The 121,896-nt window shown below is 36.8% G+C and overlaps 4 protein-coding genes and 1 long non-coding RNA gene across 8 annotated transcripts in view; 2 read left to right on the forward strand and 3 right to left on the reverse strand.

The window, feature by feature from the left end:
- LOC127862510 (uncharacterized) overlaps window positions 1-847 on the reverse strand; it is a 1,767-nt gene extending 920 nt beyond the window's left edge. Inside the window, exon 1 of the long non-coding RNA XR_008040661.1 lies at window positions 578-847. This is a non-coding gene — a long non-coding RNA (uncharacterized LOC127862510). The remainder of the gene's footprint in view (window positions 1-577) is intronic.
- A 6,730-nt stretch (window positions 848-7,577) lies between these two features.
- Window positions 7,578-83,889, forward strand: LOC127862014 (exportin-2-like). Of its 4 annotated transcripts, none has more exons than XM_052400876.1 (26): window positions 7,578-7,636; window positions 7,924-8,018; window positions 12,677-12,822; window positions 13,493-13,594; window positions 13,792-13,937; window positions 14,907-14,997; window positions 15,514-15,621; window positions 18,453-18,545; window positions 26,672-26,839; window positions 27,641-27,770; window positions 33,102-33,167; window positions 34,643-34,752; window positions 36,060-36,152; window positions 40,852-40,936; window positions 41,587-41,785; window positions 46,697-46,800; window positions 48,776-48,873; window positions 55,298-55,448; window positions 56,004-56,203; window positions 57,084-57,181; window positions 58,039-58,124; window positions 59,644-59,725; window positions 60,199-60,342; window positions 80,876-80,973; window positions 81,207-81,340; window positions 82,770-83,889. In XM_052400876.1, the coding sequence occupies exons 2-26, from the start codon at window positions 7,934-7,936 to the stop codon at window positions 82,857-82,859; spliced, it is 2,907 nt and encodes a 968-aa protein (XP_052256836.1). In that variant the 5' UTR covers window positions 7,578-7,636; window positions 7,924-7,933; the 3' UTR covers window positions 82,860-83,889. The 4 variants fall into 4 exon arrangements, with proteins under 4 accessions (XP_052256836.1, XP_052256837.1, XP_052256835.1 ...); XM_052400877.1 differs by having other exon boundaries at window positions 7,607-7,636; window positions 7,888-8,018; XM_052400875.1 differs by lacking the exon at window positions 7,578-7,636 and adding an exon at window positions 7,650-7,674.
- Window positions 67,934-71,280, reverse strand: LOC127862015 (uncharacterized). The gene is made up of 3 exons (XM_052400878.1): window positions 70,814-71,280; window positions 69,470-70,488; window positions 67,934-68,693 (listed from the first exon to the last, which is right to left on the reverse strand). The coding sequence occupies exons 1-3, from the start codon at window positions 71,146-71,148 to the stop codon at window positions 68,335-68,337; spliced, it is 1,713 nt and encodes a 570-aa protein (XP_052256838.1). The 5' UTR covers window positions 71,149-71,280; the 3' UTR covers window positions 67,934-68,334.
- Window positions 83,890-97,042: 13,153 nt separating the features above from the next.
- On the forward strand, window positions 97,043-102,124 carry LOC127861755 (B1 bradykinin receptor-like). The gene is made up of 3 exons (XM_052400435.1): window positions 97,043-97,963; window positions 100,147-100,190; window positions 101,956-102,124. The coding sequence occupies exons 1-3, from the start codon at window positions 97,043-97,045 to the stop codon at window positions 102,122-102,124; spliced, it is 1,134 nt and encodes a 377-aa protein (XP_052256395.1).
- A 527-nt stretch (window positions 102,125-102,651) lies between these two features.
- On the reverse strand, window positions 102,652-103,461 carry LOC127861756 (tachykinin-like peptides receptor 86C). The gene has a single exon (XM_052400436.1). It carries the CDS (start codon window positions 103,459-103,461, stop codon window positions 102,652-102,654), a length of 810 nt encoding a protein of 269 aa, XP_052256396.1.
- Between the last annotated feature and the right edge of the window lie 18,435 nt (window positions 103,462-121,896).

Below are 121,896 nucleotides of genomic sequence, written 5' to 3' on the forward strand. Positions count from 1 at the left end.
GTGTATTGCTCGTTTTGGTAAACAAAAATAATATTTACTTGTGTCGCGTGTAAAATCCGTTATACATGTATTTGTTAAAATTTCAAAGAAACTAATCAGCATGTGCATTTTTTGACGTCGGTTGCTTTTGGAGACAAAAAGTGGAATGTGGGACATTCAGTGTCTAAGCAAAATATGTATCGTTAATAAAACTGTGTTAATACAGTTTCAAAAGTGTCATTTAACAATAATTTTCAAGGTGTATAGGTACTCAGTGATGTGATTTTGGAAGCACATCAGGCGAATAAAATTTCATACTGCTGTACTGGTTTTGCCAAATTAAGTCTAATTTCTTTACAACTCTGTGAAAGGTAAGAGCTATTTATGAAACATCATGTGAATTTAGAAGGATGAAATCTGCTGAAATAAGAAAACGTCATACCACTGGCACTGGACGTTGTCGCTCCGACATCGTATTGATGTTATCAATAATACACTACACTACACTACACTAAATTCACTCGAACATAGATGATACTTACATTTATATCCAAGATTTAAGAAGAAATGATACAAAAATGGTAAATAAAAATCATACCATTGTTTCCGTAAATGCCTGAAGAATGCCAAATGAAAGTGAATACGATAACTTGTATTTTTGTGAGAAAACTTCTATAAATACAGCAGCCGACAGTATTATACAGCCTTCTGGTATTTAGGAATATTTACCACAACCAGCATGTGCGGAATTCTGTAATTATGTTGATAAGTATGACTAATTGTATGTTAATTTACAAAGTTCAAACAATGGACGAAAACACTTTGGGCGTAGAACCGTTCATAACCATACGTTCTCCTAAAGAGACTTTTCACGGATTTTCCGAGTTGTGTCCAAATAACTCATTGCTTTTTACTATATATTTTACTTACTTGGCCTTGCATGTTTTGATTCAACTCAAATGTGGTAAAACTCGCTCATTAAAATTCTTATGATTAAAAATAGCGATTTAGAATATTGAAAGGCGTGAAAGAAACTTTTCGTTTAAATATTTAAACAATGATTACTAAAAATATAGCACATTGTTTTAAAAAATAGATGACACAAGCCCCCCCCCCCCCCCGAAAATAATACTGTTAATTGTCCAGTCATATAGTGAAGCGTCTTTGCGTACACACTAGCATTCTGAAATATTAAAATATTGTATGGTTATTTTATGCTGTGAAGCGTCTGTACCGATAGTTTTGTATCAAGAGAAATATTTTACATTTATTGTCATTAAATACAGCTTTATTCAGTTTTAACTATGCTTAAATGTTTCTGTACGAGTCACCAAACAATGTCACTCCCCCAATATCGAACATTTAACGTTCTATAATGTCGAAATATAACAATAATTCCCATGTGCGGAAGTTAAGATGCTGGTTTATATGTTTGTAAGGTTTACTTATTCTTAACGGCCTTCTTGGGTAACACGCAATACAATGTAACAAGTAACAATGATTTTGTCTTTTAAAGCGACATTACTATTCTAATGTTGAAAAATAAACCAGTATTGGGATACAAGGAATCCGGGTGCGATACCCTCACTGGGGGCTGACGAGGTCAAAGCGTAGTCCGTTTCGCTACGACGTCGGGTATATGTTTTACTACGAAAACATTTTTTAAATACACATGACATAGAGAACGGATTAGTCGAAAATTGTGTTTAAAACGGGTAAGATTATGCTTTTCTAATAACAAAACTCTGAATTTAAGCACATTGACATTTCATAGGTCTGTTACATCAAATTATAATCCAAGATGTGTCTGGTTTATGCGGTTAAACCTGAAATATACCGCTGATTTATCAAACCGAAGTCAAGTTTAACTTAAAAAATGCAATTAAGGTTTACAACTGTATTTAATTTTACAGTATCCATATTGATCTATGTATCGTTAAGCCACTGGTGTGTTTAGAAATGTGTAGGTTGACCCAGTTATCAGAAATAAAGGCTAAATATTATTAATAGGCATGATCATGTCTCTGACAGTATACGTATATGCCTCGCTACGACAACGCTTTAGCGTGTATGCGTTTCTCACAGAAGACGTATTGGTTATCTCTCAAAGGCAAAATAAAGAACAGTTTTGTTTTTTAATACAGAGTCATAAAGTGGTTGGATGTTTCCTTTGAGGAAGAGGTAGTAACAACGGCACAACATGACCCGAGACGCACAGTCGACATGGAAATGCACATTATTATTATATAATTAAATTCACGACTAGGCCAAAGGAAACGATTAAAATCGAACATCCATATATAAGATGACAGTTGAGAGTCGAGAACCTAATGTCGTCGGTCTCAATAATAATGACGCATCTTCAACTTGTGACAATCCCATATACGTTCATTTTGATAGAAACCGACGATAGGTTTTCAGCATACGGTACTCTTTATCAAATAACATTCGATTCTCGTTATCCCCAACTCGCTTATCTCGAAACTCTGCTTATGTCAAAGTAAATCCCATGTCCCAACTTCGATCATTATTGATCTCATACGGATTTTGATTTTGGCATTGTATATATCAAAGCGATTTTCTTGAAAATCGGTTATCGTCAACTAATTTTGAGATGAATTTCATGTTCGTATACATAGTTTTACCTGTAAAATCCACTCCTGTAACAGCCGTAAGGTGTGGAACGTAGGACCCCAATGGCACAAATCCGCAATTGCCTAATCAATATATTGTTGTAAAGGTGTGGCAGTGGGTTTCTGTCACAGGTTATTGTTTACTGCGTACATAACGGCCGGTAAATTTACATCGTGTTACAATGCGATTAAGGCCCAGTCTCACTATGATGCCGGCGGAGCCCCAGTGCGTGATCAGGTATCTACCGGGATGAACCGGGGCCCTACCGGGATGAATCGGTGCTCCACCGGGATGAACCGGTGCTCCACCGAGATGAACCGTGGACGACCGGGGACAACCGGGGCTCCACCGGGAAAGTATTAAAATGTTTAATACCTCCGGGATGAACCGGAAGTCATCGGGTAGGACCGGCAACGACCGGCGTGGCACCGGGAACAACCGGGACTGCACCGGGAACAACCGGGACGGCACCTTAGCTCCACCGGGGCCCCAAAACACCCCGGCAGAGCTACGACAACGCCCCGGTGGAGCCCCGGTGAATGCCGGCAGAGTCCCTTTATAGCTACGTTACATAAGTAAACCGGTGCTCTGATGGTGCCGTCCCGGTTGTTCCCGGTGCAGTCCCGGTTGTTTCCAGTGCCAAGCCGGTCATTGCCGGTCCTTCCCGGTAACTCCTGGTTCATCCCGGAGGTATTAAACATTTGAATACTTTCCCGGTGGAGCCCCGGTTGTCCCCGGTTAAACCGGGGCGTTGCCTCAGCTCTGCCGGGGTCTGAACCGGTATAGCCCCGGTGAGTGCCGGTGTAGTGACGGTATACCGGGGCTCTGCCGGGACTCTGCCGGGACTCTGCCGGCTTTCACCGGGTTCAACCTTTTCGTTTGGATGTTCATGCGCACAGTGAAGCACGGCATCTTTTGCACTGGGAAATGGCAGTCTGCAGTTACTGCAAACTGCATGTGATATGTCCTGAAATGGATACAGTAACTTCGTTGAGCAACCTATACATTATATTTGTACTTCGTTGCGCAACCAATACATACTCTGTGCGAAACCTATACATAAAGCGACTTGTAATTTCGTTCGAAACAAACCATTTGAATGATTAAAATACATGTTCGTAACCTGTTTTGTACTTTGAAATGTGTAATGTACACTGAATCAAAGTAACATGTAGTTTTATTTAATTTAAGTTACATTAATTGGCTATTTTAACAGAATAACCACCTTATGCATTGCTTCAAATCAAAATATTTCGATTTTAGCTCAAAATAAACTTAAAGGTTGCAACTATGCGCATTTGTTATTAGTTTTTATTGATAATAAGTACCTACCATTACTGGATGTTCCGTTCTCTAATCCATTAACACCAGAAAAGATGAAACTCGCCTGATTAAGTAGTGTATTTACACAATGTTTTCGTAGTAAAACATATACCTGACGTCGTAGCGAAACGGACTACGCTTTGACCTCGTCAGCCCCCAGTGCCCTAGCTCTTTACGAATAGATCCATTGGTTATTTTACGTGCTCAGTGTATAGCACCGATACGCGCGAGAATTACCTGGGTTCATACCAGTACATCTCTAGTTGGGAGGGAAACACTTGAAGCATTTCTGACATTTCCAGTGCCCCGACCGGGAATAGAATCGGAGACCTCTGGAATGGTAGACCAGAGTGTTACCACTCGACCACCGCACCACCGTGTGTTTCATGTGTTTTCTTATAAAATGCCACTATGCCGGTAAGAATGAAAACATCGAAACAAAATATGGAGATGCGCGATTTCATATGATAGTTAATTTGCTTGTAACGTTTTTTTCCCTCTCCAAGCAACACTTTATAAACTCTCAACACAAGTTAAAATGTATTTGTGGTGAAAAGAGGGTTATAACTTCGGTTGTATCGGGGTGAAATTGAACAAAAATATAGAGATGCGCAAAGTTACATGCTTGTAAATAAACTTGTAAATGTTGATCCCTCCAGAAAAAAATACTCTTTGAGTTACGCACGAAGCAAAAATCCGAAGGATGGAAATGGACAAATCTATCTGCTCTTTAAAAAATGGGGCAAACGACAAACAAACAGGGGAAAAGAAATTCCTCTACTGAGCGCATTGACCAAAGGAGTTGTTATTTAGTTGGTCGCGTTAGCGGCCGACTAAATTTACAGACCATGTTTTGCAAATCAGTATGTGCTTAGAAGCCTTAGCTACGCTAAGATCCGTAACTCACTATGCTAGGAACGATTACCGCTGCCTGTCTGCACTGCAGACGACGAATGCTTAGGGGCGTCTGCTCTACTACTCAGTGAGTGTATTTACCAGCTTTTAAGACGACATTGGCTAGTCTATTGTTTATCATTGAAATCTGTACATATTGGCTACTTACAGGAAAAACGGGGTTTAGTGAATGTCAAATAAGATTAGCCTGTGCACACTGATTAGCCTGTGCAATGCGCACAAGCTAATCAAGGACGACAACAGCGAACAACTTCAGTGTCTTCAGCGCTTTGATTTAATCTTTTGATCGCATTGCAAACCCAGCATCGTGTTGACTCACACCCATTAAATGTGAACATTAGATTTGATTACAGTTATTAGTATTGCCGTATTATTCTTCTAGGAAAAGTCAGTGCTTACCGCTGTATTGCTCATTCTGTTGATGGCGCTGACGTCTGCCTCGGTGCAGTCATGCTGTAACGGGTACTGACGTAAAAACAAGGCATGCAAGCCATTTGGGAACACGGGTCGATGTGTGGAGAAAGTTAACCTACCAGTCATCACTAAACCTCGACCGGACGCTTCATCGAGCTCAGCGGACGATAAACAAGAAGCTGAAACACTCGAGCCACCTATGGTCACCTTGGAATATGAGATGACAATCGCTTCACGCTTTTAGCGATTGCACACAATGCTGTGACGTTTTGTAATGAATTGTAATGGATTTTGTATTGAATGAAAACATAAAGAAAGAGAACATAATTAGCCATCAATTGTTTCAAAACTTGCAAATATTATGTACAGTTTTATGCAGTTAAACTAAAACACTTACCAAAAACTGGTTGAAATTTGATAATTAACTTGAAATATGTTTCTAAACTGGTTCATTCTATTCTCTACCGATATAGACGCGGCATTATCACGTCCGCGAAATAACGATTGTAGACCTGTAGAAAATGTCCGAGCTGATAATTTATCTCAAATTCCGAGGATTTCTTTGTCAATTATGGAATTTAACCAATCCGCGAAACTTCATTCAATCCTATACTAGTATTCTGATTTTCAAATTACTCGCAGTGCTATATCTCAATTTCTTTGACCTAACATTTACTTTAATTAATTATTGCAAAAGTCGTCATAATTATGGTATGCCGACGTCTAAGCATGCAAGCGTTGCATCCGAATACACGTATATTGAAATTGCAGACAAAATGTTATTGAATCTTCGTTACTCATTTCCGGGCATAACTTTCTTTTGACAGTTAGACGAATATGTCTGCATTGGACAAACATTGAATGGCTGTATAAAGAACAGGTTGTATTAGCAAAGTCGGCAAATCAAATGATGTTTATGCAAAGGCAATAAATCTGTCCATTTCTTTGAGCCTCTGTAACAATCAAATGTTATCGATAGTCTTAACATGTTCTTTAGTTTATGTAAACATTTAACATCTCAGTGAAATTAATGAAGACACGACAACCTTTCACGATAATGTAATCCTGGTGTCGTGAAAACAATTATATTTTAAGTGGAGCAATTGTGAACTATTTTATAAGTGACTGAAATCGCTTTATTGTTGGTATTGTTGTGTTTCCAAGAAATGATCGACTTTAATAAACATAGCTTTAAATATGCAAAATACGATTGTCAATTGGTATTTAGGTCATATCTCGCACTTTCAGTCACTCTTTTGAGCTTTGAATCACGCACTCACGCTTAACTAAGTATTTCCCGTGTTTTTGGTAAGTATCGAGTCAACAAGTATCATATTTGACTGTAGACCATTAAAGCCGTTTTTGGTTCGATTTGAAACATTTATACCCAATCTTCCGTGATGTGTTCATAATCCAATGAGATTTTGTAATGGAAATAATCAAATACCGGTATACTGTATATGATGTCAACGTTATTTTGTTACTCCGTCAATAAAAATGGACGAAAGTCCGCCTTTAAAACAGATTACAACGATATCGGATGCTGTTGATAAGAGCATAAAAACATTAAAAATATCATAGACGGCATCGTTTCATGAAACAGCGGCGTCGTCATATGTAGTTTATAGTCTGATTTCTAGTTTACGCTATCGTTTGACGGAATCCTATACAAGTTTTTTTGTCTTCCAGTAGATCTATATAAAAATGTGTCCTTAAAACGACCTCATAACTTTTAAAGAGTATACATCACAAATACCGTTAACGATCTTCCATCAACAGAGTAATCTTTAATCCTCAAAAATTTGGACCTTCAGCACAGACATTCCTCTCTAAATAAAATAGTTTTTTTTCTAGATAATGAACGTTGTTTAGAAGAAGCAAATAATACTAGTAACATATTTTGACACTGTTGATAATTTCTTGGGCTCCACTCCAATACCTCCTGACAAAGGTAGTCTAGCTCCTATTTCGCGCTAACTTGCTCTGAAGCCTTTGATAGCTGTGTATTTGTCGTTTAAATATAAAAATGTTAATGGCGGTAAATGTGATGTTGTTGTTACGCAGCAGACAAAGGGAGACAACTACTTTTAATGTTGTCACCTTTTTTAGGTAACTGACACTTCATAAAATGTATTTTAACGCATATTTGACAATATAATTACAATGATAAATACCTTTGTATATTTAAAAAACACTTCAAACCACAACGTTCAATAAACAAAATACTGTGATTATTTCGTTTTAAATTAATAGCTCCATCGCACTTTAATAACATTTAGCTGAATGTAACCTAAAAGTTAGCACTTTTTACCAACGTAAATACTTGCATAAACACCGACAAAAATTGCGCTACCGTACTGTAATTTAAAAAGTGAGCATGATTTTCGTGAAAGAAAATCTAGCATTCATGTATATGGCCTAATTAGATGCATGCATTTTGTAAATTCAAATATAATATTTCCATAACACCATAATTATAAATTGTCATTGTGAAAACATGTAACATTTGACTATTTTACGACTTTTGTTTCCATGGCATGTGTCAAAATTTGGGTGGGGGTAAATTTAACTAAATAAACCTACTGCCAACTGACAGATTCTGGTTATACGTTTGCTTTCCAGGAGTTCCTGCTACTGTTCCTATCCTTCTATTTACAGGCAAGCTCAAATGGAGGTTACAGACGCGAACCTTTTGTCACTGTCACAGTACCTTCAACAGACTCTGGCGCCAGATCCAAACATTCGAAAGCCAGGTAGTTAAACAAAACCTGGGAAATGCAGACTATTATTTACCATTTTATAACACTACTATAGGGGCTGTGGGCAATATATTTTTATATGCTAAGTATTTTTTCAAGAGCTCAATGGCTAAAGACCCTAATAATTTAAGGCTAGACTAAGGGCCTTAGGTCAGGCTCCCCCAGTCTTATTAACATGACTCATAGTCTGCTAAACAAACTGAGAACAAATTTGATGGTTTGTCTATATTTATTAATGACTCTGAAAGTTTAACACATTGTAAAAATAGCAATAGCGTCCAGGGCTTTTCACCCTTATATAACGGGCCGAAATTCGGCCCCTTCCCAAACAACAATAAGGTCATTTTTTCCCAAAATTGATAGAGGAATTTCCCAAATTGTAAAAAAACAAAAAACAAATTCTTAGACAAATTGGGCATCTCCCTAATTGAAAGCAATGAGCTCCAATATGATTAAGAATGCACCACAATGTGTCTTTTAATACTCCTGCACAATGAAAAGACCCTGTTTCAAAAACTTTAAATAACACGGTCTTCCCAAAATGAGCAGTTATCGCGCATGAAATTCCAAATTTGCAGCGATTTTTTGTTTTTGTTACAGCCTGTGTCATTTGGATTGGGAAAATGAGCGCGATAAACCAAGAAATTGGGAAAAATAGCGCGATAAACAATGAAATTGGGAAACATTATAAATATGATTATAAGAACAGAATTAAAGTTGCTAAGTTCATGTTTGACAGCATTTTTATATTAAAAAGTGTTGCTTTAATGTCTTTTTACAATGAATACAAGTTAGTTAATATGCTTCCACATGCATATTAAACTTGCACTAATCTATAAATTCTTAAATATACCATTTAATCATAACCTCTTTAAGAGTATGAATTTAATTCAGCATTTTTTTTTTAATAAATCATATAATGGTGAAAACATTAACAAACACGCTTTAGTGTTCTTGCTGTGTAAATGATGTATTAAATAGAGTTAAAATAATATATTTCATTTGTTTACCTTTCAATATCTTGCACTTGACATCCTCAGTTTCATGCTATTTTAGCAAATTGTACAGCTTGACAAACATAATAAAGCAGAATATGCATATGAATCTGATTATACACAGATCCAATAACATATCAATCAAATCATGTTTGTCTCTTTTGCTTTTCGAAAGCTACTAATCTTAAATGCTTTAACTTTGTGAGTAGACTAACTCCGATTTCCCAACCCTGATTTCTGCACATTCACTGTGAAGATTTCTAATAAATATTTGTTGTTTTTTATCTCAAACGTCGTATTTTGCGTTAAATGACACACGCATGAAATTATTCCCTAATAACCATATGATATCCGTATTTAATTTGAATGTTATTTATCATTTTCGCTGCTCATTGCAAATTTCTCGTCTGCTTGCCGCCATCTTGAACGTGTGTAGAAACAGGCGTTAACAATCGGGATACATCGACTATCATCGGTATCCTCCACAATATAGAGAGAGATGTGTGGATAGCAACGTAAAATCGTATTCTGCTACATTCACGAACAATATGTAAGTCAGTTGTCGTTCAGCGACGACAAGACAAGCTTGATCGGCACTCATACGAAATTAACTCAAAATGACATTGTAATCTTATTGGCTTTATTGGGAATATTTGGTCATTTTTTTGGGAAATTTTGGTCAGATTTTTGGGAAAAAACGTCATTTTTTGCAATTGGGAAGCAGCCGAATATCGGCGGTAATTTTGGGCCAAAAAAATCACTGATTTGAAAGGCCCATGGCCTCTTCCCAATTTCCTAATGCAAAGCCCTGGTGTCTTTCAACAAGTAATTTCCTGTACCAAACCTCATTCTGCTGACACACTATTCCAAAGGCACCTGCTGATTATACTATTTTACATTTCGTTTTACACAATGTTACAAGAGTGATTTGAATAATGGTTGACAATAAACAAGAAATAAAATTGATCAGCAAAAATTTATAATGAAAAAATCTTATTTAAATGATATTATGGGCATTTTAATGCCCCCTTCGAAGAAGAGGGGGTATATTGCTTTGCACATGTCGGTCTGTCGGTCCGTCCACCAGGTGGTTTCCAGATAATAACTCAAGAACGCTTAGGCCTAGGATCATGAAACTTCATAGGTACATTGATCATGACTCACCGATGACACCTATTGATTTTAAGGTCACTAGGTCAAAGGTTTAGTTCACTGTGCAGGTTTTTTTTTGGCCCGATTTTATAGCCGAAATTCGGCTATGTTCCCAATCCCAAAAAGTATACTTTTTTCCCCAAAAATGGCAAAAAATTCCCAATTTCCAAAAAAAAAAAAAGAAAGAAAGAAGTCTAATGCGTATTTTATCTCAATTTCAATTCAATTACATCTAACAAAGTATTATATGATTTTGTTCTTTGAATTTGAATGATTATAAAGAGTTATATCAAATTTAGTATTTCCCTAATCAGTGGACTTTTCATGTGGAAAAAAAGGCTAATGAATTTATTTTCCCAATTTCATGAAAATGCTGATAAAATTCCCAATTCCAAATCCATGGGCTATCTTCCCAAAAAGTGGGAAAAAAACCCTGCTGTGACCCGAAAAAGTAAAATGGTTTCCGGCTGATAATTCAAGAACGCTTATGCCTAGGATCATGAAACTTGATAGGTAGATTGATCATGACTCGCAGATGACCCCTATTGATTTTCAGGTCACTAGGTCAAAGGTCAAGGTCACAGTGACCCAAAATAATAAAATGGTTTCCGGATGATAACTCAAGAACGCTTATGCCTAGGATCATGAAATTTGATAGGTACATTGATCATGACTCGCTGATGACCCCTATTGATTTTGAGGTCACTAGGTCAAAGGTCAAGGTCACAGTGACCCGAAATAGTAAAACGGTTTCCAGATGATAACTCAAGAACCCTTATGCCTAGGATCATGAAACTTGATGGGTAGATTGACCATGACTTGCAGATGACCCCTATTGATTTTCAGGTCACTAGGTCAAAGGTCAAGGTCACAGTGACCCGAAATAGTAAAATGGTTTCCGAATGATAATTCAAGAACGCTTATGCCTAGGATCATGAAACTTGATAGGTAGATTGATCATGACTCGCAGATGACCCCTATGGATTTTCAGGTCACAAGGTCAAAGGTCAAGGTCACGGTGACCCGAAATAGTAAAATGGTTTCCGGATGTTAACTCAAGAACGCTTATGCCTAGGATCATGAAACTTGACAGGTACATTGATCATGACTGGCAGATGACCCCTATTGATTTTCAGGTCACTAGGTCAAAGGTCAAGGTCACAGTGACCCGAAATAGTAAAATGGTTTCCCAAAGATTACTCAAGAAAGCTTATGGCTAGGATCATGAAACTTGATAGGTACATTGATCATGACTCCCAGATGACCCCTATTGATTTTCAGGTCACTAGGTCAAAGGTCAAGGTCACAGTGACAAAAAACATATTTACAAAATGGCTGTCACTACAACTGAGAGCCCATATGGGGGGGGCATGCATGTTTTACAAACAGCCCTTGTTCACTGTTGAATTGAGCTGAAAAGAACAGGTCAACAGAGTTAGTTAAAATGTGGTTACTGACCAACTATCTGCAACTCATCTTGCTACCAGTTTTTTATAAAAAATATATATTATATTCGATATTTTACATGACTCACCCAGTCCTGTAAGCCGAAATGATCCGTAAAACTGTCTTTGTGTCTTATGAACGAATCTGCACTAAAACTAGATATAGATTCACATAGTAAATCGAATCATTTCTGTCGTCAGTTTTCAAAACGAAAGTATGGTTGATATTCAAATGCATTATTTTTCTCTTTCCGGGATATTGTTTTAGTTTGTTGATGCTGCATTAACAAATATAAGTGTACATGTATATGAAGTGAAAACACCAAAAATAAACAAAGGTTGCGATAGAAACCTATAAACTGTAAGATGCCCATAATATCACTTTAACAAATCAGCGCCCTCACACTACTTTGGGGGAAGGGGTCCGCAGCCCTTAGGAGGGGGAATTTTCACGGGGTTTCCTTTTTTGGGGGATTTTTTTACTTACTCTTTCATTATTACACTTGTACATGTTTGCACTATATTCATTGCATTTTTCATAATTAAGTATGTTTGCAAAGATTAAATGAAATAGAATTGAGATATAATAATCATGAGACACATCTTTCTATTTATAAAAAAAAAATCTTTTTTTTAGGGGGGAATTTTTCCCCAAAAAGGGGAAAAAAGTATACTTTTCAGGTGGGGGACTGCCGCCGAATTTCGGCCGCAGATTTAAAAGATTGAGGGCCCTGCAAATACATTGTGAAAATTGAGTTGCAAACTAATCAAATTTTTGAAAGATAACCATTCTATAAGAAGGATTAAAAGCCCTGGTTCTGGTGTATGAAAATAACTGTATTTGAATTGGGACCAATTTTAAGCCTAACAAGTAAAAACACATAATCCAACCAATAAGAAGAACAACAACTTCAACAACATACTGATAAGAACTCAAAAAAGACAAATGAATGCCAGATGTTTATTTTAGCCGAGAAGTACCTAGAAACTACAAAAACATAGTAACATGATAAGGACCAGGTTTCTAACACTCATGCTGAATGGCTGCTGTTTATTTTAGCTGAGAAGTTCCTCGAGTCAGTGGAGGGAAACCAGAACTACCCGCTGCTGCTGCTGAACCTTCTAGACAAGGCAGAGGTGGATCAGCAGATACGAGTGTCCGCTGCCATCACCTTCAAGAACTATGTCAAACGCAACTGGAGAGTGGTAATAAGGATAAAATTTTAAAGGATTAAAAAAAAATAAGTCATTCTTGTAGCCTTTTATAGGTGCTGGTTGGGTGTGCTTTCAAGATTAATAGGTTAGAAGTACGATTTGTTGGGCTTTCTTACTTATGCCATATAAATAATGTTTGTTTTGTATGCCCCCAAAGGAGGGCATATAGTAATCCGTTCCGTCTGTCCTTCCGTCACACTTTGCATTTAGGTTTCGAAAAATGCTCATAACTTATATGTCCCTGAACATAGCAACATGGCATGCATATGTATCTCATGGAGCTGCACATTTTGAGTGGTGAAAGGTCAAGGTCATCTTTCAAGGTCAAAGGTAAAAAAACATGTATCAAAGTGGCGCAGTAGGGGGCACTGTGTTGCTGACAAACACATCTCTTGTTTTACCTTATATAACTGGGCCAAATAAAGGCATCTTGCCAAAGGAATATTATTTTTAAATAATGCAGTTTTCCCCTAAATCAAAGCTGACATCAGACTTTTAATTTCCCAAGTAAGGCATTTAAGCAATATTCCTTACCAAAATCAATAGGATAGGAGTAAAACCCATGATAGAACATTTCACCCCCTACTCTAGACAACTATTGAGTACTTGATTATTTAAATATTAAGCGTAGCATTGATGATTTTCTGCCTTCCTGTATCAGGTGGAGGATTTCCCAGACAAGATCCATGAACAAGACAGGACAGTTGTTAAACAGCTCATTGTGGGACTGATGCTGAAAAGCCCAGAACAAATACAGAATCAGGTACCTGTAACTAAAGTAGTCACATTTAACATTATTTCTTGCTAGTAATACAAATGATTAAACTTGTATGTGCCAAAGGAATTAAATAATTTAACCAATTTTATTTTGCTTTTCAAATAATACAAGTTTTTAATTAATTTTGCATGTAATTCCAAATAAAAAATATTCTGAGTGATGACTTGCGACCAACTGTTAAGCTCTCAGATGCCATCAGTATAATCGGACGTGAGGACTTCCCTAGCAAGTGGCCCGATCTCATCTCCGAGATGGTGGCGAAGTTTCAGACAGGAGACTTCCACGTTATCAATGGAGTCCTGCGAACTGCACACTCGATATTTAAGCGGTAAGATGTGTACAGTATAGCGTAAGTAGTATGTTTATGTAAAAATAAAAAAATGTGGCAGGGTTTCTTTTCACTTCTTTAGCAAGGGTCTAATACAGACCCCTTCCACTTTGAGCATATCTTTAAAATGATGCAATGTCCCATAAATGTCATCATATTGTGCAAAAAAAATCCTCTTTCTTGCTTTTGTTTATATATTTTCCCCCAAAATGAAAGGCATAGGTTTGTCCCTAAATCAAGAAAAAAATATACAAAGGACAAATTAGTAATCTGTTATTAAGAAATTTAAGAAAAAATATGTTTATAAAAAATAATAATGATCTTGTTATTGAATGAAATAGAATGAAAAGCCGGCTTTGTTAGAAAATAATACGGATCTTGTTATTTTGAATGAAATAGAATAATAAGCCGGCTTGTCCTGTGGCTGGTAGGGAGGTCAGTCCCTAGAGCAATCCATTTTACTGTAGCGCTTTGGTTGCCTAGTCACCAGTAACTTGGGGGGGAAAAAGCAATTTGGTTACTTTTTGTTAGCTCGCCTGAGCACAAAGTGCTTACTGTGAGCTTTTGTAATCACAATACATAGGCTTATTTTAAATCTGCGTCTTAGAAAAACCATGTTACCAATTTAGCTATGGGCTGTTTATGAATAAATCTTTATCAAACTTGGTTTGAAATTTTATCTTGACAATAATTAAAATTCTTTTTGAAAACCCTGCTTCTATCATTTAATTCCTGATTTACATGGTGTTTAAACAAAAAATCTATATCAGCCATTTTAATAAGCAATTCAGTGATTTTTATTGCTTTTTCATGCCTATATATAAGGGACTGAAACCATTTTATATTTATTGTAAGGTAGCCAAAAGTGGGAATACATGTGCATGTCTTCTAGACATCTATGACACAATTCACGATGTTTTTTGTTTTATTTACTTGCAAACACAGATATTTTTAACATTATATTTTCAGATATCGACATGAATTCAAATCACAGGAATTATGGACAGAAATCAAGTTTGTACTTGAAAACTTTGCTGCTCCTTTCACTCAACTCTTCAATGTAGGTTACCATTTCTATATGTTTATATAGTTATTAAGTTTGCAATGCTGTTGACTGAACATTTATGTATCAATGAAGATGTGTGTGTCTGTAGAAAGATACTGGTCATGGTGCTTTCTTGAAATCAGCTTATCCGTTCTTCTCCTGACAAACGCATCAAACATGTATATAAAATTGAAGCCATTTTATCTAACTACTGGGTTTAATACTTTCAAAGTGGAAGAAACTTAGTTGATAGGTCATCATACATGAAAAAAATGTTATTATGATCAAAACATGTAGAATTATAGGTGATTTTCCCAATTTAGAATAATTATAGAAATTAAAATAAATTATATGTGAATGGAATAAACTAGTGTTGGTGGCAGGTTTTATCTACATTGTGAGGACACCTGTGCCTGAGACACATCTAGTAATATCACATCATGTGCACTTGCACTAAAGCCAACTGTGACCTTTATTTCAGATCTCTCTTATGTTGTACACTTGTTATGTACTATTCCCTTGTTATTTCAGAGCACTATGGAGTTAGCCAAAACCCATGCTACAGATCCAAATGCTCTCAAAGTGATATTCAGTTCTATTGTGCTCGAGTGTAAAATATTCTACAGTCTCAACTTCCAGGTAAAATTGTAGCAGAGTAGTCAAATCTCGTTGTTTTTTTTGGAACATTTTTTAGCTTGACCATACACCGAATAGTCGGAGCTATACTTCTAACGGAAATGTTGGAGTCTGCATCAGAGAACTGCTCTGGTTGAAGAAAACTTGCAACACCTTCTTGTCACTTTTTTATACCCCCATTACTGGTAATGGGGGCTATATAGGTGTCACTTTGTCGGTCTGTCTGTGTGTCCCGAAATTTCATCGATCTACGCCAAACTTGGTCACAAGTTGTATGTATCTAAATGATGTCTAGGTCATGTTTGAATATGGGTCATGCCAGGTAAAAAACTAGGTCACAGGGTCACTTTGTATGTTATAAACCGAAAGTTTGTCCAGACCATAACTATGACATTGATCGTTAGATTTTAAAATGTGCAGAATTATGTCAATATCTCCAAGGTCAAGGTCACACTTTAATTTAAAAGGTCAAAAATGGCCATAAATGTGCTTGTCCGGGCCATAGCTATGTCGTTCATTGTGATAATTTAAAAATCATTTTGCACATGTGTTCACCATCGTTGAACGGTGTGTCGCGCGAAAAAATTACGTTGATATTTCCAAAGTCAAGGTCACACTTTGTGTTCAAAGGTAAAAAATGGCCATAAATGAGCATGTCCGGGCCATAACTATGTCGTTAATTGTGAGATTTTAAAATCATTTGGCTGATTTGTTCACCATCATTGGACGGTGTGTCGCGCGAAAGAATTGCATCGATATCTCCAAGGTCAAGGTCACACTTTGAGTTCAAAGGTCAAAAATGGCCATGAATGATCTTGTCTGGACCATAGCTATGTCATTCATTGTGAGATTTTAAAATGACTCTGTACATTAATTTTGTTCACAGTCATTGGACTGTGTGTCATGTGGAAGAATTCAAGAGTTCAAAGGATAAAATGGCTATAAATGATAATGGCATAATAATTCTTAAAAATTGCAATAAATTAGATTCTCTTGTTTTGTGAAAACAGCATGCAAAATAGTCTGTGTCAATGCGGCATGTGGGGGTATACTTCACGTCTGTGACAAAGCTCTAGTTCATCAGGTATTCAATTGAAACCTCACATATTGGTCATTGTGTTAGGTCACTGACCAAGTTTCGAGTGGTTTTTTCCACCAATTTGGGAATGGGGCCCGGTCCCTTTGGATTGGGAAAATTCGCGGCGTTTTGACTAACATTGGGAAATTAGTGTTGTTGTTGTTTTGCTAACAAATGCTCAAAAATTGAGGATACAAGTGTGTCCAGTATTATATTTACTAATGTTGATCTTATTTGGATGGGAGATGAACACAATATTGAGATATTAAAAAAAATTTTTTTTTTTTTTGAAATTGGGAATTGTTAGCTCCCATTTGGGAAAAATATATACTTTTTCCATTGGGAATGGGTCCGGTTACCGGACCCGATTTTGAATGAAAAAAACCCACTGAGTTTCATATCAAATATCCATAATTTAGAATTATTATGCCCCTTGTTGTACTTAAAAATTTGGTTAATGTAAATATGTCAACTTCTCCATATCACTGTTTCTACCACATGTACTCAACATACCCCTTCTGTATTTAGAAATTTGGTTAAGGTAAAAAAAAATCATCTCTATATTCAATGGAAACTTCACATATGTGTTAAGGGTCATTGTTAGGTATTGACCAAGTTTCATAACAACTCTGACCTTATATTTAGCAGAATTATGCCTCTTTTGTGCTTAATATAATTTAGTTGACTGCATAAAAACTTTAAACCTCTCCCCCCCCCCCCCCCCCCCCCCAATCATTTTTTTCAATCTTTGAACCTTAGCAAATATAATGTAAAGAATGCTTTATCTTATTTTTGAATTATTTTTTAAGCATAAAAAAAACTAACTGAAATTTTCTATTTTACTCAAAACAATATGTGTTTATTCCCTATCCAAAGGGTCGCAGCCCCATTCCCCAAATGGTGAATAAATGAATTATGTGCACAAAGTATAAGCTAAGCCATAAAATGTCAGTAGATTAACAGACCACTATGATATGACTGAAATACTTACAAAAAGTGAACAATACAGACAATTATTATATGACTGGTTATAGTCATGAAATTGTACAGATATGTTGTGTTTTTTTCCCAAAAAAAAGCACAGTCCTTTGTAAGTCTATTGCATTCCATGTTCTTGCTATGAGCCTAATCTGGGTATACGGGGCTTAACCCTTTGCATGCTGGGAAATTTGTCGTCTGCTAAAATGTCGTCTGCTAAAATGTCGTCTGCTGAATTTCTAAAATTAGCATTTTCTTCGATTTTTTTTCAAAGAATACTATCAGAATAGCAAACAGTTTGGATCCTGATGAGACGCCACGTTCTGTGGCGTCTCATCTGGATCCAAACTGTTTGCAAAGGCCTTCAAAATTCGGTTCCCGCACTGAAAGAGTTAATTGTTGTTCCAGATCAGAGATGACACTTTCCACCTATTTTTGACTTGTTACCAAGACACTTCCTTTAAACAAAAGATTCCATTAAAGCATAGTGTTGTTCCCGATTTGTAAATGAATATTGTTGGAATATCGAATCCTATTACACTTAAAATATAATTTCATGATGGAAATTCACTTTACAAAACTTTTGTTGTTTGACACCATATACAAATTCAAAATATAAAATAAGATAATTAATGACAATTAATTAAAAGAAATAATTTGGGAGCAATACTTTTTACTCACGAATTAGGTAGTCTTGAAGACAATTAATATATGATTGGTTACAGGTATGAAATTATTACTTCCTCAGTTTGCATTGTCAACGCCTCTCTGTTTTCAGGACTTGCCTGAACATTTCGAAGACAACATGGAGATCTGGATGTCCAACTTCCTGCAGCTTCTTTCAGTGGATAACAAACTACTTCAAACTGATGTATGCAAATTGTACTCAACTTGTTTAATTTTTATAAACAAATTTGTGTCCAAATGTTTTGAATAGAAGTGACTGTTTTCCCCAAAACTTGAAATATAAAAACACACATGGCGGTTGAGTAACTTGACTGCCTGTTTGTTTTAATGTCATAAATACATACCTGCTATCCCTAGCTATACCTTTTAAGGTGGGTTAGCTTCTCCAGAAATCTTCAAGTGCCGGAATTCGGCCACCTTTCCTACTGAAAACAGATTCAGGTTAAACATAGTACAATGTAACCTTACCGGAAATCAAGAACCGTAACTCATCTTACTTTTCTGGAGACACACCGTGCAGATCGCCATTTTCTTTCGGCTTTAAATTTGGACTAAAAGTTCAATTCTGCGTGGTGGAATTGGGTTTGAAATGGATGAATTGTATAATTTATCGTTTCTGCTCCATTCAGAAATTTTGTATTATTTTGTTCATAATTCTTTGTTTTTCACTTTTCGCCGTTTTTTTTCATGTGCTCTTGATTTGAGCACGAGGATTTCGTGATTTTTGTCAACAAGTTATTGACAATTTTGTACATTGTAAATACTTTGTTTAACTGATTATTTCATTTATTTTGTTCTTTTTATATTGTTTTCTTACGCGGATTCTCTTCTTGTTCTACTTTCAGAATAAGAATGAGTTTACAAACTAGCAATTTGTGTGGGCACATTAAGGCTTCGTGGGATTCCCAGAAGACTTGTTTGTCATGCACTTATTGTTCCTTTGAACATAAATGCTCTGTTTGTAGTGCGTGAGACGATGCGATGTGGCAAAAAGCAATCTGTCGCAGAACATTTTCTAAGCAGAAAACGTGCAGATGAACCTTTATCAGATGAGAAATTCTCGGTGACTTTACAGCAGACGTCAGATGATCAATTGCAGCATCAGTCACCGTGTATAACTTTAATTATTTTCAAATTTGCTGGGTATTTTGTACCTGCTCATGTACATGAGCACGTACTTATCGTGATCTTCATCAATAGGTAATTGAGAAGATTTGTACTGTGTAAATTTTCTTCACATGTGTTACAAGATTGTGCATAGAGTGTTCTTCTAATACATTGACAGAATGTTTATCATTAGCCATTGTGTGCAATAATGATTTTACTTTCCATATGACAATCTAAATTATGGTCATTTGAATTTTCATCTGTTTTGAATTAAACTTTGTTTAATTTACGATCTTCGGAATTCGTATTATAGGTTATAGGTAGTATTGACTTTCTCTTTTATAATAATAATAATAAGAGAATGTTAATTATTTTCATTATGGGCAAATAATGATTTTATTAGCCGGATTTTTTTCGAAAAAATCTCGGCTTATAGATTGATGTTGTCGGGCGGGCGGGGGGGGCGGGCGGGCGGGGTGGCGGCGTGCTCGAAAATGTTAAAGTTCTTATTTCATGGTATAACTTTGGTATGCTTGGACCTAGAGTCTTCAAACTTGACATGAAGGTTGGCCAGGATTAACAGATGACCACTGGTCATTTCAAGGTCATTCATTTGAAGGTCAAGGTCACTGTGACCTTCAATATAAAAAATGTTAAAGTTCTTATAACTTTGGTATGCTTGGACCTAGAGTCTTGAAACTTGACATGAAGGTTGGCCATAACTAGTTAGTAACCACTGGTCATTTCAAGGTCATTCATTTGAAGGTCAAGGTCACTGTGACCTTGAATGTAAAAATGTTAAAGTTCTTATTTCATGGTATAACTTTGGTATGCTTGGACCTAGAGTCTTCAAACTTGACATGAAGGTTGGCCAGGATTAACAGATGACCACTGGTCATTTCAAGGTCATTCATTTGAAGGTGAAGGTCACTGTGACCTTCAATATAAAAATGTTAAAGTTGTTATAACTTTGGTATGCTTGGACCTAGAGTCTTGAAACTTGACATGAAGGTTGGCCAGAACTAGTAAGTAACCACTGGACATTTCAAGGTCATTCATTTGAAGGTCAAGGTCACTGTGACCTTGAATGTAAAAATGTTAAAGTTGTTATAACTTTGGTATGCTTGGACCTAGAGTCTTGAAACTTGACATGAAGGTTGGCCAGAACTAGTAAGTAACCACTGGACATTTCAAGGTCATTCATTTGAAGGTCAAGGTCACTGTGACCTTGAATGTAAAAATGTTAAAGTTCTTATTTCATGTTATAACTTTGGTATGCTTGTACCTAGAGTCTTCAAACTTGAAATAAAGATTGGCCAGTACTAGAAGATGACCACTGGTCATTTCAATGTCATTCATTTGAAGGTCAAGGTCACTGTGACCTTAAATGTTAAAATGTTAAAATTGTTATAACTTTGGTATGCTTGGACATATAGTCTTCAAACTTGACATGAAGGTTTGCAAGCACACTTAGATGACCACTGGTCATTTCAAGGTCATTCATTCTAAGGTCAAGGTCACTGTGACCTTGAATGTAAAAATGTTAAAGTTCTTATTCCATGTTATAACTTTGGTATGCTTGTACCTAGAGTCTTCAAACTTGACATAAAGGTTGGCCAGTACTAGAAGATCACCACTGCTCATTTCAATGTCATTCATTTGAAGGTCAAGGTCACTGTGACCTTCAATGTTAAAATGTTAAAATTGTTATAACTTTGGTATGCTTGGACCTAGAATCTCAAACTTGGCGTAAAGGTTTGCAAGCACACTTAGATGACCACTGGTCATTTCAAGGTCATTCATTTCAATGTCATTCATTTGAAGGTCAAGGTCACTGTGAACTTAAATGTTAAAATGTTAAAATTGTTGTAACTTTGGTATGCTTGGACCTAGAATCTCAAACTTGACGTAAAGGTTTGCAAGCACACTTAGATGACCACTGGTCATTTCAAGGTCATTCATTTGAAGGTCGAGGTCACTGTGACCTTGGATGTAAATATGTTAAAGTTGTTAATACTTTGGTATGCTTAGACCTAGAGTCTTCAAACTTGATATGAAGGTTGGCCAGAACTAGTAGATGACCACTGGTCATTTTAAGGTCAAGGTCACCGTGACCTTGAATGTAAAAATGTTAAAATTCTTATTTCATGGTATAACTTTCTTATGCTTGGACTTACAGTCTTCAAACTGGACATGAAGGTTGGCCAGCACTAGTAGTATTTTCTTACATTTGATAATGAAATTGATGGAAACTTCAAACAATATCTTACTAATTTGCTAATAAAAAAATTGAGATCAAACTTTCCTAATTGTCAATTCAAGTTCATATTTGTGACCTTAAATGTTATTGTTGTTCATGTATATGCATGCATTCAAAACATAACACAAGGTTTGCTCATGCCTTGAAAAGTACTTACATTTCATTTTGACCTTTGAACAATATTTCAGTAATTTAAGTATTGCATTGACAAAAACACGAAAGGTACTTTCCTGTCATTTAAATAAAAAATCCGGCTTCAATGCGGTCATCTCCGACCGCGGAACTCTTGTTAACTACTTTACCATGGCGACAACCGTCAGCCAGTCTTTGCCTGATGGCATTGGTCAAGGAAACGAACAATGCCAGACCAATTGGCAACCGCCATATGGTCAATATCCAGTGACAACGCTGGTCATGTCATGACCGGTACGTCACCGGGGACCGGTCCGGGCAATGACCGGTCATCGGGGACCGGTCCATTCCGGGTCCGACCCACCGGTCAACGGAGACCCGTCCGGTCACCGGTCCAACCCACCGGTCAACGGAGACTGGTCCGGTCACCGGTCCAAACCACCGGTCAACAGAGACCGGTCACCTGTTAATGATGACCGGTCCGACCCACCGGGCACCGGCCACCGGTCATCTGTTACCGGTCAACAATCAGAAACATCGGATTATTCCCTACTTCGTCATCGAATGCACATTCTTCGTCGACTAGTTCCGATTATAGAGGTAGACGTCGGACACGCTCTTATTCATCGAGCAGTCCTCATTCCCGTCATCGTTTTGATCAATATCGATCATCACGGAAACGATACTCAAGGATACCTTATTCCCGTCGTAGCTGTTCTAGCTCTCGGCGTCGTAGCCGTTCTAGATCTCGGCATCACAGGAATAAAGGTATTAGACAAGCTTCACTGAAGGATTGTCGTTCCGACTGTTATGACCGGTTACATTACTATCCTATTTCTGATTGTAATGTCTCCTTACCCTATGCATCAGTTCCCAGTGTGATGTCAACACATGTTGCATTGACTGATCCGATTTCACAGCCCTTCAATTCTGGTGTTTATTTCACCACAACGGCTGTTTTGTCTGCACCGTTGGTATCTACTACTATTCCTAGTCGAAAAACCCCGGCTGATACTCCGTCTTTGCGTGACACATGGGGTCGAGATTCCTTTGGACAATATGTACCTGTCATTTATGATAATTCACCGTCTTTTTCCGGTTTTAATTTTCAGTGTGTCGACTTTGCCGATAGTCATTCTTCGTTACCAGAGAATCATCATTTGGTGCAGGATAATCCTCCTATCATTCCTACCACTGACTACAGTCGAGAATTGGCAACATCAGTCATCGGGTACAGGGCAAGATGGAGATCGTACTATTCTAACTACTTTAGAAGGGTGATCAACATCAGACCATATGGTGACAACCGTCAGCCGGTCTATGCCCGATGGCATTGGTCAAGGACTATGACCAATGCCGGACCATTTGGCCGCCGCCATACGGTCATTGCCTGGTGACAACACTGGTCATAGCATGACCGGTACGTCACCGGGTAACGGACCGGTCACTAGGGACCGGTCCGCTCATTGGTCCGGTCACCAGGGACCGGTCACCGGTCCAGGGTAACAATCGCCGAGGACCGGTCCAATCACTGGTCATCTATCAACAGTGAACGGTCCGGTCACCGGTCAATACTGCCGGTGATCGTCCGGTCATCGGTCAATACTACCAGTCATCGGTCAGTATTACCGGGCACTGGTCACCAGTCATCGATCAAGAATATAAATCGATCATCATCATCGGATTATTCCTCCTCTTCTTCTTCTATGGCATCTGGGTTGTCAACTAGTACCGACAATAGAGGTATACCTCGTATACGATCTCCTTAAACGAGTAGCCCTCATTCACGGTGTCGATGTGATCGATACCGATCATCTGGAGACTCTAGGAGACTTTACTCTATGAGACGTCGTTCCCATCGCAGCTGATCTGTTTCTCGGCATTGCAGGGATAAAGCTCCTCATCATGCTTCATGTAAACAGTCTCGCTCTGACTACTCGTATCCTGTCTCGGATTGTAATGTTGCGGTACCCTATGTACCAGATCCAGTTTCCAGTTTAACATTAACAAATGTTGCTATGACTGGTACTACTTCTCAGACTTGGCCGTCGGGCGTTTGTCTCAGCACTACAGATACTTACTCTGCACCACGGGTATCGGCTACGCTACCCTTTTCGGGTACCTCGTGCTCCGGCACTGTCGATTCCAATGATGACACGGATCAAATATTGTCATCAATTAATTGGATCTATGACATGATATTTCAAAATCTTGGTGAATATTATTGCCCAAGACCTGCGGAGATGTCTACTAATTCGACGATCTCTATCACAAAAAAATAGTCCGTACATTTGATCCCAACAGGCTTTCTAAGGATGCTTCTTGCATTGATACACACCTTCCTTTTGGTTCTACTGTTTTAGCAGTATTTCACTCGTTGGAATCAGCTAAATGACCATTCCAAACGAGGAGAACTGTGGAAAGTGCCTAAAGATTTATCTAATCCTAAGCATAATGATCGGACTAGAAGCTACAAATCTCTCAGCTTGTTGGAAATGGTCTCCAGACAATCTGTTATCGCAGATTCCAATTCTTCCTGTATCTAGAAAGTAAGGAATTACTTGTTCTTGCAAGACGCTCAACATTTTTCTTCTAGCATAATATATTCCAGAGGTCTTTTCAACGCCCTGGCGGATTGCTGTCGCGCAAACACCAATCACTTCCATCGGAGTGGACACTTCATCAGGAAGAACCAATCAGTTTTTTCTCATGTTTGGTTATTCTATGGTCGACCTATTTGCAACCAGACACAATCACAGACTCCCTCTGTATGTGAGTCCGGTTTACGATCCAGCAGCGTGTTCAGTAGATGCGTTTTTGTTTGATTGGGATCAACTGGAAGCTTACGCTTATCTCCAATTCTGATTCCCCAAATATTGGCGAAAATCAGGGTGAGTTTGTGTAGCATACTCCTGATCACCCCTTGGTGGCCCAGGAGATCGTGGTTAACGATCTTCTCATCAGTCTCCTGTACGATTATCCCAGGACACTTCCTCACAGATCAGATCTTCTGTCTCAAGAGGCAGACTTAATGCGGATCCAGCAATGTTCCACTTACACGTCTGGCCGTTATCAGGCTCGATGGAAACTCTTCTCTAATTGGTATATTCGAGGGAAAATTGATCCCCTCAATCCCTCTGTTAGACGCATAGCGGAGTTTCTCATCTATCTTTTTGATGATAAGATACCTTCTCTTATCTCCATCAAAGGATATACATCTATGATTTCGCATACATTGGCATTCACTTAATCATCACAAGTCTGTGCTGCTCCAGCAATTTCGGAACTAATTCGATCTATGGAACTTAAACGTCCTGTTTCTCATACACTTGCACCTAAATGGGATTTGGCTTGTGTTCTTGATTCTCTCGATCAAGCTTCTTTACAGTTTCTATCTTGGAAGACAGTTTTCCTTCTTTTTATGGAGAAGTGAAATTCATGCTATGTCTATCGAGGATGGTCATCTTCGTTTTCATTTCTCAGATGGATCTGTAGCCTTGTTATGTCAGCCAGGATTCCTTGCTAAAAGTCAACTCCCCTCTATGGCTTCTAACCCTTTAAAGTTTTTCTAATACTTGTGGACATGAAGATGATGATAGACTTCTTTGCCCAGTCAGGGCGTTAAATTCTATTTTAAAAGAGTAAAGTCTATTCGAGGTTCTCGTAAGTGACTTCATTCCGTTAAAAGGGGTATGTGTCTGCGGCTTCGATTTCTCGTTGGGTAGCCTCGACTATTAACAATGCGTATTTATCTCTCTCATCTAGGGATTTATCCCTTTTTAAGATCAGACTGCATGAATTAAGAGCTCTTTGGGCTTCGTGGGCGTATATTAATAATGTTCCACTTTCTGAAGTGCTTCAAGCTGCTTTTTGGAGGAATCCTACCACCTTTTCCTCATTCTATCTTCGTTCTCTTGAGTGTCAACAGGACAATTTATATATTTTGGGTCGTCTTGTGGTTGCTCAAACGGTAGTTTCTTCCATGGCGTCAATGTACTGGTCCTGTTCAGAAACTAAGTACAATACTGTACTAAAGAAGATTGTATGAGGACACATTTCTAATATCTCTGGCTGAAAAACCTGATTATGGGTTTTTGCTGTGATGGGAAAATATAACGAGAACCTCCCACCACAGCTACAAAATCAGCTAGGGACAGCAGGTATGTATTTATGACATTAAAACAAATTTTGTTAAAATATAATTCATCTTAATTATTAAATACTTACCTGCTATCGGTAAGTCCCACCTCCCAACCCTGCTCATCGTTTTATATTTTCATAATTGTATGAAAAGTAAGATGAGTTACGGTTCTTGATTTCCGGTTAGGTTACATTGTACTATTTTTAACCTGAATCTGTTTTCAGTAGGAGAGGTGGCTGAATTCCGGCACTTGAATATTTCTGGAGAAGCTAACCCACCTAGAAAGGTATAGCTAGGGATAGCAGGTAAGTATTTAATAATTAAAATGAATTTTATTTTAAGAAAAGTTGTTTTTGTTCTTAAATAAACATCTTGGAAAACTGGAAATTTGACTTGGAAAAAAATGCCTTGATAGATTGATGCTCTTTGCAAACCAATCCAGGAGTGTCTTTTTTAACTATCCAATGAAAATCATGAGTTCGGAAGCAAACCATAATACATATTTAGATTTTCTTATCATGACATGTTTTTTTTCAAAAGGGCAAGAACATATTTTCTTTATGGCCATTAGGGATTTTCATTCTCAAGTCCTACAGGGTGAGAATTTTTGGGAAATTTGTAACGGAAATCATCCTTGCAATGAATACTGCAATCTGATTGGCTATGGCAGGATGAGGAGGAGGCAGGCCTTCTGGAGCAGGTGAAGTCTCAGGTGTGTGACAACGTGGCACTGTACGCCCAGAAGTATGATGAGGAGTTCTGCCCACACCTGCCGGGCTTTGTCACAGCCATCTGGAGCCTGCTTGTCTCCACCGGCCAGGCAGTCAAGTTTGACCTGGTAAGACAGCATTTTTCATCAACATTGTGATAGTTCCTCCTTTGAGCTAATTTCTCTCTTTTCAATTTAAAACTTATTTTACAAGTATTTATTAACTTTGCTGGATCTTTATTATAATATACAAATGAAGAGTTTCTTTGAACCCTTGAAGGAGGGGGTAATCACCCTCCCCTAAATAGGTACTTAAATCAAACCTCTGGGAATGGTATTACATCTACTTGTAGTACACTTGTTCGTACGTACATGTGTATTTTATTTCTGTTATTGGGCCTTTTTTGCTCAGAATTTAAACTGTCACAGGGGTAAAAAATGCCACTCGCGCACTTGCCATTGAGTGGCAACAATACTGTTAGCTTGATTGTAAATGCTTATCTCACTGGTTTTGTGCATTTTGGAGGCGTAAAATACCATTAAAAAAACATCAAAAGGTCGATTGCACAGCTCCTTTGCACTTATTTGTTCAGTTATTTTGTATTTTCACTGTATATATCGAGGAAAAGTTTTTGCTTATACTGTGAACAATTATTTTGAAAAAAAATAAATAATTGATGTATCATCAAAATCGTGTTACTTTGATTTCCAAACAATTACATAGTTTTGTAAGGGGCAAGTACACATTTCTAAGGGAGAGCAAGGATGTGTTATCTATGGTCTTGTTCAGTAAAAGACGAGTGTATTTTGGATCAAGTATTTAAATAAATAAGTGGGATAATTTTGAGAAATGAAGTTACTGTCAGGTTTCAGGATCAAGTTATTTATGCAAATACATGGATAAAAAAATGCAGTGACTGCATGTTCCAGCTTGTGAGCAACGCCATAGGTTTCCTATCATCGGTGGCTGAGCGTCCCTCCTACAAGAGTCTGTTTGAAAACCTGGAGACCCTGAATAGCATCTGTGAGAAGGTCATAGTGCCCAACATGCAGTTTAGAGGTACGTACAGCATCTGTGAGAAGGTCATGGTGCCCAACATGCAGTTTAGAGGTACGTACAGTCAATGTGAGAAGGTCATAGTGCCCAACATGCAGTTTAGAGGTACGTACAGCATCTGTGAGAAGGTCATAGTGCCCAACATGCAGTTTAGAGGTACGTACAGAGGGCCAGATAAGATGCATATTTGCGTAAAATACGCATGACAAAAAAGAAAATACCCATGACTTAAAATTTTGTTGAGTAAAAAACTCCTGACTTAATTCGGATTACGCATAGTGTGCAATTTCAATGCGTATAAGCCGTTTATACATGCATATAAATTCATGTAAACATGACTGGTTTCCATGATTGTGTCCACACCGGTAAAAACGTAGTGACATCACCATCCAGTGTTTTTTTTCACTTATAGGGGAATGGTGGCGGGGCCCGTCCAAAGGGGAAAAAATGCGTCTTTTGTTAGGGAAAGGGGAAAATTAAAAATTCACTCTTTTATATGTAATGATATTTATTATATGAATACACATGTTTGTATGAATATTATATTCACAGCAGAATGTCTCTGTCCTTTTTCTGAAATATATATCAATGATTTTTTTCAACATTAGTTTCAGACAGTTCAGCCTTCATGCACAGTCTCAATTTTCTTAGCCATTTTGAGTCGAATTGATTTTATTTTTTTGTATTAAATGGCAAATTTGAGCATTTTTTATCAATACAATGGACCAAATTGGAATGTTTTTAACAACAAATATTGACACAATAAAGATACATCAGGCCTTTTCCTGGCCATTTTGGGAGAAAAATGCAATTCATGTGAAAAGTCCACTGATTTGGAAAAACTAATCTAATTTAATATAACACTTTATAATGATTACAAATCATATAAATTATAGTCATATACTTTGTAAGTTATTTATGAAATAAATTTGAGATATATTTGTCATGATTATGAAACAGTTCTTTTTAAAAAAATATAAAATAATTTTTTTTTTTTTTTTTTTTTTCTTCTGGAGGGGATTTTTTTTACAAAATGGGGGAAAAATATATACTTTTTTTTGAGGGGAATGGGGCCGAATATCGGCCCCGAAATTGCCATAAAAAAACACTGCCATCTATGTATAGAATGTGGTTCCCGACCTAATTTACACCTTAATCAGAACGATATCATTTTATGTTGGCCCACGATAAAGGCCGATGTTGACACAACGGGCTCCCTGCTGCATTGTTGAGAATCGATATATGCTTATGGTGAAAACATTTGACATCACATTCGATAAAACCCTAATCGCCCAACTTCAAGCATATAATTTTTGCTATCAGTTCATCTCTTGTGTGGCACTATGGAAAAACCTTTTACCTTCAAGCACTTTTTAAATGATGCCAAAATACACATATAATAAACAAGTTGTGTGGCCCAAGCTTAGAAGATTTTGATCGTGGCTGTACAGTGTGTGCTAAACAGTGGCTTGATAAATCATGACGGAAAAAGAGACTAATGGCTGCTTATAAGCCAAGGGCAAAAAAAAATGTTTAATTAAACAAATGTGATTGCTTTATTGTGTACAAGACTGCTTGTTATAACGAGTTAACATTACATGTACAATTAATTATAATTTCTGATCCTTTGAACATAAATACTCCTTAAAATTATCGGATTTTGATTATTTCTCATCAATTAAAAATTTCATGAGTGAAATACCCCTCGGCTGAAAAAATTATCTGGAGCTCTGGGTACGTACAGTCATTGTGAGAAGGTCATAGTGCCCAACATGCAGTTTAGAGGTATGTATAGCATCTGTGAGAAGGTCATAGCCTAGGGCCCAACATGCAGTTTAGAGGTACGTACAGTCATTGGTAATCTCTGAAAGGAATGAAAAATCAAACAGAACATACTATGCAGGATGCAGGATCATGTGACTTTGTTGAGTGCCCACTTAAACCCTTTCAGTGTGGGAACCAAATTTTGAAGGCCTTTGCAAAAAGTTTGGATCCAGATGAGACGCCACAGAACGTGGCGTCTCATCAGGGTCCAAACTGTTTGCTATTCTGATAATATTCTTTGGAAAAAATCGAAGAAATTGCTAATTTTAGAAATTTAGCAGACGACAAATTTCCCAGCATGCAAAGGGTTAACATTAATGTTTGTAAACACAGTGGTAAGTGCTGCTTTTTTTCCAAATAATTTATTAAAACAATGTTTTCGTAAGAATTTCAACTAGTGCATAAAAGACAGATTTTAATGCTGCTTATGGCAATGTGAAATACATCACAATTACTTTATTTAATGAGCTTGTGTTCTTGTTAAAAATTCCATGTGTACTGTAATTGTGTCACTGATTTCAGATGTATTCAAGGATTTATTCTTATACCCTAACATATCGGCACAAACTGCAAGAAAAACTGTCTTTTATGCACTCAAGATTTTTGCAAACGTATTTCAATAACTTAAGATATTTGGAAAAATAAAGTTCTTAACGGTGTGTTTACATTCTGGTCAGCCCCTGTGTAGCCCCCAGAAAACCCTGTTGATTCTACATCCTGTATGCAAGTATGTCTTTATGGAAAAGGTTGCAAATAAAATTTTCAAAAAGGCACATGCAGGTCAATAGTACATTTAGCCATCATTCATTCAGACTCGACTCACGCGCATTTTTAATTGTCTTTCATGTCAATTTCTATGTAATTTATTGCCATGAATTAGATCAATAGTATAATCATGTACACAATCATTATGGTGAATAATGCAAAAACTACTCACATAACAATTGTATAATTGAAATATAAGGTAGATTAACAGAATCGTAATAAATGATTCAGTTCATTCCAATGATGTGAACAATGTGTCCTGTCAAATACATCCAGCTGTTCAATGACATGGCTGTAGATGACGACAGCATGCTGCTGAGGAATAAACGTGCTTGAAACTTGATTTTTTATCAGGAGAAAGTCTTTTCAATTGGCTCTTAAATGTTGTCTTGTCCCTCAGACGTCATAGTATCTTTTGCGCGGTTAAAGAATCAGTATGCTGTATTGGACTTTGATATCACAAATACTAGAATGTTGAGAAGGGTTGCTTTTTGACGATGCTGCGAAGCATCGTCTAAGTTATCATATCATGAAAAAATTCTTCACAATGGCAACCTATGTAAAAGACCGAGCCAGTCCGATTGAGATAGCTAGATTTTTCTAATCGGCATACCTCGCTGATTATCATTGATAGAGGTATAGGAAGCTCAGCTATAAATAGGACAGCATATTCTGGGAAAAGATTTAATAATAGTTTGAAAACGTTAATTTTAAATCAGTTATATTCAATCCATTATATGTTTATAGATCAATGAAACAACTATGCATTTTCTGTATTGTATTTGACATTTGTCGTGATTCAGTAAATAAATTGCGAATTAAAACGTGTATTATTAACTTTCAACGCGATCATGAGTGTAAAGAAAACGAATTATTTCTAACCTGCCATTTGTAAGCGTTGTAGCGACTATGGTTTCTAAACAGCATAATCGCCGTATCATATCTGTGATACTCGCTCTTCTGTGTGTTTTCTCATTTTGCATATTTTATAAACTTTTCAAACATAAATTACAGAGCCACATCAGTGCACACACTATGTTTGACAAATCATTCGTTTGTTGGATATTGTTTGCTGTTTTAAACACATATTAGGTCATATCGCGGAAATTTACCATGTGTTCATGGGCGAACTCGCGTATTTAAGTGCTCTAACGACTATGTGCTCATACCCACTTTCGATCAGGAATCATCATGAAATTATTGCCGTACTTAACGAACAAACATGCCTAAGCTTATTGAATTAGAGAAAAAGAACGATAATCAAAAGAGAACACGTATATGTTCATGCACATGGGATTGTGAAATCACGTCCATACACATAGCATCATTAACTTAGGAAAGGAAACAACGAAATATAAAGTTTGGTATGATATACATGTGAAATTAAAGAGCATGGTGTAATTAAAGAGCATGTCAAGTTTTGAATTTATATGCTAAAACGTAATGTTATAACCCACAAACGTTTTACTGTAACAGACAGTTTTTTAAGATAAGTGGTACAGAAAATACATGTTGAATACCTTTTTAAAGATATTTCTTGTTATATTTGATCGAGAATGTAACCCGCCTCCCAGTTTTGCTGAAAGGAACAAGTTCTCCACTGGTACTACTTCCCTGTACCCCCAATTTTTTTTTTTACCCTACATTTTTCGTACGCAATTTTTTTTTCGTACCCCAATTTTTGCTCGTAACCAAAATTTTTTTCGTACCCATTTTTTTCCTACCCAAATTTTTTTTCGTAACCAAATCTTTTTACGTACTTATTGTTTTGGGCATAATTTTTGTACCCAAAATTTTCGTACCCATTTTTTTCCTACCCAAAATTTTCGTACCCACATACACAATTGTGGTGATGTAGATAAACTTAAATAGATGCTTTTATATCAATCCTCTTCAAAAGCATCGTCACACCAGTACTGTCAGTACTTTGATTTGGAATAATTACGAGGACAACTTAAAAATAAATAAAATCAGAGTGTTTTACAAATTTTTTAACAATTGTTGCTATTTTAATGATTGATAATTAGTACTATACTACTTTCTAGAAATAATAACATAAAACTATAGGCATTTGTAATAACCTTTGTTAAATCATTCTTTGCTTGAGCTTTTTAGTTTACATGTCAGTTTTACATGCTGTTAAAATAATAAATTATGGATGAATGATAAGCTCGAAACAAAAGTATCTCACATTAGAGTAATACGGTTTTAGTTGTTTATGTTCGTGTACAAAGAACGTTTTGTCAGCTAATGTTTGTTTCTTTGAATGAAAAGTATACTATATGAGTTGCGTTTTCTGAGAAAACTGGGCATAATGCATGTGCGTAAAGTGTCGTCCCAGATTAGCATGTGCAGTCCCCACAGGCTAATCAGGAACAACACTTTCCGCTTTTATGACATTTTTCGTTTAAATGAAGCCTCTTCTTAGCAAAAATCCAATTAAGGCGGAAAGCGTCGTCCCTGATAAGCCTGTGCGGATTGCACACGCTAATCTGGGACAACACTTTACGCACATGCATTATGCCCAGTTTTCTCAGAACACGACTCATATGCAAATAGACATCTTAAACATGGTTATCTGACTATAACAGCCACCTGCCTTGAGCATCCACTTTGACCATTTCTCTTGACTGGCAGCTGTATGCAAGTTGGACAATATTTTAATTCAGATAAATAAAAAAACAATACAGAATTGCATGACTCCTACGCTATTAGTCTATCCCATTCCATTTTAATTGTTTGCAGCTTCAGATGAGGAGCTGTTTGAAGACAACCCTGAAGAGTACATCCGGCGGGACATAGAGGGATCAGGTACAGACAATATCATGGCCTTTACCTTGACTGCTTTTGGACTGGTTTACAGGACATATTGCTTAATCCAGAAGTATATTAATTAACCAGGTTTTTAACCAGGTTTTCCGAAGGAAAAAACTGGTTATTAGATTGGCGAATGCGGGCGGGCTGGCTGGCTGGCTGGCGGGCGGGCGGAACAAGCTTGTCAGGGCCATAACTATGTCGTTCATTGTCAGATTTTAAAAATCATTTGGCACATTTGTTCACCATCATTGGACGGTGTGTCGCGCAAAATAATTACGTCGATATCGCCAAGGTCAAGGTCACACTTTGAGTTCAAAGGTCAAAAATGGCCATAAATGAGCTTGTCCTGGCCATAACTATGTCATTCATTGTGAGATTTTAAAATCATTTGGCACATTTGTTCACCATCATGGGACGGTGTGTCGCACGAAAGAATCACGTCAATATCTCCAATGTCAAGGTCGCCACGACTAAAAATAGATTTTTTTAAAAAACAAACTTACAAAGGGGGTTAATTTTGTTTGTTCATTTCAAAAGTTCAGTTTGAGTTTTCTCCCTTTATCAGATTTTTTTTTCACAATGAAAACCTGGTTTTGTGACAATTTTGTCCCTTGTTTTGAGTATGAATTGAAATAGGCTTAAAAAGACATAATGGTAAACAATAAAATTTTGATGTAAATTTGAGATTAATATGTAATTTACGGCACTGTGGGATGGGCATTAAACTAGTCGAACTGGCTATCTATGCTGGTGCCGTAACAAACTCCAAGCGCAATTCTTAGAACCAGTCAAATATTGCACCTTGTTTCGTGACGTAAGCAACTCAACAAATTTTCGTAGCAATTAATGTGATATAAAGCAAATGTGAATGCAAAATAAACGCTTACCACTTTCTTACTGATATGGCCGGAAAGTGAGCAGCATTCAACAAATTTACACAAGTAATAAAGGGTATAGAGGGGCGCAGAATACCTGTTTCGGCACGGATGTCACCATTTTGATTGTCAAGTGATTACCCCTCGGAGATTACTAACGTTTTATTTAGCCATTTACAATTACTTGTATAACAAAAATCACAAAACTTACTTAACTTTTAACTGAAAGTTTTACCATATGTTTTCACAGAATGGGTTTCAATTAAGTTGTTATTTTATTGTATGTAGTATTTGTATACAATGTGAACCTCATAATAATGAAAATAAACTCTACAAAAGGTGAATTTCTATTGTTAAGTGAATAAGATCGAGGTCCGGTAAAATATGGTGAGGTCGGGTAAATTTTAAAAGTTATCGGACCTTTTTGTCTTTTGCATGGGTTGTGATACAGTATTTTACACAAAGAAATGCAATTTATCAGCTTTGTTTGAATCTACAGATAAGTGGGTTTTTTCTAAATTAGCAAAGTCAGGTGTCAGTCTATTGCATTTCCCAGTCAGTGAGACTCTTATTAACAACATGCTCCATTGCTAGATGTTGACACGCGGCGACGCGCAGCCTGTGACCTGGTTCAGGCGCTGTGCAAGGTGGTGGAGGGGCCGGTCATACAGAACTTCTCACAGTACGTCCAGGCTCTCCTAGTGGTAAGATGGCTTATCTTTGGTTTGAATGCATTGAAAGCATTAGGATTGTGAACTCACTCTTTTTGTCCGTTTCCGGGGTATAACCAGTAGTGGTGTCTTTGGAGAACATCCTGAGAACGCTTCCAACTTGGAATCAAACCCATGACCTCTTGGTTGCCAGGCTGTAACGATATGAGATTCCCAATGTTTTTGTTGTGTGCTGTGGTATTAACACTGTTACCAGTATAGCTTTGGACCGGTATTACTGACTCAAAAGCAACAATCTTTTTCAGGTCAGGGAAAAATAGAAAACAAACAGTAAAAGGAATCTACTAAGGAATTTCAGTGGCAACTCTGTGTGTGGACGATGTCTACATAATTATTAAATTTAATATCTTTCATGTCCCTTGAATTGATTAGTGTGCCGATGGTCAGACCAATGTTTCCTGTCAAATAACGTGCTAGTCCATGTTAAATGATGACAGATCATGTATGAGGTACACATACACAGTCTCATCTGATGTCAGTGAGACTTCTTTGTTGTGGACACATGTTTGATGATTCCATTATTTGTATACCACCTGCAAGGAATTAGTGGAAGGGTTCACTGGATTCCCTTTTATGTCTGTCTGTAGATCTGACGTAGTTCTTCTGCACTTTAGAGTTACAACTTCAAAGGAATTAATTGTTCCTTGTGATATGAAGCTGGGTTTACGTGTAGCTATGACTCATAACTTGCGTGAGAATTCGTCATAGAATCCTTTTTACAGCCATTAACCCTTAACTTTTGATTCAAGTAGGTCAGTTGTCTATTACTGGCATAAGTGTGTGTGTCAGTACAGTGAGTACTGGTAAACCAGCTATCCCAGGAAAGTTTAACCCTTTGCATGCTGGGAAATTTGTCGTCTGCTAAAATGTCGTCTGCAGAATTTCTAAAATTAGCATTTTCTTCTATTTTTTTTTCAAAGAATACTATCAGAATAGCAAACAGTTTGGATCCTGATGAGACGCTACGTTCTGTGGCGTCTCATCTGGATCCAAACTGTTTGCAAAGGCCTTTAAAATTCGGTTCCCGCACTGAAAGGGTTAAGGTGGTAAACTGCATGCCATAATATGACAGAATTAATGTTTAAAACTGCTTAACATGCAACAAGTAAAAAAAGAATTCTCAGTATCTCTCATTAAACATTGGTAAATATATGATCTTTTTGCAACTAAATATTTATATAACAATATTATAGCTACTTGCTTCATATGACGACATGTGTTGTATTTGTCACTACTGTGACAAGCTCTAGTGCCATTTCGCACATGTTTGTTGTTTTCAGGAGTATGCTTCTGACCCCGCCCAGAAGTGGAAGAGCAAGGACACTGCGATCTTTCTGGTGACATCACTGGCTGCCAAGGCACAAACTCAGAAGGTATGTCACACTGCATGTGTGTTGTTGAAGGACTACTATGCCATTTAGGACAGTAAATAAACAAGTAGCAAGACAGGTGCTTGTTAATTAGGTATTATCGTAAAACAACTGTACAACAAGATGATGTACAGTCCAACCTGAGAACAGCGGTCAGTCAAGGGAAATGGTTCAAGTGTTTGTTGTGGTTAGGTAAACGTTCCCAGGTGACCACTTTGTAGATGGTAGGTCAGTTTGTAGTACTGTAAGGTTGTTACCACAACAAGTCATTTGCACACAGCGTTATGCAAACATAGGCTCAATGCTGATAAATTAGTTTAATAACACAAATTATTTCTTTTGAATAATACAAATTAAGGTCTTATATAAATTTATATAAATATAGATTTAAATTAATAGCTATTATTAAATTTATGAGTTTTTCAACAATAATATTATTGTTTACTCATGCATCTCGTTCATTCAGGAAATCCAACAGTTTTTCCTACGTTAATTAGCGTGTATTTTAAAATAATGGTGGTCATGTGTCATCTGAAATAGTATTTAATAGGGCATCGCTGTTTTAAACTGAAAGTACAGCATAACAATATCTTTCTCATTTAAAGATACAGACACCAAAAGTTTATAACAGTGATTCTCGTTTTTTCGGTGCCATTTGCATTTTTGCATGTCGCCGCTTCCATTCTCTGAATTACACATTAAAACAAAAGGTGTGCGTATTTTTATGCATATTTCATATGGTAAACCTCATATGTGAGCCGTTTTCACGATGCTAAATTACAAAATCATGTTGCAGTATGCCTCAGAATATGCGAAAATTACCGAATTTTGGATGTCGCCGGCATGGGTCTTTACTTATAGAAGTTATTTATACTTCATTGTCTATACCCTATCTCACTTAGTTTGTGCCAAACATTTGTGACAATATGGAACCTAAGTTTTCAAAAGGTTTTCCTTGAATACAAGATAGTTTTTAAGTTTTTTCTACAACATTATTGCTTGTCGCCAAAAAGATGTTAACTTCCGTGATTGCTGTTATAGAATACTGTTTTATACAGATGCACGTTAAATAAAACAGTGGTTGACTATATTTGAAAGTTGTATAACTTGGCTTTTTCAAGGAACGATTCTTTTTATATATAATCGTAAAGATAATTATGGTAATGATCACATACAGAATCACGGATAGAGAAGGATAAAAACGAAATTAACCTCAGTGATTGCTGTATACAGAAATTCTAATAAGTTTTCATGTTACCGATGTATTTCAATTTAATTTTATGCTTATATACAAAACCAGGACCACTTAATTTCTTTAATTGTATTGTTTTGTTTTTTAAAGTGTCAAAAATATTGCCATATTTTAACTTCCGTGACCGTTAACATCCGTTACAAAATCGGTATAAATCGATTAACCTTAAGTGAGTCGCAGACACTGACAATAGTAACACTGAGGAATGGAATAAAGTTAATATTGGTGATTATTGTGCAGCTTTGTACGATTCTGAGTGGTACGTAGGGTTTGTTACGGAAATTGATGACACAGAAAGCAAAAGAAAAATCAACTTTATGGACGAAGTTAGGAAGAAAGAAATATCATTCCGCTGGCCATCAAAATGTGATGAAACTTGGATATCTTAACAAAGATACCAGAGCCGTACCTTTATGGGTCTAGAAAAAGATTCTGTACACAAGGGAGTGATCTACTTGATCTTATTGAGCGAATATATGAACAGTGTACAGTGGTAAACAATTATTAACTTCCTGTACCAAACATACCGATATCTGAAAGACCATTAACGCATGTAAAGTTTGCAAATATGAACTATTTAGAAGTTTGTCGTCTTAAACATGTACGGAATGTTGCTTAGGCGATTGAATCTGTGTGTGAATTTATATATAATATGGTGAAGTTCTAGTAGATGATCCATGTTCATGAGTTCAAAATGTTACTAGTTTTTAGGGCTGTTACCACAGTAATTCAGTATCATGTATGTCTATTTAAATATTAACAGCCATTTCTGCAGTGTATGATGACAAATGCTTACATAGTTGTGATAAAACTAGCCTTAGCATATGTTTTTTTTGTTTAAATTTACAACGAAGTTGACGGAAAATTAACTTCCGTTACATTTCACATTTCTTAAAAATATATATTTACTCACACGTTGCAGCACATAGATCGGTGTCAATATGTTTCTAACGCTACGCTACATATAAATTAATACTTGTATGATATAATTTGCAATTTAGAAAGTCATTCGTGTGTTTGTATTAAAATGTTTCAGTTAAAACTACATTTCACTTATATGTGAGGTTGTCGATACGCTCCCAAAATGCCGCGTATGTGTGCCAATATGTTTACAGTAACCTTACTAAAACTTTTATTTATATTAAGCTACTAAATATTGTTTTATATTTTATTGTATTGTAGGAAAATAAGGACCGTGTTTGTCATTTAAAAAAATTTGATGTTACTTTTAACTTCCGTAACTTTTTACTTTGGTTTGTTAGTTTAAGTGATACACAGCAAATAGGTTGGTTTCTAGCGCTTGTCATGCTGTTATGTCAGTTACATAATAAATGGCTTGTTAAAAAAAATTAACAAAATTATTCTGTTGATCTTTTTTTTCTCGCAATGTCAATGTAACTAATGCAAATGAAGGAATAACTGTAAACCAAAGCTATTCCATCTGAATAGTCAAATATCTCATCAGCTGTTGGTGATTTTTATCATGATTCTATCGTACCATATGTTTGAATGTGTTCATGATATCGTCATTTGCCAGAAATTTCCGATTTATATCTCCAGAACAGAGGGATTGACAATAAAATGATCCAAGTAGAAGTTTAACTTCTGTTACTTGAAAAATACTCTAATTAATACGATTGTGAATATTTTGAAAACGGTAAATAATTGATTAAAACAAAAAAATGTTCCTACTTCTGATTAATTGTTCTTTTGAAAACCGTTTCTAATTGTATGATCTAATGACATTGATTTTTTACCATTTTGCAAGGTGAATTGCACCAAAAAAAACGAGAATGGCTGATAAGCATTTATTTGTACACAAACTTCACTCAAAGCATTCTCCATTCAAACAACCTCAAAAGCGTCTTGGGTTTCTGTACTTGCCAATTACATGATATGGTGTCAGCTTCTACTAAGGAAATTTAACAGGAGTTTAATATGAAACAAATCCACTTGCATAAATTCCAAAAGATTGTTACCAAACTTTCAAGTCGATGTCTGTTCTCACAATTTTCTATCATTCATGCTTGTATTATCTGCTAATAGCATCACTGGTCAGCTAATTGTTAACATGTGACATCAGCGATAAAGATCTATTGATTTTGTCATGTGCATATGCCATGGCGTTCTGAGTTCGGCTGCCCCAAGTGACAAGAGCCAATAATGCAGATTGAATTGAGTGTTTACTTTTCACACCTCGAACAGCCTGACTTGTGACTGCTATACACTGGACAGTGGTGAAAATTGGCTTTTGGAGTGAAATATACTGGGCATTGGCTGTTATAAACAGGTGACTGTTCTTTTCAGATGTAATGTAGAGGGATGTTCTTAAATGGGGAGGGGGGGGGGGGGCGGTCCAGACTGACTGCTATGGTAGGCAGGTGACAGTTGTTCTCAGGTGGCTGCTTAGTCAGGCTTGACTTAATATACCTAACATGCAACGAAAGTGTGCTTATACCAACCCTAAGGCTTAAAATGTCACGCTCAAATGTAATAATCATCAGTAACAAAGTCCTTGTTACAGGGCCAAAATGTTGTTAAAGACATTAAATAAATAATCGTCGAAACCTTCACTTGTTTTACAACAAAGTGACTTCATTACAAAAAGTAAAAACAAAAGTGTATGCCACTTAATCCAGGTTTTTTTATCTGATTTTGGGGAAAGGGCCTGGCCTTTTTTGAGGGGAAAAAAATCGCACGAAATTCCGGATTTTGGGGGGAAAAAACACGCGAAACACCGGATTTTGGGGAAAATAAGAAAAGTCTTAAATAATCAATTTAACATATTTTACTGTTATTAAAACAAAAGAAGGCAACAGATAATTTAATTATGCAATATGTTCTATTTTCTACACTGAATCAGGTTAACTTATGTATTTAAATTACAATTTATTTTATGTATTTAAATTAAACAAAAACAAAAAAAAATTTGGTGGGTGGGGAATGAAATCTGGGGGAAAATTTACCTGCTGAGGGGGAAAAAAATCCGAGGGGGAAGGCCGTTTTTCGGCAGGTCGCAAAGAAGGAAAAAAAACCTGTAATCCCTTATGCAAAGTGTTAAGACATGATGTTAAACATATGTTTCGAATAAGAAATATGCATGCACACAATATAAGCATTATGTAAAGTGAACATTTTTGATAATATTTCATTTTGTAGTATGTAATATAGTTGATCTTCAAATCATTGAATGTATTCAATTAAAATATTGTCATTTTCATCACAGTGTTTAACAATATATTTTGTTTCCTGTACAACACATATATTTGATTTATATGTTGTTTCTTTAATATACAATATGAAGTAATAAATGTTAGTGCAATTTTAATTTTGATGTGTTTAAAGGATCCAGAATAAATGCATTTTTCCAAGACCTAACCCCATTTTTAATTAAATGATAATAAGGGTTAATTATCCACAATAATTTCATTTCCTTTGAAACTCCTTCAGCACGGTATAACACAGACCAGTGAGCTGGTTGACATAACTGATTTCTACACGTCCCACATAGCACCTTACCTGCAGAAAGCAGATGGTAAGTGCTCAATCATATTTTTATATTTTCCATATGTTTAAGCAATATTTGCTGTTGGTAGACCAAAATTCTGTTACTGTTTACAAACAATACTGACATGTTTGACGAGAAATTTACATGAGATTTTTGAGTTATAAAAAAAACACTCCTTTTCAGTATTTATCTGGCTGCATCATAGGGGGACATGGCAATAACTCCCATAGCAAGGTTAACACTGCCAATAAACAAATTGGCAAATGGCTACAAATAACCACATTTGGTCATAAATTAATATTTTTTGACTGCAAGGCCCATCATTTCCTGTATAAAAATCCAACTATTGAAGCTCGATGATTGACTGTGGGAGGTGCTTTTTTACATTCTTTTATTGGATAATGCGAATGTAAATCCAAAAAGCTTAGTGTTAGTTAGACTTATAATGGACTAAATCTTATATGTGCTCCATTTTGGAAAAAAAAACACTTACCTGGGGGTAAAACTAAGCTGACCAATAAAAATTCTTTCAAAATCATTTACTCTATCAACTGAAATAATTTTAATTAAAATCTACATTTTTTTTATCAAATAAGTCCATGGTGTTTGTACTCACAACTAATGTTTTTTCAAAAAATTTTGATATCCAGATTAGCACCAAAGTTTCTGAATTCCAGTTAACTGCACGCCAGTGATCAAGGCCGACTGCATCAAATACCTGATGGTGTTCCGTAACCAGGTTCCCCGTGAGGCACTAGTCGCTAGCTTCCCCTTGGTTGTGAACCACCTGCGGGCAACCAGCCACGTGGTGCACACGTATGCCGCACACTGCATCGAGCGCATGCTCATGGTCAGGAACTCACAGGGAACCACCTCGTAAGTGGTACCTTGAACATGGCTAGCGGTCTGAGAACCTGAGAATCTTTATCAAAATGTTTTGGCATGGGCGTATGCAATTTTGTTACTCATATGAATACCTTCCATATTGTTTCTTTGTGATGTGAACCAACCTATTCACATAACTCAAACAGGGTGTGATAGTATTGTACCTATACTTCTCAATAGCACAATGTTTACCACTGCTTGTCAGTGAGGTGAATATTACACATTTGAATCAAAAGAAGACTTTGAAGCCATTCGCCTTTTCCAGTGACAGCGCTTTTGTTTTTCAAATGTGCACCAATGATAAGAACAATGTGTCTTTCTAAAATCATGCTTGTCCATGCTTTATGACGACATATCATGTATGAGGTACACATATACTGCAAACAGTTAACAAGATAAGTATTGATGCAAAACATCAAAGGGCGTCAGGAATTTCAGTATAAAAGGCACTCAATGAAGTTACATGGAATGATTTTTTTCGGCGTAGCTGTATACGCCAGCTTTTCACCTTACCTGACCTTTGTAACTGTCCCATAAAATTCAAATAAAATTTCCCGCGGCTAGGTCAGAATGAATACACTACATTTAACCCATAGGCTGATTTGAGCATACGACCAGAACATTGGAAACATGGACGCGTCTTTGTAACACTGTTTTACTGCTTGTTCAGCATGAAACAATTTTATCTCTAATGAAGGCTTAATAGATAGAACAGTTTCACACTCAATCTCGACATCAATACAGTTTGTGTGTGAACCTTTTATTTTGAGAGGATTGCCAGCGCGAGAACGTTTGTACTTTAAGGCTATGTTCTCATATTTAGTACTTACTTCCATATTCCTGTCAACATGTTAACATGTAAAAGTATAAAGAGGGGTGGAAGCGAGGCTTCACTTTAATACATTGCATTTCAACCCTCGAGGTATCGGGAGAATTCGCGGCCAGTGTGTGTGAATGTCAGAGTTTATATACAGGTCATCGCTGCGTCTTCACGACTACCTTATGTGTTGACCGCAGTTCGCGGCCAGTAAAATAATCGTTATATAATAAAGACTCTAAAGCGTCAACTAGGTGAACTGGAATTTGCTTTAGACCAGAAAGATGTTAAATGAAGATATCCAGCGATATAATTATGGTATGTTAATAATAGATTCTTAATGTATTTTCAACAATACCATGATAAATATTATTTTTAATTAATTTAACAAGAATTATTCCACCATATTGACTAATGTATTAAGCATGAGCTCGATGATTCTTGATACTGTTAATAATCGAATCAAATAGCAATGCCCGACAAACCACTAAAACAGGTTTGTTCGAAGAACGCGCGTATAAATATTAAAAATATGTACGGATACTTCGCGTGTGGCTGGTTCACTCATATGTTTTAATTTCACTTCCATTCTTCTTTTGGTTTTCTGTTTTGTATCTATAGGTATATGACCAGCAATATGTAATAATGTAAAATAAGCCACAATAATGTAAAATAAGCCGCGAAAACTCCGCGTAACATCCCGTACTGCGTGTGTTGCAGCTAAGAACTGCACAGAAAAAGACATTCGCTATCCTTGATCTCATTCATTGAACTCTTTACCTTTCATAAACTCCAACCACAATCAACCCCATATATCTTTTTTTATAGATATTTCTTGTTTCTACTGTAAATATTTATAAATTGGCCGATTATTTTTTTAACAAAATAGAAAATGATACTGGTATAACCATTATCTATGATTTTGTGTGATAACCCTCAAATAACCATTATCTATGATTTTGTGTTGTAACCCCCAAATATTTCATAGTTCATTTTATTTACATATACATTTATTTACATTGGTTCCCTTTTTAGCTCACCTGACCACAACGTGCTCATGGTGAGCTTTTGTGATCGCTTTTTGTCAGTTATGCGGCGTCAACATTTGCCTTGTTAACTCTCTAGAGGCCACATTTATTGTCCAATCTTCATAAAATTTGGTCAGAAGATTGGTTTTAATGATATATTGGATGAGTTCGAAAATGGTTACGTTTGCTTGAAAAACATGGCTGCCAAGGGGCGGGGCATTTTTCCTTATATTGCTATACATGTATAAGGCTATAGTAAAATCATGGTAACACTCTAGAGGCCACATTTATTGTCTGATCTTCATAAAACTTGGTCAGAAGATTCAACCCAATAATATCTTGGACGAGTTCGAAAATGATGCTGGTTGGTCGAAAAACATGGCCGCCAGGGGGCGGGGCATTTTTCCTTATATGGCTATAGTAAAACCTTGTTAACACTCTAGAGGCCACATTTATTTTCCGATCTTCATGAAACTTGCTCAGAAGATTTGTCCCACTGATATCTTGGATGAGTTAAAAAATGGTAACCTTTGCTTGAAAAACATGGCTGCCAAGGGGCAGGGCATTTTTCTTTATATGGCTATATAAGGCTATAGTAAAATCTTGTTAACACTCTAGAGGCCACGTTTATAGTCTGATCTTCATGAATCTCAGTCAGAAGATTCATCCCAATAATATCTTAGACAAGTTCAAAAATGATGCCGTTTGGCTGAAAAACATGGCCACCACTGGGGCGGGGCTATTTTCCTTATATGGCGATAGTAAAACCTTGTTAACACTCTAGAGGTCACATTTATTTTCTGATCATCATGAAACTTGGTCAGAAGATTTGTCCCAATGATATCTTGGATGAGTTCAAAAATGGTTTTGTTTGCTTAAAAAACATGGCCACCAGGGGCGGGGCATTTTTCCTTATATGGCTATATACACTGTATGCCTATAGTAAAACCTTGTTAACACTCTAGAGGACACATTTATTGTCCAATCTTCATGAAATTTGGTTAGAAGATTGGTCTCATTGATATCTTGGATGAGTTCGAAAATAATTATGATTGCTTGAAAATAATGGCTTCCAAGGGGCGGGGCATTTTTCCTTATATCAGAGGCGTCAAAGTTCAGGATTATGCCTGAAATCAGGATTTTGGCCCTTAAGGCAGGGCTCAACATTAACTATAAAACCAACTTTAGAAAATCTACTTGCCCTGAACGTAAAGCCACTTGCCCAAACATGAAATATCACATCAACTGTAAACCTCATATTTTTTAATAAACCAAAATGATACACCACAAAACCCTTTTTATTTTTGAACATTTTACAAAATGATTACAGCAATTAAAGTCTAATTAAAGTCTAAATTAAATGCTCTTTGTTCTTTTTTGCACTTTTCCGGGCGGACAACTAGATTATAAAATAACTTGCCCGGACCCACTTTTTACTTGCCAGGGGCAATAGGACAACCGTTAATGTTGAGCCCTGCCTTAAGGACCAATTTTGATGTTGATATAAATCAAAGGATTTTTTTCTAGAATTTTAAGATTATTGTCACAAAATGTCATCTTAAACACAAATTATTTTACTTTGACATATTGTTTACAAAGTTATATACAATAGTAAACAAAGTTACATGAATTATTAACCCTTTTTTGCTTTGGCCCCAAAACTATAGGCCTATTTTCAGGATTTTAGATTTTGGCCAATTGACACCCCTGTTATATGGCTATAATAAAATCTTGTTAACACTCTAGAGGCCACATTTACTGTCCGATCTTCATGAAACTTGGTCTGAAGATTCATCCAATAATATCTTGGACGAGTTCAAAAATGATGCCGTTTGGTTGAAAAACATGGCTGCCAGGGGGCGGGGCATTTTTCCTTATATGGCTTTACTAAAACCTTGTTAACACTCTAAATGCCACATTTATTTTCCGATCTTTGTGAAACTTGGTCAGAAGATTTGTCCCAATAATATCTTGTTATCTCAGGTGAGCGACTTTGGGCCTTTCAGGCCCTCTTGTTTTTTTACTGGCGTCCGTGTGCAGTTTTCATTATTGGAACAAAACTGTGTAGGTTTTAAAAAATCTGCTTCATCTTGTAAGCGTAATTTCATATTTTTCTCAACTTCAAGGGGAGATGATTCTGAACTTATTCTTACGTTGCTCATTTACGATAGGGGTTGAGTAGTTGATATGAAAACACTGCAAAAGTTTAAATGTATTTACGAACCCCCCCCCCCCCCCCCTCCCTCTCACACATATATTTCATGGGCATAATAAAAACAAAAAATGGTTACAATAAAACAGCATATTTTTATTTAAACTAAAATCTCTACATCAAAACAAAAAGTTAACATAGAACACAAATAAAATAATTTGATTCTACTGGGGCTCAAATCTTGGGCCTCTCACATGTGAAGCGAGTGTGTAACCACTACACTACGGAACCGCTTGAAAAATCACCCTCTAACTAAGATATTAATAAATGACTGTAGTGTAACGGTTATCAATAAAGCAATAAACCGTGTAATCGCTGTCGTCTTGTAAAATTGAAGAAAATACACGTTAACCAAAACTTGAACAGCAAAAGTCTGCGCTATTGTTAGAAAAACCACAAAATAAATATATTTTGATTATGTTTTGTTTTTATACAAAACCAGAAAGTTTCACCGGTTCGCGTAATTGCCCAGTCCCTGTGATCTTTTATTATTGCCCAGTCCCTGTGATCAGTTATTAATTAAAAGAATTAGCTTTGCATTATTGGCAATAAATGTTGTAGTAAATGTAATAGGCACAAATGCAGTACTTATTTACACTAATTTACACAAAAATCACCACTTTGCAAGATATTCTGACAACAAAAGTATATACATTGATCCGTAAAATAACTTCTTTTCCCATAAGCGAAAAAAAAACGTATTACATACGAGTCGCAGCACTTCAGTGCGACGCCAACAATAGAAATATTTTAATAGAACAAATATATGTATACATTTTTTTTAAGGAATTGAAACATGTGTCCTGATTGGGCTATGTCTGTTTATCCTTATTCTTATATTTCAGTATCACATACACTGATGTGCAGGGTTGTGCCACCCAGTTAATAGAGAATCTCTTTGGAGCCATGAACTTGCCAGGATCCACTGAAAATGAGTACCTAATGAAAGGTAGTATAAAACAGGCTACTAATAGACAGTTGTAGGTTACAGTCCTGTTTGGGTGAACATGATAACCTTTAACACTGTTTATGAGTCTCACTCTCTGATAACAGGGCTTAATGGATGTGCATAGTATCATCTTAGATTAGCCTGTGCAGTCTGCACATGCTGATCTGTGACAAAACTTTCCGCCTAGGCAGGATTTTCGATTAGAAAATACTCACTAGAACATATTTGGATCCTTAAAAATTCTTGAATTTTAAGTTTCTTATTGAAAAGCTAGTTCCAGTAAAGGGTCTTAATTTTGTTAATTCGTCTTTGGTCCTTATACTATTTGGGGCTGCCTGGCTGGTCACTATTCTGCCATTGGGCCTGACGTGAGGTTTTCTTTTTTTATGTCCCCCACTATAGTAGTGGGGGACATATTGTTTTTGCCCTGTCTGTTGGTCTGTTTGCGCCAACTTTAACATTTTGCAATAACTTTTGCTATATTGAAGATAGCAACTTCATATTTGGCATGCATGTGTATCTCATGAAGCTGCACATTTTGAGTGGTGAAAGGTCAAGGTCATCCTTCAAGGTCAGAGGTCAAATATATGTGGCCAAAATCGCTCATTTTATGAATACTTTTGCAATATTGAAGATAGCAACTTGATATTTGGCATGCATGTGTATCTCATGGAGCTGCACATTTTGAGTGGTGAAAGGTCAAGGTCATCCTTCAAGGTCAGAGGTCAAATATATGTGGCCCAAATCGCTTATTTTATAAATACTTTTGCAATATTGAAGTTAGCAACTTGATATTTGGCATGCATGTGCATCTCATGGAGCTGCACATTTTGAGTGGTGAAAGGTCAAGGTCATCCTTCAAGGTCAGAGGTCAAATATATGTGGCCCAAATCGCTTATTTTATAAATACTTTTGCAATATCGAAGATAGCAACTTGATATTTGGCATGCATGTGTATCTCATGGAGCTGCACATTTTGAGTGGTGAAAGGTCAAGGTCATCCTTCAAGGTCAAACGTCATATAGGGGGACATTGTGTTTCACAAACACATCTTGTTTATATTATACCGAACATTTGTGTACAGATAAATGTCAATAGAAATAAAAATAAATAAAGCAATATAAATTCCATTAATATTTATCAGATACTATCAATAATATGTACTGGTGTAAAACAAGATCGGAGACAATTAATTATTTTTCTTCCTCTGTTAAACAGGCAAATCAGCCACCACCAGACAACATTTTTGTAAACAAAGGAAACAGTACTCGAAAAATCTTTGCGTTGTAAAACTTATAACTATAACATTCTAGCAGGCACTATTAGATGTGCGTGCATCTAGTCAGCGGGCGCTATACAGTATCTTTACCAGGCACTATTCAAAATAACGGACCTGTGTAGTTTATATACGCAAAGAAGAAACAAATTTATGTGAGGTATAATATTTGTAATTATTGATAGTGGTGTGGTGGTCGGGCAGGCGGACTTCAACAAACTGGTGGTTTCTGGTAGAATACTTTATTTTACATTGATAAAACATACGGTTTAAGAAGCCGTTATTGAGAACAGATTTGGAAAAGGCAGGTGATGTTCACTGTTACATAAAAAGGAAAAATTGTTTCTTAAGTTTGAATTGAGATAATGCATGTTCACTTCATGTGTAAGTTGCTTAAATGCAGACCTAGTTGTGGGTCAATATCATGTTTGTTGTAACTTTAAATAGAAGACTGTTTCTGCTCAATTACTTCAGTTATGATGGTGGGATTTTCCTGAAACTTTTTGTGTTGGTAGCTTACAAGCAGATAAAGCTTGGGATGAATGAGTAAATTGTTTAAACCTTGTTGTGGAATTGCCATGTTATCTTCTTCTCGGTTGAAACACATGATTGAATATATATGTAGGAAATATTAGTTTTTTTAAGTTTTTAAATATAACTGAGAACTGAAAAACATTTCTTGTGTTTTCCCTTTTCCAGCCATCATGCGAACAACGTCCATGATGCAGGATCATCTGGTACCCCTGGTTCCTGTAATACTGCACAACCTCACGCAAAAATTGCTTCTGGTTGCTAAGGTTTGTTTTAAATGACATTGGTTATAATTTGGAAATGAGGCTTTGTGGAGAGTCAGTTGTAATTTGCAGCAATACGTCTGTTCTTAAAGCTGTTTCAGGATTTTGTTTGAGTAAAAAGTATATTTGTTGGAACTTTGGAAAACTGTTATAAATGTTGGCTTAAAATTAATCAGCATACAAATCTAAAAAAAACACTGATGAAATGATATTAATTAAGATTACATAAAAATGGTAGAAATAGAAGTTAAAAAAATCTGTTATCTATTTAAAGGCTATTTTAATGTCATAAATACTGACCTGTTATCGTATGCTTATACTTTCCAAGGGGAAATAACTCATCCGGAATTTTAACTGGGAATCCGCCACCTCAATACCGTAATACAGGCCAGGTTAAACATAGTGCAATGCAACCTAGCCAAAAATCGGTAACCAACCCTCAATATTCTTTCCGGATCAACCAGGTGTATACGTGTCTTTTACGGCTCTGAATTAAAATATTGTTTTTCACTTGGTTGATTGGGGTTTTGAATAGATAAATTGTGTTATTTATCCTTTATTTCTCATTCGGATTAATTTGTGTGGATTTAATGGATTTTGTTTCATTTGTAAAAGGTAAGCCATGCTTGTTTTTATCGAACAATGGTTTATTTCTACCATGCTGGGTGTTTTCAGGCGCGAACGACCACGTGCAAAACGTGCTCTTCTAATACATTGCCAGAACGTGCAGAGCATGTTCTAATGTGTTATGAGATCGTGCAAAGCGTGTTCTTCTATTGACAGATTGTTTATCATTTGCCATTGTGTGCAATAATGATTTTAATGTTCCGTATGACAATCTAATTGATCGTCATTTTATTTTTCATCTGTTTTGAATTAAACTTTTGTTTAATTTATGATCTACGGCAGTATTATTGTAATTTTCATTATGGTCAAATAATGATTTTATGTGCCGTATGATAATCTGGTCTGTGACCAGTTTATGGTTGAATATGCTTTGCTCTTGTTTTTCATATATTCAACTACATGATGGTCGCAGAAACAAGAGTGGATAAATACCAGGTGACTTCGCAGATCATGGATGATAGTTGCAGTATCAGTCACCGGGTATTGGGCACGATCGCGACCGTACTATGCTAAGTCTCTTAGACAGTCGGTCAACATCAGACCATATGGTGTCACCCGTCAGCCGGTCTTTGCCCGATGGCATTGGTCAAGGACATCGACCAATGCCGGACCATTTGGCATCCGCCATACGGTCATTATCCGGTGACAACACTGGTCATGATATGACCGGTACGTCACCGGGGACGTTGATCACGGACCATTGATCGACGTCTGACCGGCCGGTCCGGTCACCGGTCATGTCACCGGTCCGGTCATTGATCACTGGTCCGGTCCGGTCACCGGTCATGTCACCGGTCCGGTCATTGATCACCGGTCATGTCACCGGTCCGGTCATTGATCACCGGTCCGGTCACCGGTCATGTCACCGGTCCGGTCACCGGTCATGTCACCGGTCAGGTCATGTCACCGGTCCGGTCATTGATCACTGCTCCGGTCACCGGTCAACAGTCATCAGTTAGGCCTGCCGCCGATAACACCAGTCACCGGTCAAGAAGAAGAACTCGGTCTTCTTCATTGAATTATTCTCCTATTCTTCGTTGAATACATCGTCTTCATCAAGGATTAGACATCTGACACGCTCTTCTTCGTCGAGCAGTTCTCATCGTCGCGGCTCTTGTAAGCGATCACGTCGTCACTCACGGAGACGTTATTCTAGAAGATCTCGGTCTCATCGCAGCCGATCCACATCTCGGCCGATCCAGATCTCGACATCGCAGGAAACGAGGACGTCGTCAATCTTCACGTAGACATCAGCGGACTGCATTGAGCACCACTGGATAGTTATCGAACATACCTCTCCTTCATTGAGCAGTTCTCGGCGTTGATACGCTCGTAAGCGATCATGTCAATGCTCACGGAGACAATATTGTAGAAGACAATATTTCCAGCGTAGCCGAACAATATTTCGGCATCGAAGTTATATGGATGTCGCCACTTCTCACGTAGGCGTTAATGAACCTACTGGTCATATCGACGTTCTCCATTTTATTCCTTTAGGCATATCATGTCTCCATTCCACGTGTGATGGTTCTTCTTATGGCATCCACACATGTTGCAGTCACCGAGCCGTAGTTGTATACGAACACTAGTTCGTTTAACATTCAGGCTTCGGGATAAGCTGTTCTTTTCTCCACTACGACTACAAGGACACTTATGCCTATTAATACTGATAATCTACCGTTGTTTTCCGGTTAACATTATCAGATGACTTCGTGGATGGTCATTCTTCTGCACCAGATATTTCCATTCTGACGCAGTTATATTATACCGGTCCCGATCACCGGACATCGGTCACCATTCATCAGTCATATCACCGATCACTGATCACCGGTCAGAATAAGTGATGTCTCATCGCCATCAGATTGGATTTTTTTTGGCATGATCTTCTTTTCCGAGCAGTGCTTGACATTGATAACAGACCATATGGATTCCACCATTTTTCGGTCTTTAACTGGTAACGTCACCGGCTACAGTTACCGGTCATTGACCGGTCCGGTTCGGTCACCACTTACCAATTACCGGTATTCCACTGTGTTTTCGTCGGTCAATTTTTAGTATCACGGGTATCGTCTTCATTACATAGTTGTATACCCCTGGCTATGATTGTATTGAATACTATATTTTATGGATTCAACAATCTACATGACTTTTTGTGTTTTTAAATACTGATGTTCTACTGGCGACGGTTACCAAATCATGCTATATCTGTTATTTGTACTTCTATCTCAACCGGCTACATGCAGACTACTGGTCTTGCAGATAGATCGGCTGAAGTGGGCTCGGAGACTAGCATTGAGGTCGAACATTACTATTTGACCTCTATTAATTTTATGTTCGAGACCCGAAGGATGAATTGTTTTAACCGCCTTTACCTGTCGGCTACAGACTTTGCAGTCAGTGTCACGGAACAGTTGGGACACATTAATGACGCTAGCAGGATTAGCAAGACGACATTTGTATCGACTTCTGCTTTTCTATTGCTCCTACGGCAGTGCATATTTTCAAGCTACTGGAATCAACAAGAGTTCTGATACATAGGATTGCCTATCAGATTGACCGCATAGCGGCTACAGTCTTGTAGATGGCTTAGGACCTATTGAACTCAGATCTTAGATCCTAGGATCTGGAGGGACCTCATCTTAAAGTTATTCTTCTATTACACTTCTGGCCATAACAGGCCGTCTTCCTATAACTGGTCGTATTCCTTTCGGAATTCGTCCCGGTTAGAAGTCTTGAAGTAAATGGATTAATCAAGTCAGAATTTAAGACTTCCATGCATTCTACCGGCAAGCGTGGACCCGCTTAAGGTTACCCCTAGGGTTTTCACCTTTTTCTGCCATCACACCTCCGATTCCGGAGGTACCACTATCAATCATATTTCCGTACTTCGCAAATCGATGAATTCGCGACCTGTATTATCCAGGATTTTAAAGGCGCCTGTTATTGGTTCAAGAAGAGGCTATATTCTGTAGATAGGTCATAAACTTATAAGTGTTAAACACTGTCCTATTCTACCAATTTTCAAGTGTGTTTGGAGTGGGAAAGTTCGGCTTGCCGTGGTTTCTTTGCCCACCCATCCTTGACAAATGGTTCCGGTCACCGGTCGGTATTTACCGGTCCGGTCACCGGTCCTTCTGCTGAGACGTCTTTTCTTACGTCCGTTTCAGCTTTATTTTTAAGATAATTGTATTAATCTCGGGATTATTTAATGACACAGATTTCCATCTTTTTGTCATTATTTACCACTATTCAGTGGTGTCTAGACTAGAAGATTATCTTGGCAAGAATATAGTTTATTCTACCACAACCTTCCTTACATCTTATACAGATGTGAGCAGATAAGGTTATGGACGATCACATAGAACAACGTATCTTGATTTTCTCAATTATGTGGTATCCTAACGAATATCACCTGCACATCTACATCTTGAAAAGCGAAAATTCTTTTTAGCTGTTTTTCATTTACAACACATTTTCACGATTCCTTTGTGATGGTTTCAACTATCACACATCGGTCGTGGTTTACTTACAGACACGGAGGTGATCATATTATCACTCCTTGTAACTGGAAATCAGGAACTTATTCGTTCTTTGCAAGAACAACAAATTTTCTCTATCGTCTTTCTCATACCAGTTCGTCTCAACGCCCTGTTGGACGTTTTGTCCTGCAGTTCTTTCTTTCGAATTATTTTTCCGTTGGGTTCAATAATGTAATTGCGCATGCGCGGCAGTGAAGTTGCAGACGAGTTGCATGGTGTACATAGTATATCAAAGAATGTTGTTTATCATCAAACACTAGTTATTAGCGTTATGCGATCGTATATCGCAGTGTATACCGGTATGCTGAACAACGTCAACAATGCAGTTCACAGAAATCGATCCAGCAGGGTGTGCGATTGTTATACATTCGTCCATTGACATAAACTGGAATATCTTGCCTTCTTGGTGAGTTTTTGCAATAACTGAGTTTTTGCCATAATTTCATGAAATATACTTAATGAACCATGGGATTATGGTTCTACGACCTTTTAAGTCTCCTGTACAATTATTTTCAGGAAACTTCTTCACAGGTCAAATATCATATCTCACTGAGACATATTTTTACTGATCCAAACATGTGCCACTTCATGTCTGGCCATTAATAACTTTTAGTTATCTCTACAGAAGAACGTTTTTCTGTTAGAGTTTCAATCCTTGTTACTTATGCAAGGATAATTCCATCAGAACTGTATAAAGGTTCTATGGAAATTCATTTTTTACTGGGTAATTGATAGCATAGTTATTACCTTAATCACTCTGCTAGATACATAGAGGTTTTTTCTCATCTTTTTCTTGATGATAAGAAATTTGTTCTTTTCTTCATCAAAGGATAGAGATTATGCTTTCGTATACCTTGTTTTGTGTAAGTCATCGCAACTCTGTGCTGTCTTACCTATTTTGGAACTGATCCAAACTATGGAACGTCAACACTATGTTTTTCGTTCCTTTACCTTCTTAAGCGGTTTGGACTTGTGTAACATGTTGGGATGCTTAATGAGCTCCCTATGAACCTTTTTCATCAGGCTTATTAACAGTTCCAATATAATTTTAAGACGGTTTTCCTTCTTCTTATGGCTTTTACCATACGGAGAAGTGAAATTCATGCTTTTTCTGTTGAATACGACCAATTCCAGTTGGATCTATTGTCGTTTTCACTTTGTTGTGTCAGCCAGGATTCCTTGCTTAATATCAAGTCCTCTATATGGCTTCTACCTTCAAGTTTCCAAGTTTTCTTAAACTGGTAGTCATGAAGATGAGGATAAACTTCTTTGGGCAATCAGGGCTTTGAAGTTCTATCTCAGCAGTGTTAGTCAGAAGTCCATTCGAGGTTCTCAAAGACACTCTTCATTTCCCCAAAAAAGGGGGGGGAGATGTGTCTGCGGCTTCTATTTCTCGGGGTTAGACCTCGACTAAGGAAAGTTAATCTTATCCTATCTAAGGATTCATTCCTTTTTAGGATCTGACCGCATGAATTAAGAGCTCTGTCTGTTTTGTGGGCATATATTAATCACACCCCACTTTTTGACGTGCTCTAAGCTGTTTACTGGAGGAATCCGACCACCTTGTCATTTTTTTATCTTCGTTTTCTGAAGTGCCAACAATACAATTTGTATACGTTTGGGCTTGTTGTGGTTTCACTAGCGGTAGTGTCTTCTTTACGACATAGACATATTACTCTGTCCGAGAAGTCATAATTAATACCGTTTTAACGAAGATTACTTGATATCATTAGCTGATAACCCTGTTTATGGGTTCTACTGTGTTGGGAAAATATATACGAACCTTCCCACCGCAGCTGCAAAATCAGCATACAATAACAGGTCAGTATTTATGACATTAAAACAAATTTTTTAAATAAAATTCATTTTAATTATTAAATACTTACCTGTTATCGGTAAGTTCCACCTCCCACCCCGCTATTCGATTAATATTTTTGTATATATATTGAAAGAATATTGAGGGTTGGTTACCGATTTTTGGCTAGGTTGCATTGCACTATGTTTAACCTGGCCTGTATTACGGTATTGAGGTGGCGGATTCCCAGTTAAAATTCCGGATGAGTTATTTCCCCTTGGAAAGTATAAGCATACGATAACAGGTAAGTATTTAATAATTAAAATGAATTTTATTTAAAAAAATTGTTTTAAGTGTATTATGAACATTAAATTTTGATGTGTACCAGTACACCTACACTGAACTGTTAATTTTCTAATGAATAGATGAGCTAAAACATAAACTTTTGTATGACATTTGTTTTCAGAATCCTAGCAAGCCTCACTTCAACCACTACCTGTTTGAGACACTATGTGTGACAATACGCACAACGTGTAAGGTGACCCCTGCAGCGGTCGCTGACTTTGAACAGGCTCTCTTCCCTCCTTTCACTGAGATACTGCAGCAAGATGTTCAAGGTTTGTACATGCAATTATTACAAGAATGTCATTTGAAATGTATATTTTATTAAATTAAAACCCTTATTTTCATGGGAGTAAAATCATTTTCATGGGAGTAAAATCTAGGCCTATTTTCAGATAAGCTCAATATTAAGGACCCTTTGGTTATCTTTATTTGTTAATTTATACATTTTAGTTCTCTTAATCAGTTTTTTACAATTTTCGCCTTTCTTTATGTAACTGTTTGTGATAAAAAATGTCTCCCCCAAGTTTAATAGCTAGCCTAATCTTTCCAGGCATTCTTGAGTTGTATAGGGATTGTACTGACTCCTGGTAGCTTCATATTCTAGTACTTATAAAAGGCCATGGTTGCGTTATTGAATCATTTATATTCAAATTTCACTAAAAAAACCTTGGTCAAACTGAATGGTAAGCGATCCATGCTCATCAACTAGTGAATTCCATTGTCCGGTCTGCTTTTTTACGCAAGATCCCATACTGCAAGAACCATATTGGAAAACATATATTCATTTATGGAAAAACAAACAATGGCCCAACATTCATATATTTCAGAGTTTATTCCGTATGTTTTCCAAATCCTCTCGCTTCTCATCGAGCTCCACACATCAGGCATCCCTGAGTCGTACACCCAGCTGTTCCCCCACCTGCTGGCCCCGTTGCTATGGGAACGACTGGGCAACATTCCACCCCTTGTACGCCTCCTGCAGGCCTACATTGAGAAGGGAGCCAGTCAAATAGAGCCTGAGAGACTGGTGCGTATTCAATCATCAAATTGTAAGATCAATTCTTCTCTGCCATTTCAAATTATTAGCCAGTTGCTAATTGATGCCATGGAGAAAGTAAATGCTAAGCAAAAGAATATTCTTCATGAAATTTAATCATTAATAGAAATTCTAATAATAAATAAGTTCAACATTTGGCTAGAGAAATTTATAAAAATGGAGGACAAGATAACTGAACATGTTAAGTTTAACAGTAGATCATGCCACTGTGGTAAAGAGTTCCAAATGCCAACTTTTTATTATCCCCGCCAAAGGCGGAGGGATATAGATTTGGCGCTGTCTGTCTGTCACTTAATTTATGTTTAAGTGTGATATCAATTCAACTAATTTGCCTACTTTATTGTCCCCTATCAGTGAAACCAGAAGGGACTTATGGTTTGCGCTCTGTCTGTCTGTCAGTCAATCTGTCAGTCAGTCTGTCTGTCACACTTTTCTGGATCCTGCAAAAATTTAAACAGTTCTTCATATGTTTTCATGAAACTTGAAACATGGATAGATGGCAACATGGAGATTATGCATTTCATTTTGTTCCTATGTCAAGAATTCTGGTTGCTATGGCAACAAATATATATATTTAAAAAATACTGACAATGGTGGAGTTTCACCGGCAGGGGACTATATTGCTTGGAAATCTCTTGTTAAGTTTAGCACCTATAAAGATGTAATTTAAATACATCTGAAATTCTGAATCGTTTGTAATGTTACAAACAAATGTTACACTTGTTTCATTTATGTAAACTCATTGTATTAAGAACCATGCTGAACAAATGTTTGTTTTGTCATTGGAATAAAAAAACATTATATCCACCATGTTACAAGTCCATTCTTGACGGTTTAATATAAATTTCAGAATGGGTTGCTGGGAATCTTCCAAAAGCTGATTGCATCGAAACAGAACGATCATGAAGGCTTCTTTCTTATCAATCGCATGATTGAAAAAATGCCCAGGTTTGTTGCATTGAAGTCATGTTTGCACCTAATTGCCGTGGTTACTTGCTTCGAAGTCACGATTTTTGTACCATTTATGTACCACAGTAGAATACATAACAATTAATATATGCAAGCAGACATTAGTGTTAAATAAATTTATCATTACCAGCTATTTTCATGCCTTATAAAAATATAGGAGAGAGTTTAATAGAAGTTTCCAGGTTGTTTTTTTGCCGACTAAGGGATAAAATTCATGGCCATTTTATGGGAAAAAGTTGCTAGAAAGTCCAATTTGGGTGAAGATTTAAGTACACTATAAGCAGTTTTGGAAAAAAATATTAACAAATATAAACATAAACTCAAGTGTTATTGTTATATTCTTGAGTTTGTTTTTTACTCAGTTTCAAAAACTTATAATGGTTAACCTTCAGTTTCTTCCATTTCACTAGCAAATGTTTACATGTAAAATTCCAAAATTATTGCTCTTTTTAGCAAACACAAGAAGAGTTCATCAATAAAAAAAATAATTTATAGTACATATGTGAAAGGAAAGTTCATCTGAAGAAAAAAGATTGATTAGGGGAAAAATTTTCGGTTGGAAATGGCCAATATTTATCAGGTTCCAAGGAAGGAAAAAAAACTGCTCCCGGAAAATGCAGTCATTCTTTATTCCCTTCAAAAATTATCACATCATCCAACTGGGACATGTTCAGCAAAACTATGCTATTCCAAAGAGCATGTGTATTTTGTTTTTGATTTTTTCCAGGGCTAATGAAAAGTTGTTTTAATTTTCGATCTATTTGAAAAATCCTTTTTGATGGTTTATGATAGAACTTGGATCCCTTCATTACTGTTTCTACTGGGTCTCATTCCAGTGAGGTATTACAGCCATACATGAAGCAGGTGTTCATCCTACTGTTCCAACGACTGCAGAGCTCCAAGACAACCAAATACATCAAAAGTAAGAGCACCATAGAAACCCAATCATTTGTTAATAATCCATTTTATGCTTTAAAAAAAAAATCTGCATTTCTTTTTTAATTACTTTCTATTTACTACCAGCATTGAATAGATAGCTACAAAAATAGATAAAACAGAATCACTTTTGATTTATATAATAACTGAAGATGATGACAGCTTCCATTTCATGTTCAATTTTTAGCAAGGCAATAACCAGCTTGTCGTGTCGTGTCGTCCGCCGGCATCGTGCTTAAACCTTAACATTGGCTGTGAAATCAAAGTGCTTCCACCTACAACTTTGAAACTTCACATGTAGCTGCACCTTTATGAGTTCTACACACCACACCCATTTTTGGGTCACTAGGTCAAAGGTCAAGGTCAATGTGACCTCTAAAAAAAAAAATTCTGACAAGCTTTCGCAGCTGAGTGTGGCACCCGTTATGCGGTGCTCTTGTTAAACAAAGCTACAATCTTCATCAATATTATAGCTGTAACGATTCACACATCATTCGATTCGATCTGATACCAAATGGTCCGATTTGATTATTTTCAATTCTATTCAAATTAAACTATTTGCTGCTTATTTTGCAAACTATTTCATGTTTGGTTTGTCCAGGACTTGAATTAATATGTTTGGTATTTGTTATTAACTTATTATGTTGTACATTTAAAGTGTTTAATATTTTAAAAATGCAACATTGTTTTATAAGTAACAAATTTATTGAACAAAACTTCCTGTTGAGTTATTCTTAAAAAACATAAAATGCACAATGTATCACATGTGTTTAACAGAAAAAAACAAAAACAAAAAAAACATTGTATATAAATAACTTCAAGTTGACTTCTTAACAGAATGCACACAGTTCAGTAAACAAACCATAATGTATTGAGGAAACAAATGAGATCAAAACATAACATGGGTATAATTTAGTAACAGTAACTTTCTTTTATCAAAATGTAGGTGATACAAATCACATCATTAGTACACACTTTGTGACTAGAACTCTTAGTGCTTCCAGATTTAGGGTAACTTACGTCAACAATATAAAGAAGTGAAACTCCAGCTGCTGGAGCAGTATTGAATTCTCATTATTTACAATTATTTGGTTCCGTTTTGCAAGTTGCCTTTGCATCAGAACCTTCGTGATGTGTTTTCATACATTTGATTTTAATTTTGACGCTGCGTCTTTCAGCATGGTTGAAGAAGCCATTTTAATGCTTCTAATGTAATGCTCAGCATGTTATTAATTCATTCATTGGATGCCATATTGGCTATTGACCAATCACAAGACAATTACAAATGACAAGAAAGGTTAGACAATGGATTTGGAAAGTAAGGTTTAAAATGCTGATCAATCGGGATTGCAGTGAATCGAATCGAAATTGGTCATATCGATATCGAAATCGAATCGGTGGCTTTGAACCGTTTTTTTGATGCATCGAACCGAATCGTTACAGCTCTAATCAATCAATATCATTGATTATGTGGCCACATGTCACTCCTTGTGTTTCATTTTCAGGCTTGCTGGTGTTTTTCTGTGTGTACGCTATCCGGTATGGAGCCCCTGCTCTTATTGAAATGGTGGACGGTATTCAAGCAAAGTTAGTCACATGTCAGCCCTTTTTTTAAACAATTTGAATGCAGGGTCATTTGAATGATCATGTTTATGTCAACAAAAATATTTTACACCTACCTTTAATAGATTTATTTGTAAAAGGTTATTTTTCATAAAACAAGTTATATCGTTTTTTAATATTTATTTTTACAATTCATGGAATCCAGTCCTTGTTCATGAAAGGTCTGAGAAAACATGCAACTATTAATCCATAGATTTAGCCATGTCTTGCAAAAATGGCTCGTATGTGCAGCCAGCTTTGCTCAAGACCAGTCTGTGGAATCCCTTTTATAGTCACTTAAGGTTTCCTGGTCTAATAAGCGGAAATAGTAGCCCTGACCAGATTGTGGTGATGCGCAGGCTGGTCTGGAGTTACACTGGCAGCATATGGTATGACACCCAGATTCATATATGAGGCTCAAATGTCGACCCTGGTTCATATTTTCTCATATTTCCCAGGATGTTTGGCATGGTGGTAGAGAAGCTATTTGTTGCTGACCTACAGAAGGTCTCAGGCACCTCAGAGAAGAAGATCTGTGCCCTGGGAGTCACCAAGATCCTTACAGAGGCCCCCGTCATGATCACTGTTTATGGGGATCTATGGTATGAGTAACTTATTTTTAGCTCACCTGAGCACAACGTGCTCATGGTGAGCTTTTGTGATCACCTTTTGTCTGTCGTGCGTCGTCCGGCGTCAACATTTGCTTTGTTAACACTCTAGAGGCCACATTTAGTGTCCAATCTTCATGAAATTTGGTCAGAAGATTGGTCTCAATTATATCTTGGATGAGTTCGAAAATGCTTACGTTTGCTTGATAAACATGGCTGTCAAGGGACGGGGCATTTTTCCTTATATGGCTATAGTAAAATCTTGTTAACACTCTAGAGGCCACATTTGTTTTTCGATCTTCATGAAACTTGCTCAGAAGATTTGTCCCACTGATATCTTGGATTAGTTCAAAAATGGTAAACTTTGCTTGAAAAACATGGCTGCCAAGGGGCGGGGCATTTTTCCTTATATGGCTATAGTAAAATCTTGTTAACACTCTAGAGGCCACATTTATTGCCCAATCTTTATGAAACTTGGTCAGAAGATTCATCCCTATAATATCTTGGATTAGTTTGAAAACGATGCGGGTTGGTTGAAAAACATGGCCGCCAAAGGGGCGTGGCATTTTTCCTTATATAGCTATAGTTAAACCTTGTTAACACTCTAGAAGCCATATTTATTGTACGATAATCATGAAACTTTGTCAGATTTGTCCCAATGATATTTTGGACAAGTTCGAAAGTGGTTCCAGTTGCTTGAAAAACATGGCCACCAGTGGGCAGAGCATTTTTCCTTATATTGACTTATGAATCTTCATGAAACTTTGTCAGTATATTTGTTTAAATGATATCTTGGATGTATATGAAAATGGTTCTGGTCTGTTGAAAAATGTGGCTGCCAGGGTGTTCACTAGTCATGAAAGTTGGTAAGAACATATTGTTCTAATGACATCTTGGGCTGCACAGGAGAGGGCAGTTTCTTTGAATCTCAGGTGAGCTACTTTGAGCCTTTCAGGCCCTCTTGTTTTGTTTAATTTGAAGCATGATTGACTCAAAAGCCAACCTCTTTTCCAGATATATTTTGTGTGCTTAGTCTGTGCTTGTCTTCTTAGGTCTTCTAACCCTCCATTGGATTATAATAAACTGCTTTCCAAAACTAATTGTATCATTTATTCTAAGGAATCCATGCTGCAACTGTTTGTAGGAGTAAAACTGGTATGGGCTATTTATAATCTAGACATTCTTCTGACATCATCAAGTAGCACTATGTTGTATACTTGTGCCATGTAAATTTGCCTTTGATTAGTGCAAATTATTATGATTACTTGCCGAACATTTCAACCTTACCAAAAAATCTGTAGTAACATTCTCAATGTCTCACTCCGTCCAATAGGCATGGTCTATTTTTAGCCGCTTATATTTGACTAATTATGCCCCCCTTCGAAGAAGAGGAGGTATATTGTTTTGCTCTTGTCGTTCCGTCCCTCCATATGGACGTCCGTATGTCCGTCCACCAGATGGTTTCCGGTCGCCAGTGGTCGGGGCATTCTTCCTTATATGGCTATAGTAAAACCTTGTTAACACTCTAGAGGTCACATTCATGTCCAATCTTCATGAAATTTGGTCAGAAGATTTTTCTTATTGATATCTTGGATAAGTTAGAAAATGGTTACGTTTGCTTGAAAAACATGGCTGCCAATGGGCGGGGCATTTTTCCTTATATGGATATATTTGGCTATAGTAAAATCTTGTTAACACTCTAGAGGCCACATTTATAGTCAGATCTTCATGAAACTCAGTCAGAAGATTCATCCCAATAATATCTTGAAACTTGGTCAGAAGATTTGTCCCAATGATATCTTGGATGAGTTCGAAAATGGTCTTGGTTGCTTTAAAACATGGCCACCAGGGGTTGGGGCATTTTTCCTTACATGGCTATAGTAAAACCTTGTTAACACTCTAGAGGCCACATTTATTGTCCAATGTTCATGAAATTTGGTCAGAAGATTGGTCTCAATGATATCTTGGATGAGTGTGAAAATAATTATGTTTGCTTGAAAAACATGGCTACCAAAGGGCGGGGCATTATCCTTATATGGCTTTAGTAAAATCATGTTAACACTCTAAGAGGCCACATTTACTATCCGATATTCATGAAACTTGGTCAGAAGATTCATCCCGATAATATCTTAGAAGAGTTCAAAAATGATGCCGGTTGGTTGTAAAACATGGCTGCCAGGGGGCGGGGCATTTTTCCTTATATGGCTATAGTAAAAGCTTGTTAATAGTCTAGAGGCCACATTTATTTTCCGATCTTCATGAAACTTGGTCAGAAGATTTGTCCCAATACATGTAATATCTTGTTATCTCAGGTGAGCAACTTTGGGCCTTTCAGGCCCTCTTGATTAGAATGAAATTCTTACATCAGAAATAATGCACACGATGAGAAAGTTTCGACCCGTTGGAACTACAGAACAAATACGTTAATTAATATATTTACGAAAATATTGCAAAACATGTATTTTTAAAGAGTCAAAATGCATCTTGTGTTCCTTTATATGAATCATTTTGTATGCAAATTATGACATGTTGACTTCTAAAAAAGATTTAGACCTTTTTAGCTCATGGTGAGCTTTTGTGATCGCTTTTTGTCCGTCGTGCATCGTCTTTCGTCAACATTTTGCCTTGTGAACACTCTAGAGGCCACATTTATTGTCTGATCTTCATGAAATTTGGTCAGAACATGTGTCCCATTGATACCTCGACTGAGTTTGAAACTGGGTCATGCTGGGTCAAAAACTAGGTCACTAGGTAAAAAAAAAGAAAAACTTGTGAACACTTTAGAAGTCACATTTGATGCCCAATCTTCATGTAACCTTGTCAAAATGTTTGTCTAAATGATATGTTGGTTGAGTTCGAAAATGGTTCCGGTCTGTTGAAAAACATGGCCGCCAGGGGGCGGGGCAGTATTCCTTATATGGCTATAGAGAAACCTTGTGAACACTCTAGAAGTCACAATTTTTGCCCAATCATCATGAAACTTGGTCAAAACATTGGTTTCATTGATATCTCGGATGAGTTTGAAAATGGTCCAGATCGGTGAAAAAACATGGCCGCCAGGGGGCAGGGCAGTTTTCCTTATATGGCTATAATAAAACATTGTTAACACTCTAGAGGCCACATTTATTTCCAATCTTCATGAAATTTGGTTGGAAGATCGGTCTCAATGATATCTTGGATGAGTTCAAAAATGGTAACGTTTGCTTGAAAACATGGCTGCCAAAGGGCGGGGCATTTTTCCTTATATGGCTAAAGTAAAATCTTGTGAACACTCTAGAGGCCACATTTATTGTCCAATCTTCATTATATTTTATCATAAGATTGGTCTCAATGACATCTTGGATGAGTTCGAAAATGGTTATGTTTGCTTGAAAAACATGGCTGCCAAGGGGCGGGGCATTTTTCCTTATATGGCTATAAATGGCTATAGGAAAATCTTGATTACACTCTAGAGGCCACATTTATTGTCCGATCTTCATGAAACTTGGTCAGAAGATTCACCTCAATAATATCTTGGACGAGTTCAAAAATGATGCTGGTTGGTTGAAAAACATGGCTGCCAGGGGGCGGGGCATTTTTCCTTATATGACTATTGTAAAACCTTGTTAAAACTCTAGAGGCCACATTTATTTTCCGATCTTCATGAAACTTGGTCAGAAGATTTGTCCTTATGATATCTTGGATGAGTTCGAAAATGGTTTCGGTTGCTTAAAAAACATGGCCACAAGGGGGTGGGGCATTTTTCCTAATATGGCTATATATTATGCTTTAGTAAAACCTTGTTAACACTCTAGAGGCCACATTTATTGTCCAATCATCATGAAACTTGGTCAGATGATTTGTCCCAATGATATCTTGGATGAGTTCTAATATGGTTCCAGTTGGTGGAAAAACATGGCCGCCAAGGGGGCGTGGCATTTTTCCTTATATAGCTATAGTTAAACCTTGTTAACACTCTAGAAGCCATATTTATTGTACGATAATCATGAAACTTTGTCAGAAGATTTGTCCCAATGATATTTTGGACAAGTTCGAAAGTGGTTCCAGTTGCTTGAAAAACATGGCCACCAGTGGGCGGAGCATTTTTCCTTATATTGACTTATGAATCTTCATGAAACTTTGTCAGTATATTTGTTTAAATGATATCTTGGATGTATATGAAAATGGTTCTGGTCTGTTGAAAAATGTGGCTGCCAGGGTGTTCACTAGTCATGAAAGTTGGTAAGAACATATTGTTCTAATGACATCTTGGGCTGCACAGGAGAGGGCAGTTTCTTTGAATCTCAGGTGAGCTACTTTGAGCCTTTCAGGCCCTCTTGTTTTGTTTAATTTGAAGCATGATTGACTCAAAAGCCAACCTCTTTTCCAGGTATATTTTGTGTGCTTAGTCTGTGCTTGTCTTCTTAGGTCTTCTAACCCTCCATTGGATTATAATAAACTGCTTTCCAAAACTAATTGTATCATTTATTCTAAGGAATCCATGCTGCAACTGTTTGTAGGAGTAAAACTGGTATGGGCTATTTATAATCTAGACATTCTTCTGACATCATCAAGTAGCACTATGTTGTATACTTGTGCCATGTAAATTCGCCTTTTATTAGTGCAAATTATTATGATTACTTGCCGAACATTTCAACCTTACCAAAAAATCTGTAGTAACATTCTCAATGTCTCACTCCGTCCAATAGGCATGGTCTATTTTTAGCCGCTTATATTTGACTAATTATGCCCCCCTTCGAAGAAGAGGAGGTATATTGTTTTGCTCTTGTCGTTCCGTCCCTCCATATGGACGTCCGTATGTCCGTCCACCAGATGGTTTCCGGATGATAACTCAAGAACACTTAGGCCTAGGATCATGAAACTTCATAGGTACATTGATCATGACTCGCAGATGACCCCTATTGATTTTCAGGTCACTAGGTCAAAGGTAAAGGTCAGGGTGACCTGAAATAGTAAAATGGTTTCCGGATGATAACTCAAGAACGCTTAGGCCTAGGATCATGAAACTTCATAGGTACATTGATCATGACTCGCAGATGACCTCTATTGATTTTCAGGTCACTAGGTCAAAGGTCAAGGTCAGGGTGACCTGAAATAGTAAAATGGTTTCCGGATGATAACTCAAGAACGCTTAGGTTAGGATCATGAAACTTCATAGGTACATTGATCATGACTTGCAGATGACCCCTATTGATTTTCAGGTCACTAGGTCAAAGGTCAAGGTCACGGTGATCCGAAGTAGTAAAATGGTTTCCGGATGATAACTCAAGAATGCTTAGGCCTAGGATCATGAAACTTCATAGGTACATTGATCATGACTCGCAGATGACCCCTATTGATTTGAGGTTACTAGGTCAAAGGTCAAGGTCACAGTGACCCAAAATAGTAAAATGGTTTCCGGATGATAATTCAAGAATGCTTATGCCTAGGATCATAGAAATTCATAGGTTCATTGATCATGACTCGCAGATGACTCCTATTGATTTTCAGGTCACTAGGTCAAAGGTCAAGGTCACAGTGACCCGAAATAGTAAAATGGTTTCCGGATGATAACTCAAGAACACTTATGCCTAGGATCATGAAACTTCACAGGTACATTGATCATGACTCGCAGATGACCCCTATTTACTTTCAGGTCACTAGTTCAAAGGTCAAGGTCACGGTGACCCGAAACAGTAAAATGGTTTCCGGATGATAACTTAAAAACGCTTATGCTTAAGGATCATGAAACTTCATAGGTACATTGATCATGACTCGCAGATGACCCCTATTGATTTTCAGGTCACTAGGTCAAAGGTCAAGGTCATTTGGAAAAAAGTTATGAGCTATTGTCATCACCTTGTCTTATTATAAGAGCAATTCAAATGGTTCTGACAATTGCTAAATAATAAGAAAGCACAAAATCTAAATGCATTATACGAGTTGTGCTTTAGTAGTTAGAAATTTGGTAATTAAAGACTAAAAAAAAATGTGTTTATATAGGCACAAAATAGTAAATACCAAAGGATTGAATATTTGATTATGCAATTGAATGAAAATGTATATATTTATACAGTTCATACATATAAAAGGTGGATGTGAACTAGAACTAGTTAAAGATAATTTATTCAGCAAAATATAATGAAAGGAAAGGCAGATAACACTTTGACATAAGTAATGACATATAAAATGGTCATCAACAAATCTAAAATCTAAAAACAACAATAACGGAAAACTGTACAATACATACTTGCTATGACTCTACATATTGTTTAGATCAGAACACATGGTAACAGTTAAACTATACTAGAAGTGATTTCAATATATTCAAACTGATCTCAATTGCATAACTTTTCTTATTATAAGTGCAAAACGCACTCTGCAGTTCTTTTTACATTGCATAACAATATCATCACAATATATTAGATCAAAACAAATCTCCACAAGTAAATCATGTATCTAAATATGAGTCATTTTTAGCTCATTTATTTAAAAAAAAAAAATTATGAGCTATTGTCATCACCTTGGTGTCGGCGTCGGTGTTGGCGTCCGGTTAAGTTTTGCGTTTAGGTCCACTTTTCTCAGAAAGTATCAATGCTATTGCATTCAAACTTGGTACACTTACTAACTATCATGAGAGGACTGGGCAGGCAAAGTTAGATAACTCTGGCGTGCAATTTGACAGAATTATGTGCCCTTTTTATACTTAGAAAATAGAAAATTTTGGTTAAGTTTTGCGTTTAGGTCCACTTTTCTCAGAAAGTATCAATGCTATTGCATTCAAACTTGGTACACTTACTTACTATCATGAGGGGACTAGGCAGACAAAGTTAGATAACTCTGGCGTTCCTTTTTAACAGAATTATGTGCCCTTTTTATTCTTAGAAAATTGAAAATTTGGTTAAGTTTGTGTTTAGGTCCACTTTATTCCTACAGTATCAAAGCTATTGCTTTCATACTTGCAACACTTATTAACTATCATAAGGGGACTGTGCAGGCAAAGTTATGTAACTCTGACTGGCATTTGGACGGAATTATGGGCCCTTTATACTTAGAAAATTGAAAATTTGGTTAAGTTTTGTGTTTTGGTCAACCTTACCCCTAAAATATCATAGATATTGCTTTCATACTTGGAACACTCGCAAACTATCATAAGGGTACAGTAAAAGGACAAGTTGCATAACTCTGGTTGTCATTTTTACGGAATTATGGCCCTTTTTTGACTTAGTAACTTTGAATATATGGTTAAATTTTGTGTTTCGTTCCACTTTACTTCTTAACTATCAAGGCTATTGCTTTCAAACTTCAAATACTTTCATGCTATCATGAGGTTACTGTACCTGGCAAGTTGAATTTTACCTCACAAATGACCACCACACCCTCACACTATACCCCCCCCCCCCCCAAATTTCATTTTCTTTAAACGGTTAAAAAACACAAATATTTATTTTTATTATTTTATGTTTGAAATACCGTCCAACCATCACACCCAAGAATCCCGCCCACCCCCATGTTTTTTTTGTTTGTTTTTGTGCATTTTTTTTCCGCATTTGTGGAAAATAATGTAATAAATGTCCACAGCCCCACACTATACACCCCTCTTCACTCCACCCCTCCCTCCTTTGTGATTGAAAATGAGAGTCCCTTCACCTTTAAAAAGAAAATAGATGAGCGGTCTGCACCCGCAAGGCGGTGCTCTTGTTGAGATTTAGATCAAGATCACAACAATGCACTGATAATATACAATTTAAATGAAAAATAATCGTCAACGAAATACAGTTGATTCCTTGCAACATTACACCAAATAATAGATCTATGATGCCAAGAACTTCATTACAAACGTACTTTTTAAACATATTCACAGATATGACATTACTTGGCAAAACAGTTAATCATCCATGTGAATTATGTAATGTTATGTAACAGTGAATATTAGTTTGGTCAGGCCAAGAATTATTGTTCACAGTACATGTTCCAAAATGTCTGCACTGAAACTGGTTAACAAAACTATTTTACTTTAAACACTAGGATTTTGTTCCTAGCCCTTATAAATTGTCCCACAATGATGGATGCTGTGCTCCTATTGAAGCAGACTGACACTGGGTAAGCTAGTCCATCCCTCCTGGTAGCAAGAGTTGCCAGCCACTCCTTGCCTTCACCATCCAGCTGAATGATAGTCTTGGATGACTTTCCACAGACCAGAACCTGTCCCAGATCAGTAACATGGATACCAGTTGGTGCTTGCAGGTCTGGGTCGGTGAAGGTGTGGAGAACTGTGCCATCTGTGGCCAGGGTGAGGACCTTGTGATGGGATTGGTTGGTGACAAATATCTTGTCACCTGAAGGACTCACTGCACACTTCATTACTGTAAAAGAGAGTCATATCATTGAAGTGACTTCTTTATAGAATTATTATGCTCATAAATATATTCTTACACAAACCTCATTATGTACAATAACATTCTATCAGTCAGTAAATGTACTCCTTGACATAGTCAGAGCATGCGGACATGATTATTATTGTGGCATTATTATCCCCCGCCATAGGCGGAGGGATATTGTTTTGGCGTTGTCTGTCTGTCCGTCCGTCTTTTTATCCCCCGCCATAGACGGAGGGATATTGTTTTGGCGTTGTCTGTCCGTCTTTCTGTCCGTCCGTCTTTCTGTCCGTCCGTCTTTCTGTCTGTCTGTCCGTCCGTCTGGAGCCATATTTCGGAAGTGCTTTGGCGGATTTCATTGAAACTTGGTATGACTGGCATTATACACCATCTGTTAATAAAGGAGTTATGGCCCTTTGTATCTTGAAAAAATGCTTTTTGTGTCAAGAAGCATATTGGCGGGGGATATCAATTCAACGAATTTGCTTGTTTAAATTAGACTTTTAAAACGATAAAAAAGTCCCATACAGGGAAGAAAAGTCATGAAAATACTTAGGCAAAGGAAGAGCTTTATTGTTAAGGAGTTTTCATTTACAAATGAAACAATTATTAGGTATGTTATTTGCAAGCATAATCGTCTGAAATAGACAAAGGTAAAACAATTGACCTTTGTGTTAATATGTATACCAATAATACAATTTTAATATTTCTATCATATTTATGATAATTCCAAATGTTATTGGAATATATATACCAAATTTTACCTGTGTGATCGTCTGATGTATCTTCATACACTTTATTCAACAGGGTACCTTTCATTGAATACTTGTAAAGTGAATTCCTAGAGGTGAGATACAGGTCTTGCAGATTATGGGCAATACCTAAACAGTAATGTTTTAACTGTAACTTCCTGCCCTTAACCAGTCGCCCATCATTCACAGAGAAAAACTGGACCTCACCATGAGTCGTATTCTGATACACAGTAACAGCTACTTCACTTGGTGTGATTTGACACATGTCATATGGCCAATCAGTTAAATCACAATGACCCACCACCTGGTATTGATGATTGAGTAGCTTAACTCGTTTATTATCAAAATCTGCAACAAGGATCACATCATCAGAGAGAACACTGATGGCAGTGATATTGCAGCTTCTATCTGAATCACTTGGTATGCTCACATTATACTCTGACTTTCCTTGTATACTGAGTGCCTGGTCTGGATCACCTAACACTAATATTTTCTTGGTACCGATTACAATCTTCCCAAGACCTGACAATTTAGACAAGTACTGTTGAACATCACTGTCTGCCTGGAATGTCAGTGAACTTTCTACCTGAACAGAGTTCTCCTTCAGATAAGTTTCAGATTGCTTTACTTGTTCCAGACATTTCTTACTTGCAATAAATGTGAGTTCTGCTTTGCCCTTATCAATAATGTCATTTATTGCGCCACTGAGTTGTTTTAGTTCATTTTTAAGCTTGATGCAGTTGTCTAAATCAGTCTTAATAGGAGCTTTTAGACTGGTCATCTTATCATCTAGCTCTTGTACAGTGTTTTTTTCAATCTTGTCTAAAATGATATTTATTGTCTGGCGTGTGTCACGTATTTCATCTAATAGTTTGTCGTATGAAGCTTGCAAAGTCAGCATGTTTGTGTTCCAATGGTTCTCAAGTTTCTTGACTTCTTCGAGTATAGTTTGGATGTTTCTTGATAGTTGCTGCAAGTCTGGCAGAGGTCCTCTGGCTGACTCCGATATAAGTGTTACTTTAGTACACAGTCTGAAATGAATATAACTTTTTAATTTGTGTGTGTGGTTTAAATGGGCATTATGCAAAAGTATGTCTGAACCTTTGTTCATAATATTTGTATTGTTTTTAAAATGATTTTTTCAGGTAATAAGATAAGGAAAGTAATTTTAATACTGGTTTTTATTTTTAAGAAGCAAACAATGAATACTAGTCAGCATTGTACTTTTATTTTCATGTTTTTCACACACAAAAATAACTTAAAATTATAGATATCAATAATACTGAATTAATTGGTCTTTTTATGACAGCATTTATCATTTTTGAACGCATATATATTTATATATATATGTGATACCTGTGATTGAGGAAAGCACAAATAGTGCAGCACAGCTGACTGTGGTCATTGCAGTACATTTCTAGATGTTTGTCTTCATGAAGGTCACACTTCAGAAGGAAATCCTGCACTATCTTGGACGCTGGCCACTTACTTGTGTCTCCCCTTCCATACGTCACATGTTTCAGAAATAACTGACCATGAAGAGTGACACATTCTGCACAATAAAATTCCTGACAGGTATCGCAGTACAACTCCGCCCACTGGTCAGTTTTGTGCTCAAGACACGGCGAACAACAAAAGTCTATAATAGAATCAGAGCCTTTATCAACAGTTGATTGAGAAAATGTAGCCATCTTGATCACTTTAGTATAAATATTCAGTAGAAATCTGTAATGTTCAATAACTTCCCTGCAACTGGTGGCTATGATCAACAAATATAATACTTTGGACCCTCACAGTTTCCTAATAAACATGTGATCTTACAGTACTTGACTTCATGTGACAGTACTCATTGTTGGTGTGGTGAAGTGGTTTATTTTAAAAGTGGAGTGATATTGAGAACTGTAGTGATGGTGACTCTACGCTTTTTTATGTTGCTAATGTTGTTACTGTTGTAGATGCTTCTTTTCTTGCTTCTGCTGCTGCTGATGATGATGAATGTGATGATGACAATGATGATGATGATGATGATGATGATGATGATGATGATCAAGATGATGATGATCAAGATGATGATGTTGAAGATATTGATGATGATGATATTGGTGATGCTTATGATGATGATGATGATGATGATGTTGATGATGATGATGATGATATTTAAACCCACATAAGCCCTTTATTTTGTAATGACACGAAACACTTACATTGCAATCTGTTCTTAAACAGAAAATGAGCATTTGACCTGTTATTGTTCTCTAAAGTGATGAATTGTCATAGATGTCTAATTTGCCTGTTCCAACAGGATATTGGCCCAATGCAAGATCTAACTGTTTCTACAAATCATTTCTAGTGGATGGCTGGCTAATTTCCTTGAATTTTGATTGTGTGGTTTGTAATTATGCTCCCCGAAAATATTTTCGGTGGAGCATATAGTTGCCAGTTTGTCGTTCCGTGTTCCTTCCTTCCGTCACACTTTTGCTACCGTTTCTCATAGCGCCTTCAATACTTTACCAATCGCTTTCATATTTGGCATGTAGGTACCTTGCATGGACCTTTACCTTTTGATGAGGTTTGAGGTCACTGGGGTCAAGGTCAAGGTCACCGAGGCTAATAATAGACTTCCTTCTGTCACACTTTTGCTACCGTTTCTCATAGGGCCTTCAATACTTAACCAATTGCTTTCATATTTGGCATGTAGGTACCTTGCATGGACCTCTACCTTTTGATGAGGTTTAAGGTCTCTGGGTCAAGGTCAAGGTCACCGAGGCTAATAATAGACTTCCCTCTGTCACACTTTTGCTGCCGTTTCTCATAGCGCCTTTAATACTTAACCAATCGCTTTCATATTTGGCATGTAGGTACCTTGCATGGACCTCTACCTTTTGATGAGGTTTGTGGTCACTGGGTCAAGGTCACCGAGGCTAATAGATATTTTAAGTGTTTATTTACACATACATTGACAAAGCGCATCATCGGGGAGCATCCATCAGTTTCACTGATATTCTTGTTTTTCTTGGAAAATCCCATATATAGAAAATCATCAAACTTGTCCATTTGTTCCTAAGGGAGTGTGATTCATATATTAATGCTTGGCATGAAAATTGAAAGCATTTAATGTGCATATTCATCTGTGTGAAATCTTTTCCAAAGATGTTCTTAAATCATCCAGATTTAACCTGAATTGAGGCAATTTCGATTTAAATAATTGTAACCATTACATTCAGCTTAGCTGTTTAACCCAGCTTTTTACCTTAAATGACCTTAACATAATGACACCAGATTTTAGAATGAATACATATGAATATTTTATTTGCTGATTCCAGAGAAATCCCCCAGAACTTTGGCCACATCACTGCTTCTATAAACAGCGTATTGGATGTTACACTGTTCAGTGTAATGAATTCAGGACAACTCTCTGCATGTTCATATGACACATTGACACACATTTTGGCCCAGTTACAATTACGCTTGTTAATCCTTCTTACAGAATTTCATAGTCAGTATTTTGTCACTAAATCTTCAGGCAAAGACAGAATTGGCTATCCATAAACGTTGATAGCACAGTATTGCTTTCAAGATGAGAAAACCAACACTACCGAAATATTATAGTGTCATGATAAGAGGGAATTGGTTTGATTATCTAACCACAAATGTTTGCCTCGCTTGATCAGCCCATCTGGAAATCGTTCCTGAAAGCTTTAATAGCTTTAATTTGCCAGTTTGCTATGAATAACGCAGTTTAACTTCATTTTTCTATCAAAAAGTATTGTGCTTAAAATGTTGCATTTAAATGACGAAATACAATAGTTAAAGACCCAGGTCATGCATAAATGGGTCTTATGCCACATTCTGCCAGCTAGCTATAGGCCAGACTGCGCATCTCACAGTCTGGTCAGGAGATAACTAATGAGACCATGAAACCTTGAGTGATTTATTGTACAGCTGACAGCTTTGCTCCTGACCAAACTGCGCAATTGCACAGGCTGGGATTGAGCAAAGCTGACCAAAAGGTCATAAGACCCTTTTTCGCATGACACATGTCAGAAAGTGTGATTTCAATGTGTTGAAAGCATCTGCGTTTTAATCAAATATTGGCATATAATATATAATTGATGGTGAATAAATTAATTCACAATAAGCCATGAGGAGTCACATATGATGTGATCTCATGTAGTATAACTTTTGTGTACAAACACTATTGTGTGGTTTTAATTTTCATGCACATAATAACACAAGTGAAAAAATTACAACAAACATTAAACCTTTGTTTTCAATTCATTTTTTATGTAGAAACATTTTTCTAACTTCATTTCAAAATCAGGATACTTTTAAAATACCTTTTTAAAGATATTCAGTGTTCAATAATGATAAAGACACTAATAGACCTTCAGTTTGCACAAAAGTAATTTATTTTAATTGTCTTTCTTAAAAGGTATTTTTAAAGTCATCATTGTCCCCCTGATTGACATTTGTAAGATACTTCCACTTATACTTGGGTTAACATTATAGCAAGAACACCTAAATGTGATTATCCGTGGTGGTGGTGTTGGGGGGGGGGGGGGGGAATTACCTCATATAGCTTTTGTGAAACCTTGCTAACACCAGGGCAACAGAAGAGATTTTATGTCAATTAGTTTTCACTACAAGCTTTTTGTAACAATAAGTTTTTTCCCTCAAAACCATCTGTCAATTAGTTTTTGACCATTTGATAGAAACTTAGCTATATTTCTAGATGAGATTAGCTCTCAATTGTTGGCATTGATAATTTTCAGCAATCCTTAATTCAATTTTTAAAGTCGTTATAAATTCAGATTGTCAATGATTGTTTGCAACTATTAATAAATTGTCTATTGACAAATCATGGATGATAATGAGTTATTTTGTTTCAAAGGCGCAGTTCTGAAATCTCTACATCAACAACATGACAGTGGAAATAATTTTCCACGATGTTATTGTTTTTCAGACACAGAATTGCCGTGATGTTTTGAGCCAAAATAATCAGAAGCTGTCACCACGCTATTAAATCTGAGAGTATACTCTCTGTAATGTCTTTTCTCAACAGTTCATATCGCGTAACGAATTGTACAAAATTTCATGAAATTTGTGTTGCTAGTCCGCGTTAAGCAGCCTACATTTTTAAAAACTGTTTACAGCAGATGTAAATTTTTAAATAGACAATGGCCTAAACCTGTGTATATAAATAAACTACAAATATTACGGTCGCATTAAAGGTCACAATATACTATTCAAATCAAATGCGGTATGCAGGAAAACGACTAAAAATTGATTGCAATTTGTTTTTCCATTTTCATGATCATTTTATTTTGAATTTCAATTCGTTTTCTGTCAAATACAACTGGTAAAAATGATAAAACTATCTTTATCTGTTGCCCTGCTAACACTCTACAAGTCACTTTTTTCCAAACATTAAATTTTTTGCAAAGTGCTGTTCAATTTTCGTTGAAAGAATGATGACATAGGGCTTGGATTTAAGAAACTTCTTTGTGACATGAGTATTTTAATGACCCATAACTAAATGTTTAAGTGTTAAAAATGTTGATTACCTATGTCATGATTCTGTTTGATCCTTTACAATGACCGTACTAATCCAACCTTCATTTCCCAAGTTGTTCGTATATGCCCATTAGAAAAACAACAACAACCATATTGATCGAGTGCTTGGGTGACATACATTCATGTGTACAGGTGGGCATGACTTGGCAGAGGTGATAAGCATGAGAGATGGAGTGTGTCATGAATGACCTTGGCCCAAGGTCAATGTCACAATTTAAGGTAAAAGGTCAAAACATAGTCTTAAGCATAGGGTGGAAATTTTAGTGGAAGAAGTTACAAGCATACTGACACTTACTGCCCTACACACAAAAATCATTTCTCTAGATCAAACATCAAGGTCGCAGTCTAAGGTCAAAGGTCAAAACATAGTCTGGAGCATAAATAGGATTTTGAAACAACTTTGTATAAGTTGCAAGCATACTTTAAAGATGTAAAGGCACAAGCAAGCACCTGGTTCCAAGGTCAAAGGTCAAATATAATAAATAAAAATACACTCAGTTCAGTATTCACCTAAAGCAAGACCTATAGATGGGCATATGTCTGTGAATGTGGGCTTCATTTTGCTATTGCATATTGGTATTAACACACGGATGTGAAGATTGTAATACTGAAGCAATGTTTTAATTTTCCCATCAAATGTTTTTGTGTGTGAACACATTGCAATCAGATACTTACTGATGGTTGATTGACGAAGATATTTGAAAGCTTTCCTGTGTTTTAAGTACAGTCAAAACCTGATGGCTCGAACCCGCTTGGCTCGAATTTCCGGTTGGCTCGAACTCTCATCAAAGCACAGATTTTTTATTGCTATATATTCATATAAAATTTTGTTGGATGGCTCAAATTTGCTTGGCTCGATATATCGGATGGCTCAAACTGTTTTCATAGTCCGGGTCACAATTTTCCCACATGTTCTTTTGTTCAGATGGCTCGAACTCACTTTAGGTCGCATAAACTGTTAATCGATAAGGACCACTTGAATTAAGGCATGCAATAATTTATAGAACACTGGTTGCAAACATGTTGTCGACTCAATCGCTAATTGATTTGAGTAAAAGATGACATTGAATAAAACTAGAAATTGCGTGGCAGAGACCGACGCGTATCCCTGCGCCGTATGTTTGACCCAGGGGCGCCTTAGGGTTGGTAATGGGGCCATGCATAATTGAGATTGACTGTATTGTCATAAGAAAAGTTCAGTTTCATTTAGAAGTGAATCGGTGTAGAAATGAAGAAGTTATAGTAAAAGGCAATTTTGGGTGTGCATGGCCTATGTGGGCGGGGCGCCCCAGGGTTGGTAATGGGGCCATGTATAGTTGAGATTGACCGTATTGTCATAAGAGAAGTTCAGTATCAATTTGAAGTGAATCGGTGTAGAAATGAAGAAATTATAGTAAAAGGCAATTTTGGGTGGGTGTGGTCTATGTGGGCGGGGCACCCCAAGGTTGGTAATGGGGCGGTGCATAGTTGAGATTGACCATAATGTCATAAGAGATGTTCAGTATCAATTGGAAGTAAATCGGTGTAGAAATGAAGAAGTTGATGTAAAATAACATAAACAATTGAGTGAAAATCTCTGACCTGGTCCCACCCCAAACCCTGTAACTTTTGACCCAGGGCTCAGATCAAAATTTCAAATAGTGCAGGGTCACACATATGCTCATAGCTTCCATGTATGTAAGTTTAAAGGTTCTAATGCTTATAGTTTAGGAGGAGATAGTGGCCAGGACAGACACACGGATGGACGGCGGAGATAACCACAACATTCCCACGCTTTTTAAACACGCTTTTTAAAAAGCGTGGGGATAATAAAATATAAGTACATACAAGTATTAAAGTATTAAGTATATAATTATTTGGTTCTTATTAATTCAAAAGCAGAAAGTAGTATTAAGAAGTATGGAGTTTAAGCAATATGTGTACTCTTCAAATAGAGGGGAAAATGTTTGTAAACAAAAGTTTATTAGAAATCGGACAGCTTGAATTCCGAATGGCTCAAACTTTTGTTGCAGGTCCCAACGAGTTCGAGCCATTGGGTTTCGACTTACATTGAAATGCTAAATACTTACCCCTTTTTCAGCTAACCACTTGATGTTTGTATTAGTTCTAAAACCACTTGCTAAACTTCTGGAGAGAGGACATCCTTAGCGACCCATTGTCTTTTATTCTTGGTATCTGGCTGTGGTATTGTTTGAACCCCTTATGAGACACCTCATCCTTTTTTACTTGTGAAGTCAGATAATTATCTATTAGAGGCTATAAATAATAATTTCATATATTTTTTTATCAGATATTTACATAAAAAAAGATGTAATTGATCGGTAGGTCTGTGACTTTGGCCTTCCTTTTGCACTTTCACACAGGTATTAAAAATGGATGTGAAATTGCTACAAAAAGCCTGAAGCAATTATTTATTTTTATGCCCCCCAAAGGAGGGCATATAGTTGTACATATTGTACAGTATTGTATAGTGTTTTCTGAACTCATGGTCATAAGATACATGCCGATGGTAGGGTGATACATATCATTAAACGTTTTCCTCTGTCTAAATTATGTGTCATTGAAATGCTAAGTACTAACACCATGTTCACACTCATCATTTATTGTTCTCCCTATCTGCAGAGCACACTGTATTCTTGGAATCTGGCTGTGGTATTGTTTGAACCTGCATAGGAGACACCTCATTCTGTATTCTTGGAATCTGGCTGTGGTATTGTTTGAACCTGCATAGGAGACACCTCATTCTGTATTCTTGGAATCTGGCTGTGGTATTGTTTGAACCTGCATAGGAGACACCTCATTCTGTATTCTTGGAATCTGGCTGTGGTATTGTTTGAACCTGCATAGGAGACACCTCATCCTGTATTCTTGGAATCTGGCTGTGGTATTGTTTGAACCTGCATAGGAGACACCTCATCCTATTTTTGACTTGTGAATTCAGTAAATTATCAGTTAATTATCTATTAGAGGCTATAAATATTAATTTCATACTGTTGTTTACCTGGCTAGATTCTCTGTAGGGAAACAAACAATTCTATTTGTTGCAGTCTTTAAAGATTACCAGAAAAGATAGAAGGTGTAGCCCTTCCTTACAGCTCAGTTGTTCATGCAGATAATTGTATATATTCTTTGATGGACATGTGGTGCTATTCATGCTAAAAAATTTGGCACATTTGAAATAAAATGATTTAGGAATTTTAAGCGAGACCAAAATATGGCAAGGGGTTTTTCCTTCAAAAAGGCAGTGTGACCTCTCTTTTGAAAAAAACTGTGGATGGTAAACTTTGTACTTCTTTAAGTGATGTTGTTTCCTTTAAGTATGTTTATTCAAGCATCATCATATATCCATGAGAACATAGTTTAGAGCATACATAGGATTTTGAAATAACTTTGTATAAGTTGCAAGCATACTTTAAAGATGTAAAGGCACAAGCACGCACCTGGTGCCTAGGTCAGATGTCAAATAAATTAAATAAATAAAAATACACTCAGTTGAATATTCACCTAAAACAAGACCTTATTTATAGGCAGATGTCTGTGGATGTGGGCTTCATTTTGCTATTGCATTTTGGTATTAACAAACTGATGTGGACATTGTTACAAAACTACTGATACAATGATTACATTTTCACATCAATTTTGTTTAACACATTGCAATACTTATTGATGGTAGATTGACAAAGATAGTTGAAAGCTTTCTTTTGTGTAAGGCATGTGTCATTGAAATGCTGAGTACTTCCACCTTTTTCACGGTAATCACGTGATGTTTGTATTAGTTCTTAAACCACTTGCTCAAATACTGAAAAGAGCACATCCTGTGCGACCCATTGTCTTTCTTTATTCTTGGAATCTGGTTGGGGAAAGGTTTGAACCCCCTATGAGACAGCCCAATCCTATTTGTTTTCCTGTGAAGTCAGTAAATTATCTATAAGTCTATAAATAATAATTTCATGATGTTAACCTTGCTAGATTTTCTGTAGGGAATGAAACAAATCTATTTGTTTCAGTCTTTGAAGATTGCCAGAAAAGATAGGGGGGTGTATAAATAACCAAGTTCCTTACAGCTCAGTTATTCATGCAGTTAATTGTATATATTCTTTGATGGAAAAGTTGTGCGATTCATGCTTACAGATTGGGCACATTTTAAATGAATGGTGTAGGAATTTAGCTATACCAAAATATGGCAACAGGGGTCATCCTTCAAAAAGGCAGGGTGACCTCCTTTTTTATGCCCTCCTTCGAAGAAGAGGGGGTATATTGTTTTGCACATGTTGGTAGGTCGGTCCGTCCGTCCGTCCACCAGATGGTTTCCAGATGATAACTCAAGAACGCTTACACTTAGGATCATGAAACTAATTCATAGGTACATTGATCATGACTGGCAGATGACCCCTATTGATTTTGAGGTCCAGGGCTTTCCTTAGACCTCAAATCTCAAGAGTCAATGACTCTTGGGAACACATTTTCAAGAGTCAAAATCAAATTTGTATGAGTCATAATAATAACACAGGAGAGTCAATGATATTTTGTACTTTAAGCAAATTACTGAGATGTAATATATAAAAAGCAACAAATTTACAAATATCTAAACATTTATTTCTTATATTCCAGTCAATAAAAGAGATAATGCAAGCATACATTGTGACCAACATTGTGAGCATAGTGAAATCAATACGAAAAAAACACTCGCACTTGTAGTGACATAATATATATCAGGGGTGTCAATTGTCCCAAATTCGAAATATGGAAAATTGAGCAGAGATTCAGATACTGTAGGATAAAGGGAATAATTCTTTATTTTCTTTCTATGTGCAATTTCTTGTGAGTACAATGCGAAATTTTATCAATCAGACCATCCGTAACACCGCATGTGTATTCGTCATTCTATAATTAATGTTATGAAGATCGTTGGAAATAAAATAAAATCGACGAAATACCGTATCCGAAAACGACTGTCCGAAAACAGGTAGAGATACGTCGTTTGAGAGGTCAAAGGACAAAGTCACAGTGACTCGTTCTTGGATGCAGTTTATGCTTCCAAAGGACCACATTTGCAGATTATATTATGTACTGGTGGTGTGGGATCTATCTACAAGGGCTAGCACTGTCCCAAAATTTCTTTGAGCCAACCAGTTTTTTGTTTTTCGGTGCGGGAAAACTGGTTTGGAAATAAATATATATATACATGTACTATCAACTTGTTATGCCCCCCTTCGAAGAAGAGGGGGTATATTGTTTTGCACTTGGTGGTCCGTCGGTCTGTCGGTCGGTCTGTCCACCAGATGGTTTCCGGATGATATCTCAAGAACGCCTAGGCCTAGGATAATTAAACATCATAGGTGCATTGATCATGAATGGCAGGTGACCCCTATTGATTTTCAGGTCACTTGGTCAAAGGTCAAGGTCACAGTGACCCGAAACAGTAAAACGGTTTCCGGATGATAACTCAAGAATGCTTACGCCTAGGTTCATGAATCTTCATAGGTACATTGATCATGACTGGCAGATGACCCCTATTGATTTTCAGGTCACTAGGTCAAAGGTCAAGGTCACAGTGATTCGAAATAGTAAAATGGTTTCTGGATGATAATTCAACAATACTTACGCCTAGGATCATGAAACTTCATAGGTACATTGATCATGACTGGCAGATGACCCTTATTGATTTTCAGGTCATTAGGTTAAAGGTCAAGGTCACAAGGTGACAAAAAACATATTCACATGATGGCTGCCACTACAACTGACAGCCAATATTTTAAATATTGTCTATGTTTTATCAATCTCAAGTGAGGGCATTTGTCTAATACTTGCAGTAGTAATGTGTTTTGTTTCTGCTTGTTCTAGGGCCAAGTTACTGCAGGCACTGATTGGTCTGTTTGAATTGCCGGAAGATGACAGTGTACCAGCTGACGAACATTTCATAGAGATTGACGATACACCAGGTAAGTCAGAAACGATTCTAAAAGAAAGTTATATAACTACATGTAACCCACTTTGAAAAATGGATCAATCTTATTGTGATTATAACTGTTCTGTTCAAGCTGCGAAAACATTTCTGTATGTAATGTTTGCTAATACCTAAATTAAAACATCATGCATTTATTAGAAAAAGGTATAAAGTATTGTAAAGTCTTTTATACATAAAGTGCTGTATTATTTGATGTCTGTTTGTCAGCGTACCAGACTGCGTTCTCCCAGCTGGCATTTGCAGGCAAGAAGGAGCATGACATGTTGGCAGAGACAGTCCCACAGCTGAAGATGGGGCTGGCCAAGCACCTCGAGAAATTGGGGGCAGCCAACCCTGGCAAGGTGAGAATAAGTGTATTAGTGTAAATAAACAGATTATTTGGGCATGCGTGTATCAGTCTTAATTGACATCCATCTTCAAAGACTGTGTCTGATTATCATTTAAGTGTCAGAAAATAAATCAGTTCCTCTACCCGTTCACCAAGTCAAGAGAACAGCTAATTTTAATTTCCAAATATTTTGTCTTAAATTATAACATCATCTTTCATCACGCAATTTTAAAATAATTTGACAACAATGCCAACCAAGTGGCAGTTTGTCAACCCTTGGTAAAAGGTAAAGGTCACATTTAAAGCAAAAGGTCAAACATGATTTGCCTTGATATATCAGGGTAGAGAACTCTGCTGATTTTTAAGTGTTGAGGACCTTTTTTGGTATTGATGTAAAGTTGAGGAAAAAGTTTCATGAGGCGGTAGGTGGAGGGTTACCCCAAAGGAGATTTTCAGCAATTGTTAAGTTGATATATCTTTAACATAAACATCAGATTCACATCGAGCATTCTTGTTTGTTGCAAGATTTCATGTCAACCAATGATAAAGCATCTTTTATTACTCTCGTTTCATCATGATTCGCGTCTTTTGTATATTTCTCTAAGCATTTGGCTGAAAATGAATGCTTTAAACTTAATAAACATTCTTAAAAACAACAATTGTGATAAATGTGTAAGAAAAAATAAGTTTAATTTTAAATGACTTTGTTAAGAAATGGATGTAAAAATTAGTAGAGACTCCCGATGGTTTCGTTAGGTGACCATTTTGTCAAACTGAATTCTTGCTTGTGATCTGAAAGCTTTGCAATAAACAGCTCAATTATGGAAGTTTGCGGTCTATATTCTTGTTACAATGTTTAATTAAGTTGACAAGGTTTAAAAAGTAATTTGTAATTATTTACCTGCAATTGATGTGAGCTATTATGTACTTAGGTCTTGTACGTCTTCATTATTAACTATTTTTAAACTGCTTATGTAAATACAGTGTTGTGAAAATGATTTTTGTTATATGTAGCTTTGTTAAGAGTATCCGGCAAGCAGTTTTGAGACAGAATTGGAAGTTCCTCTTCTTGCTTTTTTTGCATTCTTTATACTGTGAAATAATGACAAGAAATATTAACAATGATCTTGACATTTTACTGACAGGCATCTTGTTTAACCCATTTATGCCTAGTGGACTCTCCCATCCTTCTAAGTTGGATCAATTTATTTCCTAAATTAGGGATGTGTAGTATATTTATTTTTATATTTAGAACAATTCTTACATAAATTCCTTTAAGCAAACAGCGTAAACCCAGATGAGACGCTGCATCATGCGGCGCCTCATCTGGGTTTACGCTGTTTGCAATGTTCTTTTTTCAGGACGGTAGGCATGCATGGGTTAACTTTACTGATTTTGCTATGTACCAAACTTTATCATAACTAAACGTATACTTGCCACAGGTTAAACCCCTGATAGAAAAAGGTGTACAGCTGGAAGCACAGAAATTCCTGCAGGACTATTTAATGGGTGCCGGAGTCACATTGACCTAGTGGGAGGAACCTCATTGGCACCTGGCAACAGGTCAGACTGGTTCACGAGTTGACTTTTGGACTGGTTATCTTGAGCTAATCATAGCTCTATGGACTTGTAGGAAAGTTTCTGTGCCTACTTGTTAAATATTTTATGTTGAAACAACATGTTTACAGGCATTCATTGATTGATGTTGTATACAGTTTATGTTTGTCATGTAATTCTGTCCAATATCAGATATTTTTGAGTTTTACACCAGTTCTTTCCATGGTTGAGTGAATTGACAACAAGTCCAGTATTATGGTAGGTTTGTGATTGAGTTTCAATGAAGACAAGCAAAAGCAAGGAAGTCAGTGAAATGTGGTTATGATTTCACCATATGATAAGACATATTTATTGTGTTTGAATCTATCAATATTCATTAAGATACATGATTTATTCTTGAGCTTCTGTTTAAAACAAAGGATTGTTTTATATGACCCGCATTATGCAAAAATGGACCTTATGTCTTTTGTGGCAAAGTTAGCTCCAGAACAGAATGCATATTTGCACACGCTAATAAGCAGCTACGCTATCCCCTAAAGAGGCAATGAAACTTTCTGTGTCTTCATATTGGACAAGGTATCTCCTGACAAGAATGCAAAACTGCACAGGTTGGCCTGTAGTTACATTGGCCATATATGGCATAAGACCCATTTTCGTGTGATGGTGCTCATATTCTAATGTTATAATTGTCATACAAAAGTGCTATTTACATGGTATGTTATGTGAGGTGCATGGCTATTCTTTGGTCAGTAAGAAGAATTTATTCTCATGATTATTAGTGAAAATATTACACTAAAATGTGTGTGCAGTTTTGTTTAAATACATAACACTTGCATGTACCCGTATATAAATTGATATTCTTACTTCATTAAATATATTAAAATGTTACTACATATAAGAAACATGATGTTTAGAACTGCTTGATGTGAATTATTGCGTTTCCTGAAGCTGGCATACAATGTTCTTTGAATTGTGATGTAATTAATAAATTCAGTGCTCATGCTTGTTAGATAGTTGTTGCTATTTCCTAACATGTCCAATCTTTATTTGAGAATGTGTACAGCCACTCCAAAATATAGGTCTCAATTGTTTTACATAAACGAAGTATCGATGTATGTAATTGAAACCACTTTTAATGTTACAAAGTAGACATCAACTCAACCAAACAATCACAATACTATTCAGACTTGGTGACAGACAGACAGACAGACAGACAGACAGACAAAGCGATAGATAAATGCCTGCATATTTCCAATGAAGAAAAAAACACAGTTATAAGTATAAAATAAAATCTAGTTTTTGTATGCCCCCGGATCAAATGATCGGAGGTATATAGGTATATTGTTTTTGGCCTGTCTGTATGTCATTTTGTCCCAAAACTGTGACCTTGCATTAAAATTTTGCAATAACTTTTGCAATATTGAAGATAGCAACTTGATATTTGACATGTGTATCTCATGGAGCTGCACATTTTGAATAGTGAAAGGTCAAGGTCATCCTTCAAGGTCAAAAGCAAAAAAAATACAATCCAAGGGAAGTAATAAGCTTTAAAATGGAGTTAATTTCTAAACCTGCAAAATTATATATTGAAATTTTATTTCAAAGTGGCGCAATAGGGGGCATTGTGTTTCTGACAAACACATCTCTTGTTTTATTAACCAGGTTTTCCGAAGGAAAAAACTGGTTATTAGATTGGCGAATGCGGGCGGGCTGGCTGGCTGGCGGGCTGGCTGGCTGGCGGGCTGGCGGAATAAGCTTGTCCGGGCCATAACTATGCCGTTCATTGTCAGATTTTAAAATCATTTGGCACATTTGTTCACCATCATTGGACGGTGTGTCGCGCGAAATAATTACGTCGATATCTCCAAGGTCAAGGTCACACTTTGAGTTCAAAGGTCAAAAATGGCCATAAATGAGCTTGTCCGAGCCATAACTATGTCGTTCATCGTCAGATTTTAAAATCATTTGGCACATTTGTTCACCATCATTGGACGGTGTGTCGCGCGAAATAATTACGTCGATATCTCCAAGGTCAAGGTCACACTTTGAGTTCAAAGGTCAAAAATGGCCATAAATGAGCTTGTCCTGGCCATAACTATGTCATTCATTGTGAGATTTTAAAATCATTTGGCACATTTGTTCACCATCATGGGACGGTGTGTCCCATGAAAGAATCACGTCAATATCTCCAATGTCAAGGTCGCCACGACTAAAAATAGATTTAAAAAAAAAAAAATTACAAAGGGGGTTAATTTTTTTTGGTCATTTCAAAAGTTCAGTTTGAGTTTTCTCCCTTTATCAGATTTTTTTTTCACAATGAAAACCTGGTTTTGTGACAATTTTGTCCCTTGTTTAATATTTATCTCGGATTTAATGACTATTTTTTATATTCAGATATGATTAAATATTACTTAGCCCTTGCATACACAGTTTGGAAGGAGAGATAATAGTCAGGCAGCTTGGCCGAATTGGCCATATCATTGTTAATTCTTCCAGATTTCTCATGCGTTTAAATTGAAACTTAAAATACTTCATCACCAGGAAGGTTATAATTATGTACAAGACACTGTTTAAGTGCTCAGTGAACCATCCGTTCCTGATTTTTACTCACTTAAACTTCCACATATTTATTATGCTTCCCAAAAATTTATTTGTGACAAAAAAAAACTTTGGGGATAATCACCCGTCTCCGACCATTTCTTGTTTGTCATAGCCAGTGGAACAGCTGCCATGAATGACAAAGTGATGCAGGGTATTATTTAGATTGGGGACAAAGAACTAGTTGTGATAAAACTAGTGGTTTTGTTGAAGTTCATACATTGCTATTGAATGCGTAATTATATTTAACTTAGAACATTACAACGATTGTCACGCCTTAACCAATACTATGGTAAAATAAGCCGAATTTTGGATTTATGCAGTAAAGATGAAATGTTTCCTCAGCAAGTTTGGTATTGTTGCTGAAAATATTACAATTCATCATATTTTGAAATATTACATTGTCCTTCTGCATTCAAATAATGGATTCGTTCTTACAGAAACGCAGTTTAAAATTTTTAATGCATTACTTTCTGAGCTCATGATGATGTATTTTGAGCTCATGGTGATGTATTTTGATTGCCTTTTGTCACTCATGCGGCGTCAACATTTGCCTTGTTTACATATTTGGTTGGAAGATTTGCCCCTATGATATCTTGGACGGGTTCAAAATGGTTATGGTTGGTTGAAAACATGGTCGCTTGGGTGTAGGACATTTTTCTTATATGGCTATATTAAAACCTTGTTAACACTCAAGAGCCCACATTTAGTGTCCTTACTTCATGAAACTTGGTTAGAACATTTGTCCCAATGATATCTTGGACGAGTTCGAAAATGGCTCAGGTTGGTTGAAAAACATGGCCTCCAGGGGGCGATGCATTTTTCCCTTTTATGGCTTTAGTAATACCTTGTTAACACTCTAGACATCGCATAAATGTATTGTTCAATCTTCATGAAACTTGGTTAGAACATTTGTTCTAATGAGATCTTGGATGAGTTCGAAAATTGTTGCGGTTTGTTGAAAAACATTGCCGCTAGCGGGTGGGGCATTTTACCTTACATTGGCTGTAGGAAAATCTCGTTAACATTATTAAAGTCACATGTATAGTTCAGTCTGTATTGAACTTGGTCAGAAAATTTTTTATGCCCCGGATTGAAAGATCGGGGGTATATTGTTCTTGTCCTGTCTGTCTGTCTGTCTGTCTGTCTGTCTGTCTGTCATTGTGTCAGTCAGTCATTGTATGTATGTGTCCCAAAACTTTAACCTTGGTTAACGTTTTATAACTTTTGCAATATTGAAGATAGCAACCTCATATTTGGCATGCATGTGTATCTCATGGAGCTGCACATTTTGAGTGGTGAAAAGTCAAGGTCAAGGTCACTCTTCAAGGTCAAAGGTCAAATATCATTGTATTTTTCTTTCCTTTGCAATATTGAAGATAGAAACTTCATATTTGGCATGCACAAATAACTAACGAAAGAAACATGCGATTTTACCTATTTGGGTCGAGTCGAACTTGAAGCTGTTCTGTTGCAGTTCTTATGAATCGACCAAACTCTTCCGCCGACACGGTCCCGCAACCTGTCTTGTCATGGAGTGACAATTCAGAAAAATACGTCTCACCAATTAGACTGCTGAACGCCCTTACATTATAACTGCCACCATGACAGAGGAAATACAATTGCGTTTTTGCATCAATATGAGATATGAGTGCCTCCCAAAGCTGCCATGGCCATCCAGCAACATGCATTGTCGGTGACGGAAATTTTCCAAAGTTTACGTGTGACAACAAAAGTGACCTCATTAGATCTCTATTAAAAAACCTCTTGGCAGCGGTCTGTCCGGAACTGTCTTCCGCTTCCCACCATAGACGAATGTCTCGGCATAAGTCGGCCGACTTATTAAAGTCACACTTTCGCATTTCAATTTCTACGGCCTCAGAAAAATGCGTTGCTGCCATCAATGCGGACATGGGATCGGTAACTTCTTCAATCATAATTGGGGTTAATAAAGTGTTCCCCCCTTTTGCAACTCTTTTCCAAGTTCATTATTCACAAGATCCAAGCCGCCTTTGCAAGATTTTCATCTTGTACGAGTGAGAACGTGCGTGGCATCAATGCACTTCACTTCATATTGCATTCTTCTCTTGCTATATTCGGGATGATAAAACCATTCTCGAACTTCCACTTTCCCATTTACTTCAATTAAATTGCAATGCCTACTTTAGCTTTCCACACTTTATAACGGTCTTGCCAAATGCCAGGCCAGGGGCCCGGGCCCCCCCCCCCCCTCCAGCTGGCTGTCGAACTATGATTTTTTTTTTAAATAATCGGCCCACTGCAATTTTTTCTCTCGTGCAAGGGCCCACAGTATACTTTCCCTCAAAACAAAAGAGAAGCAATGTTTTATTGTCCCTGATAAACAAGGGGATTAACGCTCGCCAATCGAGATAAGCCTCTAGGCAATGTTTTCTTATCGCCTTGTACACACATCCCCGATCAGTCCCCCATTGTGATCATGAATGCTTCGTCTATCGATGGTTGATGTAACATGTATTTTGATACGTGCAGCGAATGGAAGCAACTGCTACAGGAGTTCGTAGACTGTGGTCTGATAATACCTTTTATTGGGAATTTTTAGGTCCCAATATATTATTTTTGCATTGAGAATATTGTTTTATTGTCCCTGATAAACAAGGGGATTAACGCTCGCCAATCGAGATAAGCCTCTAGGCAATGTTTTCTTATCGCCTTGTACACACATCCCCGATCAGTCCCCCATTGTGATCATGAATGCTTCGTCTATCGATGGTTGATGTAACATGTATTTTGATACGTGCAGCGAATGGAAGCAACTGCTACAGGAGTTCGTAGACTGTGGTCAATATAATAAACCCGTATGCGGCTTTATTCAAAGCTAACAAGTTCTTAACAAATAAGGTCGGTCCGGTCTACCAATTAAAAGATTAAAAGATCGCGGTACTTATCGTTAACGGTAACAAGTTCTCTGCCTGCCTTATTAGCTGCTAATTAAAGCAACTGTTACCGATTTTGTTTGTTTGGCATGTCGACATGATCTGCTCAAAATGCAAACTACGGACGACTCGACGGTCTGGCGATGCTACCGACGGATAAGGTGCTAGAAGACATGAATTAACTAAACAACATAAATAAATTGCTTATAAATTCAACTTCACTTCACTTTTTTCTTCAAGTCAGCTAAATTATTGCCTTTGCCTTGCCTACTAATTTACTTTTTTATATGTCAATTAACTTTTTTTCCATGGGTCAATACTATCTTTATAATGTAAATTAATTCCGATGTAACTTTTCCTCCATAAGTACCGAGTTGCACGTCTATATTTAGTTGCAACACATTGCCAGTATTAACACGCACGCGTTTCCTGTGTGGATCTCGACTGTTTCGCGCTCTTATTAAAACACGACTTTTACAAGGCATTCATGTATAGTGAGTGGTGCAGATGCGTACCAAGGGCCTTAAACAGTATTATCACATGCCTCTAGACAATTTGTTATTCAGTTCGATAAATGGTAATATACTTGTACTGAAATTAAATTGTTACCGGATAAAATGTGTACGGCGATAACGTAAAATTACCCGTAAGTATTGTTTTCACTACGTAACTAATATGACACCGGGGGGCAGTTATCCGCCCCTACAGATTTGATGGGGGGGGGGGCAGATATCCGCCTACTAAATTCTGACAGGGGGGCAGTTCTCCGCCCCTACCGATTTGATGGGGGGGGGGCACCTCTCCGCCACCTTTAAAATAAGGGGGCAGTTCTCCGGGGGGCAGTTCTCCGGGGGGCACTTCTCCGGATGCCGATAATACCTTTTATTGGGAATTTTTAGGTCCCAATATATTATTTTTGCATTGAGAATATGGCCCTGAATTTGAACCGGAACAAAAACACTGACAAAGGTATTAAAACTGAGTATTTATAATTTTTGAAAGGAAATCACTGAAAAAGACTACGATGAGATAGTTAACATGTTTGTTTAAAAGAAAAACAGATTCATAAATTTGCCGAGCAACAGATAAGAATGTGGCAGAATTCAGTATTTAAAATAATTGAGTACCGAGAATTGAGTAATATCAGCCTATTAATGGCTCATTGGTAAAAAAATGAAAATTGAAACAACAAATTGATCTCATTATATAAGTTAACCTGATCTAGTGTAGAAAAATATTGTATAATTAAATCATCTCTTTCCTTGAATTTGTTTGAAAACAGTCAAATATATTAAATTGTTTATTTAAGACTTTCATTATTTCCCTCAAATATTAGACGTTTCGCGCATTTTTTTTCCTAAACAATGACAAGGTCTTTCCCCAAAAATCAGATTAAACAAAACCTGTGACGTTATTGATTTGTGAAAAAATGGTGGAAGCAATACGAGAGTTGATGTGGATAATTGTCAGTTTAAACCTGTAAGTTTCGGAAATCTAAAGCTTTTAATATTGTTGTGAATTCACACCAATGTTTTAAGTTTAAGACTTCCGAAATGTGCTGATTTACTTGTTATATTCCATTAATTCATATCACAAAATACGTTGTTTATAAGCATCAAAATTCACCTTGCAAAGTGCCAAGTTAAAAAAAGTATATATATAGGGAGGGGGGGACCCCTCCCAAACCCTGCCCGGTTGGGCCCCCCCCCCCCAGTAAAAATTACCTGGGTACGGCCCTGAATGCACTCAGCATATGAACAATTTAATTCATATTTTGATGTGTTTGCAATAACTTTCGCGCAAAGTTCTGCTTACGTTTTAAGTGTGGCCTTCTTTTTTTTAGAATTCCTTGTCACATTATAATTAAGCCCTAGTTTCTCGGAAAACTTTTCAAGTTTTTTCTATTTAGTCGCAGTTTCATTGACATTTATGGTTTTAGACTTCTTAAAGAAACGCACTTTAACACGAATATCAGCATCAAGTAACGACTGCATTCTTTCCAAACTTGAAAGTATTACAGTTATATCTGTAACCTGCGATGTGTTCCATTTACCTTTTTGTTACTGTTTTGGTCTGATTTTAACATTGCTAGCAGACATTTAGGATCTGCATTAGAAATGTGCTCATCCAAGTGAGAGTCGTCTTTATCTCGACCAACATCCTGTTCTGGATCATTTACAATATCCTCCGTATTATTATCTGCACATTCATCTCCTTGGGTAATTTCTCTGTCGCTCAAAATGTTTGACGGTGTAGCTTTATCAGAGGTAAGGATTTTATTGCGTTTGAGAGGTGGAACGTTTCTAATATAATTACTCACCACGACCACTTTTGATCCATTTTCATTGTGATAAATCCATTTAGGTTTCTTGTTCATGCCACGAAATTTTGATACGAGTTCTGTCTTTTTTGTCTGTTCTACTTCTCTCCATACATCTTTTTGTAACTGAAGCGTTGTCAGTGGATTATTTTCAGAATCTCGCACAACAAGGTTATGCCATTGTCCGTCAAAGGACTGGCAAGGGATATGAATACCTGATTCATGACACCTATTGTGTACTTCTTCCGCTATGTCTCTCATTTATTTAGTTTCGAGACTATATCCTTTCGTAAACCAAACTACAGGAGATGACAGAGACAGGTTTTTGTTCCAACTTCTATTCAAATCAGCGCAAATAAACACTACAGTTCCATTCGCCTTCTCTCGTTTTATTTCGTGGATTTGGGAATGGAGATCTACAAGAGAATTTAGTAGCACTGATATTTCATGCACTGTATGAACTTCAAAAGCACTTCTTACAGTTGCTTTTCCAACTTTTGCGGACGGATGACACCCTAAAAAAGAAGGGTCCTTTGACGCACGTTCGATCTCATCTTTCAATGTTTTGACACTAGAACACAATGTATTAGGTCGTTTTGGATTTGAAGTGTCATATATTGATCTTGCGATTTCCATTGCGTTGTTATATAGGTTTATATTTCGCTCTACCTTAAATATGGATGTCAGAGTTTCTGTCCATGACATGTAAATCAACGAGTTCACATTTAACGCCTCAATCTGTGGCAGACATTGCAATAAATATCTGGGTGGTAATTGAAAATGAATATCTGTGGTTGGGCATTTAATTTCAACTGCCATACTTGTAGACAATAATGATGTATCTTGTCTTAAACTGCCATCGGGTGACACCACACAAAACGTGTTTCCGCTATCATCACTTGAAATAACGCACCCTTCTTCATCATACCAGGAAATAAAACTGGTATCACTTTTCCGACAAGGGTAGCTACTGCATTTATTTCGTTTTCAACACCATGTTTCATTGCATCTTTAACTTTTTCAGAGAACTGTTTTTCAGGGGCTCCACATATTACTTGTTCGAAATGTTCTTTGAGATTTTTCAAACCATCCAGCCCGATACTGCGGTAGAGAGTACTTCCAGTTACCTTGGCCTTTGACCTTATATCAAACCATGCGGTAGACCTTTGTTTTATCAAACGTGGGTCATCTTTTTCTGTTGCTAGGTCTGTCAGTGTTTCTAAAGACTTGTATGCTTCCAAACTGTTGAAATCTACCATTATGTCATCTATGTACTTACATCCGTTTACAGCGCTTATAATTTTGCAAATGTCTCGGATAATTGTTTTACATTTTCCCTTGACTTTATTTATGTCGTACAGGAGACCAATAATGGAACTTATTGCATAACAATATATTCCACTTCTCCAGTTCTCTGTTCCACTTCGTTCTATCAGCTTATCCTTTGCATATTCCTTCTTCGTTTTTAACTTATCCATGTATTGTATTCCGGTTGATATTTTCTTAAGAGAGTCCAACAAGTTGTTTTTTTATTTGCTCCTTGATTTCAATTGGTAGATTCGGTAGACCAATCTTTTGTTCAACCACTGCAACTGTTTGGCCCAAAGCACTAAGCTCAGCCGTAATATCTTCTAATCGATTTCTTTTATCGTGTAATGTCTCTCCGTCTTCAAATCCAATAAGGTCAATATCGCCACAAAATTTCGTAAGACCTTGCTCTATCTTCTTTCCATCAAAGGTTAAACATGCCGACCTGTGTCCAATATTTTGACCAATCGCCTTTATACCGTCGTTGCAAATCCCCGGGTCCCTTTGTGATTCACTTGTGTATGGGTTGAACGCCTGTAACACCTTTATATCTGGCACAGCGAAGGTAAGTGTAGAACTTGTCGGTGAATATTATTTCTCAGTGCACACATCTTGATCGAATGTCTTGTTTTTTAATCCTGACATGAAACTTATAACTCTTGCTCCAAATATCCGCCATCCGCACTTCCAAAACAATTTAGTAGTATCGTCATACCGCATTCTTGTAATGTTTATATTGTTGAACCAGTTAACAACGTCTGTCCACAAAAGAAGGGCAATATTGTCCAAAGGAAATTTGTCCTCAACCACTAGTATTAAAATGACAGAAATGTCAAATGTAACTGTGAATGATGGGATAACTTTTTGATAACCGTTGGAAGCACCTTGTTGTATTCACTTAAAATGCTTTGAAGGTCATTTGTTCCGGCAAGTATTTCGCAATCATCCATATCACAAAAGTCAATTGGTTGTTCATTTTTGTCACATTTGGATATTTTGTCAACGTCGTTTGAAGAGAAACATGTTTGACTTGGAACAGTATCATTTTTTTCCGGATCACTCGTTTTAACGTCCTGTGCATGCACTATATGATCGTCAATGTGTCTGTACCAATTAATATCATCATCGTTTGAGTCTGCACTAGGAAATAGATTTCTATTTGACAGTCGTATCGCTTTGAACAAGGGTGATCGAAAAGCTGGAGAAGCAGGCGATTTGCAAGGGGTAAGCTTTCGTTTGCATTTGAAGAGTGATAATCTTCCTGGCGATGCTACTGGAGATTGTTCTACAAGAACGCATTGGATTGGTTTAGCAGATCGACATTACCTTTTTCCGTAACTCCAAAACACTTCTTTCTTGTCATTCTGAAATGTAAAATATATATATATGAGTGTCGCTCTGTGAAAAGGGGGTTTAAAGCGTAAAGTGTCGTCCAAGATTAGCCTGTGCAGTCCGCACTGGCTAATCAGGGATGACACTTTCCGCTTGTATGATATTTTTGTTTTAGGAAAGTCTCTTCTTCGCAAAAATCTAGTTTAGGCGGAAAGGGTCGTTCATGATTATTCTGTGCGGACTGCACAGGCTAAACTGGGACGACACTTTACGCACATGCATTATTGCATTAAACCCCATTTTCACAGAGCGACGCTTATATGTATTTTCCTACAAATTTAATATTAAGTAGATATTATGAAAAAGACTATATGTATGAAATGTTATGGTGTTGATGAATTGCATCAGCTTACATCCTATAAAAGCCTATTTTTGAATGAATGTAAATAATCTGTATAAAAAATTCGTTTATAAGCGACAGCATTTTATTTAGATATGCAAGTTATACGTATAGGCATCTCAGAAGACTAGTAATTCACCATTTCGATGTATTGTTATTCCGGTAAGGTTTTCAAGGTAAGATACTGTTTTGCGTTATTTACTTCTGCTTTAGATAATAAGGCAATAGGCAGAATTATGGATGCAGTTGTCTTCTAATTAATGTAGATGCCAATCAACAAATGTGTGTGCAATGAATGGCTACATGTGAATAAACAAACCGTAAACTAGTACCTCGAACTGTATTGAAATAAAGACTTCAGTGTTTTCCCCTTTTTGGCGGCTGGGGACGCATGTTGTCCGTCGGGGACAAAACCATTAAGTTGAGGCTAAGCTGAAAGAAACAACAAACACCTAAGCACTTTTGACAATGTACAGTTACCATCATTGACAACCTTTAAATGATACTAACATTTTAAAGAAAATATTCGAACAGTTAACATATTATAAGACACAAATAAATAAGGTTACATTTGTTGATTTTTGTTTTTGCGGAAGTTATTTATGTCGTGCATTGTGACATCAATCTGAATTTGTAATATCTAACTCTTAATTAGTATAAATTGCATTATTTCCGTGTTTCGCATTAAAAGAAACGCCTGCATATATTCGGCTACTGCCGTTTGCATTTTTTGGCTACTGACGTTTGCCATTCTTAAATGTACTACTGACGTTTGCCATATTTGTTTCTTCTCTTCGTATATTTTTTATCCGATACATATTTTCGTTTGTTTACGCGAAGAAATATGTAATATATGTTCGTCCGGTAACGCATAGATAGTTCTGTGATAGTTTATTTGTGTAAACACCGACTCTTTGTATGTTTTACTACTGACGTTTGCTTCTTAAACGAAAATTTGCGCCGAAGTGTTCTCGAAAACCAAAGCAACACACACAACGCGTGGTATACCGATCGCAAGCTTTATGCATGCCTTATTGCCCGCCCTAGGTCGTATGAAAGCCAGAGGACGATCAGCGAAGATATTGACAAAAAACCTACCTGGTGCGGCTGTTTTCCTTCGTAAGACGCCTACTGACGTTGACTTTTGGGGTCACGTGACAGTTTTTGTTCATTCACAGTGATGCATGTGTATCTCATGGAGCTGCACATTTTGAGTGGTGAAAAGTCAAGGTCATCCTTCAAGGTCAAAGGTAACAAAAAATAAAAGCGGCGCATTAGGGGGCATTGTGTTTCTGACAAACACATCCCTTGTTTAATTATATCTTGGATTAGATCGAAAATGGGTCTGGTCTGTAGAAGAGCATGGCTGTAAGGGGGGGGGGGCATTTTTATATGGCTTTAGTAAAACCTTGTTAACGCTAAGTACCATTTATAGTTAAATCTTCATGAAACTTATCAGAGCATTTTTTCTATTGATATCTTTGGCTGCACAGATCAGGCCAGTTCCTTTGTATCTTAGGTGAGCGACTTTAATGGCCTTCTTGTTTTATTCGCAACTTGTCAAATTATTGTCGTCTGAAGCGAAGTGTTACAAACTTATCAATACTTATTGACGCTCGATAGGTCATTGTCGGCTCGGGTACTTTTTAAATGTACCCCGGGTACTCTTTATGTATACTTAAATGTACCCCGGATACGGAAAATATACTGAATCTTACCCGGGAATTTTAACGCTAAATTGGTTGTTGTCGGCTTTTTTTCCCAAATTAGTTATCATATTTATGTCAATATTCTGTTAAATGACTTCTATATTATCGAAACTCTTACTCAAAAAGGCATGTTGAGTGAGAAAGGTTTTGTTCAAATAGAATTGTGTTTCCTATTCCGTAGCGCGTTTAAGATATCTGATTTTGGGCACAGGTGGTTAGCGTGTGGCTTTGATATTAATGACGGTAGTACAAACATCATTTTTAATGAAAAATAATCAAATTGTAACGAAAATTCAACTTCTCAGAAAAACATATTTAACAATTAAATACAAAAGCGGTGCGTGGATATTAGTTACGTGTGTACACAAAATTTCAAATTAATCAGATGTTCATATCTGGCTAACAGTAAAGTAAAGATTTCATTTAACAGTCAATCGGGTAGAATTACAGAATTGTGGTCACTTTCCATATGTTGTTACTGAATAATTTCAGTTTCCATTCAAGAAAAAAGTGAGTAATCGGGTAGCGTAATTTGCTTTTGTATTTTTAAGATAATATTCACAAACGTTTATTAATTATTGATAGCGTCATTTATCATTATTTTTAGTCAATCATTTACTTCGTGTAATCAAAGACCTATAGAATAAGTCTTTGGTGTAATCAAAGCATTGGAAATGAAAGGCATTGTCGACGGCAATACAGAACAAATCAAAGCAGTGCGCATGGCTGAGAATGTATAGCGGACCCAGTACCTGGGGAAATTAAAAGAACGCATTAAATGAAAGCGCTCCGTAGCATAAGAGTGTGCGTTAACCTTAGTTTTGAATGGCAAAGAAAGAAAGCCGTTGGTTATCAATGTTGGTTTTAACTTTGTAGTGTTTGCGGTTTGCAAATCATGAACGATTTTTAATTCGTGTATGTCATAAAAACACTTCTGTGCATATTTTTCTATGAAATCGTTGTACGGTGGAGACGCGTGAGGGTGTACGCGCAGTTTCCGCCTCTCAATATCCGCCAATGGTGATGACGTGTCGGAGACTAAGGGACTAGAAGCGGTTGAATGTGTTTTATTGTCCAGGAGCTGGCGGGGTTCAGTCGGTGACCGAAATTTTTGTTTATTAGTAAAATAGATCGTTTGGGTTAAAACTAAATTTGTACGTACATTCAAGAGTGACCGACTAAACGTGGTGAAAATTAAAGTTACGATGTGTGTTATATCAAGATTATATGTATGGAATTAAAATTATAAATGTATATTTATAAGGGACTACTAGTTAAATCTGCTTTTGAGGATAAGCAACATAGCATGCAAGTGTAATGACAAAACAATAAATTCTGCTATCACAGAATCAATCGCGTTAGACCTTGAATCGGATAATCAACATTTAAAATGAATTTGTCACATTTAGAGATGGTCTTAGCAAAAGCACACGCACCGAACTTTTCTGAAGGACATTATGGTGAAATACGCAGGAACTTGTGGAAAGTGGTACCGCCGATTTTTATTTTCCTCGGCATCGCCGGAAATGCTCTTACAGTTCTGGTTCTGCTTCGTCGCTTCCGGAAGCTGTCTTCGATGTCGATTTATCTTCTGGCACTCACTCTGTCAAACACCGTCATCCTGCTCAGCGGCCCGCTGCGAAACTGGATTCACAGCGTCTGGGAAACGGACATCCGGTACCTAAGCGACATTGGATGTAAGGTGCAGCTGTACCTGACGTATGCGAGCATCCACATTTCCGCGTGGCTGCTCGTGGCGGTAACATGGGAAAGGACGCTTGTCATGCTGTCCCCGATGAAGGCGCTTGCAACATTCACTGCCAGGAACACTGCTGTGGTCATACTTGGCATATGTATCGTCATTTCTGCCATAGACCTGATCGTCCCGGCCATGGTGACGTTACACGGTGTTAATAACTTGCTTTGTGCTCCGAAGACTAAAGAATGGCTTCACTTTCGGGACAGTATTTACGAATGGATCGATTTCTTTCTGATGTTTGCAGCACCGATCGTTTTTCTTTTCGTGGGAAACGCAATCATAATCTTCAAACTGCAACTTCAACGCAAGAAAATAAAGAAAATGTGTACATTTGTTGAAAAGAATACATCAAGCGGACAGGGACATGCCTATGTGCTAGTGGTGGCGCTCTCCTACATGTATGTGGTGACCATTACTCCTGTCTCTGTGTACCACGTGTACTTTGTTCATCGGCTAAAGCAGATCCGGCGTAAGTTCAGACAGGATCCTCGAGGGGCCTTGGAGGAATTCGAGTTCGCACTTCTGCTGCAGACGATATTCTACATATGGAGCTACTTGAACGTCACGTTTAACTTTGCCTTGTACGTCATCAGCTGTTCGAGATTCAGAAACGATCTGCTTGAAATGCTCCAATGGAAGAAGACCAGCAAAGCGCCCGAGAGCCACGATCCGGATGTCGCAACTGTTGGAAAGTCATCGGACAATGGTAGTGTCATGCAATCAAACTACTCGTTAGAGGTGAGCAATTCCGCTGCGTATTGCATCGCAGACCCAGGTAATGCTCCCAATGGACGTGACGTCACCGGATATGAAATAAAGAAGATCGGAAGGCGGAATTCAGATCGCATCGAATGGAATGAAACACCTGAATCCCAAATACATAACTATATTTAGTGGATATTGACATATGTCTTTTTTTCGTGTATTTGACATTTATTTACATTAAAAACTGAATACTTGTGGCATAAATTGTATCCTTGTGAATTCTTCTAATCCATGGTTCACCCATCAAGATTTATTTGTATTATCAAGTATTTTCCAGAAACATTAACCTTCATTTGGTGATCGGATTTTGATATTTAAAATCAACAGTAGAAACGTAAACAAATGTATGTTTCAGCATATATACAATTATGTACATATATATTGTGTGATTTCGGAAATTAACCATCCCGCATATATACAATTATGTACATACATGTTTATATTTTGTGATTTCTGAAATTAACCATCCAGCATTATACAGGTATGTACTTATATTGTGTGATTTCTGAAATTAACCATCCGTCATATATACAGGTTTGTACTTATATTGCGTGATATCTGAAATTAACTGGACTAAACCTATTGCAATCAATACAGGAGCCATACAGTGACCCCTCCCCCTCCCCGCGCATTCATTGCATGAAACAATGAACTGAATATAAAGTAAGCTGTATTATCAAAACCAATAAATTTATGAGTCGTTTCGATGTTAAATTATTTACTTTTATTCAATGTGTATAAAAAAAAGTAACATGAGCATTGACCTCCGGACAGGTTCATAGTTCTTATATCTTATGTTCTTTTGAAATTATTACACATCATAGATCACTATGTAACTACATAAACCTTACATATTTGACAGCAGGTGAAAAATAAAAAAGTATTGCATAATCATCACACTGCCGTTTATAGTTTATTCGTATCCACAATGTATCTTAAGAACTTAGAGAAATCGCTGGATATAAATTTGAAGACCATATAGTTCATCACTCTATGGTAGGTAAAACACCTGTATGGGTCTACAATGCCTAAAGGTCTACGTGGAATTCACTTGATAAAATATAATGTTTATGTGTGTTTGTACATAAGTATGACATTAATATGTGCTGATCTATGCATTTGGAAGAGACTCCCCGTATTATTTATCAGATTCCTCCCTCGCTTATTTGTAGAGGCTGCGTTTGTTTGAATGTCATTTGACGGTCCTTCCATTGAGATATGCATTTTAAGTGTTTTATTGAGCTATTAAGCTTTTATTCACGATGAAAATTTTTAATTGACGCATACTTGTATTAATTTTTATCTTGAGGATGTATCGAATTGTTTTCTCTTCGTTTTCTTTTCCATTCCGTGTCAATGAATCTATAAAAGGGTTTGAATGGGTCCCTTAAATAAAGCACCGGTTCTTGTTTGCATGTTGTTGAGCATGACCAGATATGGCCTATGAAGAGGCGAGACACAACTATAAAATGTTGAAAATGCTGTTTTTTTTCTTATTGCTTACAAATAACCTTTAACTGACCAAAATATATGTGTTTTGTCAGTAATGTTAGTTTTCTTTAGTTCCGCATATATTCTTCATTACATAACATAATTTATCACATGCCATACCCTGTTTCCCATGTAATATAACCATTTCATATTTTTTTATCTGACACATGTGTAATATACTATTTAAGCGTTTTCATTGGCTTATTTTCGTTCGATTGACCAATCGCATTTTTTTATTTTGCTGAAATGACGTTGCAACCTTAAATGACGTCACGAAATGTAAACAACATTCGGGATTTATCATTATGCTTTCGTAAATATTTATTTAATTTGCTCATTTAAAAGAATGTGATAAAAAGATCTGACACTCGATGTCATTTCATAGTAAAGACTATTTCATACAATATTTTATTAAACTCGTCCAGGAAATTCGTTTGTAAGCTCGCCTAAGGCTCGCTTACTAACACAATTCCTTAACTCGTTTAATAACATATGGTATGATAAGACAACTTGTGCCAGATACTATATATACGGCTATTTTTGCTTTTGTCGAATAAAGCATATTTCCCACATATAACATGGACATAAAAAGATTTAAAGGTAAGTCAAATTTGATTTAAAATATTATAATACACTGGTAATTTATTGTCTGTTAATTGTCTTAGTCGAGAACAACTATCGAGAAGAATCACACCGTCACAGAGGAAGAGTAATTCATTAACCGTCTTTATAACGCGAACTAAAGGCATGTTTTTAATGAAATTATTCTTATTGCAAAGAGTGCATCCCTTGCCACGTATGCGACAGAATATCAGTAAGATCTGCATGACTCCTTCATTAATCTAATCGGATTACCAGTTCCGGACAAAGCACCTTGGTGCTCCTATGCCTAGTGCCTACTAGAGCTCGATTGGTCTTTGTCGGCTCGGGCACTACTTAAAAATACCCGGGTACTCTTTCTATAATACAATGTACCCCGGGTACGGAAAATATACTTAACCGTACCCGACAAACTATTGGACTGTACCCGAATTTAATTCGGGCCCCAAATCCGACGTCGTAAAACATTACGAAACAAAATTCTATTCGAAAAAAACCTGCCTCCACATTCCTTGTTAGTATAAGTTTAGATTATGTTGATGCCATTAAGAGAATATTGACATAAATATGAATATAATTGATTTGAAAAAAGAGCCGTAAACGACCAAGCGTTAGTATTCCCGGGTACGTTTAGCATATTTTCCGTACCCGGGGTACATGGTAGTATACCTTAGACTATCAGGGGTACTTGTAAGTAGTACCCGCGCCGACAATGAACAATTGAGCCCTACTAAAACGCAAAAAAAAAACATTTAACTTTCTCGACCTGGGTTCAGTGTATGAAAACTCAACATTTCGCGCGGGAGGATTTCGAATTCATTGTGACCCGTGTTGGTATTTCTAAGAAACACGCCCATTTACAGAGTAAGGAAATAATCCAAACGCTTTACACGATATGGGCACCGTCATATTTCAAAACTGACATATATTATAGTACGCCTCGATATGTACATCAACGTGTGTACGTATATCCAATATCACACATTTATGCTTTAATATTTAGAATAGTGCAGATATGTATTACCAATATACGAACTCAGATCAAGCATATGAACATATTATATATCAAAGCACTGAAGGCACTCCAGTTGTTCGCTCTGTTAATGTACCGGTATTTAAAATTTCAGTCAAAGAATATTAAGTTCGAATTCTAATGAAGGCCAATCGAATGGCCGCAAACAAATTCAATAACCAATTTAGTTTATTTTTGATTGTCTACAATGGTGAGTTTTTGCAAAAACATCAAGGAAGGAAATTACACTCTCTCATAATTTTATACAGGATTCACACAAACTCCACTTCTGATAGCAAAGATGAAGCTGAGCTTAAACAAGAAATATATGTAAAAATTATATTTGATATATAATAATTATACGTCGAATATTTTTTAATAATTGACACTAAATAAGAAAAATACGCTTTTAAATAATTAAAATAAACAAAAAGGTTGAATTTGTGTTTCTTAACTTGTTAGTCGTAGATTCACCGTATGAAGTGTTACGAGCTCAAGCGAAAATAAATTATGTCCCGCTGTGTCTTCGCTTTTAAATGCATCTACTAACTGACCTGCCTCAATGACCTTTTAGGAAAGCTGAGTTACGCGGAATGAGTGTGATTTGGTGAAAAGTAGTACCCTTCACACCGATTTTCAAAACACCACTATAAACCTCAGTTGTTCTTGCGAACAGCCTCGGTCAGCAGCTGGAGCATGTACGTCGCGACTGGGCCGAGAGTCACCTTCAGAATATTTTTTGAAGACTTCTCAGAAGAATCGCAAAGCGGAATGGTAATTTTCCGTAGGTGGATAGTGGTTTCACAACATCGTCTGAGGAGGTCGGATAGGGGAACTTCTATGGGTGGCTCTGCTACTCCAGCGAGTACCGTCATCCCTCTAGCCGGACGTCCTCTGCCGCTAACTTCGCTGACTCCCAGAAGTTGGAAGGATCGCCAAGCGGAATTGTAATTGTGCGTGATGTGGATAGTGGATTAACTACATCGCCGGAAAAAGGTCGAGAGCAGTGGGCAGCGGAGGTGGCAGCATAGAGGACGGGCGGGGTGGATGCAGTGATGGGGACCAAAACTTCGAGGAACTGGCCGTAAGAAAATAATAGAAGTGTGTTAAGACGACTTTACTCATTACGCTAAACATGTTGGGAAAACCGTTCTGGGGTTCGGGTCGACGGCTGGTGACTTCAAGTGCGACCATAAAGGCGGCACATCGCACTAAGATTGGAAAGAGATACCTTAGATTTGTCAGCACTCGCTTGGCGGAGTAACCTTACCCTTTTGAAGACAACCAGACATGAATTGTCTTCAAATTGTCTACCAGTGCTCATTAAGGTCTAACTGACCTTCTTTGGCTAAAAATGAATGTGTGTTTGCCCTGAATGATCACAGTGGCAGGTCAGCACATAAGTTAGTCGTGACGACTCAGTGATGACTTGTTAATAAACTCTGACATTCATACTCTCAAACGCGAACAACAAAAGTGCAATTCTGTTAAAATATGGTGAAGGGGTTTCGTCCGCGTCTTGCTTCTGGTGGTATAACGGTTTCGTCTGCATCGGCCCCTAGCTTCCAAACAGGCTGGTGTCCTTTCTTTCCTTACAACAAAGCAGGCTATTAAGCTCTGCGCGGAACTTCGAGCCGCTGAACACATAGATGGCAAAGTAGAAGGTTGCATTGAAGAAGCCAACCAGGTTGACAACAGTCGCCTGGAACAGCAGGAACTGATAGTCGTACCAGGCCGTGCTTGGATCCACTGTCTTGAGCGCATCGATCTTCTCAAGCTGATAGACGAACAACACGCAAAGGGCAATCATAAGCATCGACACTTGACGCGTGTCGCGCGACTGACCGGAAATGCTCATCCGCTGACGTCTGGAACGGGAGCGCAAGAGCTGCACTACGATAATGACGTTCCAAATTAGGAGCAGTATGAAAGGCGCGCCGAACGAAAACGTGAGGTCTGTCCATTGATAAACATAGTCCCATAGGTCTCTGTATTCCTTCGCGGAGAGTGTGCACTCCCTGCCCAGGTATCCATTCACATCAAATACCACGGGTATAATGATATTAATTCCAAACACGGCTAGCACAATGGTGACGATGATCAGTTCAGCGTTTCGTGGGGAACACATCAATCTCACTTTATGCGGGAAGAGCACGCAAGCTGTTCTCTCGAGCGTGACAGCCACCATCAGCCACGAGGAGAGGTGGATGCTGCAGTAGATCAAGTAAAGGTGCGCTTTACACCAGGGGCTATTCAGCATCCGGATGTCAATGTCCCAGATATAAAGCACCCAATCTCTCAGAGTTCCGATCAATATGAGCGTATCTGAAAGCGCAAGAGTGAACAGGAACAACGCCGTTGACGTCATCTTTTTTGACGAAGCAGCACGAAAATAGTCATCGCATTTCCGATCGTTCCAATTAAAATAAGAATCGGCGGGAACACCCTCCAAAGCAGAGCACTTGTGTATCCATAGTAACCAACCGGCAACATTCCCCATCCTGCCAACGTTGATGACGTCGTGTTGAATGTCTCATGTTGTGTATCGTTTATTAATGTCACATTACCAGCATTGATTGTTGTTGAATCCATAGTATGGAACGCCAATGCCGCCTTCTGATGGCAATGGTCTTTATGTTCTGTGCATTTACTAAGTTGTTTTGTGTAAACTACATTTTGACCTGTAGAAACATCATTTCGTTCTGTACATTTTTCAGTATGCTATGTGCATTTGCAATATCGTTTTGTACTAACGACATTTTGTTAGGTGCATACGTCATTTCGTTCTGTGCATTCGTCATTATATTGTGTGCATTTACCAACCCGTTTTGTACTGACGATATTTTGTAAGGTGCATACATCATTTGTTGTGTGCATTTGTCATTATATTGTGTGCATTTACAAACTCGTTCTGTATTAACGACATTTCATTTGATGCATACATTATTTCGTTGTGTGCATGTGTCATTCTGTTGTGTGCATTTGTCAGTCATTATGTTGTGTGCATTTGTCATTATGTTGTGGGCATTTGTCATTATGTTGTGTGCATGTGTCATTATTTTGTGTGCATTTGTCATTATGTCGTGTGCATTTTCCATTATGTTGTGTGCATTTGTCATTATGCTGTGTGCATTTGTCAATATGCTGTGTGCATTTGTCATTATGTTGTGTGCATTTGTCATTATGTTCTGTGTATTTGTTATTATGTTGTGTGCATTTGTAATTATGTTGTGTGCATTTGTCATTATGTTGTGTGCATTTGTCATTATGTTATGTGCATTTACTAATTTGTTCTGTACTAACGACAGTTCGTACTGTGAATTTTTCATTGTGTTATGTGCATTTACTAATTCGTGCTGTACAAACGACATTATGTTATGTGCATATATCATTTCATTATGTGCCAACGTCGTTATCATGTTCGGATACATTACACCGGGCAATAAAAGAGATAACACCGGTGCGAAAAAATTGCGGAAAATGTGACCACGTTGGAAGGCGCTCTCGCAGCTGTTGGCCTTGGCGCCATTTTACCGAGATTTATAAGCGAAAAGATTGATTTCAAGATAATGAAAGAAATGTCTAATCGTGAATTTAGTAGAATCGGAGTGGAGACCATTGGGTATAGCTTATGGTTGCGAAAAATAGCGCCTGATTGTAGTGATACAGTTCCTACAAGCCACAGAAGCACACCAGCACCATCAGCAGCAGGTAATTGTAATCAAGATAAATTTTACGAAGAAAATTTAAATTCGGTGTTAAGAAGTTGTTGTTTTTTCAATAATTATAATATCTTAAGATCAAATTTAAATTTTCTTCGTATAATTTATCCTGATTACAATTACCTGTTGCTGATGGTTCTGGCGTGCTACTATGGCTTGTATGAACTGTATCACTACCATCAGTTACTATTTGTCGCAACCTTAAAGGGGCCGTCCAACAGATTTTGGCATGTTTTGAAGCATGTCATTAAATGCTTTATATTGATAAATTTAAACATTTGACTCAAAATTCTCCAGTACAAAAAACAAGCATACAATTTTAAAAAAGGAAAAAAGTAACCTTCAACAGGGCTGGAACAACTGACCCCTTGAGTCCTGGAGTAAAAAGTCTCCCGCCTAGACCACTCGACCATCCATGCTCATGCTTAGAGCGGATGTATTTTTTACCTATATAAGCAATCCTCGTAGTTTCCCAAAATATAACTAAATCAACAACAGAACTTTCCAAATTATTCAATCGTTTCGCGTCGCACGTCTCTTTATAATTTTTAGGTTTCAAATCGTCAAAAGATGTATATAATGGATATTGAAGTGCATGGTAAATGGTCAGTATTACTATTTCTTCAAAAACATCATAACAAAAACGAAAATTTGCGAATCTGAAACAACTTATTTTAATTTTGTCAATTTACCAATCTGTTGGACGGCCCCTTAAAGCGATCCCCAATCGTCTCCACTCCGATTCTACTAAATTCACGATCAGACTTTTTTTTCATTATCTTAAAATCAATCTTTTTGCTTATCAATCTCGGTAAAATGGCGCTAAGGCCAACAGCTGCGAAAGCGTCTTCCAGGTCTTAATATAATTTTCCATGTATAATTCAATGTAAAAGCGACAACTTTAAGCGAAAATAAATGCAACATTTTGCACATAGAGACCCCCATAACCATACCTTTTCTTAAAGGCCATTCTATGCGGAATCGAATTATGCAATACAAAAGATATGCCATGTTCAAATTAAGAAAGAACTTGACACAAATCAAAATCGACTGTTTTTGCAACTTTTGTTCGGCCGTTTCTTAGTGGAATATAACCTTTGTCAGTGCAATGCTTTAATATAGTCTTCAAGTTTATCATATTTCAGGGATTCAGTATCTCCGAAAGATAAAACCCGAACAATAGTTTGAAGTGTAAAACATGCCTTTCTGTCAAATATGATATTTATTTAGAGAGTACAGCCCTACATGAGACGATTATTTAGTATACTCAACGTGGTTACATTTTCCGCATTTTTTTTCGCACCGGTGTTCTCTCTTTTATTGCCCAGTGTAATGTATCCGAACATGATAACGACGTTGGCACATAACGAAATGATGTATGCACAAAACGTAATGCCGTTAGTACAGAACGAATTAGTAAATGCACATAACATAATGAAAATGCACAAAAGAAAATAATTACATGTTTGCAAAAAATATAATGTCGTTTGTACAGAACGAATTAGTAAATGCACATAACAAAATGACAAATTCACAGTACGAACTGTCGTTAGTACAGAACAAGTTACTAAATGCACATAACATAACGAAAACTGCACAGAACATAATGACAAATGCACATAACATAATGACAAATGCACACAACATATTGACAAATGCACACAACATAATGACAAAGGCACACAACATAATAACAAATGCACACAACATAATGACAAATGCACACAACATAATGGCAAATGCACACAACATAATGACAAATGCACACAACATAATGACAACTGCACACAACATAATGACAAATGCACACAACATAATGACAAATGCACACAACATAATGACAAATGCACACAACATAATGACACATGCACACAACGAAATGATGTATGCACTAAATGAAATGTCGTTAATACAGAACGAGTTAGTAAATGCACACAACATAATGACAAAGGATACAAAATGCATCATAATTAATTAAGTGATTAATTTAAAGTGCAGGAATTATGTTCTGATTAGAATGAGAATCGAGCGCGCGGGAAAGTAGGTAGTCACAAATTTACGATTATTTGTTTATTGCTAATTTTCTAGCATGTCAATAAACTAGAGTGACTATGGAAGCAGTAGATAAAATGAAAAGGTCATTTTCTGCCGTCATCATTGATACCATTAAACAAAAATGGGTGAACTTATAGTTTAATCTTCATGCCATGGGGCCAAACAATCGCATAACGGGGAGTCTACAACTTCTCTTTCTTACCCAAATCCACCTTCAACTAAAGAGCACCAGTCCAAAAAAAGTACCTACAACCCCTCTTAGAATTATTCACATTTTGGGAATTTAAATAAAACAGTTATATTTGTGTTATATTTTTAATTAATTCAATAGTAATTTGTTAAAACGCTTTACGTATCTAAAACAATGTTTTGATAATATTATAAACGAAAAGCACAATTTCCAGGAGGATTACATCCGTTGGCTATCGTGACTTTCCATGATTTTATCGCGGAGAATTACACTGTAGTGTAGGGACTGATTAATGTGGTAGGTAAAACAAAGCCATGCAACTGCACAACTGTTCCCATCTAGGCGTGCCTTGGGGCCGTAAAACACGCATTGTGTAAACCGTTACGGGTATAAGATAATTTTGAAAATTGGTTTGACCGAAAGCTACAAAACTGAGTCGGTCTTCTTTAACTGATTGATTTCCCCTGGCTTGCTATATTTCAACTGATTGATGTCCATGTATAATACCGTTGTTGAATGCAAATAGCAATCAAATTACCGGTGATTATTATCGCTCGCGCATTTTTGCAATTATGAATTTTAAAATGTGATATTCGGGTTTTCTTGTTTTCGTTTTGTACATAAATAAGACGCTTTGGAAATAAGTCGAAATTAACCTTTGTCTGTAAAAAAAAGTCGCGTCTTAAACCCCGAAAAATACGTGATATAGCGTATTTACCTTAAAAATCTTTTAAAAGACAATGACCATATTTGTAATATGTTACGTTTCACATTGTTTGATGACCCTGTAGCAAGGTTGTTGAATCATTTTCCTTGGTCGAAATTGACCATATGAATAACTTTTTTCTCTTTTATGTAAACAAAGAAAACTTTTTGAATAGTCTCTTCTGAAATTGCAAGGCCAGTGGTTTGCTATTTGTTATGTATCATCGTATGTTGTTCATATATCAAGTTTGTTGACATCATGCCCCTGGAGTTAAAAGTATCCTCGCCCTGGGGTATACGTGTTCCCCTTACAAATATAGTGAAGTATGAAAAAGGTCCCCTTTTATCAAACGTTCAAGGTGCATGTGAGATTAAATATTTGGTATTAGCATCATGTGGTGGTCCTGTAAACAGTGTCCAAATAATGTCCTTTTGATAATAACTGGCAACACCAGTTGGAGGTCAAAGTTGTGTATCTATACTTAAATACTAAATAAATATTCTTCTTTGAAACCACAAGGACCAGATGTTTTTAATTTTGATTGAAACATCCTAAAGTGGTCTTCTACCAGTTATATTAATATCTTGATAGTGTGTTCACAACTCGCTCGCCCCTCTGGTAACTTGTTTTTTCCTGATTGTACCTTGCGGAAATAGAAACGATCACTGAGCTGAGATCACTCCATTCTCAGAATGTGAATTGAGGTTAGTGATTCAAGCCCTCTTGTTAAAAAATGTGTGCCGCTTGGTAAATCCATGGTTCTTATAATAATACAGGCTAATAAAGATTCTTTGACACATTAGGATGATGTTATAGCTTTTGCTTTAGCTTTAATGGGAAAACAGGTGCATCTAATTATATCTTATTATCATTAGCCATTTTGAAATAAATAAGTTTCCATAACTGTGTCGCAATGGTAGCAATTGTTTTATTTGTCGACGCATGACAAATTTAAATTGTGTACATTGTATTTATTTAATTGAAATGGGACAACGATAGCATTAAATGATGCCAGACTTAATAAGCGCTAGCTCAAGATGTGTTTATGGCAATATGCATGCATCAAAAAGCAGAACAATGCCTATGTGAAAAGCCTCGACACTAGCTAACGGTTATTCGTGTTGTCTCCTACAAGGTGCCTGAACCACGTGACTTTTTCGGCTATGTGTGGGACAATTGGATGCAAACAAAACGTCGCTTCAGGTAACGTTTTTGATAATTTCTTCATTATTTCAAAACCATTTTCAAAACCACAAAGACGAGTGCCAGGTCATTGTCAAAAGACACAACTTTTGTAAGTTTGCGCTAAATTAATTAAGTAATTTTTCCAAAAAGTGCACCCGCGTGCTTGAAAACACACGAAGTGAAATGCTATGTGTGGTATATTTTTTATTCGATCAACAAAAACGTTGATTACAATGTTGTCGAGGGTTTTAAAAATAGGGCGGACATTGTAATTCTTCATAGAGAAGCTACATACATTGTATGTTTGCGCAAATACATCTGATTATGAGTGTGTGTATGAGATCGTAATGATGCTATGTGTGGGACAACATTTTTAAATGCTATGTGTGGTATACAAACTAAACTAGAGAATCGAAAGATTGACATTAACGTCAATAATATTTAAAGTCTGTCTGAATAACAAAAGTTGGTCAATAAACATTGTTGGTAGTGTTTTGCGCGCCTTAAATATGATAATCCTACGTTCATGTTACTCAAAATTATCATAATTTTCGATAACTTATATTCATATTTTGTTTACTTTTAGAATGCCATTTGTTTGCGAACAGTGTGGTCAAAACACGGTCGGGGATCTCCTAACACAAAGCCACCCACGCACGAACAGGAAAATAGTTCCGTTTGGCAAACTTTTTCTTGTTTGTTTCTATAAAATTGATTGTTACAAAATGTTGAATTTTCAGTGAATTGTTACTGCCAACTGCCATGCACGTGTTTAATACACAAAATCGAAAGGATTGTTTGTGCAAGATGTCATGCGAATATTATTGCAACAAAACTACAAAAAGTTAGTTGTGTGCTTTTCAGCAGGAATGTGTAGGCATTTTTGACTGTAACGATAGTTATTAAATAAGCATAAAGAGATCATACAGCATTTTGAAACAAATAGACACTAAGATCAATAACATTTTTTTCTGGAAAATCATGTATTTGTATCTAAATCCTATTGAGCTATCTGATATATCACGCATGCTATTTTATTAAGTTAAACAGTTTATTTCATTTGTATTTTGTTCTTTTCAGGGAGATTAAATTATATTTGGAAGCACCTTCAAGAGACGTACTGATATCTTGATCAATGAAAAGTTTTCATATACAAACATGTATAGTAAATGTTCCAAAGTTTAAATGACCGTTTGTTTTATTACCAGATGGTGCAAGTATTGCAGGGAAAGAAAACAATCAAAGTAAAAATTACATAAACATTTGACATTTCAACAAGTTGAACAACATCATATGATTTAATGTAAATTACTTGGTGCAGTGGTAACAAGATCTTGCAGCGCCCTTTCATGACCGGGGCGAATGAGTATTTTCATTAAACATCTCAAACTATTTTCAGTTATTCAGATTTCATTTGAATTTGAGTAAATGAAGTATTGATGCAATTCAATATGTTTGTTGGTATAATAACCCCCACAAGTCAAGACGTTTTGGCGATAATCATTTGTTATGACTTAATTGGAGCATTCATATGTTTGAATAGCAAGATTTGCAAATTCATAAATTGACTGATTACAATTTCTTTGTGAATACTAATGTACTTCTTTATGTATTTGGTGCTTTGATTTCTATTGTTACATGTGCATGCTTGTTATAAAGTAATGTAATTTTTAATGACGTGTTTATTCTGATATACTGAAGATATTCATATGGAGATAATATTGGAATAGACCACAAACAAGCATTATTGGATTCGAAGATGTTCATATGGAGATGATATTGGAATAGACCACAAACAAGCATCATTGGATTTAAAGTGTTATTTGTTATGAAACACCTGTTTTATTAACACACATAATCAGATTTTATATTCATTTAATCAATTTTAGTAATAACATAGATACAAAACCCATAAATATACACAGATATCAATACACACACTTTGTTTTGCTTATGCAAAAATACATGTTAAATGGTATGTTTGCATAGTTAGTTGAAATAGCTTTCCATAAACATCACAGAATGAAGCGGGGTCCCTGTCTCTGTCACTGTGGTTTTGATAATTAACTTGCCACATATCACCTTCCGTGTGGTTTGATGGTGTTCATGTAGTTCTTACACAGCTTCGAACCTTAAAAGCGTTACAGATCTTTCGACTAATCCTTTTCAAGTCTGAAAAACAATAGAAGTAAAACCCATTTTAAAGCATGTGCTCTTATTTTCGTTGTCATTCATTAAAAAAGGGACCAAATTCAATAATCAGGCAGAAATATCAATCATTATATTTATTTAAAGACAATAAGTAAAACAAAGAAATATTATATTTCAACATAATTTGTATGCTTTTATAAGAATTATGTTCAGTTAAACATAAATTGTTTAATCATTACACGATTACTTCAGTATTCAATAATGTAACATTTGGTTAATTTGATATATTTTCGGGACAGACTAAAGTTTATGTTTTAGATTCTTACAAAACTGTGTTCAGATTAAATGCAGAACTGACGGGCAAATTCTTGTATACCACACATAGCATTTAAAAAATGTGTCCCACACGTAGCAGTATAACATTTATATACATACACTCCGAATTAGATGTATTTGCGCAAACGTACAATGTAAGTAGCTTATCTATGAAGAATAACAATGTCCGCCTTATTTTTTAAACCCTCGACAAAATTATAATCAATGATTTTGTTGATTGAACAAAAAATATACCACACAAACACGCGGTTGCACTTTTTGGAAAAAAGTTACCCAATCTGTAACTTTGGGACGATATCCCAGTGTCTTTTGACTGATGTAAACAGGGACGAAGTATCAGGTTGGGGTGATGTTATAAATATCACGTACGTACAAAGGCATTTTATCAAAGCTCAAAGTCATGTGTGACTGGTCTTTGATTGCCAACTAGAGGACTGCCTAATGTTTGTATCTAACTCGCAATGCTCCTAAAGGAAATTACATGTTTAAATTACATGGTTCATATCAAAGTGTATATGGTAAAGTGTAGTATCAATCAAATTGAATGCATTTACGGTATTTGTTGATATAATGAGAACGTTTGATAAATGAAAGATAAATGAAAGACATACCCCTTTCATGCATATTTTTTAGTATTAGAACACATGGGTCAGAAGGATGATTGTGTTTTTAAGCAATCGATTTTTAAACAATTCATTAGGTCCCAAATATTTCAAGTCATATTTTATTCTGACGATAACAAACACCATACCAACAATCTATGACCAATAATGTGAGCTCTGTTGTGAAGAGCTTTTAATATTACTTCCACTAAAAGTATACAGTCCGCAAAGGCTAATCAAGGACAACACTTACAGCTTTTTGGAATGTCTCTTTAAATCTTAATAAAAATCCAGTCTATCGGTAAGCAGAGAGTATCGCCACTATTAAGTAATAAGTCTGAGCTAATTACACGTGCTAATCTGGGACACCACTTAACGCTTGTGCATTGAGCCATGTATTCTAGAGCGTGCATTGAGTCATGTATTCTAGAGCGTGCATTGAGTCATGTATTCTAGAGCGTGCATTGAGTCATGTATTCTAGAGCGTGCATTGAGTCATGTATTCTAGAGCGTGCATTGAGTCATGTATTCTAGAGCGTGCATTGAGTCATGTATTCTAGAGCGTGCATTGAGTCATGTATTCTAGAGCGTGCATTGAGTCATGTATTCTAGAGCGTGCATTGAGTCATGTATTTTAAAGCGTGCATTGAGTCATGTATTCTAGAGCGTGTATTGAGTCATGTATTCTAGAGCGCAGTTCATTTTCATTTGAGCTACACTTTATTCATTAACAAATAGAAATAAGAACAAACTTTGTTTATTTTTGTAGTTGTTAAATGTAGAAATTGATTGTTTATCGAGTCCTGTTATTTGAAAACAATAAAAAAAATTATTCATTTTGTTTCCTGCTTGATATGGGTTTTTTATGTTTCGTAGCTTCAAATTTTACTGTTCTTGACTTTATTTTACATAAAAATATAAACAATATTATTTCATTTTACGAGTTGCGAAATATTTATTTGTTTATTAGCCAGAAGGAAAATATTATTTTTACAAAACATTCTATGCAAGTAGTAAAATTTGAATATTTAAGAATAACCTTAAATTAATGCAAGTGCCTTCACTATGCAAGTTATTTTGGTAATAAGAGGACATTTCTGATCCTATCTGTGATTTAGACACTGATTTGTTTAACACAAATGAAAGAAGCTCCTGCGTTTTATATAGAAACGGTTAAAAACAGCATTTTCGATTAAGTTAGCCTTTATTCATTATGTACTTTTATGTGCTTAAATGATAGCATTTGGTGGCGTTTAAATGATGTTAGCGACATTGCCTTTAAAGACTTACATCAAAACTTACGAAGAATATTTTGTGTTGTTTCGAGTGTGTATTGGAGTTATTTCCCCCTGGCTTGCAATAGTTTATGTATGTTCCAGGTTAGGTGAAACGCATGTTCACGCCGCTGTAGACAACTCTGTATTTTAAATGTCATAAAACTGTTATTTGAATACCACGTAACTAAGTTGAGAAGATTGATGTTGGTGTGAGTGTCAGAATTGCAATATTCATATGCAATGTCTATATTTTTTTGAATTTTTGAATTTATCAAAGAAGAAATACACGTAATTGACCATTATTACTAAAACTAAGTATGCTGTAGGCAATATTGTATGTATATCTTACGAGTTGATTTTAAACGTATTCGTTATGTTATGTTTACAATTTGCATACATCGAAACCAGTTTCATGCAATCAACACAATGCCTTTTTTATCATAAAAACAAGAGCGCCGCATGACGGAGCAATATACGCCCGATTCGTGTGCCATTGGAGATGATACACTGATGATTGATGTATTTGTTTTGGAAATAAGCAATATACCCCCATACCACTTTGACGCAGGATAAAAAGTTGTTTAAAAGTTTCGGATGAATACAATTTGAATTAGAGTCCGGACAAAGTGGCGCCGTTGAAAATGCACTAATTGACCCTATGACCTAGTTTTTGACCCGGCATGACCCATATTCGAACTTGACCTAGATATCAACTAGATGCAACTACTGACCAAGTTTGGTAAAGATAAGATTTATACAATTTGAATTAGAGTCCGGACAAAGTAAAATGCACTAATTGACCCTTTGACCTAGTTTTTGACCCAGCATGACCCATATTCGGACTTGACCTAGATATCAACTAGATGCAACTACTGACCAAGTTTGGTGAAGATCGGATGAATACAATTTGAATTAGAGTCCGGACAAAGTGGCGCCGTTGAAAATGCACTAATTGACCCTATGACCTAGTTTTTGACCCGGCATGACCCATATTCGAACTTGGCCTATATATCAACTAGATGCAACTGCTGACCAAGTTTGGTGAAGATCGGATGAATACAATTTGAAATAGAGTCCGGACAAAGTGGCCCCTTTGAAAATGCACTTATTGACCCTATGACCTAGTTTTTGACCCGGCATGACCCATATTCGAACTTGGCCTAGATATCAACTAGATGCAACTGCTGACCAAGTTTGGTGAAGATCGGATGAATACAATTTGAATTAGAGTCCGGACAAAGTGATGCCTTCCGCCCGCCGCCCGCCGCCCGCCCGCCGCCCGCCCGCCAAGGGGTTTCACATAATACGTCCCGTATTTTATACGGGCGTATAATAATTGATATTCACCCACTTACAAGACTCGGATAATAAGCTGGGAATACAAGTTTCTTATTGCTTGCTGACATTTTTGTCTAATAATAAGATACGATAGTCTGTATAGTGGAATAGTCTAAAATTATACTAATAGCAAAAACGACTTTGATCACAACAGTTAATCGGCGGCAGAAATCTTACCCGCGACCTCTCGATGTAAATGAGTGAGCTTCACTTCTACATCAACGAATTGTGAAATCTTACAACTTGCGTATGAGAATCGCTATATTGGTTTGATTTGGAACAATCTATCTTAGTTTTACGCACACAACCCGTTCGGGTTAACGATACTGTAAGCCATTAGTCAATATAACACGACATTTATTACAGGTTTAAACAAGTTTATAAAACTATATGGTTTAATGGTCTGATAAATTTTCATAAAATATTACGTGGCCAGTATAATAAATTGTGTTGTAATAGCTATAGACTTGTTAATAAAATGAGCCAAATTAACTCCTCGATTCCTTATAAATATTTGCTTCGTTAAGTCACACTGAGATTGTTTATGTTCAAATCAAGTGATATATCGCTGAAAACTTTTCGAAATTACGAATTATCACATTTAAGATGCGCAAATAAAATATTGTGCTAGAAACACGTGATCAAAGCGCCCTAAGGCGCTTACCAACACACGCTCATATACGTTTATGTAAAACGTTGTTATTTCATTTTTCATCTCATACAGTCTAGGTGACACTGCCTTGTAGTTTTATATCGTTTAGAAATAAACAAAGTTTAAAGTATTTGAAAAAAATCGATGTCAAGACTTTATATACATAGTTATTAAATTATATAATTATTTAATACATTTCATGTTATTAAATGATTTATTAGTTGAATGCCTTTCGATATACCAAGTATGCAACAACGTAAAGATCAGATTCATTTACATATACTCGACAGCTAGTTGGAAAATTTTATTGATTACATACGATTGGTTTTAAATAATGGTCAGTCACAAGGTTGTCCCTTCCTGTATTAGGTAGTATAAAAAATACGTGATTTTCGTTAAATACTAACTTGTAAAATTATGACTATTTCTAAATTTATTAGCATATGTAAGGACATCATTAAGCGTTTCATGACCATGGAACCAATGAATGATGCTATCGTTGATAAAACGCAACGACACATGTGGTACAAATCAACCGAGTTTAAGAGTTGTCCTTCAAGGTGTCCCACGAAGATGTTCGCATACGATTGTTACATTTTTGTTTCCATGGCAGTGCTGCGAACTTGAAGGTAATGTTTGTCATTTTCTTTGAAGTTGTAACATTTTCAAAAGTAATGTAAACAATACTTCTGAAGTCTCCGTTGGGGCTCTTCGTGCCTCTGGGGTGGGACCGTTGAAAGTTAAGATACCGCTGCCAGTGACTTGAAGAAATCTAAACAAATATTGTTTAATAGATCTACCCTCGCTCCCAATGTATTTTTCTCAAACAACTAAGCAACAAACGTCTCTTGGGTAATTAACATTTAATAGTATCACATGATAATGGTTGTACGTGTATTGTAGTTAGAGCTCTAACAGGTGTTAACCGGACATGTTATAAAATAACATGTTTGCTTTCAAGATTGTTTTCGAATTAAAATATAGCCTGTAACCATCTCAGTGTTTGCTTGAAAACAAGCCCACCAATAGAAATCAATAAACGTGAACAGTAAGTAATTGCGCATGTGTATATGAACTAACATTACCTCTTCCTTTTATGAACCGTTTCCTTAAATAAAGCCTACATAAACAGTGATACAACGTATGCTTTGAATAACAGTTAACTGAATTTTAACATGATTGGAAGGATGCTGTCTCTAAGGAGTATAACCGTTTGTGCGATGCTTTTGGTTTGTGGCGTTGTCTTCTGCCAAGGTAAAATTTACAGTCACATATATCATTTTCGTAAGTAAATACTTACAAAATTTAATTTAATTTAATTAATAATTACAAAAGTGGTAAAATTATAACTCTTTCAAATGAGGATTATTATTTTTTTATGACAGATATTTGAAACATATTTTTTAATCGGGTATCTTATTTGATTTGTTTAATTTATATATCTATTTATTGAAGCAAAAAATAAATGGTTTGCCCTTATGTGTTTCAGACATTTAATTAATAAGTTGCTTTCATCCATTTCAACTTTCTGAAAGTTAAAAGATGCTTCTTAAAATATTCTAAAAATATGCATAAGAATTGAAGACTTCTGTACGGCTGTTACCTTTCACTACTTTGTGCTAGATAAGTCATCTATGTTTTTCACGATTAATACGTTAAAATAAAGATGTATGAAGACATATCTCATACCAAGGATATAGTGGGTGCATATTAGAAAAAAACGTGTCCTTATAATCAGTTGAAAACTCGTCGGACTTGTCTATATTAGAGTAAAGTATGCACTTATACTCAGATGAAAATCGTCAAATTCGTTTTAATTCGTAAAGCATTACTTAAAATTGTCATATTTCTAGTAAGTCGTGTATCCAACCGGACAAACACACAAACTAATTAAGCAAGCTATACATAAATAAATTGTGTTTTTAATTGTTTTCAATTCAGATCAAGTGTGTCCCCAAGGTAGCCAGACGATGTGTATACACCCGAATAAAATGTGCAACGCCTACGGTGAATGGGTGCCGAACGGCGAGTGTGCCAACACGTACTACTGCTGCTTTGAAAAGGGTAAAAATCTTTTACAAAGTAATACTAAATTAATACTTTGCGTCATACATTTGTTTAAAATAATACTTAAATGAAAAACCCACATATTTATTGTTATTGACAGCGTGATCATGGTCCATAAAGAAGAAACGAATTTCTGAATCTCAGTTTGATTATTTTGCTGCTTCTGTTATTTAAAAGTGCGCCTTTTCGTTATTGATTATTCCTATAGCATGTGTCTCTTATCGACATATTATAATATTCACTGGAAATTAAAAGGGGCAGATTTTCGCATTTATTTTAATTCTCGTTACTTTTTTTTACTTAAACAATCTATAATATTTAAAATAGTGTAAGATTGTAACAATAACAACACACAAACATATCTTCTCTAGGACATCTGGAAGAAAAAGCTATAGCGCTACTAATGCGCTACATATCTGCAGTAGTAATATTTTGATAATTAAAAATGCTGCATATATTTTATATGAGTTTAATTTTTGTTTCTAAATTATCGTGTAAAACCGTTATTATTTATAACAACGCTATATTATTTAACCGATTTTGAATAATAAGTTTCCAGTAATTAACCTTTAATTTTAACATTCAAAAGTGGTATCTCGCTTGTTAAAAAATACCGTTTACATGCTTTTTTTGAATCTCTGACGATTTTTTTTTTTTTTACAAAATCGTCATTTTTTCCGAAATGTGCACATTTCCCTTTAAAAAATGTATTCAACGACATCAAGATATTAAAATTGAATGCGATTTTAATTATTTTGTATATTTCATAGGTTGTGACTGTCGGGACCTAACGATCTTCGACCGTGAGCTTTGTGACCCGATCTCGTCCAAACCATGCAAGAAATAATGCCGCCCGTAAGCCGATATTTTTGTATCTGTTTATAACTTTTGAGGACGTGTTTGCAATCACAATTTGTCGGTTTACTTTTCCGATATAACGTATAACTGTTTACTTTGATAGGAATCAGTGATGCATATTACTATAAAATATCCAAAACAAGAACACGCAAATACAAAAGAGCTGCTACAATTTAATTTTAATAAAATATTAATGTATAATGTCTAGATAGTGGGTGATTTTCAATCGATTTGTTACATTAAAGAATATTGATTGGGCTTATAACATACAAGTTAAAGTGGTTTTGATGTGTACACGTTGTACACGAACGAGTTTGAAATCAGCTTTAATTATATTAAATCATATACATAGACCACTGCCTCCAGTCTTGGGGGATAATGTTTGCAAGTGACTATTGTGGCATATTTGTGGCACAAGAAGATGACCTTCATGAAGGTCATGTGACCCCCACAATATGAGCACCGTTGGAAAGGTCTTGCCAAGCCCCACCAGGAACAGTTTGAATTTTGCAACAGTGTTAAATACGAACTTTTTTACGATCAAATTGTCTTTTGATATCTAATGCTCCTCTGTTGTGATACTGGGATACCTGATATCGCGTAAATATATAGAGGGGTTTGATATCTAGAGCGTGAGGGGTTTACAGCCGGGGTAATGAGATATCTAGAGCGTGAGGGGTTTACAGCCGGGGTAATGGGGGTAATAAGAAAGTTATGAAAGTGAGAAATTACCCACTATACAGCACTATCGTAGCCACAAAGTACCCTATCATGTTATATACATGGTGGTGGTGGTTGTGGTGGTTGTGGTGGTGGTGGTGGTGGTGGTGGTGGTGGTGTTGTTGTTGTTGTTGTTGGTGGTGGTGGTGGTAATGGTGGTGGCGGCGGCGGCGGCGGCGGCGGTGGTGGTGGTGGTTATAAAATTCGTTTTTAAATGAACAATCTGGGAATACAAGTTTCTGATTATTTACGGCCATTATTGTGCACACAAAAAATGTCCATGAAAAGAAATGAAAATTTTCTAGTAAGAATTCGCTTCGTTTATGAAGAACAGAAACGTTCCTCATTTTTTTGGTCCAATATAATGAAATTGTTAGTGTGTACATAATTAAAAACCCGTATATAACGGCCTTATTACGTCTCCATGATTGTTCAATGTTATGTACCATTTCTGTAGACAGTTGTTCTTCATTGTTTTGGTCCAATATAATGAAATTGTTAGTGTATACATAATTAACTACCCGTATATAACGGTCTTATTACGTCTCCATGATTGTTCAATGTTATGTACCATTTCTGTAGACAGTTGGTACATAGCTTTATAATATAAATGTGTCACTCCTGCAGATGAAACAGGTTTAGATTTTTTTGTGGCAGCAATATGAATCAGAATTATAGGCATACACATATGTTAAGATTATTAGTTACACAGTAAGTAACTGACGGTGTATGGGGTATACACTCTCAGTTATTTCATACCATACGAGAGCAAAGCTTTAGGTAAAGCCTGTGATACAGTTTCATCACTGTACGCATGCCTATGGGTGTGCGTAATATCACACGAGTAAGCTCTAGTACCACGTAATCTAGTGGTAACTTGTTCGTGGTCGCGTGATCGGATATTTAACTGTGGTGTCTGCAAGCAGCTCGGAGAATAAGAATCGATGAGCATATGAGAGTGTCAACGGCCATCCCACCTGGACATGTTGGAAACAGTAAGACATCCCATTAGTCCAGCGGAGCACTTGTGACTTGTGTAAATAACGTTTCAGTACTTGCCAGAGTTACGGTCGTACTGCATTGCAGGTTAGAATTTTGTTATTCAAATGCTAACCCCTACTTCAAATTCGAAGCCGGAGTCCCTTAAGCGGCCTTAAACTGTCTACAAAGTCATTATGGCAACTCATGTGACGCTGCAGGTCCTTATATGTATTGGCTTCGCCTTTCCGTTGCACCAGCTTGCGAGCAGAGGATAGGGAGGTATTCTGAATGGGCAACAGCTGACCCTTCATAGAATCTTGCCAAGGTTTGCGCGCTGGAGCGATCACGTAATCCAGCTCCGGTTATAAGACAAATTGGAGTAGAGCTTTGCGCCAGGTACTGCTCCCGATGGTGGGAGAGATCACTATATCTCATTGGACAGCTACCGCCCGCCTCAAGCTCGGTAGCCCCCAGCAAGTTAGGTGCTGTTCATAACTGACAAGCGCACTGCGATTAGTGGACCGGGAAATAAAACACAATGGAAAACTACTGCCCTAAAACTGGGCACATAGAATGTTAGTAAACTGTCTCTAGATTCAGATGACCTCCAGATCATCATTGATATTCGAAATATCAACAATGATCTTGTGAGACTTCAGGTCGACCTCGCTGAATTGCAGGAGACGCAGCTTACTGATTCTGGAATACTCAGAGAAAAAGATTTTACATTCTTCCGGCAAGAGAAGAGTGCGGAGGACACAATAGAGTATGGGTTTGGTATCTATGTCCGGGGAAACTTTTGCTTGAGATTAAAGAACCATGCCAAAAAACGGGAAGATTGATATCACTCCGCCTCCACACTTCTGGGCCTGTCAATCTGATCAGTGTCTATGTATCAACACTCAGCGCCTCAAAAGATTCCAAGGACAAACACTACAACTAGCTAGACCCGCTTATCGATAGGATCCCCAAAGAAGAGTCACTGGTTGTGTGACGTTAATTTTAGAAACTGCGCTGACCAAAACTCTTGGCCCCATGTCTTTGCGCATTCGGGGTTGAAACATAAACCATAATGGGCTTTGAATCCTGGATATGTGCTCATATCATGACCTCAGCATCACCTTCTTCCAGACCAAATCACTACATTTCGTATCTTGGCGACATCCTCGGGTTAAACACTGGCACCAGCTCGACCTAAACATTACCAGGTTATTCATTAAAATGTGTCCTCCTTTCCCACACCTATCGCAGTGCGAACTGCGACGCCGATCACTCACTCGCTAGTGTGCTGCAAAATGAGGCTTCAGCCTAAGAATATTCATTGCTCTAGGCCTAAGAGCAAATCAATGTGATAGATTTGAGCAAGTGTTGCCAAAGCAAAAGGAACACGCAGGCATACATATCTGCCAAGAGAGCTGCGTTGATGCTAGCAGTAGTTGCGCAAATGACTACTGGCTTCAGCTCTGCCAGAGCATCCAGATATATGCTGATACTGGAAACATTAAGGGCATTTACGACGGCAAAAATGTATGAAACTGGCGAGACCATCCACGACACGGGCAGGCAACGTTGGATAGAACACTACTCCGAAATATATATATATTCCAAACAAAATCGCGTCGCAGATATTACCCTAGCTGTAATGAAACGTCAACCTCGAATGATAATTGAATTGAACGTAAAACCCACTGTATCAGATCTTAAGAAGGCACTCAAGAGCTTTTCCTCGGGGAAAGCTTCAGAGAAAGATGGCATACCGCCAGAAGTAAACAAATGTGGCAACATTATGCTCCTTGATCATCCGGAGAAACCTCCTCTGTCAGTGCTGGGAAGAAAGATGTTTACCTCAGGACAAGAGGAATGCCAACATCATCACCCTGTACATGAACAGGTGCGACGGAGCCGACTGGAACAACAACAGAGGGCTATATCGCCTTAGTGTTATATCGCCCAAGAGTATCAA

This window comes from Dreissena polymorpha, chromosome 16, assembly GCF_020536995.1.
Source record: "Dreissena polymorpha isolate Duluth1 chromosome 16, UMN_Dpol_1.0, whole genome shotgun sequence".
Classification (NCBI taxonomy): Eukaryota; Metazoa; Mollusca; class Bivalvia; order Myida; family Dreissenidae; genus Dreissena; species Dreissena polymorpha.

Coding starts and splice junctions, on each gene's coding strand:
- LOC127862014 (XM_052400875.1), top strand. Junction 14,998..15,513: donor CTTTCACTCAACTCTTCAAT/GTAGGTTACCAT, acceptor TTGTTATTTCAG/AGCACTATGGAGTTAGCCAA. Junction 59,726..60,198: donor GTGGACGGTATTCAAGCAAA/GTTAGTCACATG, acceptor CATATTTCCCAG/GATGTTTGGCATGGTGGTAG.
- LOC127862015 (XM_052400878.1), bottom strand. CDS start 71,148: ATGGCTACATTTTCTCAATCAACTGTTGATAAAGGCTCTGATTCTATT. Junction 70,489..70,813: donor TGTGCTTTCCTCAATCACAG/GTATCACATATA, acceptor TATTCATTTCAG/ACTGTGTACTAAAGTAACAC. Junction 68,694..69,469: donor TACATCAGACGATCACACAG/GTAAAATTTGGT, acceptor TCTCTTTTACAG/TAATGAAGTGTGCAGTGAGT.
- LOC127861755 (XM_052400435.1), top strand. CDS start 97,043: ATGTCGATTTATCTTCTGGCACTCACTCTGTCAAACACCGTCATCCTG. Junction 97,964..100,146: donor AATCAAACTACTCGTTAGAG/GTGAGCAATTCC, acceptor TAATTGTCTTAG/TCGAGAACAACTATCGAGAA. Junction 100,191..101,955: donor CACACCGTCACAGAGGAAGA/GTAATTCATTAA, acceptor CTGCTACTCCAG/CGAGTACCGTCATCCCTCTA.
- LOC127861756 (XM_052400436.1), bottom strand. CDS start 103,461: ATGACGTCAACGGCGTTGTTCCTGTTCACTCTTGCGCTTTCAGATACG.